At 47.9% G+C, this 140,848-nt stretch overlaps 3 protein-coding genes and 1 non-coding gene across 4 annotated transcripts; 1 reads left to right on the top strand and 3 right to left on the bottom strand.

Annotated features, from left to right (window-relative positions):
- Positions 1–26,491: 26,491 nt before the first annotated feature.
- On the bottom strand, positions 26,492–34,632 carry EIF5 (eukaryotic translation initiation factor 5). The gene is made up of 12 exons (XM_054828698.1): positions 34,121–34,632; positions 33,757–33,949; positions 31,434–31,713; positions 31,083–31,164; positions 30,694–30,866; positions 30,247–30,358; positions 29,516–29,655; positions 28,839–28,997; positions 28,496–28,657; positions 28,032–28,196; positions 27,627–27,761; positions 26,492–26,891 (listed from the first exon to the last, which is right to left on the bottom strand). Exons 3-12 carry the CDS (start codon positions 31,503–31,505, stop codon positions 26,799–26,801), a joined length of 1,293 nt encoding a protein of 430 aa, XP_054684673.1. The 5' UTR covers positions 31,506–31,713; positions 33,757–33,949; positions 34,121–34,632; the 3' UTR covers positions 26,492–26,798.
- Positions 29,753–29,876, bottom strand: LOC129207716 (small nucleolar RNA SNORA28). The gene has a single exon (XR_008577521.1). It is a non-coding gene; the product is annotated as a small nucleolar RNA SNORA28 (small nucleolar RNA).
- Positions 34,633–43,412: 8,780 nt separating the features above from the next.
- LOC129207567 (exocyst complex component 3-like protein) lies at positions 43,413–98,168 on the top strand. The gene is made up of 14 exons (XM_054828697.1): positions 43,413–43,573; positions 53,344–53,424; positions 61,723–62,049; positions 63,726–64,320; positions 66,001–66,118; positions 70,224–70,298; positions 72,461–72,561; positions 73,618–73,710; positions 75,083–75,215; positions 76,446–76,556; positions 78,046–78,201; positions 81,281–81,402; positions 82,985–83,170; positions 85,086–98,168. The coding sequence occupies exons 2-13, from the start codon at positions 53,388–53,390 to the stop codon at positions 83,163–83,165; spliced, it is 2,049 nt and encodes a 682-aa protein (XP_054684672.1). The 5' UTR covers positions 43,413–43,573; positions 53,344–53,387; the 3' UTR covers positions 83,166–83,170; positions 85,086–98,168.
- A 14,291-nt stretch (positions 98,169–112,459) lies between these two features.
- Positions 112,460–131,994, bottom strand: TNFAIP2 (TNF alpha induced protein 2). Its single transcript, XM_054828375.1, has 12 exons — positions 131,886–131,994; positions 125,052–125,403; positions 122,471–123,098; positions 120,856–120,970; positions 119,512–119,637; positions 118,582–118,682; positions 118,394–118,492; positions 118,075–118,198; positions 116,968–117,090; positions 115,927–116,082; positions 114,659–114,780; positions 112,460–114,241 (listed from the first exon to the last, which is right to left on the bottom strand). The coding sequence occupies exons 2-12, from the start codon at positions 125,389–125,391 to the stop codon at positions 114,100–114,102; spliced, it is 2,076 nt and encodes a 691-aa protein (XP_054684350.1). The 5' UTR covers positions 125,392–125,403; positions 131,886–131,994; the 3' UTR covers positions 112,460–114,099.
- Positions 131,995–140,848: the final 8,854 nt, after the last annotated feature.

Below are 140,848 nucleotides of genomic sequence, written 5' to 3'. Positions count from 1 at the left end.
AGCAGAGCCTCTCAGCTGCCGTCCCTGTTGGCTATACCCTTCCCTGCTCTTCTCTGAGAAGAGTCCTTTATTCTCCAGAGACCTCCAAGTGTGTCTGCACAGACAGCTGAGTGTACACCCAAACCCACGTGTAAGTCCACCTTGTTTATACGAGAGTGTGTGTGCAGGTCCAAGCTTGGGCTGAGTGTCAGCAGTCTCTGAAGGCACCAAAGGTGAAGGCCCCGGTTCTTGCTCCTATGATCTCCAAAACTTTGGCAGATCCAAGCCCTGAAGTCCCTCAGTGTGGATTTCCCTGAAGTAACATGTTTGATGTAGATTGTATCTTTAATTTAAATAGTGCCAGAGGCAAGGAATCCATGAGCAATCCAGGAAAACTGTCCACGTGATTGTTCCCCCTCACCGATAGAAACCTTTGCTTCTGCTCTGGATATGCCCACTAAAGACCGCTTCCAGCCATGGGATCTCTCCTGCTTTTGTCTCATGGTTGATCAAACTTTTACTCCCATCCAGAACTCAGCTCAGCCCACAGCCATCGCTTTAAGAGACTGAAGAGATTGAAATCTTGGCATCTGTCACCAAAGCCATCCCATTCCACTTTGTAAGCACTAACGTGCCTGTTTTCTCTGATTCACCTCCACCTTATCTATTGGTTTGTGCTGCGGATACCAGACGTGAACATGATATTCCAGCTGTAACAACGCGAAACCCAAATACAGATGTAATATAGCTTATTTTGCTGATGCCAGAGCCAAAGAACCCGTTTAGTCCTCTCAGATACTGTAACTCTGGAAACTCATGTTCAGCTCTGACTCATATGCCCTTTTTGGTATCTCTGACCCTTCCCCTCCACACGCATATCTCCTATTTTGAAACTATGCTTTATTATTCCTACAAGTATAATTTTTAACATTGGTCATACTCAAATGTGTATCGTTCACCTGAATGCAATTTTGCAAACTGGTTTGCTCCGCACCATTGACACATCCTTTAATTTCCACCTCTTCTCTGGTGTCATCTGCAGAGTTTATCAGTAATCCTCTCTGTTTCTTTACGGTCCTTGATAAAATAGTTGGTGCAGATGAAGAACTGATTGTGCAGGGCTACAGGGCCATATTGCGGTTTTCTGCCCTTAAAAAATTGTTGATAAGTAGCTGCCACCTTGAAAACTCACAGAATGCACTGGCTGTCCTACGGTGGCACAGGGCTAGAGGGAAGATTGTCAACTTGGAGAAAAACCAGCTGAGTACTGGGGCAAAGAGAAGGGGTGCAAAGACTGAGGGCTCTGTAAATGGTTGGAGGGGGACACTGAGCCAAACGTCCCCAGGTGGCACCCAGGGAGCAGTGCCTGCTGCCCATGGTGCCCCGAGCACCCTTCCAGGAACCCCACTGTGGTGGTTAAGGGATGATTAGTTAGACAACCCTTTTATATGTGTCACGTTGGGTTTGTATTGTTCCGGTTTCTTAACATGTCCTGCTGCAACAAGTTGAAGGCCTTAAAGAAATCCAGGTGTTTTACACCAGCTTCGTTACATTTATCACTCAATCTTGCAATCTCCTTGGTGAAAGATAACAAGTCAGTTTGAAAGGGTCTCTTCCCATAAACTCCTGTTGATTGGCATTAATTATATTTCCCTCCCTTAATTCTTTGTTAATCTAGATCCATATGAGTCATTCCATTATACTGCTGGGACTCGTGTTAGGAGACAGGCCTATAAATACATCTTTCTTTCTACCTTTCCCAAAAACTTTCCCAGCATCTGCTTTCCTTTGGAGCTTCCCCACTGCCCAGAAAGTTACTGAAGATCACACACAGCTGTAGTGCTGTGCTTATGCCTTGAAGACATCCCTGATAATCACCCTGACAAAGCCAGCTGCATTATATATTCTGCTGAAACAGGGGGGTTTTGAACGATGAATTCACTATAATCATAAACAACCTTTGCAAAAGCATGGGAAGAAGATTTTCATTTGCAAGCTTATTTTGAGTTTCTATATCACAACTAGTCCTATGGCTACAAAGAGTCTTTTTTAAATGCACAGATGATTTAAAAAAAAAAAGATTTCTAGAAGACCAGCCCGAGGGATGCACGACGCAGACGGGTTTTGTGTATGGTCCCCAGCATGGTGCTTCACAGCACCTTTGCTTTTCTAGTGTGAAATCACCTTTTGCCCTCTATTCTTCTCAATGACAGCCACCCAGGAGATGAAGAATCAGCCCCACCATATTTCTACTGTTACTGTAGATAGGTAGTAGCATCATCACTTTTTTTTTTGTTTGTTTCAGAACATCAAGTAGATGGCAAATACATAATGTATTTGGGCTTGTTTTGTGGGAAAAGATGAGCTGCTGATTTGAAAGTATCTGCTAGAAGGTCAACAGCTGCAGATTTAATTGGAAAAATATCACATTAATGCTATTGCCCCAATCCTGATTAGAATTCACATCACATGAGAACATAAAAACACCTTTGGAGAGAGGATGTTTTATCATGTAAGCACAGGACAATTTTCAAGATGCATAGAAGAAAAAATTACTTAGAGGGAATGTTTTGAAATCATCAAAAAATAAAAATCAGGAATTACGACTATCATCATTTCAAACACCCACAAATAATAAAGTCAAGTCCTGTATTCATCTGCATCTGTATTTATCTGAACAGGTATCTGAAGTTGCTGGTGAGGGCCAGGTTCCCCCCCGGCTGCTGCTCCCCAGCGAGGTACATGTGCTCCCAGCTCAGGCTTTGGAGGAACAGGACATCTTTGTCCCAAAATAGTTAGGGCACCAGTTCTGCTTCTTCCTGGCCTTGCCAGTCACAGCTCAGCCTTTTTTGCACTGATGACAATAAACGTTTTGGGATTAGGTCTGCGGTCTGTATGAATCACATAGCTCTATGACTTGCTTGAAGTGCCCTGCGCTATGTAAACCTCTTAAATGAATAGTCCCTTTTGGCAGCGAAGTCCATGCATACTGCAGGTATTCTCCATGGAGAAAATTCAGCCGGCGGCATACAGCTGAAGTGTTTTCTCCATGTATAATGGAGTTTCCCTTTGAATAGCTTGCATCAATTTTCTTTTCACATGTTATACAACATCACATGATTTACAGGCAAACATCTAACTACATTACCATATTACCATTGTTTTTCTTCCCTTTTGCCCTTCCCTTTTTTAGCCTGGTACTCCTCCTGGGACTTGTTGGACCAAAGTCTCCTTTCACCATTCAAAAAATACTGATGGAGCAGCCATGAGCTGCTGGGAGCTGGGCAGGTGGGGAGCCCCAGGGACCCTCTTGCCTGGGGAGTGCTGCTTTTGGGGGGCTCTGCACCCCCTCTGCCCTCATTAAATGCCTACTTTGCCACCTACCTTCTCCCTGGCCTCTTTTGCTAGTCTGGCAATGGAACGATAAGTCTTGCTGGCAGGATTTACCCTTGCAAATACAGAATCCCATTGAGCTAATAAATACTTCCCGTCATTGCCTAAGGTTGCCAACAGTAACATTCCCTTCCCTGTTTATAGGAGATGCTGAATATGGCATTGGTACTATTAACACCTTTAACGTTTTGGTTTTCATATTTTCTCTTGGTTCTGGTTTTACTTTCTTTTGTGGCTACTGCAGCTTGAGCCACCTGAACTTTGGGAGTAAGCCTTTTAAATGTGTTTTAAAACTTTCACAATAATAATAGATTTTTCAAGCTGATTTTGAAAAGCAAGATAATATTGGAGAGAAATGCAGGGGTATGACTTCGAATGCTTTAGAAACCTTTTATACTTGCCCTTTTTTTCAGTAGCAAGATAGGAAGAAGGGAGAGAGAACAAACACACCCATGAAAAAGAGCCACCAATAATTTTTAATATAAACCTTTTCTGAGACTTGTTGAGTAAAGGAAGATTCCTCCCTCTGGAAGCCAGCGGAATGGAGAGGACTTTTTTTGCAGATTTTTAAAGATTCAGTAAATCCTTGCTCCTATTTTTCAAACAATTCTTGCTGAAAGTACTTTTGTGTGTCTTCATCAGCAGATGAAATGGTTTCAACCTCAGTTAGCAGGGAGATGGGAGCAGTGCTGTTTGCTGCTGCCTTGCCCCGGGAAGGGAAGGGAAGGGAAGGGAAGGGAAGGGAAGGGAAGGGAAGGGAAGGGAAGGGAAGGGAAGGGAAGGGAAGGGAAGGGAAGGGAAGGGAAGGATGGTGTCAGAGAGGCTGGGGCTGGGTGGCTGCGGGAGGCTTCTGGGAGAAAGAGGAAGGGAACACACATGCGAGACATGAGGGAAGATCTGACAGACTGGAAAAGCACACGGATCTGACAGATGGGGAAAGAACTAGCGACTGGAGAAACATGCAGGCACTAACCCCGGGAGAATTTTCCTCTTGAGTAAATGCGCTCCTCTTACAAGGAGGAGCAAACTGAGAGGCCCCATTAGGTCCCACGCTGAATATGATCCTGGATGGTGAGTTCTCATTTTCTAATACTGCCTGGCTTCAGTGAATATTGCAGTTGGTTATTGCGGGGATGAGCCTCTAGGACACCCTTTAAGAGGAGCAAAATCATTCTGCCTCCTGATGTGGCCTGCTAGGGCACTTGTCCCCAGGGGACATTGCTGAAGGTCAGAGGCATCATCTGCAGCCACCTGAGACCAAGCCTGGGCTCACCTGGGACCAAAGTCTGACTGCAATAAGTTGAGCAGGAATGTTTGGAGGACATTAAAGGGCTCCTTTAATGGGGCTGCCTGTTAGAGGAAAATGTGTTGTTTCCGCAGGGCTACGTTTGCTCCATGTTTGCCATCCACTGCCATGTCCCATAGCCCTCTCCATGGCATTGTGGCCTTGGACTTCAGGATTTCTCTCGGGGCTTCTCCAGGAAGACCCAGCACAGACTGGGAGAGGACTCGGGAAATGCACTCTGCCCTCAGCAGATAGGGGTGTGGGGCAGACGCAGCCAATGCACCTCAGCAGCGCTGACAAATGCTACGTAAGCATCCATCCACACACACGTATATTTATATCCCTGTGTGTGTGCATACATATAACAGGAAACCACCTTCTGCTCCCTTCATAACAGACCATCCCCATATCTGTAAGTGTGACACACACTCCCCTTGGGAATCCATGGAGGCTGTAATGTATAACAGAGTGGGATTTATCACGTTTTGTAACACCTAGGGAGAAGGCTAATACTATTTTCTAAAGTACTGCATTGTTTTTGGGTTCAGCTATATTGCTTTTAATATTTTATGTATGTGAATAGGATGTACTGCAATGAGAACACCCTTACATCTTTTTCTAGTAAGTGCGTCTTTCAAAACAAGGAAAGATGTCAAATGATGGAGAGGAACTCTGGGTCTGGAAGGCACAAGAAAATTCATAAAAGATGAAGTCCTATTTATGTTTCCCACACACATGAAAAAAAACCCCAACCAAAACCCCCAACCCACCTACATTAAAGAAATGCTATTCAAGCTACAAAGTCAATCAGCCGGCATGTGGCCTCTCTGTACTTGCACGTTAGGATCCAAGCTTTAATTACAGGACCGCACGCTGCCTTTCCAGAGGCCCCCGCGTACAGGACCTGCTCTGAGGGCACAGAGTTGCACATGGGAGAGGAATCCCCTTTGCTTTGCTGCTGGAGGTGGCAAGGCTGCCAAGTTGAGGGGGAAGGTGTCTCCCCAGGGGACTGCAGCCTGCAAAGCTGCGTTCAACAGGGACTGCAAAACTCCTGGATGCTGAAGTCCAAGGGAAGTTTGTGCAATCAGCTGTAAAGGCAGCATGGAGCCAACACACTGGCCAGCATGGAGAAAGTAAAATCTCAGAGCTGTTTGCCAGGATACGCTGACAGTGCGGGGCCGTGCTGTGTGGTTAGCTCGGTTAGAGCGAGTACCTCTATCAGGGGCAAAGTAAATGCCTTAGTACAATGGAGTGGGCTAATTTCCCCTACTCTCAGCAGTTAAACTGCTTTAGGGCTTGCACAGGGCTGCTTCAGGTCTCTCTCCAAGCAGGATTTTTGCTTAGCTGTTGTTCTGCAGGTGGGAACCGTCCAATCTTGTGCGTGGAGATGAGCCTCGGTTGGGAGCCTTGAGGAAACAGTGAAATGAGAAGCGTGCGGAGGCAATCTTCATTCGGCATCTCCTCTCTGGAGTGCCTTGCTGTGTAACCTCAGCTTTCTAAAGGTCGCTTGCACGCATGCTCGCCTCTGCGTGGGCATTCCTGGGTCACAGTGAAACAAGCTGGAGGTCCCCAGCAGGCCCACCATGTCTTGGTGATGGGGCCAGCAGCAGAGCCGGAGTGTCGAGGCCACCAGGCAGAAGTGTGATGGGAGCTAACAAAGCATTTGCCACAGTGGAATGCTGTCATCCACAATGTGTCAACTGATGTGAGACGTAGCACCAAAGTGTTTCAGTTGTTTATCCCAGGCATTGCAGGTGATACATCCTAATGGGGAGAAGGAACTCGTGTTTCCTCATTCCATCCTATGTCCTCTGAGATCCATCTCCTCCTCTCCCCCAGCTCATTATCCCAAATCCATCTCAGACTTTTCCCCTCTGTCCCCAGGATGTCCATGTCTCTTCTTTTACATTTTCAACCCATAGCTTTCCTAAAAGGTCAAGGACAAAACATGTCATGCCCCACCTCACCCTTGCCAACCTACCTTGACCGAGATCTCCTGGTGCGGCAGCCAGCCAGCACATCCGAGGCCAGCCCGGGTGGTTAGAGCCTGGCAAAATGTAAGTGACTGCAACAGGTTTTACAGTAAGAAATGCTGGGCTGTGCTGACAGCAGGCAGTGCTGCCAGTCGGTGGAGACATCCTGTGCCCAAGCAGCCCACGAGGCTGGCTGGCAAAGGCAGGGTATGTTCCTGCAGATTTAGTTCTGTTGTGGTTTAACCCCAGTCGGCAGCTAAGCCCCACACAGCAGCTCACTCATTCCCCCCACGGTGGGATGGGGGAGAGAATCGGAAGAGTAAAAGTGAGAAAACTCGTGGGTTGAGGTAAAGACAGGTTAATAAGTAAAGAAAAAGCTGCGCACACAAGCAAGACAACACCAGGAATTCACTCCCCGCTTCCCATCAGCTGGGAGGTGTGTTCAGCCATCTCCAGGAAAGCAGGGCTCCATCACATGTAACGGTGACTTGGGAAGACAAACACCATCACTCCAAACATCCCCCCACTTCCTTCTTCTTCCCCCAGCTCTATATGCTGGGCATGACACCATATGGTATGGAATATCCCTTTGGTCATTGGGGTCAGCTGTCCTGGCTGTGTCCCCTCCCAACTCCTTGTGCACCCCCAGCCTACTCGCTGGTGGGGTGGGGTGAGGAGCAGCAAAGGCCTTGGCTCTGTGTAAGCACTGCTCAGCAGTAACTAAAACATCCCTGTGTTATCAACAATGTTTTCAGCACAAATCCAAACCACAACTACAGTGAAGAAAATGAACTCTGTCCCAGCCAAAACCAGCACAAGTTCATCGTGGCCATGGTGTTGTAGCCATAAGAATACAACTTGTGTATTCTTCTGCCTTATTAATCTGGGAAAATAATTGGCTTGCTTCTCATGAGCATCTCTCGGTGTCACCAGTGCTGGGCTTCATGGTGAGCCATTTCTGGGAACTGGATCTGCAGTTGGGAACAGACACTTCTGCTGAAGCCAGTGTCTTCTGCTTTCCACCAGGCAAGGTTCTGGCTCTGAAACTCAGTTCAGTTGCCCTCTTTCCTGAGGAAGCTGAGTGCTTGCATGGTTTTGTGGGCTTGTAAGCATTTAATAACTTAATAATAGGTCACATTAATTCATCTTTTTGCTTTGCCTTTACTCTTTAGAAAGCTGGAAGTTATTTTTTAAAAATAAAGCATTGCATATGCCGTATGTGGGAAGTGGTGATTTCTGGCTATGGACTGAGGGGGCAAAATTGTATAATTTATAACTGTATCATAAATAATGAGTCTGATGCCTGCGTTACTGTGATTTTACACTAGTCTAAAAGTGGAGTCATGAAGCCGAGAGTCAGCCCCAATATGTTATCACTCCATTGCAGAGCTACTAAACATTGGGAACCAGGAACCAGATCCTTGGCTGAACAAGAAGAGTTTCATTAACTTTTTCAGTTCAGCTAATGAGCCAGGCTGTGAATCCTTTGCATGATTCAAATCCAGCACTTTTGCACCAGAAGGTAGGCTGGGTTAGGTGTGGAGTCCTGGACAGAAATCAAGGACTGGCAAGATATCTGGAAAATATCTGCTCATCTGGACTGCCTTCAGTGCAGCTACCTTGACTTGTGCCAACTGATGAGCTGGCCCTGAAGTCACAAGGCAGCACCCAAACCTGCAGCGTGCTGCTCACTGCCTCTAATTTCTTTGAGACACTAGTGTGAGGCAGGATGAGGCCCAAACCTCCTCGGCAGTGTGAGTTCAGAGGAACAGATGTTTGTTGCTGACTTGCCAATGTTCAGGCCTCCTTCAGCATACTCATATCTACAGCACCTCTGCTGCCTTGGGGAGCTGGGACGTTTGCGCTTGATTTATGGCACACACATGCATTGAAACACAGAATACGGGCAGGGTGAAAAAACAAACCAAACCACAGCAACACAAAATGCCGAGGTACAGCTGCCCAGATGTGACCTGTGTCCTTCCAGCGGGTGCAGACTGTGAATAAGGAGGGAAGGTGAGGCCAGCGCGAGGTCTCCTCTGCTCTACCAGCCCCTGCCATGCTCTGTGCTGTTGGGGATGCTGCCCCAGGAGATGGCGAAACGTGGCAGGCTGGACCCTGCTGCGAGGAGCCTGGGGCAGTCTCCCTCCACAGCACACAGACACACAGGGTCCCCTTCACAGCCTCTTGCACCAAGATGGAGCCGCATGCCATTTGCCCCTGAGGGCTTCTCCATCCTGACATCCTCGGGCTGCTCTGTCCCCACCCCGCTGCTGGGAATATTGTCCCCACTTCCAGTGCTGCTGCCTGTGGATGCCTGCACCCCTCGCTGCTGCAAAGCGGGCTGCCTCTCACCCTGCCTGCCCCTCCACTGCAAGCTCCAGGAGCTCCTCGAAGGCCTGATCCTCCTTTTGTGCTAGAGAGACAGCCGGTATGTTCGTTGCCAGCAGCAAAGTCCATCCTGATGTTTCCCTGCTTAAACAAGAGAAAACTCAGGCTCCTTCAGTGTGGGAAGGTTTCCTGACTGAGGGAAGAAGATACCCCTTTCCTGCCCTCCTACCAACAAGCCCTTTCATTACAAGCACTAGTAGGCCTTTCACTACTAGCACACAACAGGGAAAAACACAGGTTTGGATGCCAACCATAAATTTTCTAGTCTGATGAGTCTCGCATTTTTCATTTCCCTGGCAGTCCCTCCAGTTGCAGGACCAACCCCATGGCAGGACTCCTTCCTCCTCCTGTGCCAGAGGGATGAGGTGCTCCTTTGGTGGGTTTGCCTTTCCCCAGGAGGGGAGAGCCTGCAGGCCCTCCGATCCCCGCTGCAGCTCCCTGTTCCTGTGGCAGCTCCCCATCCCCGGGGCCGGCCACCACGTGCTTTCCCGGTGAGGTTACACAACGGCTGTGGGGAACGGTGTGTTAGGACAAGGTGTGTGAGTCACCAAAGGTACTGGAGTCTTATATAACCCTGGCAGACATTTCTGGAGTGCACTTCAGCTGAAAGGGCTGTCAGGAGCCCTGACAAAATCGACAGCCTGGGAGGAGCAGGGCAGAAGAAAGCAAATACTGCTGTTCCTTTTCTCCCCCTCCTTACATTTGATCCCTCTGCCAAGACCTTCTCCAGATCCAGGAGGCCCTGGGCAGTCAGAGGACCAGGGCAGCCCTCATGTGTCCCGTGGTGTGTGACAGCTCCTCCAGGATGGGCTTCACTGCTGTGTTTTGGGTCTGAATTTGAAATCTCCATAAACAGACCGAATTTATCTCCAAGCCCACTGTCCTCTGCTTCTGACCCAGGGCTTTGTCTCCTCCTCCATCAGCTGAGCCTGCATAATCCCACTTTTCCCTCTGTGCTCTTCTCTGTGCTGGTATCACAAGACTTTCTAGGATTTGTGCCATCCCATCTACACAAGCTGCTGGGGCTACTGGGGTATGGCAACAGGAGGGCTGCACACCCGACCCACAGCTGACAACACGTCTCTGAAACTCCTCGTACAGGACCCACGTCAGGATCTCAGCAGGTTCTGCCTGGGGAGAAGAGCTTTGCTTGACTCGCGGTCAATCCTGCACCCTGGCAAAGAGGGATGTGACATTGTCCCAGGGATGTCCCAGCTGCCAGCCTGGGAATGTGACACGCTCAGAGGTGTGGTTTAAGACAGCGTGGGTGAGGATCAGAAGAGTTTCCAAGTGATGGCGTAGATTTCTGATTGCTTCAACTTTGAACTGAATGCATCTTCCAGTTCCTGCATCAGGCCCCAAGTCTCATGACGCTGCCGATGGGTGAGCTTTCACCAGCAAAGGTCACACTTCTCCACCAGCAGCAATTTAACCATTTACATCATGATTCCACCTCTCCCAGGGAGTGGGAAGCCCAAGTCCAAGTCTTGCCCCTGCTGAGGTTGAGTTGTGTTGGTGGAGGGAAACGGGTCACCCAGGGGGGTGGGAGAGGGACAAGAGAGCAGGACAGGGCATTTCTTGTGTAGGGGAGAAAGTGGCAAATGGAGGAATCTCTCTTTATGAATTGGATAATTTCTGCATAAACAAAACTTGAAGAAAATCTTTGCTCCATCCCAGCACATAAGGGGAACACCGTCTGCAACCGCTATGTAATGGGCTCCCCCACATGGCTGAGGCTTTCTGCAGAGCAGCAGAGCACGGCCAGGGATTGCCCCACCAGCAGCCAGGAATGACAACACCTGGGGCTGGGGAAACAAGGGGCACAGCTCAGAGCCGGCCTTTGCCGAGCAGTGTCCACCATGGATGCCAGCACAGGGCTGGCATCTTTGCAGGGAAGCAGGAACTGCCCCCTGGCACAGCTCCCTCTCACCTTGCTGGGGTTTTCTCAGCATGGAAGAGGGTTTTGAGCTCGGGGGCTGCATGAATCGCGTAAGGGATGGGATGGGTTCCCAGCGGGGCTTCGTCTAGGTGTGCGCTAGCTCAGGCTGCGGCACCCTGCGCAGCACCTTCTCCCTGTGATGCTCAGAGCCAGTGAGCAGCCCAAGAGCTGTCTCTCATGGGCAAGAAGTCCCTCTTCTTCTAGCCAAAAGAACCCAATTGTCTCCCCCATGGTTGGATGCCATGAACCTGAGCTGCATAGACCTCATATCTCCGTATTTTACACAGACCAGCCCTGCAGGCATTACTCATTTGGGAGAGCCCAGAGGGGTCCTGTAAAAGAGCCAGCTGCTTCCACAGCTGGAGGGAAATGATGCACTTGGCAGTGCACCCATAGCTGCAAAACAAAACCCGCATGCACACACTAGCCCTGAGCACCCCTGCTTCCCAGGCTAGCCTGAGCTTAGGAAGGAAGCAGGGCTGAGGACTGACAACCTCGGCACACTGGTGGTACTACATGGCCAGGAGGTACCTGGGGCTCCGATGGCAAGGTGCCACCACATCACGTGTGGCCAGTTCCTGGGTCTCTTCCCCCAGGGAACTGCTTTCTTGGCTGACCAAACCCTGTGGCAGAGCCAGCCCTTCGGGGCTGTGCAAATTTTGACAGCCCAAGTGGCCTCCTGAAATGGGCCAGCCAGGTGCTGCTGCGACAGGGCAGGGCGGGATGGGTCTGCAGTCAGGGCTTCCCTTCCCCGCACAGCAGCTAATCTTAACTGGGTACATGAGTGTCAACAGGTGCCATGGAGGGAAGAGGGACGAGGGGATATTGGTGCAGCTGGAGGAAGTATTTATAGCTGCTTTTTAAAAAAACCCATATAGATCGCATCTCTGTTAATGTATGTAACACAATCGGGAACCTGAGCTTTTCGTGATTTCATGGCTGCAGGATTTCCTGTGGAATCCTCTACCGGCCACAAAAACAAGCTAAAAATAAATGCATTAAAAATGAGAGACATACTGAAACATGTGCATGCCTATGTTTCTGGCCAGTGAATTGGATAGGGAAGGGGACAGTCCCCAGAAAACCCTCTGTAATAACTGGTCTGGTGGGTCTCGGTCCCCAGAGGGCTCCATGTGTGCACAGGTGAGAGCGTCTGCTGTTGACAGGGGTTTCAGGAGTCCCAAACATAAAAAGCAATAGAAGTTATGAAATGGGAGAAACTCACTTCCCATCAAAAGCTCAGGAGATCAAAGTGCCTCATTGATTCATCCTCCTCTTACTGGGAGTTAACTTCCCCAAACACAAGAGAGTAGGTCAGATCTCCCTGGCTTTACACCCACTAGTGATTCAGCTAACTCTTGAGTTTTATTCTCCATTTTATCCAGGAGGTAAATAGCAGAAGCAGATCTGGAGCCCCTCAGCTGGAAAGCAAACCTGGCAAGCCTGCCTCTCCCCTCTGCAGGCTGGTCCCCAGCTCCTTCCAGCAGCACCTTCCAGTCACCGTGCACCAGAACATCGTCATGAGGCTCAGAGCTCCAGAGCAGCAGACCTGCATATTGAGCACTCCTGAGTATTTCAGAAAAAGATGCAGAAGTAATGTTTTCCATGCGCTGAGAGATGGACAGGACAACCAGTTCATCTTTTGCAGCTACTTGGCTGCCTGTCAGGCTGGCCAGCAAAAGGCAGGGAGAGGGTTTAGGCCCTGGTCTGGATGCTTGTGGGCCAACCCTCATGGCAGCCCCATGACAGAGCATCCATCACTGTTCTGCAGGGTCTCCGAAGCCCTCATGGGCGCAATCTCCTGCCACTGCCACCTCCCTACAGCCAGGCCCTGGACACCAGCTCCATTTGAAATCACGACTGCGATAGGATGCACTCTAGCTCCTGCAGAGCCCGGAGAGGATGACAGCATCACCTGGCAGCTCAGCTTCTCACCCTCCCTTGGGCTCTTCCCTTCGTCTGGAAGAGGGCCAGGATGCCAAGACACCTTCTTGCTTCCAATGTGTAAATCCATCACCTTGGTGCTACTGTCTGCCACCTGCATTCAGTGTGTAGGATCACCCATTAACAGGATACATCGCTAATTAGGACAGCAGCATTGCTCCTCAGAGCTACAGTGTCCCTTGGAAGGAAGGGAGCAAGATTCCTTGCAGCTGAACTGAGCCTGAGCTTCATACCCTCTAATTACTCCAGGCTGTCGTGATTCAGTTGATACTTGCAGCAAACACCCTGCAGGCAGCAGAGCGAAGGAAGGTGGCTCTTTCTGCAGATTAATTCAGCCGCTGCCTTTGTTCCAGCACCGTTGCACCACATAGCAGCTGCTTACCCCACATAGCAGCTGCTTACCCCACATACTCCTGTAACTGGACTTTTGGCAGAAGTGCGTGCTCCTGGCTGCCACCAACCCGCACTTTTTGTGGTATCGCTCTAAACAGAGGTGGCTCTGTCCCCTGTCCCGTCACAGAGCTGCCTCCTGCCACTAGCACAAAGGCAAAAGCATCACCTACAGCACGGGGAGAGGGGAGATATTCTGGTCACCACTGTAACTGCATATCAAAACCTTTCTCTTGCTAGGAGGGCACATAATGTTATTAGTAAGAAGGTGCCTTAGACTAGCTGCTTTGGCATATGGTCCCTTCCCCCAACACTCTGCTATTAGCTGCCAGAGATGAAAAGCTGCGATGTGCAGAGAGAGAGCTGGAGGTGTCAAAGATGTCACCTGCAAGCTGCTCTTTGCAGGGATGGGGATGGGATGGGGATGGGATGGGTGAGAGCAGCCAGCTGGAGGGAGCAGAGCAGCCTCATAGCACAGGGGATGGCAGTCAGGGTTGGGGCTGCTTGGCCTTCTCCCACCCCGTGCCCACTCCACATCCCCACCTCCTGCCCCACTTCTGCCTGCATCCCCCACGCTGCAGGGGGTATGAACCTCCAGCATTTTGGGGATGCCTCTGTGCTTGAGAAGGAGTGAGCCTGCCGCAGCATGAGCACTGGGGAGCACAAAACGGGTTTCCTGCAGTTCACCAGAAACACTCCCTTCTCAACGGGGCACCTTGTGCAGAACAAGCTACAGATTTGAGGGCTGATCCCTGGTTTTAATTTTTGGAGTGATTTTTAAGCAGCACCAAGGGAAGGGAGGCAACCCATTGAGAGAAAAATAGTTTTACCCTTTCTGTACTGGTGGGGAAGATGATCTACAGGTTTATTGCTGTCTACCTCTATTCAATGTTTGGAGGTCAGATCCCGTCTGCTTGGATATTTCTGAATATCCAAGCTAGATAAGAGTAGGATAAAGTCCTTCGCATCTAGGACAGCATTGTTTCTCATCTTATATACTTTAACCTCTCTGGCTCTGATATATGCCCTGCCACAGCATGTGCACCCATTCAAAGCAGTTCTGCAAAGCTGCTTTTCCTGGCTTGTTGCTTTGACAGGTTTTCTTTGCACAGCTTCCCTAGCTCTTCTTTCCTCACTGCATCCAGGAAAAAAATCATCTGTCTTTTCCTGGAAGGCTCTTTACAGCCTTTTCACATCAAACCTGCGGTGCCAACCAGAGACTGGTCACTCCTTTGCTGGATACTTGCCGTGTTTCCCAGTGAATTCTCTTCCTCCTTCCTCCTAGAGAGGTATTTCTACCTTGCAGAAAGGTTCTGCGAATGTCTCCTCATCTTCCTTTCAAACCTTCTTTAAAAACCTTCCGTTAAACTTTGAACTGGAGACAAAGCAAATCGTGATACCCCACAAAGTTCCACCCGCTGCTGCAGCTGTAACCCTCCAGTGAGTGTGAACCATCACCCAACCCCATGGCTGCTGGATACCCCATGGATACATGGCTGCTCCGCACAGGCACAGCCCATTTTGGTTTTTCCCCTCCCGCAGGTGAAGCAAGAGGCACCTGAGCCACTTCTTAGCTGTCTTCAGGCCAACACTGAGACATTGAGACTACAAGGAAATGGCAGTTTCCAGAAATGGGAGCCTACCTCCGTATTTTTTCTCCCTGCTGTAGACTGGAGCATGGTCCCAGTGAGGGCTGGCAGGTCCCAGCCGCTGCGGTGGTAGCCAGCCAGGCAGAGTGGATCCAGCACCCCGCTTGTCCTAGACTGGGAGTGCAAACCTGCCCAAGCTTATCCCCTGCCGAGGGCAATCACTGCTTTCCCAGTACCAAAAATAAGAAGAATCTGCCCCCAAACCCCCTCCAACCCTGGGTCAATATACTCAGAATAGTGTCAGGAGCACTCAAAAAACCATGATGCTATTAATACAGATGGGAGGGGAAAAATATTATTTTTCAGAGCTGTATTTTGCGGTGTTTTAATAAGAAAGACCTACTCAGAATCACTGTATGGCTGTGGAGGCAGCCACATCAGCTGGTCCTCTCCTGGTCCCAGCTGGGTGGACTAGACGCAATCCAGTCCTCACAGGACTGCAAGGCTGGGGTTTTTTTTTCTGTAAATCATGATGGTCCCCAGCCCTCTCTCCAGCCTCCATTAAATCCATTTTCCTATGAAACTGGAAACCTTGATTAACAACCCGCTAGGGGAGACAAATCCCTGGGGTCTTTTTGCGCTCCCAGGATACCGTCCCTGCTCTGGGGTAAATGTATGCTTCAGTTTTGCTCTGCAAAAGAGAGAAAAGACTGAGCTGTCTTCAAGCAAGACAGATTCACAGGAAAATCTAAAAAAAAAAAAAAAAGCAGTTTCTTTGGAAGTCATTTTCTCTTAAGAAGTTCTGCCTGCATTTTTTATTAATAATACAACACCCTGGATGTGTCAAAAAAAATATGAGAATACATTTCCTGGTGGGGAGCTCCAGCCTCGTGGAGCCAAGTGGTGCAGCCGGGTTGTCATTTGCTTCTTGGAATTTCATTGCCTAATCAACACGTCTGTGAAATGAGTGTATTTTCAAAGCTTAGTTTCCAGAGCTGCTGGGATCAAAGCCTGGGGAGGTGAGGGGAGAGTGGGGAGGGGGAAACCTGCCGCCACCATCAGCAGCGCAGCATGGAGAAAATACTTGCCTGGGAAAGCCTAAACAAGGGGTGTTTTAATGCCCCAACCTGGGTTTAATGTTTCAGAGCTGAACAAGAAAATAGGGACGCAGAGACCCAGCTCTCATCACACTCCACCTTCGGGGGAAAAAAAAAAATCCATTTCTTAGAAATGCAGGGACCCCCTCGAGATTTGCAGGGTCTGGCTGGTCCCTCCTGGGGTGGGAGCACTACAGAGTGCCACAGGGCACAGGGGAGGGAAGGGGGGCTGCAGGGACCCTCCTCGTCCTGCTGTGGGTGACGTGAGTGGCACTGCCTTCACACTGTCCCTGCAAATGGCACCTGTCACCCAGGCCCAGGATGACGACTTGCCTGGCTTTTTGACTTCAGTGCCCAACTGGTCCCACCTCCTGGAGAGACTCAGGGCTAAGCAGCCTTTCCCCAGGCACCTGATCTCACAGCTATCAAGCAAGAGGAGCTCAAATACATTAAAATTGCCCAAATTTGAGTTAGACAATCTGGTTTTTACTTCCCTGACATTTGCAAGGCCATAAATTCACTTGCCTGGCAGTCACCTAAAAGCCCTCCCAGAAGATGCAGGCTACGCTTGTGTCTGAAGAAGTTAGGAAGACATGGGAAAAAAATCCTTCAAAAAAACCCCTGCTGTCTTCATTTATCATGAAAAATTATTTTTTCCCCATTTTTAAGAAAAGACATCACCCCCAAATTTTCCCTTTTCTCCATGATGATCTTTACCCTGCTCACTGTGTGTAGAGATGCCAGTTGGAGCTCACCTGATGCTCAGCAGCTACTCGTACTGTGAAACCGCCACATTGAGGAGCATCCATTTGGTTCCTAGGCAAGAAGGAGATGCCCACCCGTGTCTCCCAGAGATACCCATTGCCCTTGGGCAAGCAGAGTCCAGCAGGGATGCTGGTGGGAAAGGTTGGGTGAATCAGCCAGAGGTGCTAAGGTTGTGCACGGAGCTGTCAGCTACATGGATTTGCACCCACTGGTGAATTGCAGCTGCTTATTGGGTAGCAGCTTGGTCAAGCCCTCCACTAGGCACGGGCAGGTGCAGCATCCCATGGGGAGAGGCGATTTCCCTGGCATGGATTCGCCTCTCCCTATAAGATGGTGTGCTTGCCCGTGCCCGGCAGAGCTACATGGAGGCAGCCAGACACTGGTGGTGAGTTTTTGGACCGGTCTCTGCCAGAGCCAGGGGGATGGCAGAGCAGCCGGTGCTCCCAGCGCTCTGCCCAGGCAGACAACTCACCCTCCATCAACCCATCCCACCACCCCTGTGCCACCTCACTCGCTGCCCGAGCAAAGCCAAGATGCTCAACCCTGCTGTCCAGGAGCAGCTTCAGGAAGGATCATGTAGGGACCTCTCTCCTCCCACATGGCTGATGCTCTTGCTATCATGCTTTTCATTTATGTTTTGCTGTGTGCGATGCGATTGCAGAAAAATAACATCACAGGAGAGCAGGGGAAAAACCAGATGCTCAGATTCATCCCCTTGGACCACTGGGCAGGAGCTGAATGGTGTCGCCAGGCCATTAGCTGTGTTTTCTCTGCAGCTCTTTGGAGGCGTTTAATTACAGCATCCCGGGTACCAGGACTGCAGCTGGAGGGGGGGAACGTGGGACAGCAGGGTGCTGCATGGTGAGTCACTGCTGCATGAGAAGGGACCATCTCCCTCCCAGTGCCACTGCCCCACTGACACATCCCACACTGGAGGAGGAAGGTTGAACCCCCAAGAGCAGCAGCAGAACAGGGCAGGCGCCTGTGTGGGCAAAGCAGCACCCCGTCTCCACGTGCAGGATCCCCTTGCACATGGCATTTGGGCAAGCGCAGCTGGTGAAATGGTTCGTTCACAAGATGCGTTACCTGGAAACAGATTCAGGAGCTGCATCCTCTGCACTGCAGCATTCGCTCCGCCACGTGTGGAGATGTTGTAGTTGTTCCTGCAGGAGAAAGCGCTGCCAATGGTAAGCAGGCTATGTACAGCCTGAATATACCCTCCAATGTAAAGGGCATAATTTTGCCCTCAGAGGATGTGACCTGAGATTATATGGACCAGGGCTTTAGGAGCGTACTGCGTAACACAGGCTGGAGCGTGTCAGCAAGCAAGTCCTCCATGGCTGTAACATTGACATACTATATACCTTCTGGAAGAAAATACCTCCTGATTTATAGACCATGTGTGATGGAGAGGCAGCTGTAGCTCTCCGTCTCTCTCTCAAATGCTTTCCTGGCAGTAGTTTTGGGAGAGGATTATTTCCACCACCCTCACCTCCATCCACTGCCTGCCCCATCACACAGCTCCCCACTGTTTCCTTCCAGAGAGGCATCTCCTCCCCTGCCAGCCCCCGGCCATCCTAGGGCGGAGGGTGACAAGGCGGCCGCTGTGCCACCTCCTGGTCCCAGGGCTCCCCACATCTCGTGTGGCCCTGTGGCAGGTGTCACCCCACTTTCCACAGGGGCTGCTGGCAGGGACGTGTGTGAGGCTGGGGCTGGGAACCCCCTTTCATCCAACACAGAAAATTTTGCGCTTATTCCCCAAAAATGTGCAGAAGGAGATGCAGGCTCAGGGGGTACTGGGAGAGAGGAGAGCAATCCTGACAGATCTGTAGCTATAAAATATTCAGGAGTGTGAAAATGGGGGGGGGTTGGGGGGATTTTTTTTCTTGTTTTTTGCTTTCTTCTTTGTTTTTCTCTTCTCTTTTCTTTTTCATTTTTTTATTTTTTCATTTTTTTTCTTATTTTCTTTTCAATTTTTTCTGTTTTCCTCTTTCCTTCCCGCGCTGGTAGTCGCCGCCGCAGAGGCGCGTTAGGCCGAGGCCGGGCGGTGCCGCCGGCGCACGGGCGCCCCCTGGCGGCCGCGCGGGGTCAGCGCAGCGGGCGGGGCCGTGGCCTGTCCCGGTCCCCACGGCGGTGCCTGAGGGGCGGCTGCCGCGCTGCGCGGGGTCCTTGCCGGAATCCCGCGTTCCTGCCCCGTTTCTTCCAGGCGCTGGGTGAAGGGGTCCCTGCTGTAGCCCTTGCCTGGTCCCAGCTCCCCCAGCCTGCTCTTGTGCTCCCCGCAGGGCGAAACGCCTCGCCATGGCTCTGTGGGCCGTTCCTGCACCCTGCACCAAGCGTCACAGCGTGTGACGTGGTGCTCAGGGCCACAGGTGACACCCAGGCTGGGTGCGGGTCAAAAATCTGTCCCTGTTCCCTTTCCATCACCCACCTGTCTGACTGGGCAGTGTCCTAGAACACATGGGAGAGGCTGTGCTGGCATGGGCTCGCTTGTGTTCATGCGTGTGGGGTATAGCGTCAGTCCCAGCCGAGATCCCCAGCCAGTTTCTCCTGTGCCTGCAGGACATTTATGGAAATGGGTCTCTGCTTCTGTCAAGAAACAAAATCTGGGGAGGGAAAAGCGGGTCATGGAGAATTCTCAGCACTGGTGGCTTCTCTGATACCCAGGTACCTCTGCAGGGCACGGACACCTCTGTGATGTCAACCCTCTGACAGCTACAGGCGTCTCCATTACAGACACCAAAATCCCCCACCACTGAACAGCTCTGGACCAAGGCAGAGACTTTTTGGCCCCAGCAAGTCTCATGGAGCAGGAAAGGCAGAGTAGTCCATGAAGAGACATGCCCTCCAGTAGCTCTTCACAGGTTACCAAGTCAGGCCACAAACAGCAGCCAGCTGCTTTGATCCAGGGCTGAAAATGGGTTCATGGGAACGGGGAGGACAGAGGAAGGTGCCTGTCATTCCCCATCACCCTTCCGGCCTGCTAGGTGCAGGGCAGGTTGGGTCATGAGCGCAGCTGCTCCTCCATCCAGCACGCATCTGCAGGTTTTCCTGCTGAACAGGTTTTCTGGTATTAGCGATACCGCTGCTTCTTTCTGCCATCCAGTCCCACCCCTCACTGAGAAAAAAAAAACAGAACAAAGGCAGCGACAATATAAAAGACTATGTAAAAAAAAAAGAAGCTGCAGCAGTTAGTGCCTTGCGCTCATGAAGTACTGCAGCTCCCCAGTGCACATCACCCAACGCCCCCAGAAGAGGCTCTCATGACAGACAGGTACCTCCTCTCCCACTTCTCCTCCCACCAGGAACACTCAGTTCCCCCTTGATGATTCAGATAAAACTACCTCCTTGCCCAGGACAAGGCTGTTGGCATCACCAAACAGTAAGGCCTCACCAGTTGCTTCCCACTCCTCCACCACCCATGTACCACGGCCACTTTCATCTCCCAGCTTCCTGCTTGCTGACCTGGACCAGGATGCAGCCAGCCGTGCCCGTGGTGCTGAGCCCAGCTTCCCTCGTGCCTGCCTCCCAGCCCGCATGCTCCTGCCCTCCCCAAGGGACCAGTCCCATGCAGGAGTTTCACCCAGGCACCCAAACCTGGCCATGCACAACTGGAAGCATCTCCAGATCCATGCAAATGAGGAGGTCCACCAAGACTGGCTAGTGGGGAGAGGCTGGCTGTGCAGCTCTGGGGGCTTCATGAGCACCTCTTTCTTCCTATGGCATTTGTTTTGCCAAAGAAGTCAAACGCATTGCTCCTCTCTTCTGGCATCAGGGTTGACCAAGAGCTGGCTAGGTGGACTCACCACACTCCAGCATGAGGAGCACACAGAAAATTAGTTCTGCCTACATTTAAGTACTTTTTATGGTGTGTTTTCCATCTCTGGACTCTTGACTTCAGCAAGTCATGCTACTTGCTAAAAACTTTGGGTCCTCCATTTGACTGCAAGGTGAAGGTGATGTTCTTTGGTGACCTCCACTGGGAAGCATCTGACCTGCGTTCCTTGCAGAAAGGTTTCCCTTCCCTTTTTCTGTGCCACTCCACCTAAGCACGGACTTTGTTCTTCTGGAGGTGGTGTGCTCCTGACAGCAGCTTGAGTGGATGTGGTTACCGTCTTGATCTTACCTCATGGGACCTGGCTGACATCATTCGTCTGATTTAAACCAGTTGTTCTGATTTTGTGAAAAGTCAACCAATAGTAGATGACTTTCCTTAAACTTGCCCCTTCTGCATTCTGGATCTTACACAGAAGTCTTTCAGCAGAATAAATGGAAACTAAAATCTAGCCATCCTGTTCGTGGAGAAGGCACGGAGAATGCAAACCTCTGGATTAAATGTCAGGTGACAAATAAGAATCTAAAGGAGATTATTTAAAACCTGTGACTTCCCCAACTGTGCTCCTGCTTCTCATTTCCCCCCGAGTGTGCTTGCCCACTGACTAGCCACACCGAGCCCCACAGCTCCTCTGGCTCATGATACAGAATATGAGCACAGGCTGAAGGAACAACAGAGGCAGGAGGTGGAAGCCTTTAAATCCAGCTTTCCCGGCATCAGAGACCATGTGAAAAACCCTAGTCTCTTTATTTAGTCTTTTCCTTCTTTATTTAGTCTTTTCCTATGTGAACTACTCTGTTCACAATTTGTATACCTGTAACTTTGTCCATAAGAGTGATTATTAATTAATAATTTATTAACAATTCCCCAACAACACAGGGATGGGACTCTCCTGGGGAAATGTACTTTCCTCATGTTTCTTTTAAAGATGCCAGATGTCTGCCTTTAATTGCACAGCTACAAAGCCAAACTCCATTGACATCAGTGCTGTTAGTGGGTTTTATTAATATCAGGGAGATATAAAAATCAGTATCAAGCAAAAATTCAGACAGAATAATACAACACCCCCACAAACCTCCCATTGAGGAGTTCCTGGTGCCGATACTTCCCTTATCTGCAACGTACAGCTGAAGTGCCTGTGACCCTAGGCTCAGACCAGAGCTCTCCTTTTTGCATTATCTCTTCCCCTCTTGAGAAAAAAACATACTGTGCAGAAAATGCATCTAACACCATGGTAATGAGATAAGATTAGCAGTGGAAAAAACGGCACTATCGAGCTCCAGCCTCAGAAGACGTCAGGGTCCTGGGAGCATGAACAGGCTCTGCAACCTCTTCCCCCACCTCGCAGGTGCGGGGCTGCCTGTGTTCAAGGTCGGCTCCGATACAGTGCAGCCGAAACCTTGGAGCTGAGCGATGCAGAAAGAGCAGCGTGAGAAAGAGCTGGGAGAAGTCCAGTCTGGGGCTTCCCCACCTTGACATTTCGGCTGGGGCCCTCGTAAAGCTTGCGTACCTGCATGGGCACACCTGTGCCCAGCCACGGGCCTTGCTAATCCCGGCTTTGCCTTACTAATCTGGCTTCCTGGCTTCGCCCTGGACCTGCCCCATCACAACAGCTTTGTATGGCCATCACTGGAAGCTAACGGCATCCCATTCACAGAAAGCCAGGACGCAGCTTTTTGCTGAAGCTAAATTACTTAGCTATTTAGTAAGCTAAAGAGCCCTAGCTATTTAGTAAGCACCAACTTTGAAACACATGCAAGTAGAAAACCTGATGTCCAGAAAACGTGGTTTAACATTTATTGGATTTCCCTGACAATCATCACAACAGGAGGAACTCTGTTCCCTCTGATTTACTGACAATGATTGGGTGAACCCCTGTTTCTTGGGTTCCTAACCCAAGATATCAAAGATTTTTTTCTTTTGCCTCTGAAAAAGGAGTTGCAGAATTATACTGAATTCAAAGCAGCATCACCTGAGTGGTGGGGCAGCGTCCTTGATGGATGTCAACTGGAACAGCTCTAAGGAAGCTGTGGAGGTACTCCTGTGCTATGCTAGTCCGCACTAGGTGAAGAATCGGAGGTACTCCTGTGCTATGCTAGTCCGCACTAGGTGAAGAAGTGACATCCCGGGAAAGAAAGCTCGTCAATGGCACCAGAATAACTCCTCAGCAATTCCAGGTCTGGAGACAAACTCTGACATCTCCATGGTAGCAAGATTTTTGTCTTCAAAATGAGAAACATGGACAACGCCAGCAGCGTGTCAAGCATGTCAGTAATCCCAATGGCTCCAAAAACTTTATAAGACTTAAGCTGGAAGTTAAATGTGGAAACAGTATTTCACAGATAAGGCTTTGAAAAGCATTGTTTTCTAGCTGCTTTTTATTGTCTTCTGGGGTTTCTGTTCCACATCTTCACAGTTCAGTGGTGTTATTGAATGCCAAGGAGTCAATCCTCAGCAACAGTCCTCTGAAGCTCTTTCAGAGTAATTAGTGTGAGAAGAAAATAGCTGCCACAGTTTGGAAGACTAAGTGGTGGGTCAGCTGCTTCTGTTCCATCTCTCCTTTCCATTTCCGTTCACTGGTTTCACTGGGAGCCCAGAATTGCTCTGATCTTTATTACTACCCTGTAGTAGCTCTCAGATGAAGGGACAGCTTGGTTATAGACCGCTGCATTAACTACTTTTCAGTGATACTGCTTCTTTTCAAACATCAAGGTTCATCTCAGGAGCAAAGAGCATCCTTTTATATAATATAAATAATATTTTATGATAATATCATATCCAGTGTTAAACCATGACAATGTCGTGTCATATCCAGCTGAGCGAGGCCCTGGCCTCTAATGACAATTTTTAGGCTCTCGCAAAAGTAAAATCAGGCAATTTTAGTTCTTATACGCACCACAACACTCAGGATTTCAGACCCCAGTTGAAGCTGCTGAGCTCCTTTCATCTGCTTGCGATGCTGCCCGAAGCAAAGCTGTCAGCTGAGAAGCTCCCTGTTGGGCTGGATGGAGAGAAGCTACTGATGAAGGCTGCTGAGCTGCTGTAAAGCTCCCAATCACAGGCTCCTGGAGGGAGACGGAGGTTTGTAAAGCCAAGACTAACGGAGCTGCTGCTAGACCTTCTGCCTGCCAAATCACAGCATTCACGCTGAGGTTTTTAAACAGAGAGACCGTACGGTATGAAATGAGGGAAATCACCCAACACTTACTGTTTCCGTTCCAGGTGCCAGGAGTCTCTCTCAAGTTTGGAGCAGATTGTATCTAAACACCAAGTTGCCTTTTGAAGATATACTTGTTACTTTTAATCAGATACCAGCAGCAATAAATTCAAAGACTCAGAAAACTTCTAAGTCAGACTCCTTCCTTCCCTAAAGCAATGGTAACAAAACAAACGCTCATTTTTATTAGCTGGTGGAATCCTCAATTAACGGTCTGAGATGGAAAAAGCAATATGTATGTGCAAATAAGGAGAGAAGTGTAACTCAGTGCCAGGAATTTCATAGTTAGTGGTGGCCTCGATGCATCTAGAAGTCTATGTCTGAATATTGGGGTACCACTTTACAATACACTTAATCTGACCCACCTGTAGGCTACTATAGACAAGAACACTTTCATTCCCTGCATGCTCCCACCATGCTTACCCCAAATCTACCATCATATAGCTTTGCTATGACATCATCAGTTCACCGATCCTACAGAAAACTGTGGGGTAGGGTTTTTTTGTGGATTTATTTCCTAGTTTCCTTACTGGAGGGAACAAGCCTGTCTTGCTAGTCACTAGGTCTTGGAGTGGAAAAAAAAAAAGAGATTATCCCCTCTGGTCGCAGCCTGCAATCGCGATAAAGTCTGCTCTAGAATCAAACTACACCCTACGTGAAACTTCACCGTGTCACAACTGGTAGCAGCCAGCACCATACAACATGTACTTCAGACAGAAACCTTCTGGTCACATCCTAGAGATTGTATCAACCCGGATCTGCTAAGCTGCATCAACAGACCACCCGCATGGCCCAACCCATCAGTTTGGTGAACCTTGCTGACCTGAACTAGCTCAGAACTGGGCTCAGAGAATCAGGAGAGGGCACTGCCCAGACCACGGAAAACTCTCTGGTGCAGTTAAGGGGCCACAGCATTTCTCACCATTGCAGCTGTGACACACTCCTAGGAAAGTGCAAGGCTTCTCATTATTCCCTCTGCAAGCAGGAATTCTGCTCAGGAAGGCAAAGCTGACTCAAACTCTGCCCAAGGAACCTGCCCTATGTACAAGCACCCACCTCCCACTGCAACACGTGAGTACCAAGGAGGCACAACTCAGGAAGAGAAGTCTTACACCCTCAACACCAACGTGACTGCAAGATACTGGTGAATGGTTTCATTTTCTGGATGTTGCCTGTTGATACAAGCAAACAGGAAGCCCAGGGCTGAATGAAACCTTACCTCCAACCAGATAGTGATTTAACCCTTCCCTATCACACCTCTTAAGTCCCAGGTTTTTGCTGTAAAAAAAAAGTTCCATGGACTCTAGTATCTTGCTACCCACATGGACTAAAACATGCCAGGGTTTTCTCCAGCAGTACCAGCTCTGTAACAGCAACACTGTATTCAGCTGGGATTTTTTCAGAGGATCTCGGCCTTCCAGGCTCCGCTTCCAGCCTGGCAGGCCAACCCCAGTGCTCACAGCTGCTGTGCGAGGGAGGTGTGTGCCTGCACGTGGGGGAAGTTTCTTCTAGAGACGTTACATGGAGGTTAATAATTCATCTTCCAGGTTCCCAACAGGGATAACAACTGACAGTTATTTGAAATACAAACCCAGTTTAAACAGAAAGAACAAATTTTCTTCTAAAGAAGCCAGGATTAAACCTGTATTTAAATTAAAAATCCTATTTTTGTACTACTGCAATAAACACCCATCTAAAACAAAAGAACTTTTAAACGCTTCATGGCTTCACCCTGTATTTCTAATGCTGTTTGCCACATCTGGCAGTGCTCAGTGACAGTTTGATGCCAGGGCCACCTGCAATATAACAGTAAGCTCAAACCTACACCCTGCCGCTTTGAAGAGGAAAACCTGCAGCTCACATCACCGCTACCGTAATCAGCAAATAAAATCTTCATCTAAGTTCTGCTAAAACAATTTGATTACGAAAAGCAGCTCACTCTGCACCAGAACCTTGATCTCTCAAAACTTGCAATGCTAAACCTCCCAACACTGAAAAATATAATTCTCTTGCCACTCTTGGTTTTCCAGAGCAAGAGGCCATGAAGGGCAACACCCCCACACACACACTCCTGCCACTCACCACATTTCTGAATTTATACACCAGGCTTCTCTTTGTACTCTAACAGAATGCGGTGCCTCTGTGTTGGCAGGTGGGATCTACAGAACTCACTTCCAGAGCTAGGCAGGTCAGCTCCAGGCAACAGATCCTGCCCTCCTCCCTCCCCATCCCAATGGCAGTGGAGCAGGGTGTCGGTTGTCTCCACTATGGTGACATGGCCACAGCCAGGTGTTGGGCAGCAGTGCCTAACAACTACAGACCTACTGCTTCCCTGAACTCCAGGCACAGCACCAAAGCCTGTTTAATGGAGCTGTTGAAAGCCTCAGAAACAAAACCAAACCAAAGAACCCCAAACTTACATAGTTAGCACCTGTGGCAGTTTTTGTTAAAAAACCTGCAAGAATCAGAATCCAGACAGTTGCCTTTTGGTTTAAGCAGCTGGTACCTGCAGACTGTAGATTACCCAACACCTTCTTCTTGCACAGGTTTCAAGTCTTCAGTGTTGCAACAGCCTCTAAGCTAAGGTGCTTTTTTTGTCTCATTCAAGAAAGTGTTGTCATTTTGTCTCAAGCTTTGCATGTTTCACCAAGGTGTGTAAATACTTAGAAAATTAGTAAGGGAGTTCAGGGTCACAAATGAAGATTGACCAAAACCAAATCCTTTATTTCCACAACTGTATAAATGTGCTCCAAGTATGTGTCCAACACAAGTTAGAAAAACAAAGTAGAACATGCCAGTTGCAAACTAGATCAGTTCACTGACATGCTGACTCCTTGGTACTAGGCTTAGTTACACAAGACCAGTCACAGTAAAAAGATACATTTTAGAGTACAAAGAGTAGCAGAATGTTAAGCCATTTCAGCTTGTGCACATACGAGTCACACTTCTGGCAGAAAATGCAGAGAAGTTTGCATTATTATGCTGGAAGCTATGTTGCATCACGTTAAATGGCATCGATATCAATATCGTCATCTTTATTGTTTGCAGGCTTCACAGTTTCAACTTTAGGTACACTGGCAGTTGTAGAGTACACCACCTGTGGAAACAAGACACTTACTACAGCACCTACTGCCATTGTTAAGCACTAGATTAACATCAGGAGTTACAACACCCACCCATTCCAACAGCCCTCCTGCCTGTCACCATGAGCTGTTGAACACACTGCTCAGCACCTTCCAAGCGTGCTGAAACTACAACTACACCTTAACACCTGTATTGAGAAGGCAGAGGAGTGCATGCGTGGCTGTAGGAAGCAGGATCTCATATCCAGGAACAAGGTACTACTGATAGGAGAACAAAACACCCCCATGCAAAAGAAAAAAAAAAAATCCCAGCCACAGTCAGCCATAGTATAGCTAACAAATTTTACCCAGGCCTGAACTGTGAGAAAAACTGCCATTTCCTCTTTAATCAGATTTTCTACCAAATGCACACCCACTAACTCTTCTAAAACACAAGGCTTTACGCACAACACCTCTTGTCAATATTCCACTACATGAACTACTACAGTACAACAGACTGTTTGTACCATTCCACAATGACAGTCTCTGGTTATATGCTGCACCTGTACCATTAACAGAAGTAGTCTTAAGTAGACAAGTGACAATATGTAGCAAAATCCTCAAGGCATTACAAACAAGGTCCGGTTCCCAACATGCACAGTAATACAGCAAGTACACCATTTCCTAGCACATCAGGATGAAATACAAGACTTAAGCATGCAGGAACAGTGCAACCTTGGAGTTGTTTACAGTAAGTGAGCTTTTCCTACCTCTATGTTTTCATCTTCATCCTCTTCTTCATTACCGGAAGATTCTTCTTCAGCTTCCTTTAGCCATTTAATAAATGGTTCTGCTTTGACACGGATTTCTTTGGCAAGCTCCTTTGAAACATATTTCTTTGAGGCCTGAAAGACACAAGTACACAGACTTTGCTTGAACACTGAAGGAGTTTACATCAGATCACACCCAAATACAGCAAGAGCCTAACCTGGAACTCTAACCATTGCCTTGCCAGCCCAGTTTTGAAAGGGAGGTTTCTCCCAGACAAGAACTTATCTCAGATGAATTGTTTAAAGACACCCACACAAGAAGCTACACCAAAATAGAGAAACTGGATGCAATATGCTACATTCAGGTACTTAGCTGGTCTAAGGGTCTGAAATACTAGCCCTTACCTTTTCTGCCCAGCCAAGGATGACTTCTTCTTCCAGAAGATCTGCATCATACATTTCCTTCAAAATATGTGGTATTTTAGAAATAAGCTGAGACTGATGCATGGCTACCACACACTCAAAGCCATGGAGAAGGTACCTCTGAGCCTTCTTGTTGTTGTGGCAGAACTAGAATTGTAATAAAAAGGAAAGCTATTAAGTTAACTTTTCTTCCTCTCCAGAAAGACTTGCTGCTTCTGCTCTCAACTGAATGACAGCAAAATTTACAAACAGCTCATACTATCCCTCCCAGCATTTTCCCTAGCTAACTAGTAGTGGTTTAAAAACAAAACAAAAAACCCCCACTGAACAACCTACAAAAAGCCACCTTCTCCACAGTACCCAGCAATCCAGAACCAAGCCACCAAATAGTTGCAACAAAAACCCAACACAACAGTTGTTACACTGGGGACAAAAAGACTGCTTACACGAAGGAAGTGACGCCTGTATTTCCTTATCTGTTCACGAATCTTTTCGTCGAAAAGGACTTCAGTGAGAACTAGTGGGCCCATAGCCTTTACATCCAGTCTCTCTGCTTCTGCTACAATGTCTTTGTCAGAAGTATCAATGACACCTTCTTCCTTCTTTTTCTACAAGACAGGAACAGGTAGAGATGTTTTAGAGCTACTGAGGTCTGCATCAATGCTCTATTGTACTGCTTCCTTCCCCACCACTGGTGAAGCTTAAGCAGCTTGCTCTTAATCTCCTTAACCAACATTTTGTACAACTACAGCAGAGTGCCAATCAAGCAAACAACCAGAGAATATTCACCTTCACAAAATCAAACAGTATGTTGACTCTCTCCTCCACTGTTCTTTCCAGGTCTTCACTAAGTGTGAGGTTCTTTGCATGGTCACTGATTTCATCCATTCTACGCCTCTGGGCTTCTTCTGTTGTGTCTTCACCCCAGTCATCATCATCCTCCTCCTCCTAACAAAACCAAACCAAACCAAGAGATTCATACATCAAGCTTGCTAACAGGTGAGTCTTGTTTCCAGATACAAACTCAAGAGCATTTTTATAAACACGTATTTTTAATTTTTCCCTAAAGAAAGGGTTACACTATGATTGGCAAGTCAAAGAGGATGGAGAAAGGGCAGATGTAGTAAAGAAGTAATGAAGCTAAACATGTTTGTAACCACAGGGTTACTTAAGTGTGGTGTTTCACCACTCTACCTAGCAGAGTCACAAAATATTCTCTTCCAGGGACCTGAATTATAAAGGGCACACAGCCTTCACTTAGCCAGGAGCACGTACATTGTTACTGAAGAGTTGATGAAGCTCCTATAGAGGGGAGACAGGGATACTTCTATTACAGCAGTGAAGTTCTGGGTACAGTAAAAACTTTTTGGTGCAATGTTGACTTGCAAGGAATACCAGTGATTTAAAGTTTTAAATCAGAGTAAGACACCACACACACTCATCTCCCCACTTTCCCTTCTACTTACCACAACCTGTGGAGGAGTAATCTCCTCTGGTGGTGGGGGTGGAAGTGTCTCATTGCTGGACACAGAACCATTCTCTTTGTCCTTGCCTTTTCTATTCTTCTTCTCCTTTTCTTTCTTTCCTGTACCAGTGTCACCACTTTCTGCAAGTGAATTTTAATGTTTTAGTTTTCTCTAGTTCATAGAATAAAATCCCTGCACTACTGCACCTCCACCAAATCCCCATTTTGAAGACATAAGTTTGTCCAAGTCTATATAACAGGTGACCTCACAAAGCAGAGACCCCTGGAATAGGTTAGACTTTTCTATTCTAGCAAGCTTAAATTGCAGCAGGCAACTAGATGCTTACTACAGAGTGTTGCTTGCACAGAACAAGTACGTTACAGTTAGCATTTACTACGCTGCTTTTACTTCCTATCCTTTTATTTCATGCTGACTTAAAGGCAAAACCACAATGAGCTCCTGCTGACTAGCTCTCCTCCTCCTAAGTTTTGTCCTGCATAGCCAAATGCAACTCTTCAAATACTTCTACTTGGGAAGGATACAGGATCACAAGGGAAGAGACTGCTCATATTGAAACTATGAGTGCAGCTAGCTCATCCTGACCAACATACACACTCTGAAGTGTACAAAGGCTCCTAGTCAGATATGAGGTATTTGGTTTTTCTACTTAATCAACAGCATGCATGCTGAAGAAGTTCCCTTTACCCCATCAAATAAGGAAATACACTTACCAGGTGGGTTTTTGAGAATGAACGTGCAGAGTTTATGGTTTGTGTCAAGCATGCCTCGATAGCCACAGGCTTTGCAAGAGTTACCTATAGTTTGTTTCTTAGGATTGACATGCTGTAAAAAAATCCAAGAGCTTCCAGTTAATGTACCACTTACAGAACAGTTATGCATTAAAGCCTAAACCTGATGTTTTACATTATCATCTCCACAGGATTAAGCCAGAGGTTTAAATGCTTCCTATTACCTCCAACGGAGCAAGTTTAGAAGTAGCAATTTAGCTCAAAAAAGTTTTGAGCTGTTCTAAATATAAAACCTTCCGAAAGGGGAGTGGTGTATACTGCATTCTCTTCATAGATGTTCGAGCCAGCTATTAACTTTTCATCACTTCCATAAACATCTAACAAGGTGTTTCCATAGTGCTACCATTAATATGGACAGAGAGCACTCACCAGATCAGTTTCAGGATTCTCACACTCAGGACAGAGAACAAATTTTTTAATGAATCCATCCAACATGTCTTGCAGCTTATTCGCCTCATGAGATCCATTGACAATGTAACGGTCATTCTTAACATCAAACTGGGTCTGTGCTCCCAGCTCACAACCAAAAAATTTGGTAGGATCTGTAAAGAAAGTACAATCACCACTGCCCTCGTATCTTCACTGTGATTTTTAACAGCAAGTAAACATGCTATTGCTTCCTTCTGTTCATTATTTCATCCCAAGATAATCACATTTCTCTCTTACAAATCTTGAAAGAATGGTATTAATGCTTTATTAGCTACTTAACACTACCACTTCAAACCAAAAATATTGCTGTGTCACTCCAGACTACTTACACGTTGGAGGCCGATTAAGCGCCTTTGCAACGTCAACCATGTTGACTATAACCGTCTTTATTCCATTTCCTTTGCCCTCCACCTAAAGAAAAGAAGTGTTTTAAAATTAAGCAACTACAACAGCCAAACCCAGCATGTATTGCCCACTTCACTACATCAAATCAAAGTTCTGCTTTGAAGCATGTCTTCTTAGAGGAGTAACTAATGTGCACTTAGTCTGGACAGAAAGGACCAGACATCCTCTGTCCTCTGACTAAAGATTATCATTACCTCACACCTCTCTTCCTCCTCTATCAAGAGAGGAAGTTGTGTAAAACACTACCTAGTTACCACTAATGGTTCATAAGTTACCTTGGCAATCAGACGGGGCATTTTGTAGCGATAGAACTGATCTGAAACACTGCGGTTGACGTTGACAGACATTTTGCCTTATTAGTAGCTTTATCAATAAGATGAAGAGATCTTTGATTGCAGTTTTTTGGTATCTTCTGTCTGGAGAAGACGGGATGACATAAACGACTGCAAGAGTTCTCGGTCTCTGACATGAAAAAATTTTCGCCACTGAGGCTGTAAGGTTCTTGCTTGTATGCTATGTTTCCCCAATACAGGTACCAGTGGCTGCGCAACAGCTCTGCAAGTGTTAATAAACAGAAAAGAAGTGAAGTTCATCTTAATGCCCTCCAATTAGATCTCACTACAGATGTAAGGGACTATATTTAGCAAGGGAAAAAAAAAAAGTACATTCTTTATACTATGGCTTTCTTCAACTTGTGGAACTGAAAACAATAGCCTTGAATTGTACTGCTAAGTAACTTTTCCTCAACTACACCACAAAGCTTTCCACCCTCTTCTTTCTTACTACCCAAAAATCATTGAGCAGCTTAATACTATTTTCTGTACAATCATCTCCTGAAGGAGTGCTGTGATCAATAAGGAAGGGAAAGGAACACTGCTTGATTTATTACGGAGACCAATGGCTCTTGCACCAAGAGGGTCATGTGATAGGTTTCAAGCTGCAGGACAGAGAAAATTGGGCGAAAGATCTGGAAAACAGTTTCAAATTCCACATCATAGCATGAACCCATCACATAAACCGAAGTCTGTCAGAATGTTGAGAAGTATCAGCAAAATGAAGCAGCAGCAATCTGTAGCCCAACATAATTTTTACATGGCTTACCAGTTTTTTGGATCGGAGTGGAAAAGAGTTGAAAATTAGGTAATTCTCCCTCTCACTTATGGATTCTCATAGCAGCTTCTGTTGAGTTTTGACTTAACAATAAGCCTGATAAAGTCTGACATAAGATGCTTCACTGTAGAAAGCCTAGCAATGCGAGGTACAGAGCAGTGCAGCAGCTTTTCCAGTTGATTTTTTTTCTTAGGGGAAGGAGGGAGGGGAAGGAAGGGGAAGGAGGATGAATCCTATTATTAAAGTTGCCTTAAGCAGTACTTACATATTTAAATTAACATGTGCCTCTATAATCAGATCTAAGAGTACTTAAGCCACAACTGGTTGACTACACAGGCAACCCTGACTACAGCATAGCTATTCTGACACGTCATCATGTTGTTATCATTAATGACAGAAGCGTTGACACATTAAAATAGCCTTCTTGGTATTTACGCATAAGCGCATATCTATTGGTTCCACATGGTCTGAGTCCCTATGGTCAGGCTTACAATTTCTTTACACTAGGAGTGAGCAGATTTGCAGGTGCCTTGTGTCCTACGTGAGCCCAGATGCAGTTTTGCCCTTCCTCAGCAAAATGTGCACCATGGACTTTTGTTTCAAGCACGACACTTCCTTCCCCAAGATGTCTAAAAAGAGCCACCATGTGACCCGACCGCGTGCTTGCAGAAGCACTGAGGAAGCAGGTATTTCAGTGACTGAGCATGAGCTCTCAAAGAACGTGCCGTTTCCCCTCCTTCCAGATTACAGCTTTTGTCTGCTGTAGACTAAAGCTCCCTCTCCTGGTTCCTAGGACACCTCATCCCAAGCACCACACCCCCCCCCCATATGCTATGCACAGAAAAAAAGCGGGAAGGCAGATAGACTCCCTGCTTCAAAGCACCGTTTCCCCGCCCCACTCAGCCCTGTGATGAGTCATAAATGCAGCAATTAAGCACTGAGTCAGCCCTGGAAGAGATGGGGGGAAGTCACCTCCAGCCACGCGTGCGCTCTCCAGCCGGGAGAGGGGGACTCTTCGCGGCTGCCCCCCCCCCCTTACCCACCTCCCCCGGGGCTAACCCTTGCAGAGCAGGCGCACCCCTTTACCACCCCCACCGAGTTTGTAACTGCGCCACAGCTCCCCCACCGCGCGCCCCCTCCCCGCCCACCCACAGCACGGGGAGGCGCGGCCCCCGCCGCCGCCATCTTGTCTTGTCGCATGGCGGCAGTGGGAAATTAAAAAAAAAAGGAAAAAAGAAAAAAAAACAAAAAACCCAGCAAACGGGTGCAACTGAAGTGTTGGGGCTTTTAGTCTGATGGAGTTTCTCCTCCTATCAAGGTCCCGTACACTTCGTTACACAAAACCTCTCCCACTGTCCACCGTTTACCGACAACCAGACACTCCAGCCCAGCCTAAAGCACCCGCCCGCTTCCCCCGCCTTCCCAGGACCCAAACCCCCTCTCAATCCCGGCTGCCCTCATCCGCCCTAGCCCAGTGCTATTACTCACCGTTTTCGTCCAATAAAGACATAAACCCAACGCTGCTCGCCCCGGGCTGCGACGAAGCCGAGTATGCGAGGAGAACAGGGCCGTGGGGGCGCTTATATCCAGACGGAGAGGGAGGCGGAGGCGGACGCCGCAGCCTCCGGGTCCCGGCGTCCTGGGGCGGGCGGTATCAGCAGCGACAGCAATGCCGGACAATCTGCGGGCAAGACACAATGAGAGGCATCGTTAGTGGCGGCACCTGTGAGGAGAGGGAGGAGGAGGAGGGGGGGAGAAAAGGGAAGGGGGGAGGGAGAGGGGGCGGCCGACGCGCAGCTCAGGCAGAAGGGGGCGGTTGATGGGACCCCAGCAATGGCTGCCCCGTACTCACCTCTAGAATGTTCTCGCTCTGACTGAACAACGCCAAAGCTGGGATCAATCAGCCAGCGGCATGCTCCGCCCCCCAGCCCTTCCATTGGCTCACCGCTCACCTTGGGACGAAGCTATTGGCTGAAGCCCCTCCACCCTCCCCACCCACTGGCGGCGACCGCTATCAATCAAAGCACCCCCGGCTTGGCCTCCCTCCCTCTCTGCCCTCCCCCCGCCAGTGCCCCAAAGGACATCGCGTCTATATAGATCGAGTCTCGCGATAGAGTGCGGGAGCTGGCGAGGGCTGAGTCAGTGTTGCAGAGCCTGGGGCGGGGGATGGCCAGCTTTTCTCGGCCTCTCCTTCCTTCCTCCTGTGCGTGCTGGGGGACTTCGCTCGCCTCCCTCGCTGCGGTTAGCGCCATTTCGCGCCCTGTGGCGGGGAGGGGCCCCTGGGCTTCCCCTCAGGGCCGCTATCCCTCCCGGGGAAGCGGGATACCCTAGCCCCCGCGGCCTAGAAGGGCCCCTCGCGTTTGGGCTGCGCCGCGCAGGCCGGTAGTGCCGGGCGCTCCGGAAGGGCCCGAGTCCCGCTCCCCGCCCTCCTTTTCCACAGGCGGGTGGCGCGGAGCAGGCCCGGGGGAGGCCGGCGGTGCCCTTCACCACGCCGCGCTGCGGCTCTCCGTGGCGGCCAGCGCACGCCCGGCCGGGGCTGGGGAGAGGCATGCCGGGCCGCACTTGGGATGGAAGCAAAGCCGGCAATACTGTAGGAATGAAAATTTGGGTGGGTTTTGACTCGTAATAGGCTGGTAATGACCTAATGCTTGACATCATAGCAACTGTATTACAAATAGTTCAATTAAGTTGCTGAATAAGTTGTGTTTTTCCTGTACAGCCTGCTTTCAGGGTGCAGGAAAGACCCTGTTATTTTACGTCAGTGTCATAGAGACTCAGCTTTGAGTAGCTCTGGGTGCTTGGGCTACTTTACAAAGGATGATGTAATCACCACGTGCATGTACTCTCTATTCCTAATGGAAAATTTTGCCAAATGTTTGGATGTACATTCACTTTAAATGGAGAAAACTTTGGTCCTTTCTTCCCTGTGCTCTATTCTTTCTCATCTTCACTCTTCCTGTATCACAGGAATTACGTATTTTGGACGTTTTAGCATGTGAATAATGTTCAAGTGGCAAAGAACTTTTTTTGGCTTTATCAATCGAGCGATGAACCAACTCTCTCACCCCTATAAATACTTCTCAGCAGAACAATACTCAGTGTCTCACTGGGTAATGTAAAGCTGCTTGATGGCTATGTGGGTGTAGAGGAAAAGAGAGGGAACGAAGAGAGAACTAGTAGTGACGTTAAATAATGTCATATACTCTAAATTTCTTCCTGCCTGAAGTTAGTTTTGAAATGGAGGTTTCCCGGCTGACTTTGACAACACATTGATGTGGCCAAAGGAAACCCCCCTCTTGCTGAACCTCCAAGTACATCATGAACGTTTTTGGTGTGATATGCAAAAGAACTGCATTCAAATAATGAAGGTGACAGATAAATGAGGGGATGAGGGGGTTTTTTTTGAAATAAGACCTGGGCTATCGTTATGAACACTTCCAGTGACACAATAATAAAAAACTTATTCCCTCAGCTGGAGCAACCCAAGATAAACATGCACGTCTCAGTGCTTTCTAACAAGACGCTTGCATGTGATGGCTGCTGCCCTAGTTATACATCTGTTTTCAGCCTATGGAATAGCAAGTCTTTGTAGCCAGGAAACCATCCTGTAAAACATCATGCGAGTCTGTCTTGGACTTCACTATCTGCATTTGAAAAAGGTAAAAATTCTTCAGGAGATGCTAAATGTCTCCTTGATAAATACACAGCAACACTTTTTAAAACGTGAGAAGGAGGGTTAGGGCAAAATAAGGAAGCATCTCCAAAATAATGTGAGGCTTGGCAGTTACCGTGAGGGGAAAAAAATAATCAAAATGTGGGAGGCAAGAAAAGCACAGCAGGAACTCCTTTGCTGTGAAAATATGCAGCATGTATAACTTGCTAAATGCCTCCAGCCTGTGGCTTTAGTTCCATGCTACAACACCTATGAGGTTAATAAATTACGAGTGTTAAAGCAGACTGCTGCCCACACCACTTTATTGAGCAGCAAAATGGAAAAGAGCCCCTGGATTTGGTGCTATTTGACATAAGGAATAACTCTGAACAGTTATGATTAGTAGCATAAAGAAGGATTTTTATAAATATATATATAGTATATAAATTGACATCATTAAGTTAAAGAGTTACCTTTTAAGATAGTATTCCTTCTGCAAAAAGCAGGTCCCATCCAGATGAAGTCATATGATATTCTCCTGGATTATACAAAGCAGACTAAAATTGTGGATTCTTGTAGTTACGACATTTTAAATGGCACTAGTAAGTGAGGTTTTGGAAATGGATTTGTGTCTGAGAATAGGAAGTTTTCCACAGTGGATCTTAGGGTGCGTTTCCTTATCACAAGAATACTTTATTATCGTTCAGTTCAGCCTTGAGCAATTCAAGTTTGTTCTATGTTGCCTTAGTTTTTATTAAAAATAACAGAGTCAATGCCTCTGGTAATGCAGCAAAATCAAAATTCTATTGAAAACTTTAATATAGATCTATATTTAAAATTTAAATCTTCAAAAACGGGCGTTGTAATCATGTCTGTTTATATTCTCTGATAGACGACTTTATGTCCTGTCTGCAGTTTATTCTTCAGCAAGTTTGTCATCTATCAGCGATGTGCTTGGCCATAAACATAACCCTACTTCAATACCCACTTGGTAACCTTGGCCTTGAGGATTGGTTTTTTCTGTGCTGTAAGCTGTACGTGTTATCTCCCAGTGTCTGGCTCAGAGCTGTTATTTTGTCCAGTGCAGGCAGGAACCCTCAGCAGCTGAGTAAGTGATTCCTTGTCATGCCGTCTTCATGGCTTTGGCTGTAATTTCAGTTATTTCAGGGGACGGAAGGGGAGCCAAGATTATGTGTAGTTACACTGAACCCTGAATAGCAATAAACTTTCTTCTTCCTATCTTGGAAATGTGTAGAGAAAGTTTAATTATTTACATGCCAGGTTTGAATATGCAAGCTTTGGGGAAGCATGAGTCCAAAATCCATTGGGATTGACACTAGACATTGATCAGTAGCAAGGGCAGAGGTTAATTCTGATGTTGCTGTTCAGGAGCTTGACATTCATTGCTGTCTGGCAGCTCACTGTTCATCTTGGGGAGACTCACTTTGTGAAATACCTTCTTTTCCATGCTCTGTAACTTTATCATTCTTGTTAGCTATTATTAGTAGTTCAGGAATTAGTCAAGAGACAAAAAAAATGAGAGCAAGTGTATGATAGATACACATATAGTCATTATTTATGGTAATTATTTTTGTTGCTTCTATTACTACACAGAAATGCTAAAATCTGCCAGCTAGTGTTTGGGTCTGAGTGCCCTGAAAGGGCTCAGTGTTCAGCTGAGAGCGTGAGGCAGGCTCTGCCCCAAATCTGTTGTTACCGTCTCAATAGTCACGGTGAGGCTCCCTCCTGCCCTCCCTGTCCCAGCAAGTGTCTGCCTGTAAAAGGGAGGCACCTCAGCAAGGAGAAGCAACCAGCTTTCTCTGCAGCATATAAACTAGTGTTTGATAGCTGTAAATGTTAGGGGAAAAGCATGCTTTTTCTATACCCCAGGGTTTCCTATCAGGACGCAATGTGGGGATGAATATAGGCTGGCTGGGCAGGGGAGCAGTGCTAAGGGGATGCTGGGCCTGGCTCTCCCGTTAGTGCTGCCCAATATGAGTCCCGCACACTGCGTCATCTGCAGAGGCAGCACTGCCCGGCTCTACCAACACTATATCCAACATGAAGTACATTCACCATGTTGCATTTTAAAAGAGTAGGGGGTGGCTTCCCAGAGCATCATCAAATCTAATGGGCCTGTTGTCTCTTTGGCTTCCATAAGGCTAAGGTGGGCAGAGAGTATCCTGGCTCTGTCTGGATGTATGTTTGCTGGAATACCCTTTCCAAAATAGTAATAGTAACGTGTATTAGGCCAACTGGTACATCTGGAAGAATTAGCAAGCTTCCTGAACAGCTGAGTAATACCCATCCATATGGGCTGAGAGAAGGACTGAAGGCTGTCATGTGCATCGCTGAAGCTTAAGCAGTGCACATCTTCAGCAATGCATTAGAAAAGCGGGTGTTTGGGCTATCAGGCTGCATGTACTCAGTGGCCATTTGAGTGGTCTCACTGTGTTTGCTAGGATACCATGGATTTTCATCATGGTATTTATTTTTTAACAGGAACATGTTGATTTGCTTTGCATGGTGTTTTCTTCTGTGCTGGTGATTTTTCAATAGTGTACCTTTACCTTTGGCATTGCACTTGGCTGGTTCTTTGTCTGTGGGAGGACTCTGCTGGGAATTTTACAGGCAGTAGTTGTTTGGATGAAAAGACAAAATAAAACATCCTTTTGAGCAAATAAAACCGGGCTGGCTGTGTTTAAAGAGGCGAATAAACAAAAGCAAACTCACAGAAATGAATGAAGAGTGCAGATGGGCTGGAAGTTCAATCAGGAGGGGAATTCAGCACAGCACAGTTTGGAGGACTGTGAAAGAGGGATGCCCCCGGTTTGCAGAGCTGTCTTTTCTCTGTGTGTCTCAGCAGTAGGTGGAAGTGTTGGTGATAGGAATCGGAGAAGCCAGGTTTCCCCAGTTTGTCCAGGTAGCAGCTTTGGCTGTGGGCCTAACTGGCAACCACTAGCTTTATCCAGCAGTTGCATGCTTGTGGTTGGCAAATCTGCCTGCTACATTTATATGATTGCTGAAAGAAGTGGATGTGGAAGATAAGGAGTCCCTGGGGAATATCGCTTCCAGCTGAGAACATGCTGTCAAAGCTGCCTGCCTGCCTGTTCATTATGCCCATTAGCAACCGCTACATTTACATTTCCCTGCTACTTGTCATAGCCAGGCTTCAGACATCAAAATCAGTCTGCTTGTGTGTTAAGTTAAATTTCTTTTCCAGTATCGTTTTAGCGATTTACGCTTTCATTTCCATTTCATTAAAGAAATTGCTCAGGTCCTCTGCAGCTGTCGTGCTTTGCCAACATCTCCACACATACATCCTCTCTCATCCTTTTTCTTTGGCCTCTGATGGTCTGGCAACCAGTGCTGTGATTATCAGTATTAATTTCCCAGCACATGTTAACTCTAAGTAGTAAAAAAAGAGTAACGAGTGCTTAGAGTTACCTATTGGCTTTCTACTTTTCCTAAGAGGAAGGTGTGGTAGCCCCTGGTTTTGAGACCCTCTCTCCAGAACCTCCTCCCAGTCTGGGGAGACCATGGAGATCTTGTGTGCTCTCAAAGCCCTGCTCCCATGGGCAGAAACGTGGCTGCTGAGCTAGTTTCTAGGGGTCTGCACTTCTGGTTACAGCATGTTTTGCTCTTCTCTTCTGCTCATTTGGGCATGGAGGAGTTTCTTTGCATTAAGATAATATGAGGGCATTGCGGGGAGAGTTGGGGTTTACAGGCAGTACTAAGGCCCAGCTAGGGATTACGCTTGTGCTTCTGCTGGCAGATCTAGTAGAGGAGAAGGTATCCCTGAGGCTTGTGCTGAAAGCAAAGGAAAAGTCTGTTTTGAAGGCAGAGGTGAATCTTCATATTCTCCAGATCTAAACCTTTGAAGGTGCTGCTTGGCTGGGAGGGCAGAGCCATATGTTTGGAAACAGAGAGACAGGCATATGGCAGAAAAAGTTTTGTCTCCAAAGTCTGATTTTATATCCCTTACAGAGTTGCCTCTCTTGCAATGTTGAAGGTATTTTGCAGGGCACTACAGGTTTTGTAATGGATAATGTTGAATTTGTAGATTGTAATTCAGAATTTGCTACTTGTTTGGTATGTTTTGCCTTGAGCTTGAGTACAGCTGTTGTGGGCTTCTTAATAAAAATACAGGGATTGCCTTTTGTAATGAAGCAAATAATACATGACTGTGACGCAGTGCCAAAGACTTTGAATGCTCTGGTGGTTTGCAGCTCAAATATTTATATTACTAAAGTAAATTATTTGCCAAACTGGAAAAAAAAAAAGGAGTTGCACTTAAAATAAAAAAATAGAGGCTGAAACTTTGTCCTGTGCATTGCACATGCCAAGTGTTATGTATGCTTAGGATATTACATAGACTAGTAGCAATCTTAAAATAGCTGATAACACGCATGGGTTCCAAGAGTGGTGTAATGAATTAAGCCTGGTTTTAGTCTATGGGGATTCTGTAATGGCTAATAAAAGCTGGAAGCACTAATAACATCTCACTCTACCCATCTACCCATGCCTTATGTACCTGAATGTCAGTGTGGTTGGAATTACCCACTGGGTTCAGGAACAGGTGGATGGGGCTGAAGAGGCAGGCAGCTGCACACACACACAGATACACCACGATTGCATAAATCTTGCTTGTTTAAGAAATGAGGCTAAAAATACCCTTGAATGTGAATCCAGGTCAAACATGGTGCTGACTGTAAAGTCTAGCATGATTTTATTCATCTAATGTAGGTTTTCCTTTTTGAGAAGAACCCAGAATACACACTGAAGGCGGAACTTTTTTACAAGGTTATCACTGCCTTGAACTGTTTTCAAAATCAGTCTTTGAAAGGTCTTAAGACACACAGTTGGGTCAATGCATGCTCAAATGCATAATGGAGGCTGAATTTTGCCTTGAAGCTCAAGGATGTTATTTTAAGACTCTTTAAGAAGCAAATCTTGTCCGCATTGATTTTTTTTTTTGAGCTTTTTACTTGAGATAGTTTTAGGAAACAATCTTTCCTGAAACAGATATTTTCATAGAGCTGAAGGGATCTACAATAAATACTAATAACAAGATTTGTGGCTACCACACTCATCTGGGAAACTATGGTACCAACAGCTGGATTACACTAGGTGGTAGCTGTCAACTTTTTGGCACTGTAACTCTTCCAGAAATTGATTTTAGGATTCCAAAATGATCATGTGCCTATAAGTGAGATCACTGGTGTAAAGCATTATTCAGCCTTTGGGAGTCTAATTTATACTTCTTTCACTAGTGTCCTTAACATACCTTTTTGTTACGTTAAGCCTTATTTGCACAAGTAATTTTAAGCACAGTAGCATTTTTGCTTCAGTGCCTGATGTAGACACAGGGCATCTGAATAAGCTGTAACTTGTGGTTTTGCAGTTCTCCATGGATTTTCTGTCTGGTACGTCTTCTCTGCACTCAAGAACACAGAGCAGGACTTCTTAAAGTTGCTCACAACCACTCCACTCTCTAAAAGATGAGATACTCAAGAAGAACACACTGGCTGTTTTCAGTGTTGTTTTGCTGCACCTCAACTGCAGTTTGTTTTTAATCATTCTCATGAATGATTTACTGTTCCCTTTCTGTCATGTTACTTTTTCATTGTTGTCTCCAGCAGGCAAAAAGCTTTCAAAGGGTTCTTTAGGGTTTAATGTATTGTTTGTCTTAGATATTGGGCATGACTTATTCAGAAATGTGTAACAAATACACAGCTCCTCTTGTTTCTGATTGTTTGCACAGTCAACAGATTAATGGATGACTAGGTGATGGATGAATTCTCTGTTCTAGATGAAGTTAGGGAGGGTGTGTGGGTGCAGGTGGGATCTCGAAGGTCATATGTAAATGCTTGTAAGTTCATTCAAGCCCATGGGGATCCACCATTTTATACCAGTAGATAATGGGCTGGTTTAACTCAAAGACTACTTCTGGGATGTCTTTCCTGGTAATGGCTTTGTGTACTTACCCCTGATTATGCCATTTAGATATAATACTTCTGTTTTCAAACATGGATGCTTATAAATGGTTATTTATAGTTTGTAGATATCCAGTTCTTTTGATTAGTAGCACCTACTGTGGCTAAAGACTCTTATTTCCCTGAATTTTTTTTTTGCTAGTGCACTGAGACAAGGAGTGCTGCAACAAGGGGTTTTGATAGTTTAGTCTATCTTCTGCAAGGCTAAGTCTCTGTGCGAGTCCATGTGCTCTGGAGGATGTTTACTAGTACACGTTTGATAAAACTACTTTTCATTTTATAGATAACAAATTGTGTATCTCCGTGCCACTGCTGCTCGCACAGAGATTTGCAGTGAACACCTGAGTCATCCAGATGAAGCCTGAAATGTTTCCCCTCGCAGATGTGAGGGAGTCCCACCGTTTCCTCTGCAGAGAGTCCTGAGCTACTGCATTCTGCGCCCTCCAAAACGTTCGGGTGGGCAGGAGGGTGAATGACCTGGCCCCTGCACCTTGTCTGGCAGCGTGCTAATTCTAGTGCATGGGGTGGCATATGCTGTGACGTGCGCGGGCAGATCGCTCACAGCTTGCTCAATTCCTGGAGCAGCAGGGAAGCGGGCAAAGTTGTGGCGGACTGCCAAGTCACAGCCTGCTAGCTAGGTTGCTTGAGAGTCAGCACAAACCTCCTTATCCCCTGCTATGGAGTAAACCACTCTGTAATGTCTTCTCTTACCCTAGCAAAGGTCTTAAAGAGGCAGCTCTGTAACTTACTTTGGATCGTGGCAGATTTGCCTTATTTTTGTCTGTTTACTTATTGTGCTCCAGATCTGCAAACAGTGTTGTGTTTGCCATAGTGATTCCAACCTATGTATTTCTGCTGAGAGATCTTTGAAAGGCATGATCAGTGTTCAGGAGGTCCATCTCCCTACATCCATGGACTCTGCACAGGGCTATTGCACAAGAGGCTGTGCAATATATTCTTCAAAAAAACCTGCTAGTGAGAACAAGTGAAGCAAAGGAGAGTTCTTAGCCCTGGGTTTCCCATACCTCTTTCAAGGAGCGCTGACTAATGGCTGCTTCCCAACAAGTTAATAAAAATCTCAGATAAAATGAAGTCAAATTCTTAAACGTTTACTCAGGACCAGCTAAGCTTCAGTCATTTGCTCTTGAAAGCTTGGCATGCATCACTTGCATGGGAAAGCTGTGCCAGAGCTGGGAAAAGCCCTATATGTCTTAACTTTTGTCCTGTGTCTTATGCCTTGCCCATTTCCCACTTACACGAACTGTGTTTAAAGCTTTTTAGAGGGACTGTCATTGTGCACAGTCCATGCTAAGGCATTAAGGACAGATAGGATTCTGTTCTTAAATCCTGCTTTGAAAGTCTCTTCATAATACGTCCCTAAAAGAAACTCCTGGTTTGTTTATTTGGATTTGTCCTTTGGCTGTGGCTGGACGCCCAGTCATGGGCCAGAATCAAACTGGCTGAGTACCAACACAGAGCAATTTGCAGCTCCATATAAGTGATTTCAGTTCGTTTTGGCCATATCTCCGCAGCCTTTCCCAGAGCCAGTCATCTGTGCTTCAGCTGATCGGGGTGCAAACTGAACTCTGGCTTGCCTGGCCGAGCCTGCCAAGAAAAACATTAGCTAAGCAGAAACAGCTTGTAGCTGGGGGCAAAGGTGAGCGTGCATTAACTATCCACATCTTGATACAGAAAGTATGCAGCTACAATCAAAATGGGGAAGGGGACTGTGCAGCCAGCCAGCCAGCTGCCTGAGGTGACCCAGGAGTGCGTGCCACACTGCTTGCTGAGAAAGGCTTCTTGTCTCCCTGCATTACGCCTGCCTGTTTTGACTGAGATGCAGAACAAATGCAAAACAACCCACCTACATGGCCTTGATGACATTTTTCTGTTTCTTGGCATTGCTTTGTTTTGCTCGGAAAGACCTTGAATATGTTGGACAACTGTGTGTATCTCAGCCCCAGCCACGGAAAGATATTTGTACAGCTGGCTTTGCAGTTCCCCTCTCCCTAATGTGCAGGCTAAGGGATAGAGAGTCTGAATGCTGGGGCACCTTTCTAAAAAGAGAATTCACTGCTGAATCACAGCTGGGAGACAGGAGAAAGAGACTGAAGTTCTTCCTCTGTCTCTAGGAGGGAGCGGGAAGCAGAGGTGGGGAGGAGACCTTTAACCATCACCCCTTCAGCACTGGCTGCTGTGGGTTTCTGATCCCATGTCATACAACATGACAGTATTTGTATTGCTCCCCTCTTCCCATTTAGATTAGAGCTTGACCAGTGTGACCTGCATTTCCAGACCTTGTTTTCAACATAGTTGATGTAAGTCTTGTTCTGGCAGAAACCCTGCTGTGTCCATGAGTAGACAGAACAGTGTTTCTTATTGGTTTTACGAGGGATGGTCTTATCAGAGTTCTTGGACTTCACCTGGATATGCACAATCCCTTCTTGTTCTGACAAGACTTTATCACTTCAGTAAATTCTGTCTGTAGCACCACCTCCCCCCCCACCCGTAGGCTTTAGATAACACAATAAAATGGACTTGACTTCCAGTTGCGACTGGTTTTCTTTTCAGACTGTCTTTCATATCTTTTTCTGCACTGGCAAAATGGTTGGACGGTGGGCCTTGAACCCCTGAGACTGAACATGAGAGATACCAGTTCCATGTTTCTCTGAATTTTGGCAGCATTCAAAAGATTGGATTTATGATTTGACCTCCATATCTACCAAATGCCTGTTTGGCAAAATAGTTTTCTTGAGTGACGCGCCCCGACTCTGGATTCAGCTCAGTTCTGCTTGGTGGGACTGGTTTGTGGAAGAGGTAGCTTCCTCCTTCTGTGGTGGGTTCAGGCCCTTGGGTGTTGGCATGAGGTAGTACAGTCCTTTAGCAGTCCTGGCTGCTGTTAGCGAGAAGCAATTCTAGCAACAAGGAATGCCTGGAGCGTAATGCTTGTTTCTTTTAGCTACCTCTTACTTTGGCATCCAGCAGGAACAATCTCTGAGCCCACTGGCATGACAGTAGCTTTGGTTGCTTTTGGAAATTTGGGACTATGTGGGCTCAAAACCTCTCCCTTTGCATGGGAAGGCTGAGATAAGCCCCATGTTTTGAGCTCCAGTCCTGTGTCTTAATTGAATCTTTCCCATTTCCCATTAACTGGGGAGCTTTAAAAGTTAAACAGCCAAGCCTCTTCACTTCAGACCTTGTTCTTTCTTTGTTGTTCTCATGATCGTTCTCCTTCCAACTCCCTAAGGGGAAAACCAAATGCCATTTGCAGTTCACTGCTGTGTATTACATTTATTGCCTCGGTCTTGCTCCCTCTCAGAGCATGAACCCAGCCGACCAACTTCTTATCAGTTTGACAGGCTGTGACTGTTGTCCTGGTGACTGGCGTAGTTGCACTATCATCATGTACAGAAGGCAGCGAAGGGATGCCTTGACCTGTGGGTGTAGCCATGCGTGCGCATGATATGCCACTAAGTCACTGAGATATATGAAGATAAGATTCAAGTCTTGGTCTGTGTATATGAAAGGTGAAGCAAAACCAAAATGGAGAAGCATGCAAAGTTAATAGCTGTAAAAGAAGAAATGGGAATGTGTGTAGGAGTTGCAAATGCTCAGCTCTTCTCAGCATCTGATCCGTGTACCAGTCTTCTAGTGCATTTGTATTTGAGAGGTGCTTGCTTGCCAGCCTGCTGTCTCTGCCTTTCTGTCTTTTTCTACCCACTCCTCCATTTCTTAGGTTTATGGACATGAGAAAGAATAATGTTAGTAACACTTGAGTCACGTTTTCCATCCAGACACACCACGCTTAATCCATTCACATGCACATTCCTGAACAATGTCAACTCCAATTCACTAATTATTCACGTGAATTGATCAGACTGATTTTGTGGTGCCCTGGCACAGATTATCTCCTAGGTGCTAACAGAAAGCTTTGCTTTGAACAGCGTACAATCCAAGTGGAAGACAAGGAACAACAGATGGAAAGAGCTGGGTAAGGGAGCACAAAGAAACAGTGAGACATCATTACTCAGCACATAGGCAACGGTGTCAGCACACCAGCTGCCTAACGCTTTGGACAGCTTTTGCAGGCTATGCAGCATGTTCTTGTTTTAGCATTGGCTGGTTTGCTTAGATATTGTCAGCTTTCAGCCCTCGAAGACAATGTGGGATGGGGTAACCTAGATAAAACCAGACCCTGGCTAGTACAGGCTATATGTTAGTTAGGGGATAAGAACGTATTCAGGTCTTTTACCTTTGAGAGGCTTGTAAAAAGCCTGCTGGTTTCTGTGATGAGTGGGGATGGCTTTGACCTGCTGGGGTCCAAGAGGCTCGTGCACCCTGTGTTACATGTGCAGCGGCATGGTGGTGTAGCCATGGTTGCTATGGGGAGGAAGTGTCTGGTTAATCCCCAACCCAGTTAATCTTCCATGGCTAATTGAGAGTTGAATATGGTTGGTTTGCTGTGAAAGCTGGCCTTTCTGAACACTTATTACCAGGCATAGCTCCACAGACATCAACAGAGTCCTGCACTAGACCCGAAATCGTGGGAAGGTATGTCTGATCTGCTGCCTGTCTTGTTTTGCTTGCGTATCTATGCCCTTAGCATTGCCCTTGCCTGTGTTTGCTTATCTGAGACCTCCAGAGGCCTTGCAGCAGATAGGATGTTCCACTAGACCTGCCCACCCTCTGCTTACATCTGTGTATCTCCAAACAGCCTGTGTGTGTGTGGAATTCTGTGGGAAGCATTGGGATGGGGAGCTGATGCAGCAGATCTGTCTCCTGGGAAGGTCTCTAAGGTGATGCTTCAGGGCAGGCTGTGTTTCAGTGGTGGTCGGTAGGGAAAAGGGATGTGCTTGTGACCAACACGAGTCAGCTCCTGGTGGGAAGTGCCACATCTCCAGGCTGAAGGATCAGAGCCCTGCTGGCTAAGAAGGAGAGGTTTAAGGATGTTGTGGGATGGAGCTTCTGTCATGTACAATTCATGGTGCTAGCAGGCCATCTTAAAACATTACCCTCCCTGAAAAAGACACAAAGTCTTCATTTCATGCTCGTTAAAAAAAAAAAAAGATGTTTAAAGAATGAGGGAATTCAGGACTGTCTTGCGTGTGCCAGCCTGATGTGACCCTGAATCTGTTCTCAGAGCAGCTTTGCACTGGAGTGATGCACGCATGTTGGCCGTGAGGAAACGTAGCAGTGAGAAGAACATCGCTTTGGTTAAAGGAGGAGAGGACTTGTGCTTTCTGATTAGCAGAAACAGAGGAGATGCATTTCTCACCTCTGCGACGGCTTCAGCTTCTGGGGTGGCTCCATGGCTTTGGTGACACAGTGCACGGTGCTGGTGGGCAATAGAGCAGGCCTGCAGCAGCTCTCTTGTTACAGGACAGCTGATAACCTGGCTCCCGTTACACCTCTCCTCCTGCTTTTTGTTTGCCTGCCCACCTGTGCCTATTGTCCTGCACTCATTAGTACTTCTGTTACCGAGATCAGTCTGTTTTCCTTGAGCCGCTCGTAACTCTCTTAGGTGTTGTGTATACTGAAATTTCTAAGGGACTTGTGAAAGTCCCCGTGTACCTTGAGGTATTAAGGCACGATTATGTTGCCCTTCCTTTGTAACACGAGTTCTTCCTCTTATGGGAAGCCTGATAAATGAAGAAGAAGCTATTGTTTGTTGTTGTTACAAAAGGCTCTGAGATAACTGGGAATCTGGCACCACCAACTAACTGCGTAATTTCAGGAGGGTAACTGAAAAGTCTGTAAAGCAGTTTTTGCTACTAATGAGTGCAGTGAATAATTGCTGCCTTTGGTTCTTTTTCAAGGCAGTATTAGTTTGCTGCTTTTAACAATAAGATAGAGAATGCATGTGTCACTGACTGATAAAGTCCATTTTATTTTTGTATGAATTGATCCCAAAACAGAAAATTCAGTGCAACATCACATGCCATGTGTTGCAGGTGATAGGTAGCAGAAGTAACCCATGTACGAGTGTATACGAGGGACAGAAAATAAAAGTGGAAAGTTTGGGGTATAAGAAGCCATCTTCATGATGTTTATCCCAAACCACTGGTTTTCCTGGGAGCAATGTTAGCATCACGTGGGGTAGCAGTGTTAGATGATGACACAGCAAAGCATGGCTAATCCTCCAGCCAGCTTGTATCACCTAGGCCATTTTAGCAAGTTTGCACGATGTGTCCCATGTTCTTAAAACACCGACGAGCATCCCTGTATGCGATTTTCACTCGCCACCCCTGAAACACAGAGCTGAGTTCCCAAGCTATAAGACAACCTAGCCAGATGTCTGCCTGTCTCTGTTCATTTGTACTGTTTCCATCTGCAGGAAAATCTACAGTTGCCTGCCCTGCGTGGAGGATGTAGCTTGTGTAGCTTTATCTGCAGTGCATACCTAATGCTCTGTGACAGCGTGGTCTTTGCTGGAGAAAGAAATGTTATTTGTGGATTGGAAGATGAGTTGGATCTTGTCCAGTTGTCTTTCTCTCTGTGTTGTTTCTTTTGAAGTTTTTGTTTCTTTTTTGGGGGAGTCACCTAGATAGTTCCAGCAATTAGCTCAGGGAGGCAGGCTGCCTAGGGTGGGGGCTCCAGGGCTTGAAATCAATTAGAAAGGACAGGTGAAAACAGCTTTTCCGAATTTGAGTGTCTGCCAAAGAGGCAATTGGGACCCCCAAAGGGCCCCGGTTCCTGGGCAGATGCAGAAAACGTGTCAGCAAGCAACAGGACCTCCCAGCCAGGTCAGCCCCTTCATTTTCCACCATGGCTGGAGCAGCCTGTCCTCATGCTTTCACCCTCTCAGCAGCAAAATCTCATGTTGCTTGCACAGTTTTAAAGCCAAGAGTCAGCAGTGTCTCCCAGCTGTGCAGAAACTCTGGGCTAGTGATGGTGTCCTGGGGAGGTGGGCAAGCAGGATTCCCATGTGGAGTCCCCCTCTTGTCAAGATGAGCCATGTGCGGCAAGCAGCTTTTGCTGGGGCTGTTGCCAGATATGCAACCCAAAAAGGCACAGGACTCATCAGCCATACAACTGACCGTGTGCCCTCACAGATGGTATACATCTGAATTTTTTCATGTTAATGGAAAGTCAGAAGACCTGTGGGCCTAGGGACTAGTTTCTGACACATTTATTGGTGGTTAGTTTCTGGAAATTTAGGCTACGGTTCATCTGCTCTGAAATACATACATCAACATCCAGGCTACTCATTCTGAATTCCTTCTGTTGATGGAGAGAATTAGGGAGTACTGGTATGCTGCTTGACTGGCCTCTTTTAGACATCTGCATTCGCTTGAGAGGCAGGGCACTGCCTATGCCTGGGCCTTTTTTCTGGTTATAAAAGCAGTCTGGATTATCAGCAGAGATGTAGACTTCTTCACACTGGCCATGCAAGGTTAGTAAAAGGATTCACATCCCCAGAACTTGAATTGCCTGTTAACTCACGCACTGGGCAAAGACTCTGGATTCCCCAGGCAGGCCAGATGAAAACCAGGCAGGTAGAGACCTGGACACAGAGGGTCCCTGTTAGGTCCCAGTCATAGGGGCCCTCTCCCCCTTGAGGGGATCCACCCTGGCTTGGTTGTCCGATGGATCTCAATTGGGGTTGTGACCACTAATCTGCTGAATGAAAAGCTGGTACAGGATTTTGTTGCCTCGAGTTGATTTGTTTGTGCCAAGGAGATAAGAGGAGGTCTCAGAAAATAAACTTGAATCTCTGGACAAGTTTTCTGTTGCTGAACTTGGCTCTCCTGCTAACATGTCTAGCTGCTGAGATCTTGGGTCTACACTTGCAGGAGTTATGAAGATCTAATTGCAGTGTTTTCTATCATCCTTCAAACTCTGCCTGATTCCCCACCTCCCGTAAGCCCCTGGCAATTTTCTGCTCCATATCCTTGTCCCTTGTTCCCTGCATCACTCTGTTGCCTTTTCACAGCCTCCTCGTGCTCTTGTCTGCTTTGGTTTGCTCATGGCTGCATATGCTTTGTTTCGTTGACCTGCAAGGTCTCTTGATTGAGTCTGACTTTGCTTTTTAAAAAAGAGGCCTGAGATCTCTGTAACCCACCCAAAGAACTAAAAAAACAAACCACTCCAAACAAGACAGACAGGAAAATATACAGTGGATCTGTCTGTGCTCTCATAAATAAAAGTCAGACAATCACATGGTTTTCTAAAAATAACACCCATAGCGAGTGTTTCGGTAGGAATAATACTGACCTAGTTTGCATGTTGCCCACATGCAAAGAATAACTTGGTGAGGAAAACCCAATTGCCTGATGTGGTATTTGCGTTTGCTGAACCAGATCTGAATTGAGAGTTTTACATTCTCCTCTTGACGTCCCCTCTGGAGGTTTCAGGGAAGAGGGGAAGGGGGGATGCTTGCTGGCAGCATGGCCCGCAGCAGTCGTTTACCCTCTCCGTGGGCTGGACGTGTGGGTTGCGCCTGTGTGATGCAGTCAGTGAGGGTCTGTGTGAGCAGAAGTCCTCTTCTGTAGACTCAGTCCGGCATGTGTCTGGAGAAAGGGCAGAATCTCTCTGTGATCAGAGGACCTGAATATAAGTATGTGAATTTAGCTTTCTGTCTCCATCTGTGAGGCAGATCAAAACATTTTGGTATTGAAGGAAACCTGCCTTGACTACCCAGCTCCTGCCCACCCCAAGGACTCGATCTCTGCTCTTGTCCTTGTCCCTGTGGCCAGCACTGCAGCATAGTCCTGGGGTGGGAGCTTTACTTGATGGGCCTGAGAGTGTCTTGCTCCTGTCTGCCAGCTCCATCTCATCCCACCTGGGGAGATGCTGCTTGGGTGCTGGCCTGGACCTGGACCTGCTCCCTGTGGGGAGCTCAGTGTCAGTGACAGCAGTGACAGCAGCCATCAAGGGCTGGCATCAAGCTGGCATCCCTCACAGTGATGGACACCTTCAGGGTCCCCTGAACACCATTCTGGTGAGAATCATTGGTTAATATGAAAGGTTACTGGGCCCAGCTCATGGAGGGGCCTGCTAGGATCTTGGGGAGATGACGAATGTGATTGTTGACAAAATGGATCAGTAGCAGAGGCAGGAAGCAAAGGTCTCAGAGATCCTTACTCCAGGGCTGACCAGCATTTCTATCCCTCTGAGCCACATACCACCATCGTTACGTTGCCGAGAGCCACAGGATGTGCTTTCCATCTCTTGCAGAACTGGCAGATGGAGAAACGTCCATCAATAGGACATGGCATTGCCTCGTCAAGGCCTCCCTATAGCTTCGCAGGGGCGATGGATGTGCGCTATGCCCGCATCTGGATCCCATTGCGACCTGGTGGCGTAGAGCTCAGCAGACCTCACTGGCTTATTTCCTCTTGGCGTGACGTGAACCAGCAGTCCTTGATCCAGCACAGCCTCGCTGCTGGCAGCCCAGGGCCAGGAGCTGCCTCCAAGCTGCCGGAAAGCCGCGGGTGGCTCAGGAGCGGCAAGCTGGCCACCCCACTGTGTGGTCGTGTCCTCCACGGCTTTGGCACATCTCAGCCTCTCCATGGAGCTGTGGCTGCCTGGCCTGCCACCGGTGCTGAGATGAGGGTTGCAGTCCTTTCCAGACCCTGAAATGAGAGCAGAAGTGTGTCAGGAAGTGCTTTGTGCGGATATGGATAAAGCTTTTTCACAACTAACAGATGCCATCGCTTTCCCTTAAGATTATATATTTTTTTCCCCTCTCTCATGATAAGTGATACGTGAGTTTCTGACTCTCTGAGCAGCCTCGATGCTGGGAAATGCTCTCATTCAGGCAGAGAATCTAGGTCAGCTGTTCGTAAGAATAGATCAAGCCTTCATTGAACGCAGTGGACAGGCCTTCAGCAGGACGGGGTTTTTTCCTGGCTTGTTTTGTTCATAATGAGCTCTGAAAGTTCACAGGCATTTTGTGGACAGCAGCTATAGCTTCCTGCCAGCGGGCTAGATGCAGGCATTCGGTGCGTCACAGGGGAAAATCAATAATATGAAATATTAAGTGTGATTTTTAAATTTATTTTTTTAACCTAAGGTGGGACACTCAGTAATGGAGATCTGTACCTATGTTCAAGAGGATCTAATTCATGAGATGATACATTATGAAGATGGGGCTTAAATTTTTTCTCTGATTCCACACCTATAAATAACTGCTCTTACATATGGCATCTAATTATTTAATCGCATATGCAGATTAGATAGTCATTTACATGCTGTCATCAATGACAGCAACTAATAGCACTGGCAGTTATTTCCAGGCGCATATGGTAATGCCAAAGGTTTTAAATATCAGTCAGTACCTGCCATACATATCAATATCTCTCCCCATCTCTTCCCTTCAAAAAATGTTAGAATAAATTAATATCACAAGGTACATCTGCTTCTTCTTGGAACTAGTTGTACCACGGCAGATCTGTTGTGTTATGTATTTTGTCTAAGACTACAGTCCAGCTTGGAGTTCTTGATTTCTCTGCGTGTGATGACCACCCAAGACTGGGCAGCAAGAGGAAAGAAAATGTTAACATGCTTTTCCTTAGTTGTATTTACACATGCAAAGAGTGAGGGGAGGTGATTGCAGACATGAAAGACTCAGGTCCCACTTGTACAAAGTGGGATCCGTAGCCATTTTGATCCAGAACATATTTTACAGCTCTTTGGCTTTCTCTTTGTGTAGACCTAAATGGGTAAGGTTAGTAGGAATCAGGGCTAGGGAGTGCCCAGTACCTCTTCTTATTCTCATCAACAAAATCAGTGCAGTTGTCTGTCTTCTTGATGTAAAACAGGAGCATGAAAACTTATATTTTGCTGCCATTTTACCCATTTTGCCCTTCTAAGGTAACTGAGAAGAGTGTGGTAACAGCCAAGGAGACCTCAGTGAACATGTAACCATTATTGGGCTCGGAAGCTCCCCATTAAAACCTGGTGCAGAAAATACCATTAAACCCCCATTCATTCAAACAAACAAGCTCCAAGGCAGCTGTCTTAAAATCCAACAATTCTGTGCTGTGTCAAGATCAGCTATACTAAATTGGTTTGCAGTTTGTGTGATTTTCAGACGTTGTTGACTCCAATAACACTTCATTTGTTGTCATGTAGCCATGGAGCATACAAACACCACTCCACACCACTCTTTCCTGCTCACTAAACAGATGTGTACAGCTAAGAGGCTGAATATTCTCTTGGAAATGAAAAGAAATAGTAATTTACTTAAATCTTTTGTTGGAATGTGGCCTTAATGCTCTTCTATTAATCGAGAGTCTCGGCTCTTGATGGCCAGTAAATAACATGTGCTGGCGATCTAAGGTCCTAACAGTACAGATAACCTGCTTGTTCACAGTGGGGAAAAAAAAAGCCTGCTTCCTTTTTTAATTTGCTTGATGATTTAGAAGCATCCTTATAAATTACCTAATTTTGGTTGCTTAAGGACCACATCTTTCTCCTTTGCAGGGAAAAACTTGCTGCGAGCGTTGAATGCCGGCAGGGTGGTTGTGATGAAGGCGGCAGAGGAACACAGCCAATGTGCTGACAGTGGGTGCTGTGCAGCTCTTGGTCTCTGAATCTTTATATAGTGCTCCCTCCACTTTGCTGAGAAGTGGGAAGCAACAGAAAGATGAGATGCATTACAAATACTCTTCCCTTTCCTTTTCCTTGCCTGTATCTGATGCCTCCCCGCCACGTTTTGCCTGCCTCGTGCTGTGTCGGTGTTTCTTTCATTCCTGTAAGAGAAGAATGGGTCAGAAAATGTTGAAGACTCTCAAGGAGCTTCCACATCATGTAGCAGTGCTGAATTTTCTAGTGCCATTCCTTCTCTAAATGCTTTTCTGGTTTTGGAAGAAAACACAGTGGTGCAATGTAAATGTTTTATCACCATGTATTTGGGAGGCCTGCTTTATTCGTCCTGAACTCATGCTGATAAAAATTCAATGCTTCTCTTTGTGCTCATGCAGAGTTCCTCCCCAGGGTATTTTTCTGAAACACTTTCAGAGGATGATTAGCTCTCTCCTAGGACCCTTTTGGGTTCCTCTTGCTGTAGCAACCCCCTCACTGTAGCTAGCTGGCTCCAGTGTTTAGAGATTGCAAAAATCTTTTAAAACTGACCTTTTTACAGTGTGACATGGCATCTTCTTTGATATCCTGAGCTTTACCAGGGCTAGTTGCTAAACCAGCTCCCTGTTCACTGTGGGGTGGGAATGGACTTCTTACTAGACTGTCCAGAAGTGACAACAGGAGATGCTAGGTGCTGCGTGTTTCTGAAAACGTGATTTTTTTGTGTGTCTATACCAAAGCCGATCTCTTTTCTCTGACCTCCTCTCCTGAATAACCTGCCTGCTGGGTCAGAGTGTTCAGCAATGAGGATAAAGGCCCTGAGTTATGTTGTAAGTATGTCCCATCCCGTATAACAACTCCTTTGGCAGTGCAGGTGCATGGGGCGTTCCTGCCTTAGTGCGTAGCCAGAGATATCTACTGTGAATGGTGAGTGGAGAAATCGTTGAGTTTTGATCTTGAGTTAATATTTAAATGTGCCCAGCTCCTATCTCTTGCGGCAGCAGGAAAAGCATGCAAATGATGTAATGTGGATTTGCGGTCCCAAATCTCTGCATATGCTGCTCCGTGCAGGGCTGTGGGTACAGATGTGTGTAGGAAGTTTCCTGCAAAGTTGAACCTAAAGTTTTTACTGCTGGAAAGAATCTGTGTAAAAATGCATGGAGGAATCCTGTCAATCTAAGCCAAATGAAGAGACTCAAATAAAAGAATTTTAGGCTTGTCTGTCCAAATGGAGATGGAATATTCATAATACAAGCTTTCAAGAAAAAAATCCTCTGGATAAAATCTTGAATCATCTTGACAGGAGATGGTGGTGGTTGAGGTAATGCATTCTTTACCACCCCAGCAAACAATATCCATAATTTATTTTTTAAAAAAGCTCTTTCCAACCCAAGGATATCAACCAGCATTTAAGTTGTGGTTTTCCTGCGGCAGACCTGCCCCGGACCCTTCCTTGGATAACTCTTCAGGTAGCTCTTAGGATTAGAAACCAAGCTGCTGGGTGGCTGCTCTTCTAGGGATGTGACCAGACTGACAGCCCGTAGCACTGCGGTGGTTTCTGTGGCAGAAACACTTCCCTGAGCTGCTGCAAAGAGACCACGCGGGACTTGGGCTTTCCAAGCGCTGAAATAACAAGGGTGGACCCTGACTAATAGGAGATAAGGTGTGAAAAACTACTTCTGGGATATTTTTCCTTTGTGTTTTCCTGATCCCTTTTGAGGCAGGGAGGCCATGTCGCCTGTCCTTCAAACCCCTTCTTGGTGCAGTATACTTTCCAGTTTGGTATGGGCTATATATTGTTTATACAGAGGTATATGTGGTAGGAGAACGTGGTCAGACAGTATCTCTTCTTCACCTGCTGCCCATGCAGGACTCCTGAAGCCTTGGGCAAACACAGATTTGGTCAGCCACTCTCACTTTGTGGCCCTGATGTTTTCCTTGCCAGCTGCTTTCCCTGATAACTTCTTGTCCATGGAGAAACTGGAAAATAAAAAGCCTTCAAACCTTTACAGAAACTTTACATACTGCCCAGGCCACCCTGTAGCAAGCAGCGGAGGGCTTCTACCAAACCAGGGTCGAGGAGATGGAGCCCGTCAGCTCCGTCCCCTTTCTGACCCGGGTCCGTGGGCCCCCTCCTCCCCCCGTGTCGCTGCAGGTGCCAGTGCCACGCTGAGGGCTGCAGTTTGCTTTGAAATATTTTATTATCCCAGTGTTTGGTTGAACCTAACCACCTATTTTTATGGTCTGGAGAAACTCTTTTTTTTTTAACCAGTCTGTATTATGTGCTATGTACTCTGTCTGGTGGATGATTTTTTTCTTGCTCTTCCACTGATGCTGAAGGAAAATAGAAGGAAGTTGCAATGACTACAGTATCCTCGGTCCTTGCTGCAGGCCTGCAGGGCAAAATCAGGGAGTGGAAATTCTCAGCTTGGTCCCAGTTTCTTTACTGAAGACTAAGCTGCTGTTTCAGGATGTATTGCTTTATTCTTCTCTTACTACATTGATAGAATATTTTTAATGCAGGGATTTTTAGGGTTACTTCGAACATCCCTATTGCTTGGATTTCTACAGTTCATCTTTAAAATGTTGGGGGTTTTGTGGTTTATTTACTTATTACTACTACTGTTGTTGTCAAAAGGGGAAACATCTTCCTTAAAGCAATGCCTGTTTCATTCTGAAAAAAAAACCCCAGAATTAGGCAAAATCCCCAGGAACTAGCTAAAAATGTTCCAAAGGAACGGCAAAGTAGGTTACTAATTAAGTGAAAATTGAGGTCAGTTTTGGAATGGGGTCCTCACAATCAGGAGGAAAACAGAGGCAGCACAAATTGTACATCAAGTCCAAACGTGTTCTGTTTCAGTATTCAGGGCAGGGGAAGGGGCAGGATTCAGTTCTTCGGGGAACTTATTCTTAGGCCTTTAGTATGGTTTCTGAAACTGCTGGGACCATGCAGCCTGTCTGTCTGTCAATCCATCTGTCTGTCTGCTCCTAATAAACTGAATTCCTCCAGTTTCAGACAAATCGAGAGCAGGAGAGAAGTCTCAGATTAACTTAATGGGGCTTTGGGCAACCTGGTCTAGTGGAGGGTGTCACTGCCCATGGCAGGGGAGTTGGAACTAGATGGTCTTTAAGGTCCCTTCCAACCCAAACCATTCTATGATTCTATGATTCTATAATTCTATGATTCTGCAAGACATCATGAAAATCAGCAGCTGAGCAAAGAAGAGCTACTCAAGTGAACACAGTAAGAGAAAGGAATAAGGTTCCTTCTTTCCCTTTTGTTCCAACCGTGGCCATCTAGCAGCAGTGGCTTCAGATTAGCTCCAGACTTGCAGATCTTTTGCCTGTTTGGGGTAACACAGATGTTGGGAAGGTGAGGGCATGCAGCCTGGGGCGATGAGGCGCCATAGGGAAGCAGCTTCATTTCAACTGTTGCTGTGGGAAAGGTTGCCTGTATTAAATATTTGTGCTGCTTTATTTACTCTCGCACACACATGGGTTAGCTGCAGAGTAAATGGAATTTGGTGAGCAACAGAAGCAAGGAAACCATGTCTGTGTACCTTCAGATTGAGCTGCTGGGTGGAGTCTCTGATGTCTAATAAAGGCTGAGTTCATGCCATGTTTTGTTCCTCAGCAGGAGCAGTGAAGCTCTCTCCTCAGTCATGTATTTTCATGAAGTGTATAAGGATGTACTATTTTGTGCCAGCCACCCTCTGTCAGTTTGATTAAAACTAGCTTTAAAATTGGTTAAAACTGACTTAAAACCCACTCAAGTGCATTAGGGCAGGGGATCAGATGAGCACAGAGATGCATGCAACCTGTGGCTGCATTGTCTCATTTCTTTAGGAAATGGGGTTATCCTTAGAAAATAAGAATATAAGCTTTCCACAGAATGATAAACAGCTAATTTTGCACAAATAACAAAGTCACCTCTTGCATATGACCATCATGGCAATGCCAGCTGCAATGTCAAACTGAAGGAGAAGGTTTTTTCGGTTTATTTGTTTGTTTTCTCTCTCTCCAAAAAGCCTACCTTGCTTATAATATGAACTGGCTGTTCTTTGGTTGCTGATGAAATCAAAGATGCTGCGTGTGGGTGGAGGAACACATTGTCAGACTACAGCATAGTTTCACAGAGTGCTTTTGCATGGATTTATAACCTAGGGGACCACCATGTTTCTGTGCCATGAACTGCATGTTTTATCATCACAATCAATGTTCTTTTCTGCCATCTTTCATGCCTTTGGTTCAGAGTGGTGGAGAGTGCCAGCATGTTCTGGAAACAGAGAAGGAGGTTAAAAAAAAAATCCAAGCTCTCTCTCTCCAGATACTGCAGATCCAGCTTGCCTGTTAGGACTCAAGTGTATTTCATATAACAGATGCTACTGAGCACAAAGTTTCCATTGTATATGCCTGACTGTGTTCATGTGGAGTCCCTGCAAAGCAAGCAGGGGCATCACTGCATTGCTGGAACTGGAATATTAATGTAATTGGACTCTTGCAAAGTCATTTCATTTGAAGTGCTAATAGTCTGACTTCATCCGATTAGCATCCAGACCAAACAGCTATTGTTGAAGTCAGGCACACAATCCACTTATTATGAAGAGATTTTATCTATATAGGCAAAAGAAATGGGAAGCAGCAAGATAAAGCTTTAAGTCAACAGAGAAACAATATAAAAATTTATCCAAGATATTCACTTGTTTAGTGAAAGATCCCAAAGACAAAGGAGTTACAGTTTTTCTGAGATAGAAAGACAGAGTCCCAGTGATGTGGGGAGGCTGTGGGCTTTTCCAGGAGCTCCAGGCAATGGGGGAAAGTCCCAAACGCTGGGGATGTTTCCAGAAAACAAATTGTTCCTCTTTTTCAGTAAGCATAGCAAGGGTCAGGGCAGAAAGGAGAAGGACCCCAATAGAGAACATCACATGGTGGATAAATAGAGGCATTGAAACACCAGGAAGGAGAAGTTGGAGGGGCAGGCTTCCAAAAAGTGGATTTTGAAGAAGAAGGTGGTCATTTGGTACACCTGACAAAGGAGATTGTTCAGAAGCAGAACTGCGCTTGTTACGGTGGTATGTCCTTGTGGTTTCCTACTGCTCTTCTTTCTGCTTGGAAGGACTCCCCTTGGGTGGGCAGCTCAGGAGCCCATGGAAGGGGGAGGTGCGATGTAGCAGTGCCCTGACTCCCCTGCTCAAAACAATTATTTTGGACAGCAAACAATCCCTTTGCATTATGTTGACGCTTGGTGAAAGACTTTTGTTCTAGTTTGATCTTGACACTTTTCAGCTCTACTGTAAAGGTGTAGGTTCCCTGGGGGCTATGCTTGTCTAAGCATAAAACCATTCATGGAAGCACTGCAGCAGAGGATGTTCCTAGAGGTGGATTCAAATCATCCTCATGTTTCAGGTGGAGAAGGACTCTTTCTCAGGGAGTGTAGTGATAGGACAAGGGCTAATGGCTTTAAACTAAAAGAGGGTAGATTTAGATTAGATATAAGGAAAGAAATACTTCACTATGAGGGTGGTGAGGCACTGCAACAGGTTGCCCAGAGAAGTTGTGGATGCCCCATCCCTGGAAGTGTTCAAGACTAGGTTGGATGAGGCTTTGGGCAACCTGGTCTAGTGGAGGGTGTGCCTGCCCATGGCAGGGGGGTTGGAACTAGATGATCTTGAAGGTCCCTTCCAACCCAAACCATTCTATGATTCTATGATTCTATGCAGAACTTTGGCCTGAGCAGTAAAATAGCATTAGAGACAGAAGGGAGAGACCTGTGCACCCTACATGTGCTGTTAAGGCACGTAGATAAAGAAAAGCAGGCTGCTGGTGGCCTTTTGGCAGCTCCTTTGTGGCATGTCCTCTCTTTGTACAGTGCATTCCAGCTGAGTGATGCCATCCTTCAACCCTTGCCTTTGGAAAGTAATTGTGGGCTGAGGTATCCAGAGGGGGTAAAGGGTGGCTGCTCCCGCTGCAGCAGGAGGGATGGGGCTCCACCTTGTGCTGCTGACAGGGGCTCAGCACCCACAGTCAGAAAGGCCATCCCCAACTTGCTGTCCCTTCGTAGGATGCTCACAGCTGCCTGCTCCCCTAGGCAACTGTCTGCTTTGCCTATACACACATCGCTCTGGTTTGTGAACCAGGTAAAGGTAGAACAGATGAGCCGTCTGGTTTTGTCGGTGCTGCGGTGCTCTGATGGGGCATGCCCTGAGGGCACTCCTGTCTTGGGAGCATCTACCATGGCTTTGATTGAGTGGATCGAGTGGGCCATGGAGCAAGAGATGGTCCTAGCCTCAGGAAGGCTATCTATCTCTGCTCAGTCACTCCCTGCTTTCCACAGGCTCATGTTGTATTCCCTTGAAAGAAGCTTTCTGGGAAAATACAGCAATTCCCATATATCATGTTGCCCCAGTTTAGGGCACGATCTGCAATTGTAGTGTGTTCACAATCTGTATACTGCAGAGAATCTTGCCTGCAGGACTGGCACTTTGACATCCAATTTCCTTCCACAGAGAAGTCTGGGGAAATTATTTTTGTTAGAGCCGATCTTGTTGGAAAAATGCTGATGAAGTGAAACATAAACACATTGTGTTGGAATTTTCATGGGAAAATATTGCTGAGGGGTTTCAGCACGCCTGGAATGCATCTCTTCAGTACTAATGCTCTCACTCCGTCTTGTATTCATATATAGTGCAGCTATAATATTCCAAAGGAAACATTTTAATGATGAGTTAAAAATTAAAGTAAAAATAGAGTGTACATAAAGCCTTTCATTTTTTCAACTTTTTTCACAACCTGGGAAAACACTGTGTTTTGCAACCTCAGTATTTCCTACTGGCAACAGCTCAAATGTATGACCACCGCTGGAATTTCTGTTTGTCCTTCCAAATGAAATGTATTTATTTCCTCCTTCGTATCGTTACTAATGAATCAAATAGCTCTGTGATAACATGCTGGTGGAATTAAGCACAGAGTAAAAGAGCCAGAACAACATAACATTTACTTGGTTTCCAAGTAGGAAACTAGTGGAATTTTACTGTCACGAAAATGTAGAAAATCTTGGAAGAAACTGCAGGCATTAAACCCAGAAAAATGAATGCACATATTTGGATTAATCTAGATGCTGTGTGGAAAAAATTGCCCCTTAAATTCATACCCCTCAAAATCATTCTTGAATAGTGTATGGTTTTGAATTAATACAGCTTGTAATGGCTAATACAAGACTGTCCTCAGCTGATGAAAATTCTCAAGTTCTTGATTTCATTTTTATAATAACAGAATCGAGAAATAAAAACTAGTTTGTAACTATCTGGCGAAGAGAGCGAGGTAAGGACAGCATTTCAACTTATCCCCAAGTGTAGTGTCTTTCTCACAGCAGTACAGGGACTTTTTAAAATCTATTTTAAACGTGAGCTCCTGGAGTTAAATTACATTTTCTGTGTAGGAATTTGTTCTGAGGTTTATGGTCAGAACCTTTGACAGCCCTGGATTCACTGATGTGGTCCTTGCACTGAGGGGGCATACATCTCCTTTCTCTTTGCTGTGGACATTGGCTGGTGAATAGACCTATATATGTGCATACACACACACACACTTATGGTGGATTGCTGTAATGTTATGCCATTTTTATATATGTGTGTATAAATATAAAATAATATATACTAGTGTATATAGTTGCTGGAATATTGCACAATCCAGAAGGCTGAGATTGCTCTTATCTCCTCTGAATGGTGCTGCTAAAACATGAAAACCAACACCCATTCTCCGGGGCTTGACTTCCCTGTTGGCTAACCCTGGGCTTTCTGGGAGGGGGGGAAAAATTTGGCTCCAAATCCAGGCATGATCTCCTTGCCAAAGAAGAACTCAGGTGCAGCCGGGGTGCATGGTGTGGGTGGAAAGTGAGGTGTGCTTCATAGGAACTATTAATAATCAACTCCCTTAAACTGATAGGATTGTCATCAAAATAACTGGCAGCACACAGGGATGGTTTAGTCATTTAGAAAATGTCGAAAATCCCACTGGCTTTCCCCCAGTGCTTGTGGTTAGATTGCGTATATGGTTTTTGACATTATTTTCCTAGAAGAGAGAGAGATTACATAAGAGGGCTGGCAGCCTATAAAAATGTCCTCATTCAGCACGGGCAGAACCAGGTTAGACTTCTTAGAAGGCAGCTGAAGCCTGTAGCCACATGAAACAAAAAATAATCTGGGGAGAAATACCTTCTTTGGGAGACAGCTGCTAAGATCACCTTGCATAGTAGTGTTTCTAACATTTTTTTTCTGATAGTATTCCCATTTGGACAGAAAGCATCTGAATCTGCTGGGATCATGAGGAAGACGAAGTATTCCTGGGGAGCCTTCGCGGGAAGAGGCGGCAAGTGGGAGAAAATGGCCGGGGAAAATGCAAGGATGCTGCCCAAAGCTGCACATGAGGAGAGAAAGAAGCAGGAAGTGAAGAGGAGAGGGAAACTGAAAACCATGGCGGGCAAATTGCTAAAGGCCATGGCTAGTGGGAAAGAGGCAGTGGAGGAGAAGGCTGGTGGTGAGGATGTGGCAGGGAATTTGCTGAAGACGGCAACCAGTAGGAAGGAAGCGGAGGGCGAGATGCCTGCAGGTAACCTTGAAGTTATCTCTGTGTCCAGTCCTGGACCTTCTCTGCCTCTCCCAGCCCTGCAGGCTTTTGTTTTCGTTAGCTTCTGGAGTAGGTGCTTTACACTTTCCTCATCCCCATCCTTCACCTGAGTTCTCGTCCTTTCTGAACTCTACACTTGTTCCTCTGGAAAATTGTGTATTTCACTTTGCTGTTGCATAATGAGTATTTTTCTTTGCTATTCTTATTTTATCCCTGCAAAGACTCCTGGTGTGTCTTGTAAGAAAGATGATGTAGGTGTGAGTGTGCTGTTCTTCCACAGAGGGGGAAGGAGAAGTAGGTTGTACCTGGGCTAATTGTACTAAGTAAACATTTCCTATGTGTTGCATGTGTCGAGGCAGGATGAGTGCAGCTGCCAGACCCATCCTGAGCAGCTTGCCCAGTGCTTTGCTGAAGATCCTTGCATCAACCCTTCTCCATTTTGTGTCACGTTCCTCCCTCCAGTCCCGTTTGATTTAATTCTTACTACACAGACGAGGTGTTTTCACAGAGGAAAGTTAGGGTACAGGTGAGAGATAATGGCAGCTCATACTCTTTCATTCTTCACTCTACACCCAAAGCTGTATCCTGAAATGATTTCAGAGTCCCGCTGCTTCTGGCCTTGCTTAACTTTCCCTGGGTTCTCATCAAGTTTGATATTTCCTCTGGGCTCTGCTCCAGATACCTTTGGGCAAATCTTGTTAACCTGTTGTTGCCCAGTTTGGTCATCTGTAAAATGCACAGGAAAAAACCCCACAGCTCTGTGCAGCTGTTGTGAGATTACATTTAGCTCTTAGTGGTGGGCTGGGTGTGATGGGTAAGATACTTTGGAAGCAAGCAGCAGTGAAAAACTTCTCCTTCCAGCTTCTGAACTATAAAGATTTTGTAACTGCCTTGGTGGGGTGTCTGGTGATTAGGGCAGTGGCTCAGTCACCACAGCTTCTTGCAGACGTGGAAGTCATGGGGAGTTACGTGAATCCCCATTGCTGAGACACTGTGGATAGATAGCCCACCTCCTGGTTTTCACCTTTGTGTGACACAGCACGCGTAGGCATTTGGCCTAGGTAAAAGGCCCCGGCAAAGAGAGCGCCCTGGACCACACTGAGCAGCCTCATCTAAGATGAGGGCTCGCTGGCAGGAGTGACACCCTCTGTGTAGCCATGCCAGACTGCGAATGGGAGGGAGGGACCTTACACGAGAGTTCGCAGCACTTTGGTCCTGCCACGGTTTCTGTAGAGAAGGCAGAGGATTCCTTCTAGACTTGACTTTCAGGTGTTGGCTCTTTCCGAAGATGTCCTTTCTTTAATGCTTTTCTTCTGGATAAAAGGTACGTTCCTTAAGGAAAGACTGTAATCAATGAACCTGCATTGCCTACATGAGGAGGTCTACTGGGATGATGACAGAAAGCTGCAGAAGACTAGTCTGCAGGCTTAGTTAGCCTGGAGGAGAACGGACAAAAGAAAGAAAGAGAAAAGAAAGTGCTTGCCCTGAGGAAACTGAGAGGTGCTAGTGCTAGACCTTAAGTGAGGTGATCTTGAGGAGATCCTGAGGAATTTTGGGATACATATAAGCTACATACTTCAGTACCTGGATATTAAAGTGATGGGTCCTATAGAGGAGTGAACAAACATCAAGTTGTCTTGTTACTCTCTCTATTGCAGAGGAAACCATCTGTGGATTCATTGAGCAAGGGAAATTTTTTGAAGCTTGTGATCATATTTATGATCTGGAGCATTCTGGAAATGATGGTGTGGGAAGGTCTGAATCGCTTTATACGCTACTGGCTGAACGAATGTGGACTGTGGTGGGAGAAGCACTCAGTGAAACTGGTGGGATGTTCCTGGAGCCATTGCAGTCGGTGGGGGAATCGCTGAAGTGGGAGAAGCAGAAGGAAGTGGAGTGGCTTGGCAGCGGCCAAGAGATGGAGTCTGTTTCCACCTGGAGTCCAAACTTCTGGAGGAAAGATCTGGAGGAAAAACTAATACAGTACATGATGGCCCAGATTCCCCCCTTTGGTTCTTCTGGTAACACAGACCAAACTGCACTAAAACAGCATCTGAGTCAGCTGGAAACGACGTTTCTCCCCAGCCTGGAGCATAGAAGTGGTTTCTTCAAGGAAGCAGGACTGCTTGTCACCTACGCCCGCTGCTGTCATGCCTCTTTGTCTTCTCACCTGTCCACCCTTACTAATAGTGACCATTTCAGCTTCAGCCAATGTCTTTTAGTTTATGAATGGGGCCTTAAAATGTACAAAAGGTATGTTTGAAGGACTTCTTTTTCTCTACATTTTTTCTATGTCTCTGTTCTTCCGTTTGGAGCACAATCCGTGCTTCCTGTTAACGCAGTGATGCTCAGGGCTCTTGCTGAGTTTAGACTTGCCCACTACCTGTTTTATCTTCTGTACTCTCAGAATCAGAGCCTGTTTTCATTACAGTACTGCCTCTTTCTAAATCCTTAGTGTCGGGCTCAGGGGTAGGCACGTATTTCTCTACTGGACTCCTGTTGCACAGTGTGCTGCTTTCCTGAACAATTTCTTTTCTTGCATTAAGCCTTCTTTAGCAAGGTCCATAATACTCTGATTACTCCAGAATAATTTTCTCTTGCCTTTATGTCAGCATTATGCTCTGTGGACTTCTCTTGTCATCTTGGTTCTCTTGCCGCTTTATCTGGCTCGTAGTTTGGCCAGTTGTTTCCATATTTCCTGCATTAGTGTTCAGATCACAGGAAAAACACATAGCAGATCGTTCAATTCCTGCCTGAGTTTGGGAAAACGGATGTGGTTTTCCCCATGATCTGAAGAGCGGCACATCTGGGACCTTTTCGCCCAATGTGAATTCAAAGCCTGTGGCTGTCATCAAAGCCTGAAGCTTTTTTGTGATTTCTTTTTGTATCACAGCTGTAGATGAGGTGTTTGATTCTGTGTCCATGGTTACTTTGCTACTTGACAGCTCCAATCTACTTATGTCTTAATAGTTTTCAGCCCTTTTGGGTTATTTGATTGCTTCCATCCAAGCTTGGAGCTTCTCTGTTCCTTGTATTAATTATACTTATAAACCTCTGATTAGGTCATAAATAGTTCATCAGGTGGGCTCTTCCCCTCACTAGCTCCCAAAGGAGGGAGGCAGGGTAGTGGGTACACGCTCGTGCATGCTGTCCTCAGACACATGGGAGACACGTGGCTGGGATGCATCCCTTCTACTGCTCCTTTTATGGGTTTAAAATGGTAAAACTTTGGGTTTAGAGTGAGTAATGGATTGCTGAAATACTGAAAACTTACATGAAATTGGAGGTTAATAATTATGTGATGTAAATGTATAATGAAAAGCTCAAAGATAGGAAAAAATGTGTGTGTTGTGCAAATGCTGAATTCCTTCAAGAAAAAAAAAAGCAAGAGCAGCCTGTGACTCTATTACGGTCAGAAGGTAGTGAAGGAAGTGGGAAGGAGAAGAGCAGAGATGCCAGACTTAACTATTTGGATTTTCCTCTCCGAATACAGTTACAACCTTAATGAAAGCTCCTGCGTAGATGCAGTTGTCCTGGTATATAGCTGCTTTTTATTCCATTCAGAGAGAATATGCAATACTTGTAAAATTGTGCATCCATGGAAGTGTGTTTGGGTGACTCTGCCCAAGCCTGAGAAGGAATTCAGCAGCAGGACTGAGGGAAGGGGAGTGGGAAATGGCAAGCAAAAAGTGTAATTTGGGCAGCAAATATAGGAAGAAGGAAAAGTAACAGCACAGAAGAATAGCTGGCAAAAGGGCATGATAAAGATCATCTACCATGTTGTGACTGCCCTGACACTGCAAACACTGCCGGGTGCTTGCAGGGCACCCCGCTTGCTTAGTCTGAGGCCGTGGTGCCAAGCAGGGGGTGCCAAGCAGGCTGTGGACCAGCGGGAAGCTGCCCCTCTGGCTGAGCTCTTGTTTCTGTACGCAGCGGCAGCGAGACGAGTCTGAGACCCAGGCAGACCCCCCAGCACAGCCTTTCCCTTGGTGCGCAGCGTCTCGTGCAGATTATTTTGAAGACTGAGGAAAAGTTACTTGAAGTCGCCCGGGTAAGAACTCTGGAGTTTTACCCCAATCTGCCTATTTTATTCCCACGGTTTTAAAATACGGAATGCCCTTGTTAAATTAGCTGCTCCCTTGCTAGCTGAGCCAGCTCTGCTCAGGTGTGCATGAGCCCCAAGGTCTCCATCTTGGCCATGTTTCATTGTAGAGCCCAGGTGTGAAGATCCATGACTGTCTTCTGCCAGAGGGATGCTGCCCTGTCCTTGCTCCTTAGCAAAGAGATGCTGGGACATTTGCAAATCTCTCTTCATCCTGTTGTTGCACCTTCATAGTGCTGCAATCTACTCTGCTCAGAAGCCAATGTATCTGGAGGAAAGGGAGGCTATAGGTGAAATCCGCTTTCTTGTTGAGGGCCATTTCAAGATGCTGTTCATCTTCTCTCCGACCGTTAATGAGCCCATAGTGTGCAACAGTTGGGTTTTTTTATAGCCCCTTTGCCTCAGCTGTGCAGATATTGAGGCTGCCGGATTTGTCTGTATGTGGAGCCCTCACAGCCCTCTCCAGCCTGCTGGACTAACACTGCTGAGGTTATAGCAAAGATTATTTCCAGAGCCCAGCACAAGAAATCGTGCAGCTGGTGCACACCCAGCGCAGCCCTCCTGTAAGGTTGGAGCAGGGTATGCTGCGTTGCGAGATCCCACAGGTAACCTCAGCTCCAGGGCTGCTGGATCTCTTTCTTTTCTCATTTGAAGAGTGCTGTCTCGGCAAGTGGAATACAAACAAAGCAGGGAAGGTGCGTTGTAGCAACGGGGAGTTCCAGAAGAAACCACACTATTTGGAAAACTCAGTGGGGCCTTTTAGATTCGGCTAAAGCCGAAATGCAGCGGCAGGAGTTATCACACTCATCTCTCTTGCTTTCCCTTTTCCGCCAGCCACCAGGGAGCAGAGGAGGGGAAATTCCATGGCAAACTGCTGAATCACCCCAGGGAAAGTACTCTAAATTGCAGAGATTTTCCTCAAGATCTATTCCCTGAAGGAGAACACAAAGGTAGTCAAAAACATGGGAGTAGAGGTGCCAGCTGGTGACGACATGCTTAAAACCTACTGATTTCAGTGTTTAAGCATCTCTAGGGGCTGTTTCTAATCATTACCCTGGGGGAAGACCACATGTTCTTAAGGTCTGTTTTTAGCACATATTTCAATGAAGGAAATGACTTTACTAGGGTAGTGCTAGTGAGGTTATCTTAGAGCATGTCACTGAGTCATTGACAAGCCCTCAGAGATGCTGACTAAGAGTCATGGAGAATTTAACTCTTTTTTTTTTTTTTTTCTTTTTCTTTTTTTAGTTCCCTCTAATGTAATAGCTGGGGAAGGCTTTTGTTTAACCATGAGCTTTCTGCTTTCCTGATACACCACATGCTGAGCAGGCTCACCTAGATCTGGCAGTGGTCACAAGCTCTTGTGCCATGCTGCCCTGAGTTGGCTGCATTTTTTCATGCCACCTTGGATCTGGAAGCGTCGCAGCCCTACATGGTGCTGCATTGCACATAGAGAACAGAGCTGGAATTGTTGGAGAGTGTGGTACAGCAGCATCCCAGTTCGCTTCAAACCTGGCCAGTTTAGGACCAGCTCCAGGTTCAAGCTAATTAGCTTAAGTGGACTTGAGCTGACTCCGCATGGAAAAATTATGGATGTCTCTTCACTCAGCTCAGTGGCATAGCTTATAAAACCTGCTTTATCCCTCTATTTCTTTTTCCAGGATACTCCAGCCCTGTATATTCCAAATATACAGGGAGCTGCTATTGAGCAAATATCCTGTCAGTTATTTCTGAGCAACTGTAATATATGAGTGTGACTGTAAATCACGTGGTGTGGGTTTTGCCACTTCAATGGATGACTAAATTTTTCTAAATGAAAAAAGACTGACCAGAATAAGCCGTGGTCTGCTATGAATGGCTTGTTGCTGGGAGTGCCAGCCTGATATCTGTGCAAACTAAATGCACTTTAAACAGAAATGAGTGATGAGAACTGTGTCCACATCTGAAGGTTCTGACAACTCAGATGCCACGTGGGGTTAAAAACCACTTCCCACCAAACACCACTGCGGGGAACTCAGCCAGCTCTGCATGCAGGCAGCATTCCCTCTGCCCGGACATGTCTTGGGCAAGGGGGCTTTGTGCCTTTTGAGGTTGCAGGGTTGGTGAACTGGAAGTGATGGTGCCATTGATTGGGTTGTCGATGCGTCACCCCTGCCCTTGCTGTACTGGGGAATTTGACATGAGTGCAAGGTAAACCTTCCAGCATGACACTAGGGTTCATTCTGATACTGAGAGGTGGAAAATGAACTTTCCATCCCCTGCTCCTGCACCTTCAGCTCAAAACTGGCTCTTTGTCAAAAAACAGAGATTGCAGGACCAGACAGCATACCTAGACAAAAGCTCACGGTGGGTTTACACTGACCTGCAAAGGATCATTTGGGTCTGTGTCTTCTTCCCTCCCTCCCTCCCTCCCTCCCTCCCTCTATTTTTTCAAGTAGACAGAAGGAGAACTGAGAAGTGTATGTGCTTTGGAGAATTTGGGCCAAGGACCTGCTGCTGCCCAAACAAATAAGGCTGGGTGGTTGTTCTGCCCGCCGGTGTGTCAGTGGTGCTCTCCCACCCGTGTTAAGCATCTTAGCCAATTTTGACTGCACTTGATAATGAGGTAGAGGTCTCAAAGATGTTAAATTCTTGCATGTTTTAAAAGAGCAGCCAGACAAATTGTAGGGACCCAAGTTATAACTCAGGCCCTTGTGTTTTCTGAAAGGAAGTGTTTGGCTGAGCAGTCAGCGCCAGCGGGCTGGCCATCCATGGATCTGAAGCTTTGCAACATGGGGTGCCATGTCTTGGTCAGACAGGGAGGAGCAAGGAGGAAAGTGGGCCTTTTGTTACAGCAGAAATTCTGGTCCTCTCCACCTTGGAGCTTCAGTGCCTGAGGTGCTGATGTCACCACAAGAGCTACAAACGCGCAAGCTCGTGCAAATTCAGCCACATTGTCTGATCCAAAGCAACTAAGTACTGTGGCTCAATACGTTATTGCTTTGCAGTTGCTAACTAAATGCGTGCTTTGTCCCACTGGGAGCAAGACCTTCGTGTTGGCTTAAGCCGACACATTTTACTGTGCAGCTGGGCCAGGCTAGAAGTATTTGTGTGGCTCGGCTCGGATGTGTTATCTCAGCACATCATGTTCATGCAATTGTTCACAGTCAGGTGATGGCACTCAGGAGGAAAGGAATTTTTCTTGGGTTGTTTACAACTGCTTATTTGTCTTTAATTAACACTTTTCAATGAGTATGGCAGAGCAGTTGTTTTGAATATACTTTTGATGAAATTCTTCGGTGACAACCACAAATTTCCTAATTTATCAGCCAGAAAAGAACAAAGACAAAAATAGAAGATCAGACTTTACATTCTTTCTAATTCCTTGGAGGAAGATGCAGAAATGAAAGAATAAATAAGCGAGCCAGGCCTTTGAGTTTAAAGCTTCTGTAAAGGTCAGATCACGTTTTAAGCAATGAGCCCTTTCTTTGCAGTGTTAGTTTTGTTTTTATAGCCCATTCAAACTAACATAAGCCAGCCAAGTCTTGGGAAATTTCCCATCGTACAGCTTCATGGGGCTCATCTCATCGTGACAGTAGCTCTAAACACTAACCCAACTCCTCTTTGCCCTCACAAGTCCTTGGCTCAAGTGAGGGAATGCTTTTAATTAATGCTGGCTGGTTTATGCGGGTGCCGGTTGGAGCTAGGAAGGGTGGAAAATCTCAGCTACAGTAGTTGGCAGCACAGCGTTGTGTCTAAGCATTGTTTTGCTGTGTGGGTGCCTTCATTTGAGCTAAGCTAACTAAGGAAGACTGTAGATAACCCGAGCTGACACTGGGATGAAAGGAAGCTGCAAATCATTTAAACTCAAACAAACAATGTAGAATAAAACAGAACAATGTTATTAGGTCAGCTGGAAAATAGCCAGGCTTTCGGTTAAAGGAGACAGCCAAAAAAATGAAGGCAGAAATTCATCTAGTCCAAATGCATAATGAGAGGCTGGGAAGCCTAACTCATTATGAATGCCATTGTATCTCATCTCAACTGTTCTTTTTTCTTTTCTTTTAATATTTAGAAGGAAGTAGGGAAAGCCCTGAAAGAAGCCTTTGCTATTGGGAAACCCCCTTGTGCAGATGCTGCAGTCATTCAGGTAAACCGGGGGGGAACTGAAAAGTGCTCATCCTTCGGGGCAGTCATGGTTTTGCACACAAGTACACAGGTATTTGGCAAGACATAGTTTTGCATGTCTTGGGCCGAGCTTGCAAGTTAGCTGCCATACTTAAACTGCATCTGTTTGCTCCCACACCTGTTTTTCTCTTGTGCATATGTGAATAAAACTAAACTGACTAAAACAGGATGAGCCTGAGATTAGCTGATTCAAGCTGAAGTTGCATTTTCATATATGCACCTGGATTTTCACATAACCTTTTGGAAAGTCATGGTGTATGTTAACCAGTCTGCTGTATGTGAGTTCTGTAGAATGCTCCTATAAAAGCAGCGAGGGCTGCTGAGCCGTGGCAGATCCCCGCATCTGGCAGTGCAAACGCAGGCAGCTTGCGCCCTGCTTATGTGCTGGGTACAGCTGGAGCTGGTGCCCCGAGGACAGGTTAGGCAGCGCAAGGGACTACTGCGGAGCACAGGGAAGCCAAGCGCTCAAGGGGCGTTGCAGAAGAACACTCTGCTGACTTATGAGCAGTACGTACCATGGCCAGAGGGTGTTCGGATCAAGACCCACAGAAGGCTTAAAATAGACATGTTTACATGTGGACTCAAGTGATGCTAGAGATCAGAGGCAGGTCGTGGGCCATCGTGACTGTATCTTTCTTCTCCTGCTCCCCTCTGCACTCCACCACCCCCAGTGGCAGTCCTGCTTCAGGTCACCAGAGAGGGAAGTAGCCCCATGGTGCTTTGTGATGGCAGACAACCTCGGGCACCCGTCAGAGGCTGGTGGCAGGCATCACAGATCAACAGCAGCTGACCTTGTTTGTGAGGGTACAGCTTTAGCTGGCAAAAAATGGCTTTTCTGGCCTCAGACCCAGGCACTGAGTGTGGAGCTCACCGAGGGGACTGCTCCCTCACCTTGCCCTGTGCTCGCTGGAGCAGTGATGTACTCAGTGATGTACCTGTGCTAGGGTGGCTTTTAGCTACCCAGCTGGCTTTTTTTCCCCTGCTTCTGGTTGAAAGAGCAAAGATTTCTAAGAAAGACCAGGCCAAAGCCTGGCTTGAATGCTGTGGTCCTCATATCTGCAACATCTGGCCATGTTTCTGCATGAGTGGTTTTGCTCTGTTGTGTATGTAACTGACAGGTTTGAATGCTCTGGGGTAGGTGATGGAAAAGCCTGGATAAATAGGCAAGCCTTATGAAATTACTGCCTCCTCAGTTTTCTCAGGCTGACACTTAAAGATCAGATAGAAAATGAACAAGGTGTCATGGAAACTCATCAGCCATGGTTTCCTGACACTTTGGGGTGGCATGTTTTATCCTGTCCCTTTGGGTGAACTTTTACATCTGTTGTGAGCAGTGGAAAAACCCATTCACAGTGTGAGTCACCCTTTGTCTCTGGCTGACGCTTCCCAGAGCACTAGGAGAGCGCAGCCTATGAGTCCATCTGTCTCCTTTTATCCATCTGGCTCTCCTCCCCTTGCAAGCTTTTGTTTCCACAGAGCAACTAATGGACAGCATTAGGTTGCCACCTGCTCAAGCCTGCCCGATATGGGGTGAGTTTTTAGCTGTCTGGCACAGCCCACCTCCTGCAGACACCTGGGCCACCCAACTGGGGTCAGTGGGGTTTAACACACATTGCCGTGTCAGGTGTGAGTGGTGGTGGCTGGGAAGATGACACCCGTCTTCTTCAGACATCCCTGGCAGAGACCCTGGCAGAGGCACAGGGCACAGTTAGAGCTGCCTAATGTTTTTTTTAGCGGCTGCGCCCAAATTTATCTGCGAGGGTGAGTCACGTAGAAGGGCAGGTGCTCCAGCAGACGGCAGGTCTTTGCATGAGTTGAGCTGCTGGGCTGGACATTGCTAGCAGAGAACATCTGAAGGGACAGGCTTTCCCCCCGAGCACAGGGCTTGGCTCCAGCCTGTTGATCGCAGTGAAAGCAGCGGTAGCAAAGGTGTAGGATCAGGCATTAAAATCCAGCTCTTAAAAACATTTTTATTTCCACAACGGCTCTCAAAACTGAAACAGAAGTTGTTGCCTAGAAGGCAGAGGGATTTGCAGCAGGGTGAGAGTTGGGATGTATTCCTGTTCACTGCTTAGGGAACAAATGGCTTTGACCTGCTCTCGTCTCATGCCTTGAAATCCACAGATATTAACAGAGAAGACAGAGGCTGCCTGGCGTGTCAGTGAAAGCCTGAGCGAGAAGGTGGAAGCCGTGTGCCTGGAGGAGTGCCTGAGGTTCCTGGAGAGGTAGGAAGGATGCTGCTTTCCTCCTTGGCAACATCCTCAGTGCTCAAAAGAAAGAAATCCTGATGAAGCGACTGGCGATGCTGTGTTCATCAGGATCTGCCATTGCTTCTCTTCATGGCGGTTTCCCATCAAGCTGTTACTGGAGAGACAGTGCTTTGCTGTTGTTTATCGGCTCAGCATTTGCTGTTGGACTAAAGCTGAGGGAACAAAGTGCACCTGGACTTGCCTGAGCAGGTTAAAGCCTTGGGGGATGTTTACTCTGGAGAGGCTCAGACCTTAAAAACAACCAGAAAGAGGGGCAGCCACGTGGCCAGTGCCCAGGTTTGGCCCTTCCTACCCGGGCTGTGCTTCCCAGGCACAGTGCTTTCTGCTGGCTCCAGGGGAGGATGAGGAGCTCTGCTCTGTCCTGCTTCTCAGAGGAGGATGAATGTCTTCTTCTCGTTTTCTGCCCCCTCACCACTTCTTTTGGCTCCCTTTATCTGCTTTTTGTTCTTGGGCATCTCTTCCCCCTGTGTATCCCCTGCAGCAGAAAATGCCAGTGCTGCTGGTTGTAGGTGAATATTTCAGAAGGAGGTTTGATTTAAGCTCCTTGACCCTTCACATTATGAGAGGAAGGAAATTCCTATAAAATGGAGTTGTCCAGGAGCCATTTGTGAGACTGAAGCTGCAACAAAGCAGTCAAGACTTTGTGGGTTATTCATACATGCTGAGGCTTTATTCTGCACGTTTATCAGCAAAGCCCGAGTTGCTTCCCAGAAGCAAGTGTTGCAGCAACAGCAATGGTAAAATGAACCTCCTGCCTCTCCATCCCTAGCAGTGGCACCCAGGCAGCTCAAGGGCCCTCCCTGTGCCATTCCTGTGCTCTCCTTCCTCACCAGCTGGGCAGGACAGAGACCGTCTTTGTTCTGCTGCAGATCCCACCTTGGGGAGTGAAACTGTGCACAGTGGAAAGACAAATAATCACAGAATATTTCTCCCATTTACTGATGGGCTAATGCTGTCAGATGCATGATGGAGCATGCCAGCTTAAAGATACGTCTTCCTGTTTTAATTTAGCTATGAAAATGAAGTAAGAAGCTTTCTCCAGCTCGATGGCTGCCCGGGGATCTGCAGCAGCTTACGAGTCCTGGAGAACTGCTGCATTCTCAGGTTAGAAACCAGACCCGAGTGGCATGGGAAGCCAAATGAATTTTCTGCTGTCTGATCTTCTAACTCTGCTGTGGGGTCAGCCTTGCCTCCAGCTGGATCTGGTCATCCAACCCCATGCACACCAACCCTTAAGCATGGAGGGAGCCAGCTGCGGTCAGCAAGACCCCTTCAGAGCTGCCCTGGCTGCACAGCGAGAGGGAGACTGGGGTGGGGGCTGTGCCCGTGGCCAGGGCCAGGACTGCTGGGTTGGCAGCACGGTACTGCTGCTTCTTGCCTGCTCCCAGGCACTGCAAGCGCAGGGGCCATAGCCTGTGGTCCACCATCGCGCTCTTCCTGGTGCCCACGACACTGAGCAGGAGGCAGGCAGCTATGCCGTGTCGCATGTGGGGACATTATCCTGGCCAACCCTGCTGTGTGTTGCGATGTGGCTCCTTTCCCTGGCCTGATTCTCCTTAATTAGGAAAGCCTCATAAATGTTGCACTGAGATGCATGTGGTAGCACACTTCAAGGTAAGCCCAGGCTTAAGTGGTTTGTTGAATGAAACCCAGTTGAACATGCCAGGTTTTCCCTGGGGTTGCTAGGAAGGAGGGAAGCAATAAAGCACAGAAGGGCGGGGGAGGCTGTTTGCACCTACGAGCTAATTTCAGAAGTGCTTGCAGTGATGGAGAAGACAAGGTTGCTTCTCTTCTTCCTGTGTAAAATTATCTGGGGATCTCTGGAGTCAGCAAAATGCCCAAATCCAGCATATGCACAGTGCTTACTTGACATTGGAGCCTTGCGTTGAGCCTAGGTAGCTGTTTTGTATGTTGTATTTGCATGTTGCTGATGCTGGATCCTAGACTGAATACTTATGAGGCTCTTTTATGTAATTCTTTCTATGTAATACTGAGAATGAAGCTATATACTGAGCTTTTCCGGAAAGTAAAATGTCCAGTTTCAAGCTAGTGATCATTTTAACCAGGATTTGCTGGCTTCAGGATTGTTCTGATGGAAGATAATTTTTTGTCTTATATTTGTAGGCTGTCGGAACCACACAGGATGCTCACCCAGCCTCCATTTGTCAAGGCCACTTCATGCCTACTCATTTTTTAAAACACTAAAATTTTTACTTATCTAATCTCACTAGCGATGGGTACAAGTGGCATTGTGTGCATTGAGCTTTCCTGTCCTTGTAGCAGTATCTTGATGAGAGCCATCCAAAAGATGGGGGCACGTATGTGGGTCACTGAGCTATCCCTGGACCTGAGCGTGTGTCCGTTCAATTACCCAGGCAGTTGTGTTGATTGCTGTAGGAAGAGTTTTGATCTGAGAGAATAGCCTGATTTGATCTGATCAATAGTTTCCGTATCTTTTTTTTTTTTTTTTTAACAGGACTGTCTGGCATAAGCTAACGTACATTTGCAGTGCCAGCACTGGTCAGGATGTTAAGGTGAATGGATTTCTAGACAGGATGGAAGATGAGATTACGGAGCATTTTCTGCAGACAGTGACTTCTAAAGTCAAGGTACAGGAGACCCACATTAACACTGAGTATTTTCAGACTGTAGGGCAGGCACACACTTCACTCTCATGTCCTGATTTGGAAAGGGTGAAACCACAGATGATCTTCAGGCCCGGTACCCTCCTGTGCCTTGCCTGAAGCTGTATATTGACAGCTTCATCTTTTCCAACTTTTGGGATCCCAGTTCCACTGTTTGTAGTATTTGCTGTTGTGCTACAAATGGGTACCCCATGGTGCCCCTGGGCACCCAGACCCCAAGGGTTGAACTTCACCTTAGTACCTACTCATCCCCAGCAGCCGGACATCTTTCTGGGGCAGTGCTAACTCCCAGAGCCCAAGGCTGTGGTGGGTAGTCAGGATGTAGAGAAGGCTGACCAGAAATGTATCCCTCCCTTGGGATAAGTTCCTCTCCCTTCACACTTTGTAATATTAGACTATTAGCCCGGACACCCACCTTCATATGCTGGGCTCCATGTCTAGATAACACACAATTGCAGGCTCCTAATAGTGTGCAGTGTTGTGCATTTCCTTGGGAAGCTCCCCTGAGGATCTTCAGGCTCATTGCACAGGCTCCCTCGAGCGTGCTGGAGGCAGCAAAAGGAAAAGGACAAAAGAAGCCCTGGGCACACTGTGCCGTTTTGGTCTCCAGAGCTCATTGCCAGCCTGTCCCATGGGCCCACGCGTTGAGATGGGAGCTGGGGGTGGTTCTGACAGGGAGCATGAACAACCCTGGGGAGGAACAGGAGACCTAGGGCTCAGGTTTTCAGTCCTTCTCTGGCTGTGTCAACACAGGCTTCGGATTATGAAAGACAGAGTTTATCCCCTGTCTGCCTGCTAAATGATCCTTATACTTTCCCATTGAATAAGAGGCAACGGCCATGCTGGGAGCAGGATGCCACAGCAGAAGGGCACAGAACAGCTGGCTGTTCCTGCACTCCCCATCTGTAGGGGCATGTTTTACGTAGTTCCCGACTTAGAGCTATTGCCACCCATTTTTCATAGGTTTTGGTGTTCCAGGTTTGGGCTTAAGAACTTAATAAATCCTTCCTGAGTTTGAATTGTTTCTTTCTTTCATGTTTTGCTTTTCTTTGCAATTAAAGCACAGGATGCTGCAGCTCGTGGAGGAGTCTGTTTCTGAGAGCAGAAAGAGCAAAAGCACAATAATCTGTGTCTGTTGTCTGTGCAATGTCTCTACGTGTGCACCCTTTTATGCTGTCTGTCCCTTTTCCTCAGGGAATGCTGAAGGAGCACTTCAAAAAGTGTGACAGTGGTTTTGACCACATCCTTGAATCCTTAAAGCAAAGCTTCTTGGCATTTGGGAAGAAAAAAACAGACACGTATGAGGTAAGAAATAAGTAAGAAAGTAAGAGCAAGATATTACTCAGAAAATCACTAAAACTAGTCCTTGAACCTCCGGATGGCACAGTGTTTGAACATTAATCCAAACTACAGTTTTCTCTGTTGTTAAAAGGGCTTTTAAAGATCTAATGGTGTCAGTCCAGTTCCTCTGTCCAACAGGGTTGGATATCTTCTTCACTGTGACAGCTAGGACCTTTCTGTAATCTCAGCAGAGAAACCAACAAGTGAAGAAATGTGAAAACTCCCAAATACAGAGCGGGAGCATTGGGCCATCTCTGATCCTACCATTGCCCCAATACCATTATATTTGAAGTCTTTTCAGCTTCTAATGTGCTTCAACCTTAGTTGTAAGGAATAGTTATCCCTTTGATGGAGAGTGGACACACAGAGAAGTGAAAGGTCCAGATCCCCAAAGGACATAGTCTGTCAAGCAGAGTTAAACATGCCAGGGTTGGCAAAGAAAAACCTCACAGAGTACCTAAGTTTTTTCATCTTTACAGTAACCTAAATGACTTGTCTAGAGTCTCATGACACCCTGAGTCTGGCTCTTCAGTGAGATTGGTACCTGGGGTACCCTCTTTTACACGCAGGTTAAATTTGCTGCTGCTGCTGCACATGTCCCCCTAAGCACTGGCCTCCCCTTCTCTTACCCTCCCACGTCTGCAGGCTTTTTGTCAGTGCCGATTTTAATTAACGTTTTGAAATGTGGAAAAAGGTAATGGAACAGAAAAAATTAGGAGCTGTTCTGCTGTTGTTCAGGGCCTGTCACTGGACGTTATGTCACATTAGTGCTGGGGCAGGCAGCAGCTCGGTGGTAGAGCACTGTGCCAGAGCTGTCTGTCTCTTGCTTTGTCTGTTTTGGACAGGGCTGGGGATTTCCTGTACCTTTGGACTGCAGCCTAAAACTGCTCTGATTTCAATTGCTAATGAAAATGTGGTTTCTGTGCAGCAACCTATCTCCCCTTAGAAACACCCACTCTCCTTTCCCCTTTCAGGCACAGCCTGGGCTTGGCACTGGGGTTTCTCAGCAGGTAGTGGGTGGCTCGGAGATGCCCCGGGTGACTTCTCTGTGCCCAGCCACAACTGTGTGCCTGAGGGTATGGCCCTGGGACGTGTCTGGTGGGGATGCTCCAGGGAGCCTGGATCTGGGTTCGTCTGAAGTCCAAGCTGTCCCCAAGTGACGTGTTTGTTAGCTTGGAGCTAAGCCAACTGTCACTGCTGCTCTGGAGTGTGAGTGACCTCTAGCTCAGCTAACCGGTCCCATTGCTTTTGGTTGGATGTCTCCACACTTATCATCAATGTTTATGTCGTCCACATACAGCTTGGAGGTACTGCATGTATTAGACCAGGCATTTTAAAGGGATACTTAAGCAAAGAAATGGGACAGCCATCTGCATGGACCCTATATCCGCTGTCTACACTGGTCCTTGCTCAGTTCAGGGAAGTTAATCTGGGCGTCTTTGCTCTGAAACAGGCCCTCGTCAAGGCTGTGAATGCCATCGTTATTACAGAATATGTGCAGGCTCTCCTGACCACTTCCAGGAAACCATCTTCTGTGCAGAGGAGGAGGATTGTCAGCAAGATAGAAGAAGATCATAGGATGCTGCAAACCATCTTTAAAGAGTGCTTAGTAAGTCTTTGATATGGTTACAGTTTTGCTCTCCGTCATCAAGAACAGTACCAGCAGTGGAAAAGGCTCTGAAAGCAACAGAAAAGCTTAAGAGGTCTTACCACAGCGGTATCCAATTTCACAGAAATGACAATCAGATGTGCTAACGGCCCTTCTGATCTGCCAGAAGCTGTTAGTTTATCATTTTGAAATGTGTGACTAGAGGAGGCAAGTTTCGCACTCCTGCCACTGAAATAAGAATGAGGCGCACTCCTCTGAGCTGGTGAGACAGCTCTAAAGCTGTCAGCTCCCCCAGGCAAGCCTTTGGTACATGGCATGGGGGTGCAGATGAGGAAGAGCTGTGTTCCCCTCCTCGTGAGCCTCTGGAGTGATGAACCAAATCAGCTGCTCCACATCTTCACCTTCTCCATGGATCACCCTGTATGGCTGCTCCTTCCTGGAGGTGGGATATGTGTTGTTACCCCTCCGTCCGGCCTCCTCCCTCCCTGCAGGCCCTTCCCAGCCGGTCAGAGCTGGGCTGGTGGCTGTGTAAGCCATTTCCTTGTGCTGCAGTGTTTCCTCACGGATGGAAACATGCTGGTGCTGTTGTGGTTGGTGACGGTTGCAGGGAGGAGTGAGTCTTCCTGCCGGGGTAAACACCTCACACCATTAGGAAGTAAAGATACATTGCAGAAGGGATAGATCAAGTGTAAAAGCAGAGCCACGCCTTTGAAGAAAACTTGTGGAAAAATGCTAGATCTGATCTGCAGAAGCAACTTCAGAAGCTTAAAAAAGCCTCTTTGCTTAATTCATAATCTGGTGTAATTGGCAGTGCTGCACACAGCATCTGCAGATGCCACCAGGCTGTCACATGGGTCCCCTGATTACCTAAGGGCAAGGACTGCAATGCCAGCAGCATCCCCTCCTGTGACCACTCCAGCCGGAGAGTCACTGCTGTGCAATGTCCCCTGGCACAGCTCTTTTGCAAATGCAGGCTGAGAGTGCCCAGGCATAGCACTTCGTAAGAGGCTGGACTGAGCATCACATTAACGGTTGCAAAGTCAGTGTGGTAACAGGACTCAGATGTGACAGAGCAGGTAGAAAACCTTGGCTTTATTGGTTTTAATAATTTCACAAATTCTGAGTCATTCTTGTGACTTGTGAATTGAAGTGCTAGGGACTGGAAATATATTTTCTCCCAGATGAGTCCCCCTGCAAGTCATTTGTCAGCAATTCTTACTTTGTCCAAAGAATAAAATCAAATCAAAATGATCATCTCTAGGCTCCTCCTAAAACCTCTTAGACCCAATTAGACAATTAGTGCATTAGTTTCATGGCGGAAAGGTGGAAGCTGCCAGTGCTTTTAGCTGAAGACCCACCTCTCCTGGAGTGATCAATCACAGATGAGTCAATGCTTTGAGCAATTGAGCCATTGGGAATAGCAGGAGGATTCTCTCATCTTAACTCTGAAGTTTACCAGTAATGCTGTGCTCAGCATCAGCTTTGGATGTAATGTGCAAGGAAAGCTGGTTTTATAGTGTAAAGGAGATACAGGAAATCTAATTATCTACTAAACCCATACATTCAGCTTGGGTGAAAAAAGTTAGCACTGTTTCCCTTGTGTCCCCAGTCTATTTGCTTTCTTGCTCGATGTGGGGAGCACCAAAAACCTCAGGAGGGGAAATGCATAAGCAACTTGCAGGGGACAGCCTGACCCTCAGTCAAATGAGGTACACGGTTATGCATGCAAAATATGTACTCTGCTGCAGACTGAATTTATCGTGCAGCTGCTGCACAGGCTGCACCTGCTCCCTGCCCTGCTCTGCCCTCTCTTCAGCCTCTTCCTTCCCCTCCCTCCTCAAAACACATTAGGAAATACCTCCCTTCTCTCCTAAGAGCAGTACGTGTCAAAGGCACTTAAGCACTGTTGACAAGACACCTCTTTTCTGTCCTTTTAGATTGCAGGCTGCTTACCTCTGACCTTGCCTGCTTAACTAAATCTGACACCTTCTAATTAATTAGCGTTTTGTAATAGTAAGCTTGCCAAGTATGAAGCTGTACAGTATCGGTGCCTTAGGAGCTGAGTACAGCTTGTGCCCTGTGCAGAGCTAGACATGCGGTGTGTCTGCAGTGCAGAGGAAGAGAGAGAAGGCTGTCTTCAAATATTGCTATTTTTAATTTATGTTCACTGCGGAGGTGAGGCGCACAGAGAATGCGGCCTGCTGTTTCTAATGCCCTGTGGAGATCAGGGGAACCTGGGCTTCTCCTGCCCCAGTTTGGCAGCCCGTTCTCCAGGTTTGCTTTGTCACAGAGTCTCTGTTGACGTGATGGCATCAATAATTCAGGGAAGCAATTTAATCGCATTACTGCACCAATGAAAAATGTGAGCAAGACCTGAAGCTCTCTCTAGGTAGTTCAGCCGCATTCTGCTTCCTCCAGCTTTGCTAAAAATGCTGTGTGTTTCTTGATGAGGCTTGCTTCTTCTGTGTGCTCCAGAGGGAGCTGACGATATGCAGCATCTACCAGCCATGTCATATCCTTTACAGTGTCCAGCCCTGCTTCCTATTTTTTTCTGTTTTTCTGTTAGAGGATCTGCGTCCCTTCACCCTCTCCCCAAGGTTGCTTTTCTGTCCCTGGGCTTGCTCCAGGGCAGCAGAAATGCCATCATGTCTGGCCAATAGAGCTTGTTTTCACATAGCTACAGGGCTGTGCTTACCTCTGGAAGCAAAACACTTCCTAAAGGGCAAAATGGTCTTGAGAGAGCAGGCAACGTAAGGAAAAATGAGGTGCATTTGCCCGCTTTGCCAAAGGAAATGCAGGAGGGGATTCTGCGCTGCTGAAGGTAGTCGCCCAGCCACCCTGGAAGCAGTTTGTGCCTGCACCCCAGTTTCTTTTCTCCTACCCTGGAGGGAACAGTTGGACTTGATGATCTTAAAGGTCTTTTCCAAGCTAAACGATTCTGATTCTATGAAAAAAGGCTTCTGTACATGCAGAGACAGCCCTGCAAAGCTCCCAACCCATGCAGTGAGATCCCCAGTCCAGCTCTTACCATTGTATGCTGCTTCCCTTGCCCTGAACACCCCTTGGCTTCTCTCCCCAGGGTCCTGCAGCTGGTTGCCTCAAGGATCCTCTAAAAGCAATTTTAGAACTTATTCAAACTTCCGATGCTGAGGGGATGAAAATAGCCCTTCTGCCCATTCTCAAAGAATTTCCTGATCTAAGGTAAGGTCTTTTATGGGTTTGACTCCTGCAATTTCTTACACGATTACTTGCCACCAGAAGACCTACAGCAATATTAGTCCTGCGATACTTTTTGCAGCGTGCTGGGCCAGGCACAATGCTCACCTTTGAATGCACTTGGTGCTGTCTATTTGCAGATGCTGATTAACATAGTTTGTAACTTTGCCAGACATTAACCAGTGGACTTGAGATGTCCTTCTGTAAAGGTGAAGGATGGATGAAATGGCTGTCAACAAAGCAGGAATGCTGTGGAAAAATACTACCTGAATGGACAATTTACAGGCACATGTGTGCCAAATGTAGGTTTCAAGAACATCATTAACACAGGCATTTCATAACTTCCAAGCACTTGGCCTTTGGCTTTAACACTTCACCAATCCTTTTCTAGGTATAACTATTTCCGCAAAATCCTAGGTGTATTCAGCAAGAATATACACTTCCATTTCTCACAGGAAGCTGTTAACAGAAATGAAAACCAACTTTTATTAGGAAGGTGAGATCTTAGCTAACTGCATTTGTTCCAAAGTCTGTGGTTTATTACATCTATCTTGTGTTCTGATGCCTTGTGCTAGTGACTGTATTTTTCCAAGTTAACATGATTACAGCGTAGAGCTCTGTCACTGGATGCTGTGAAGGCCGAAAGTGTGAATAGCTTCAGTTGGGGAGCAGACAATTTGTGGTAGATAATTATTTCAGTGCCTGTTCAACATGACAGTCATGATATAACCCCCAGCGAAGGAAGTGCCTAAACTGCAGACTGCCAGAAGCAAGAAAAAAAAAAAAAGACAAAGAGAGATCATGTTCGTCTGGTTTCTATATTCTTTTCCTAAGCATTTTACTTTTGAAGATGGTATTGAGCTAAAAAGCTGCTTGTCTGATACAGCATAGCAATTCTTATTCTCTTACTATATATATACACACACATATAAATAGTAATATATATAACACAATATATTTATATAGAGATATATATAGTATAGGAAGTGTGAATAAGAAGTACTTAGAAGAATATTATTTTGATCCAGATTACAGAGGAGGTCATCCTGGTGTGAGTAGATGCACTGTTTTTGATTTCAGCAGATTCCTGTATGTTTAAAACTGTTTGGCTTGGGTACATTTGCCTTGTTTGTTAATCAGACTAATATGGCGTGGCCCTGCTCAGCAAAGCAATGTTATGTAGAACAAAAATGCTATAGCCTTCCAGATGAACAAGAAGTAGCTCCACTTGAGGGGAGAAAAGATATTAAAAAATGCTTCCAAATGGTCAAATGCAGAGTTACCAGAAACATATTACGGCGGATACAGATCTTTTTCTAGGAGAAACCCGAGGTGACCATTTCCACAGTTTCACGAGGATGCTGTGTGTGCTGAGCTCACAACCCATGAGCTCAGCCATATGCCGCATAGCTCTTGCGATATGGCCTCCTTGCTAGGTGGTCAGAGGGTGTCAAAAAGCAGCTCAGCAGCTTCCAGTCCTTGGTCTGGCCCAGCAAAACTGGGTGATAGGAAGCAAGCTTTTTTCCTTGACTCGTTCACTGACCTGCCCTCTTCTCCTTTTGGAAAGGAAGGAACATCTGAGTGCAGTGCTGGACGTCAAAGACTCGCTCAGCCGAGAAGACAGAGCTGCTCTCTTGAAGGTATTTCACGATAACTGCAGGGAATCAGAAACAGAAGCAAACTTGCTTTTTGCAGATATAGAAGTAAAACCTAGAAAATATGGACTCTGTGGCTGCCTCTGCTGTTAGCAAAGGTAGGTATGTGTGTGTGTGTGTCAGCTTGCTTGTGTGTAACGTGTGCCTGCACAGGCGTAGGCATGCCTGCTTTCAGGGAGGTGGAACGGCTCTGGCTGTAGCATCACCTCCCTGAGGTCCTCGTTGCTGTATATGCCAGTTGTATTTTCCTCTCTTCGCCTGCAAATTTTCACATCACGAAGCATCGTGTTGTAGGCAGTGCAGGGCACTGAATGTTTAGATGCTTGTTTCAGGTTACTGCAGGGACAAAGAAGACACGGCTCTTCCTCCCTGTCCTTCGCTCCTGTCTGTGTGTCCCTGCAGCATCCCCTCCCTCCCAGCTCTTGCCATGTGTGCATGGGCAGGGTCTCCCAGGCAAGTCCTGCTGCCTCCTGGCAGGGCACGCTGAGGGGTTTTCTCCTCCATGGTCCCCCTGCTTTCCTGGTGCCAAGGGGAGGGGAATGTCAGCCCCACTGCTGCCCCTGTCCATGAGAGCTGCTCTAATTATTAAACCAGGCTTGGTCCTGTCCCAGTGAGCGTGCCATGCTGCGAGCACCAGCAGTGAGTGTGCCCCTTCTCTGCTGGCAGCAGCAGCCGGTGGCAGAAGGGAGGAGGCTTAAAAGTCAGAGGGATGTCTGTCACTGTAATGTCTTAAATCCCCTTGGCATGAATTGCCAGGGCTCGTCCGGAGCACCTGCAATCTCCTTTCAGTTTCCCAAGTGATTCCTTCAGTCACAAATTGGGGATTTTTGGGGATAAGCTGCAGAAGATCTTGAAACTAAGCAAGTTCTCGTGGTTTAAAAATACTTCTTAGTGGAGAACACGCAGCTGTTTACTTCACTGTAGATAATCTGTGACTTCTTTTTAGTCCAAATTTGTCCAGCTCCAGCTCAGAGCCAGAGAAATCTGTTTTATCTTTGCCAGGCCAGAGCCCTAGGCTCTGAAATCATCTTTCTCAGTTAATGTTTACAGATTGTCATCAATCACCTTCTGTTGGGTAAGCTGACTAGACTGAGTGTCTCAGGTTGAGAAGCACAGTCCCTTTCCACCTCCTCCTCTGCTCTTCGGTGTCACCATTTATTTATAGTTCCCCATGTTAGCAGATCAAGGATGAGTTACGCAGGGCTCTGACCTGGGGCCTCCAGGCACAAGCAGACAGCGGGCTACCCGGTTAGCAGGGAGAGAAAGCAATTAGAGAAACAATTAATAAGCACACAAATTTTCCCTTCCTAATGAAAACTGATTCTGTTATAATGAACTGGCTATCAGCCACCCACTTTTATATCCTCCTTTAAAGAAATTACCCATGGCACCGCCTTCGCTTTAGAAGAGATTCAGGAACATGTTTTTAAAACACTGTAAGTCACTTAATCTCCCATTTGCTGAAATCCCCTGGGTAAACAGGCTCCCAGATCCCCGAAGACCTGGCTGTGTCTGCAGGGCACATGTGCAGCACAGGTCGGTAGCCTCACCTGCGCTCAGGGGTAGCAGTAACGGTTAAATCAGTGGTGGGATGCGCTCAAAGGGAGGTCACCTTCCTCCTTCATCCCAGCCCCACGATTTTGCAGCCACGCACTGGGGTGTGACCTGCAGGTACATCGGGAATCACCTGCTTTCTCCCAGCCAGGAATGCGGTAGTTGCGCATATTTGTCCCTTCTGTATGCAGAGATGGGGGGACTTCGGAAAAGTGTTATCTTTGGTTGTTTCGCATTCACCTGAAATGACCTCCCAGAAGAGCATTGAGCAGGTTTCGCTGGAGTGGGCAGGGAGCAGCAGGGATACTGCCCAGAGTAGCCCAGGAACTGGAAATTTCCAGCAGGTAAATGGAATATATGCAAGAGTGTGCAGAGGAGAGATGTTTTTGCTGTTTGACTCTTGCATGTGGTCTGACGAGTGCTATTTAATTACTCAGTTTTTTTCTTGCTTTCCCTCAGGCCTGCTGTGAGAAACATGAGGTCTCGCTCCCATGTGGCAGCATCTGCAATCACAGCTCCTTGAAAGCTTCAGGGATCCGTGCAGCTGGATGCACAGAGAAGCCTGACAGCTATGAAAGACACAATTCCTGCACTTTTGCAGGAAAACCATGTGGCCCAAATCCTAATCTTCTATGCAAAGTCCAAGTGCAAGATGAAAGGGATATGGCAAAAAGACATTCTTTCAAAATTTCCTAGAGATTGCTGCTTACCTGAGTCCTGGTGGTTATTCCCAGGATGTGGCATGATGGTGTGTGGAGGAGGAGGAAGGTTCCCCCTTGCCAAATTTCTCTCTGTTTCCATCCCTTGTTTCATGCAATCTCACGTGAAACCAGGGACTGCTGCATCACACGGTATCCTAGCAGGTGACATGGTATTGCAACCACGCCAGGGACTCAGGACCCTCCGTTAGGGAATCCTGCCTAGCCCATGGTGCCAGTGTGGGTTTGGGCACTTGGATCCACTCCTCGAAGCCTGACCTGCACCAGGAGGGGTGCAGACAGAGCTGCTTCTTCCCTCGCTCCCCGCACATGAAGGCTGGGGAGCTGTTCCCGTATGAGTTTTACAGCTGGTTCTGGAGCAGAGTCTTGTATTCATTTTTATACCTCAGTTACTGGAAATTTCCTCTTGGAGGGGGAGGGGAAAGCCTCGTGGGAAGCAGGCAGTGAAAAGAGCTGTTTGTCTCAGACTTCGGGCAAGGTCTGTGCTGTTTTCAGATGTAAATAGGCAGTTCCGCAGGAAAACACTGAGTTTTCTTCCTAGTTATCTATGGACTGGTGACAACCTCCAAGCTGGATTTGGTTCAAGGCCCTCCTTTGCTATTGTGTTAATATAGGCCATTACCGCTCCTCTCTGGCTGTGTAAACAAGCAAAAAAGCTCTGCCACCTCAGACATGCCAGTGCTTTTCTGAGCAGCCATTCCCCCTCGGATCTGCTTCCCTAACAAGAAAAGGGGCAAATTTGTGCATAACCCGTCAATGTGTGAGGCAGGGGACATGTCACGCCCTGGGACGCTGGGAAAGCACAGGCTCAGGTGGATGCTGCCACGCTCTGCAGTGCTGTCACCCCAGGGACGCGGGTGTCCCAGCTCAGGGCTAGCTTATCTGCCCAGATCCTGTCGTGCAGACAGGGTCCTGTGAGCTTGACAGGAGCCGGAGCAGGTTTATAATTGTCATGAGCTTTGCTCCTGGCACAGTGCTGAGCGTAGGGTCAGTGGCAGAGAAGTGGGAAGGAACAGGCCGCTCCATCTCCAGGGAGTCCTCTGTGGGCTTTTGGGGCACCATGAGACCTTGGCATCGTTACACTCCATCCCTCGCATCGTTAAAGGGTAGCGAAAGTGTCCCGTGGCCTGCCTGCCCTTCCTGACCGCACATCTGCTTCAAAGGCCCAGCTCCTGTGTCCCTTGCATTTTACAGCTGTCCATTGCAGCTTTGGTGAGACCCTTCCCGGGATGCGGGGAGGCTGGGGGAGCCGGCAGAGCTGCAGCCTGGCCGGGTGGTTGTGGGTTGGGCTGTGGGCCTGGGTGGACACCTGCCGTCCGAAGGGTGCTAGCCCTGCCGGGCACGCTGGGCCAGTCACCCTCCTCTCCCGCCTGTTTGCATGTTTTTTTTCAAGGGCGGGAAGGGATGACAGACCCGACTGCCACAGCAGGGTCAGAGTCAGCCTCTGCCAATGGGGATTTCGAGCAATGAGCCTTCCAGAGAAAGTAAATAAAAACCCCTCTGATATTTCGGTTACGGTTGGGCTAAAAGTAATCCCACAGCATGTGGATGCCTCCTGCCATGTACATACTGATGTCTACGTACATCTTTGCCATTTGCCATTTGCAGCCAGGCAAGGGTCTATTCTGCTTGCAAGCAGGGGCTGGGAGCCATGAGGGACACCGGGGTTGCCACTATCGACCCTGCAGATGAGACAGCTGAGAACAAGCCCTGCGCCATCACGGCTGCTGCCTGTCCTCACTGGGCAGGCAGGGGATGGGCAGCATCTCCTGTTTGGTGTGTGGGTGGAGAAGCACCACTTTCAATGAAGTTTCTTAGCAGCAAGTTTCTGCAGCTTGTGTCTAGCATCCAGTCGTGGAGAGGGCAAATAAAGACTTGAATTTGCCTGTGAGGTCTAGCACTGGTGGCACATGTGAGGTTTTCCAGAGCTGGAGGGCCCAGGGACGTTGGCTGGGGTGGTCATGGGGGGTGATGGGGAGAGGCCACCTGGTGTGGAGGCAGATGGTGTGGGAGGGATGTCCTCGGCCACCTGCAAGTCGCCTGGGGAGAGCAGATGGTGTGTGGGGAGGCTCCCGTGCCTGGTGGGTCCCCAGGAGGGGAGGCTGGGTCACTCCCTGGGACTATCTGGGGTGATGAGGGAGGGGAGGGGAGGCTGTGGGGAAGGGTGATGAGGGATTTCCCTTCTTTGGGGGGATTTTAACCCACTCTGATCTGTGCCCTGACCTTCCCAAGTGACCCAGACTCCTCTTTTCTAGCCTTCACCCTAGGCTGGGGTTAAAGCACTTGGTTGGGATCTGTGCTGCTGGGAAGCAGGGTCACACTCAGGACCCTTCTGCAGGATTATCTTGTGGCCTTGGGATGTGCGCAGGGATAGCACTGCCATTGCTGTCAGCCTGCCAGGGCCACCGTGGAGCTGTGCTGAGCATCTCCCGCTTGCCCTCATGTCCAGCGGCTCCACCACTACGAGTAGGACAGGATCACTCAGAGCTCAGCGCTGAGAGGCTCCCTGCACAAAGACCCTCTCCCACTCCCTCTGCACCCAAGGTTTTACGGGGATCCCCTTGGCACCAGGGTCATGCCGCTGCCACGCTCACACATCACCCGGACGTGCCAGCCCTGGGGACGTGGGCAGCAAGGAGTGACATGGTGCTCCTGGAGGTTTGACGCTCTGGCTTTTTTGAGACCTGCTCACTGTCCATTACCTCTCCAGCTCTGCACTGGGCCAACAGGTTGTGTGGTGAGCAACGATTCGTCACCCATGTCCCCCACACTGCTTGGGGTCAGGGTTTGCCTGAGTGCTTTGAAGTGCTGCATGCGGCAGAGCCTCACCAGCCACCCCTGTCATTTGAGCTCCTGTCTCCAGGGGTCATCTTCAGTGCTGGATGCTGAAGACAGTGAAAAACAGATGCTTCTTAATTATGCTGCAAGGTCTGAGGCAAGACCTGACCTTTGCTGAGGTGCCACCTGTGCTTCCCCAGTTTACTTAGTGGCTTTGCCAAGGATGTGTGACATGGATGGAGGGCTTGATGGTGAAAAACCAGGTAATACTGAGGATTTGGGACATGCTGAGCTCTGTTGGATAGCAAAGGTGCACAAGGAGAATCAATCCCTAAAACCATGAGACCTCAGAGAGGGCAAGCCCCTTGCTGATTGCAAAATGCTACAGTAAATTGTGGTTTGTTCCCTTTCCTCCCCCCTCGCAAGAGGAGCCTGTCAATGTTGGGAAACTCGTACATTGATCCTAATATTAGCCAGAACAACTTGCACCCACCTTTGAGGCTTTCCTCCCCCACCTCGGGCTCTGCCAGCACCCAGCTGGGGAGCGATGCCCGACCCACGGGTGGGGATGGGCGCGTGCGTGGGATCGGCAGCACGACAAAAACCACTGCAGGTAATTCTCCCACGGGGAAACACCCCAGCGCATCGCTGAAGGTTGGATTTTAAGGGTTAAATGTCTGCCTTTACCCCAGCATCCCATGATCCGTGCGGGAATGAGAAGGAGGCACCGGCATCTCCTGAGGTCTCTTGCTCTGCACCAAGGGCTGGGCTGGGTGTCCCCAATTTCCCCCAGTTTCCCCCGGGGACACCCGGGCTGGGAAGGGCACACACCTGGTGCCATCTAGTGGCAATGGGACACGGAAAGCGCCGCGGCTCTTTTATATTTATTATTTTTATTGTTATTACAGGGGTATTACAGGGGTATATGCTTGCGTGGCATATCAATTGTGTGGGCTGTGAGTGACCCCTTACTGGGGCGTGAGACTTGCAAGAAAACAAAAAGTTGGCAATTCTGGTGTAAAGTAGGATGCACAGAGCATGTAGGTATTTCTGCCAGCCAAATAACCAGCAGTTTTGTGGGATGACTCTGAAAGAGAGCCACAAGCAGCACTGTCACAATGGGCCCTGTGCTTTATAAAGCCGGCGGAAGCTTGTGAGTGTACAGAGGTCGAGACACAGCGCTGCAGAGCTAGGGCCCAAGGAACTGATTTCTTCCCTCTCTGCAGCAGTCGGGGTTCCTGCTGTGGTGAAGGGCCTTCGGATAAGGTTTTAGTTGGCTTAATCTGACCTAAGGCCATACTGGTACCAGAAGATGGGTTCCTGCCCTCACCTCCGGGTGCCTCTCCACCACCTCCATCGCATTGGCTTTAGGGGTCAGGTCCACTTCTGTGACAGCAAATTAGCAGCTGAAATAAACAGTTCTTCATGGGCTTGCCTGTCCTCTTTCCTTCTCGGGGGCTCTGGGGCAGTCACCTGTCTCCGAGCTCCAGCTGCCAGCTCCACCCCTGCTAACTCTCCTGTCTCCTATTGCCATCCCAATGCTTGCGGTTCTCAGCCTGGTCCCACATGCTCTCCTGGAGCTGCCCCCTTGCCCACGCCTGACGGAGCCGTTCCCTCGCTGGCAGTTTGCTTGCTGCTGCCTGCATCGCGGTGAGCGTGGGGCTGCAGTGCTGCCTGTGCCTGCCTGTCCTGCCTGCCCTGGCAGGGGCGCGGGGGCTGCTGCATATTGCCCAGATGGGTTTTTGTAAAAGGGGTGCCAGTCTGTCAGCAGTTAAAACAAATGGGCTGAGTTTAAAACAGCTGTTGGGAAAACCCCTGTGTTTCAGGACTGGGACAAAGTATATGCAAGGACTTTTGCAACAGCAGACTGTCTGGAGCAGTTTGTATCCTTGCAGGGTTTTGGAACAAATGTAAATCAAATCTTGATTCACAGATGAGTATCAGATATTTTTCCTTCACTGGATTATACCCTCCCACCTTCTCCACACTGATCTTTTGTGTCTAGCAAAACGGGCTTGTGCTATGCCAAATAATGCCATTTTATTCCCCTTCAGACTGCCCAGTGCTGAGAAAGACCCGAATCTCCATTCCCAGACGCTAGCTGCGGCTCCTACTGATGCTGCCATGTGGTCCGTGGCCCATTTCACTTGTGTCTGCTGGGGTCTCATCCAGCACGAACCAAACTTGGGAGGAAGAGCTGGGTGTGGCAAGGGGAAGGATGAGCCCATGCTGAGGTGTTGCAGCCCAGAAAGGAGCAGGGGTAGCCGCTAAACATGAGCTCTTCGTTAAAAGCTCTGTGGCAGGGGAGAGCACTTCTGTGCACAGGCTAAGGGTTGTGAAGCACCCGTGTAAAGATCAGCGCGGAGGAAGCTTTGGCATTGCACAAGACTGCGTTTTGCAATCCTGCCACATGTCAGTGGCCTCGCCCTTGTTGCACGGGTGACAACATACCAGCAGTGGCCTGGTGTGGGTGGCAGCACCTGTCTGTGAGTGCAGCTATGGGCTGCGGCCATCCCAGGGCACCCTTGTCCCGCCAGGTCTGAGCTGCTCGTTGCACCCATGGGTCTCCCTGCTGGAGCTCCTGGCAGAGCTGTTTGAATGGAGCTGCCAGGGGCTGGTTTGGGGCCGGTTTGTCAGTGGACTGGGGGGGCTGGGGGCTGCTGCCTGCCTCGGGGAGGCAGCAGTGATGGTGCCTGGGCATGAGGCTAAAGCACACACTGCAATGGGGAGGATGCAGCCACAGCCGCAGCACAGCCTGCAGCTTGGTCCTGTGCAGGGTGGAGGGACGGGAAAGGGCCGATCCCGCACTGTGACAATCACGACCCCTCTCCTCTGTACTGTGACCTGCCTGTCTTGAGAGACAACTCTGGCAATTGCTGCTGGGGTAGCTGGATGTCTCCTGACCTCCCTGCCGGTTTGTACCCCCTGAGTGTGCATGGGTGATGCAGAGCCCCTGCTGGGACCCACTCGGCGAACAACCCATGTGGTGATGGCCCCAGGGGCCTTACTGTAAGCATGTTTCATCACCCTTTAATGATGAAATGTCTTTTGCAGGTTGTCAGGGTGCCCGGGATGTGGCCCGGGGCTGGCTGCCAGGACACGTGGGTGATGGGCTCTGCCAGTTCTCCTTACGAGCAGCAGGACAAAGGGAATTGCAGACACAGACCACCCCTCTGCCAAGGTGCCACCCTGGGCTGGGAGTGCTGCAACCTCCCCTCCCCTTTAATGCATTTCAGCTGTTAATAAGAGCTCATTTTTCACCTTAACCCTGCTGCAGTGGCTTCCCTGGTAGAGGGGCTGTTCTGTGCTGCCCGCTCTTGGGCAGACCCCAGCCACAGCCCCGCGTGTAATTACCTTGTCTCCCCAAAAGCGAGGAGCTCTGGTTGCCTCAGCCTGAAGCCAAGCTGCGGTCCCCCCTTGGATGCCTTTTCTTTTCTGGTGGGGTGTCCCTGTGAAGTTGGGACCCGCCACTAGATGGGGGTAAAACCTGCGGGAACACCCGGAGCCGCGCGCTGCGGCGGGGCAAGGACCACGCGTGGGGCCGGCGGTGCTGCGGGCAGCGGCCGTGCGTGGGCTGGGTCCCGGGAGCCCGGCTGCGGGGATGCAGCAGGGCCATGCCCCGTGGAGGGCGGCGTGGGAGGGATGCCCGTCACGCCGGGGGGATGCTGGGGGCCACAGTGGCCTGCCCATGGCTGCTGGGGACAAGCGGGGGCCGAACCGTCCTGCCCCGCTGCTCTACCCCAGGCAGTCACCTGCGTGCAGGGGACACCAGGCACGGTTGGCAGAGGACGATGGGGACAGTTTCTCCTTCCAAACATGTGCCCAGTGCCAGGCCGACTCTTGCCCCATTGCTAACTGGTATCCATTATTCCTGAGTCCAACCCCACAGTCCCCCTGCTTAAAAATGCAGGACTCACTTCCAGGGGCAAATTCCCTTTTTGCCTCCTGTTTGGGGCACTGCAAGACCAACACATACTTGTGTCTTGCCCAAAGACTCAGTGCGGGCCCTGGGGTGGGCTCCCTGGTCCCCCAGCTCTCAGGGGGCTGTGGAGCCCCTCACTGGCAGGCTCACCCCGCTCTCCTGCCAGGGTAATGCAGAGTGGGGCTGAGCACCCGGAGCAGCTCTGCACCATGGCAGAGGGGCCACCACGAATGTGCTTCCTTCTCCCATCATGCTTACACTTATGTCTCCTGTAAAATTCTCATCAGCTCACTTCTCCCTGGTGCCTAAGCCACAACAGAACTGCTGGGTCCATCCCATCCTGGCCCTGCCCCGTGGACAAATCCCATCTGATCCCAGAGGTGCCTGGCTGGAGCTTGTTCCTTCCCTGCCCTGCAGAAAGCCCTGCAGCCAAGCTCCCCTGCCACAGCGGAGTTTGCTCATTACAGGGCTGTGGCTGTCCTGGCTGTTCCTTGGCCCTGGCTCAGCCCTGTGCCTGGGACATGGCACTTGCCATGTATTTAAAAGACATGTAGATGTGGTGCTTAGGGATGTGGTTTAGTGGTGGACTTGGCAGTGCTAGGTTAATGGTTCGACTTGACGATCTTAAAGGTCTTTTCCAACCTAAACTATTCTATGATTCTATGAAACAGGGTACACTAAGTTGAAGCCCAAACCTATGGTGGTGTCTTTATAACGGCTGTCCCTGGCTGGTGGGGATGTAATGGGGAGCTTCCTGCTCTATGTCCTGCATGGTCATTGATAACCAGCCCTGTCAGCAGCTCCTTCTCGGCTCCGTCTTAAATAAAACAAGCCCAGGCAGGTGGAGCTCAGGCTACAAGACCATAATTAAAAATAGCCATGACCGAGATGTTTCCCCAAGACTGCCTGATAGCCACACAGGCCGGGATTACTGTGTGGGCACAGTGGGAAATGTCTCTGCGTATCAGAGACTTGTTGTGGGGAGGGAGGAGACGTGGCAGTGACTGCAGGAGACAAGTGCCCATGTCCTGTGGGGGAGACCGGGGCTTGAGGGGCAGAGCTCTGGCACCATTTTCCCAATATCCTGCTCAAAAACCAGGGCCCCAGATGAGTGTGGAGCTACCAGCAAACCTTGTGCATTCATATTATATGAGGAAGACTTGAGCGAGCTGTTTCCTGAGGGTGACTGGGGAAGAGCTGCCATCACGCGACCAGGGCTTGGGATCTGAAGACAGCCTGCCCTTGCCTTGCCTTCCCCCTACTGCATTTCTTGCTAGAAGCATTTTTTTACCTGTTTGAGGGCCAACATCTTGCCTGGCCCCACCATCTTTCCTAAATTAAGCTATGCTTTCTCAGATGTCATATTTCTGGACTGTCAGTCATTCTCTCTCTAGTCTTTTGGGCTCTGGAGTGCCAAGAGCGGACACTGTACAGTAGCCAAGCTTTGATGATGACAGCTGGAGTAGAAGAGTTTCTTTCCATGTTGTCCAGGTGTCAGTCCTTTTTTGCAAGTCCCAGCCAGAGGTTTCCTTTTTCACAGCCTTGTGTTGACACAACCCATTCATGACCCGTCATTACTCCAGAGTGTTTGGGTTTTTGCAGTTATTACTGAATGGGCAATTTCCTCCCTGAATTTGTGCAGTTGTTTTCTTCTGTCATTTCCGTATGCTATTGTTGTTCTGGTTGAATTGATTTTTATTTTTTTTTCTAGATAACTGCGAGATCAGATCCTGTCCCTATCCCTGGCCACCATGCTGGCAGTCCCTGAAGCTCTTGTGAGCATTCTCGGTGTTTCAGCATCCAAATCATTAATGAGCCTGGCTCAGACCAAACTTCTGTGAACTCCCACTCAACACCCCATGCAGTTTTGCCCTGATCATGAATCGCCGTCCAGTTTTGTGTCTGCCTCCCAGGAGCTTTGCAAGAGCAGACCCTCAGCCCAAGGTCTGTACACCCAGACAGATGTGCAATGCTCCCCAGACCTTCACCAAGCCATGGCCAACAGTGACACCCCTCCTGCTCCACTGCCTCGTCCCTGCTGCCACTGTCAGGGGCAGCGCTTGGCACCAGCAGGGACAATGGTCCCTACCTCACTTATTTACATGAATGATACTTGAGATGGTGTTAAAACCCTTACTAAAGTCAAGATTCCCAACATCTCTAGCTGCTGTGCTCTCAGGGAGGAGAAACTCCTGCCATGGAGGGAAAGCAAATAGATTTATGCAGAACAATTAAAACAATCTTGGGGTATTGCCTTGGTATTGTTCTCATGCTTAAAACTCTTTAATTCAACTGATATTTTTCCCAGGAAATAACCCCAGGGCTTATTCCTCCCCCTCTTTTAAGATCAGCACTGCCTGCCCTTGCCCAAGGAGCCGCCTCCCTCTTGGCCATCGCGGTGGATGGCTGCGAGATGGCTTTGACCACTTTTCCAAACACGCTCTGCTGGGCTTTAGCCTCTGGTTTATTTAGGCTGCAGTTGGACACAGAGTTTGTTAGCATTATCTTACTTCATTTAGTTTTTGGCAGCATCGTTGGTGTAAGCAGCCCCCACTGCATGTTCTCCCCGCGCTCAGCGCTAGTGCAGCTGTTGGGGGGGCAGCGGTGAGGGGGGAGACAGAGGCTGCTTAAGCCAAGGCTGCTGCTGGAGCGGATGCACCTCCCTGCACTTACAGTTGCGTTCCCCTGGTGCTGCTCATCCCTCGGTACTGGCATCTGTGCTTAGGCTTCCCAGTTGCTCCCCAGATGCTTGTGCCACAGTTTTACATGAATCTCCTGGAATTTGAATAACTTGTTTTCTTTCTGTAATTCCTTCTTAAACTTCAGAGGATTAAGGAATTTATGATGCAGCTGAATTCCCATCATGCTCCACATCCTCCTCCTTCACTGGGAGATTTCTTCATGCCTTAAATATTATTTCCTGAGGAGCTGCCTGCTCCTCTAAATTCCACTTTCCCCTCAGACCAGCCTGCCCTGGTGTGTCTCCTATCGCATCTGTTTCTGCTGCAGTCTGCCCCCATCAACTTAATTTTTCCGACTCCTTCTGTCCTGAGAATCAACGTCTCTCCGGTGTCCCCATCCCTGGTGCCTACCTTCCCCTGCCCAGGGCCAGATCCCTTCTCTCACCCCATGAAGAAGGGGGTCAGGAAAGTGGTGCTGAGCCCTACATACTCAGTGCAGGGGTGAGGAGCACTTCCCAAGGCATCTGTGGAAGCTCAGGCTCACGAGAGGCATCCCTAGGGTTGAAATAGGGCAGCCCATGGGTACAGCTAGGTCAAACCTCTCTGGAAGGAAGGGGCAGAGGTGCAGGGGGCCGTGGAAGGAAAAGAGAGTCTCTCCAAAATGGCAGACTGGGGGGTATAAGAGGTCTGAGAAGGAGGATAGCCCAGAGGCTGAGGCAGCCCCACGCACATGGGTGCCTCAGATGCTGCCAGCCTCTGGGCAGCACAGGGCTGTTTTGGGAGCGGGAACTACCCTGAGTGGGTGAATTCCAGATAAATCACTTCTGCAGCTGAGCTTCAGGCTGAAAAGACTGCAGAATGCCCAGGGACACTTTGGCACATGGCCCTGGGAAGAGCTGTCAGACAGCAGCACTGTGCCTCAGTTTCCATTTTAAAGCTGCAGTGCTGCTGCTACATGCCCTGCCATGTTTTGTCACGCGCGTCCCAGCTCTAGGAAGGTGCAAGGGGTTTGTCTGTCCTGTCTTACTGCAATGCTGTGCAGGCAAAGCCAAGCTGGTGTCTGGCTCACGTGTCCTGGTCTTCAGCAGAGGCTGAGCTGCCAAACCCCCTGCGTTAAGGTGTGTGTTTAGGAGTTTCCCTCTCCTATCCCAGCAGAATGCTGGGGTTGTATTTAAGGGCTGACATGGCTGGAAGGATGCAGTAAAAGCAGCAATTCTGGGAAATCATGTGTCTTTCCTTCCCTTTGGAAACTGTGAAAGCTGCCAGGTATGATGCAATCTTATATTGTTGCATGCTTTAAGAACTGTGTCACACCAAGGCTGTAGCTACCGACAAAGGCAGAGCGTGGCTTGAGCCATTTGGTTGAAAAGCGGTACTCTTCCCAGAGGAGCAGCTCCTCCATCTGTGGAGAAATGACAGTGCTACCCCAAAGGAACAGCACTCCAGGTTCATTTAGACACCATTCGATTTCCTTTTTCATAAATGCAGAGATGTTTATGTTAGCCTCAAATGTTTTGCACAATGCTGGACTCCTATGGTTTTAGCATTGATGACATTCCCCTTTTGCCTCAGATAGGATGCATCTGGGTCCCTCTCTCTTGGCTATAAGTGAGGGCTGGGGACAAGTTCCTCTGCTGGCCAGGTTCTCCTGGGACTGCCGGGCTCTGCCAGCAGGGCAGGGCAGCACTGCTGCACCACCGAGGTGCTGACTGTAAAGACACCAAGAGAAAAGGTTGTCCTCCAGCCTGGGCTGGTGCCTCCAGCATCTCCCCCACGGCTGTGCTGGGAGCCAACATCAGGAGGCTTGGAGGCAGGGGCAGCAGCCTGTCCCCTAACAGACACTAGTTTTGGAAAGCTACAGTTGTTGGCCAGAAGGATCTCCACCAAAGTCCTCCACATCTGAAAACACATGTAAGAGAGAGTTGCCCCAGTAATGGACATGTTGTCAGTGAGAGGGTCCAGCAGACGGGTCTAGGCCATGCTTAATCTGGCAAAGAGGAAGATGAAGGACAATTTGATAGCAACCTATGTGAAGGATGGTTACAATGGTGACAGAGTTAAACTCTTCTCAGTAGCAGCAGATGATACGCCAAGGGAAAATGAACACAGGTTGTGAAAGTTCAGGTTGAACATCAGGGAGAAACTTCTTCCCTAGGAGGTGATGCAGCCCAGAAAGGTGGTGGACTCTCCACTTTGAGGTTTTCAAGACTTTGCTAGGCAAAACAATGGGCTGACCTGATCTAGAATTGGCAATGGTCTTGCTTTGAATGGAAAGGTGGACTGGAGGCCCCCAGAGCCCCCTTCCAGTGGTGCCATCATCCTGTAAACCCTGTGGCCTGGCCAAGTGCACTTATAGCTTATGTGTAATGGATCATCACTTCCCACCCACCTGAAAAGAAATAGGAGGTGAAGGCTCTGTGGACTATGTCTGAAGAGTTGTTTTCCCAAGCATGGTCTAACAGGGAGGTTGATGGAGGGGAGAGCTGGGGTGAAGAACACTCTTAGCCTTCTGTATTTTTTAAACATTGACCTATTGTACTAAAAGAAAGGGCAAACAAATAGAGGGAAAACATAATTAAATGTATACTAGAGAGGTTTGCATGTCCTCAAAGTCAGGAGTCTGTTTTCTTCACCACACATCATGCTGGGATGGGACCAGATGGGACAGCCAAAGTCCCTGCCAGGGACCAGATAAGAGCAGATTGGAAAGATGGGAATTTCCTTGTGCCACTGGACAATCCTTCCCAGTTTGAAGCTTGTTGGCATCAAAGACCTACATTTTTGTATCACTTCCTGGAAAGCGAGGCCTCCCAAAAGCCTGTGGCAAGGGTGGAATTTCCCACAAGCCCCTGCTTTCTCAAGGCATCGAACCAAGAAGTGATGCTTGCTCAGGGTGTTTGTTCTTGTTGACATGACTGGAGCATAAACACATGTCCTAGCTGCACACAGGCATGGGAAGCAGGGCTCCAGGCTCCCATGAAACCAGAACTCCACTGTGAAAAGATTTGGGAGTTTTTGGTGAGCTGACTTGTATTTATAAGTGCAGTTCCTCTCTTATAAAGGCATTTTCTACATTTAACATACTCTCAGCCTTGTTTTGTTTTTCTGCTGGGTGACAAGAAGAAAGAGCACAGAAGATATTTTTTGGGAAGAACTATGAGAAGACTGATTTACCAATCTGACTTTCCAGACTGCTTTTGAGCTTGAAAATGAGTGCAACTGAGGTTTGGCAGAGTCTGATGGTAACCTTTCATAGAGCCACTGTGTTGGGTTTGTGTGGCAAGGTTTTGGTAGCGGGGGGGCTACAGGGGTGGCTTCTGTGAGAAGCTGCTAGAAGCTCCCCCTGTGTCTGATAGAGCCAATGCCAGCCAGCTCTAAGACGGGCCCGCCGCTGGCCAAGGCCAAGCCAATCAGCACCTCTGTGATAACATATTTAAGAAGAAAAACACTTGGAGAGCTTTTGCAGCCGGAGAGAGGAGTGAGAAGATGTAAGAAACTCTGCAGACACCAAGGTCAGTGCAGAAGGAGGGGCAGGAGGTGCTCCAGGCGCCGGAGCAGAGATCCCCCTGCAGCCCGTGGTGAAGACCATGGTGAAGCAGGCTGTCCCCCTGCAGCCCATGGAGGAAGGATGAGGGGGTGTAGAGATTCCACCTGCAGCCCGTGGAGGACCCCACGCCGGAGCAGGTGGAGGCACCTGAAGGAGGCTGCGGCCCGTGGGAAGCCCACGCTGGAGCAAGTTCCTGGCCGGACCGGTGGACCCGTGAAGAGGGGAGCCCACGCCAGAGCAGGTTTGCTGGCAGGACTTGTGACCTCGTGGGGGACCCCACGCTGGAGCAGTTTGCTCCTGAAGGTCTGCACCCCGTGAGAGGGACTCCATGCTGGAGCAGGGGAACGATGAGAGGAGTCCTCCCCCTGAGGATGAAGAAGCGGCAGAAACACCGTGAGATGAACTGACCGTAACCCCAATCCCCGTCCCCCTGTGCCGCTGAGGGGGGAGGAGGTTGAAGCCGGGCGTGAAGTTGAGCCTGGGAAGATGGGAGGGGTGGGGGGAGGTGTTTTAAGAGTTGATTTTATTTTCTCATTCCTGTACTCTGTTTTGCCTAGTAATAAATTAGATGAATTCCCTCTCTAAGTTTGGTCTGTTTTGCTTGTGATGATAATTAGTGAGCGATTGATCTCTCCCTGTCCTTATCTCGACCCACAAGCATTTCGTTGTGCCTTTTCTCCCCTGTTTAGTGAATGAGGGGAGTGAGAGAGCGGCTCTGGTGGGCACCTGGCCTCCAGCCAGGGTCAACCCACCACAGCCACTCACTGCTCCTCCTGAACTCTGGACACTACATCAAAATTATTAAAATAAACACAATCCACAAGCCTCAATAAACACAATCTGGGGGAGTGTGGGAGTGGGTGCAGGACAGCTTCATGGGTCAAGTCAAACATCTCTCCAGCCCAGCATACTCTCCACAGCAATGGCTAGAACAGAGGCCCAGGGAAAGAAGAAGGTATGGGAGAAATATGATTCATCCCCAAATACTCTCCCAGACACCAGCAATTTGTGGCTTACACATTTTCGGAGCCAGAGCACTGTCTGTATTTAAGAATCTTCAATGTTGTTTTGTTCCTCTTGCCTCCTCTCCATCCCTGTCTGGCTGCTTCCGCATACAGCTTAGCTTTTAGCAACCACAGCATCCTGCAGCAGGAGCTGCTGCAGCCTAATTATACACTGCCTGAAAAAAGTTTCAGTTTTCTGGTTTTAGGTCTTGCACCTACTACCTTCATCTGATACATCTTGTGTAGGAAGAGTCAGTTTTCCTCTTTCCATCCTCTTTAGCCCTCCATTATTCTGCAGACCCCCATCCCCAGTTGTCCCATTTCCAGCCTGGAGAATCCTGTTCTGCTCACCCAGAAGCTCTGCCATGTCTGTGCTAACCCCATGCCTCTGCTCTGGACCTTGTGCGCCTCTGCTAGCACCTCTTTGAGATGGAGGCACCGAGACTGTGCACAGTCCTTGAGCTGGGGCTGCCATGAGTTTTTGTTACGGCACAATTTCTTCTTGATCTTTTCACTTTCTTCTCTCTTATCTCCTCACATTTAATTTGAGATTTCTTCTTTCTTGCTTGTAGTAGGTAACATTTCCACAGAGCTATCTGCATAGGGTCTCATTTGGCTCCCCTGTTTTGTATGTAAAATGAGGATTTTGCATCCCTTTGCATAGACCTCCTCTGCCACTTGAACACCTGCTTGCTGAGCATCATAAGGTCACGTTTACTGCCATGAGCCATTTGGTATCATCTGCAAAAGCTGTCATCTGCCTGTCCACCCCTGCCCAAGTTCCTGCAGAGACCCCAGCATGACCCTGCATGGAAGGACACTGTTCCCAATATGATAATTGCTCCTTATTTCCCATCTTTGCTGTGTTACTTATCCCTGTGAGACCTTCTCGTTCATCCTGTTGCTTCCCAGTTTCTCTCAGAGCCTTTGGCAACAGCTTGTCAAATGCCTTTGGAAACCTCAGTAGGCTACAGCAACTGCATCTGCTCTGCGCTCCCTTGCTCAACCCCCTCAGAGAACACCAGTGGGTTTGCAAGGTGCCATTTCTCCTTGCTGAGCAGGGCTGGCTCTTCCCTGGAGCATCACTGTGAGAAAGGTGAGAAAGGCGCCTGCCAGGTGCCAGTGACACCCAACAGAAGGGGGCCAGGTGCTGTGGGTGTCTTCCAGGTTATTTGGAAACACCCAAGGGCTGCCCTTGCCACAGGGTCCGTACCTGCCACAATGCAGACCCAGGGCTGGAGGGAACCTGCCCATCCCTGCCCCAGTGAGGAGACCTTCCTGGGCATGGGGCTGCAGTGCAAAGGGGTACAGCTGCTTCGTGCTTCTCCAAGGCCCACCCAACAGTTTTGCATTGGTTGATGCACAGCATCCTTCCCACTTGAATCTGCTGCAGAGACGTTTCTGCCAGGTTTCCTAAGGCTTTGACATGTGTCTGTCCAAGCCTGTCACACACTCCTTCTTCCTCCATCCCCACATTACATTTGAGCTTTGTATCTCAGGGCACAGAGATCCCTCCTTGTATTCACCAAGGTTTTGAGTTTTGTTTCATAAGAACCGCAGAGAGGCAGATGGGGACATGCTGGTGAGGCTGCTGCCTTACACCAGGGATGTCCCAGCCGTGGTCTGGAGGACAGCCCACAGGGAGAGGTCTCTGCATCCATGATGATGGCCTTCCTTCTCCCTGCTGATAACCCTGGAGGTTGTTCACTCAGTTTCAAGCAAACAGGATTTGAAACTAAAGCTGAAAGCACAGAGAGGGGGCCTCAGCTGTAGATCCTGTTGGGACATGTTTTTTTTTTAAATTGGAAAATCAATATGTGAGGGACATGTTGTGGCAGGCAGGAAGAGTGTCTGTGGAAGAGACACCTAGATGGCAACTAAGGCAAACACTCAGATGCTTTTCCGGAGTGACTTAATGGTAAAAACTGTTGGTTTACTTGCGATGGGGAAGTGACCCAGTTGTGAATGGGAAGGGAGTGTGCATGTTTGGGGACGCCATTCAGGTGACAGTCATCCTCTACCAGTGTGGCCCACATGGGGCTGGCCTCTGATTGCCGCTGGCTTACAGCAGTGCAAAGCCCATGGGTTCAGGGGAGGCCGTCTGAAGCAAGATGCAGACAACTTTGGATCCAGGAAAGTGATTTAAATAGTCAGATTTCCAGGAGCCCCCAGAAATAAAATTGTCCCAAAGCTGTAGAGTTTCTTAGGTGGGTCTTGGGGATTTGGGCAGGTATGGAGATGGGCAGCTGCCCTGGGGCACAGGGTGCAGTTTGGGCTATTCCCTCCACGTGTTGCCCAGCCTGGCTTGGCTGATGTGTTCTCCTTGGCCAAGGACACAGTGACTTTTCTCTGTCCCTTCCTTTCCGTGAGATAGTTAAAAACTTGCATGTTCCAGTCTACAAAAGATAATTTACAAATTAAGTAAAACCTGTAAGGCTGTGATACCCAGCCCTCAGCCAAACCGACCCCTTGCTGGAATATACCAAAATACTCCAGGAAGAAAATTCTGCCCCAAAACACACTAGCTGGCTGGAGCTAACATTTGAGGAAAAAACCCAGTGTTTCAAGACCTAAGGGCCTTCCACACCCTGGTCCTTTCTTGGCATAGACAGCTCGAGCGTGTTTCCTGGCCCATGTGGCCAATTAACCCATGTTGATTGCATTGCAGGTTCAGCCTGTGTCTGGCAGCACAGCGGCTGTCACAGCCATCCTGGCCTAACATGAACAGATGCGGTCAGCGAAAATAGAAAACTTGCTGTTAGATCCTGTGGTATTAGTTCAGTGGCTTTGCTTGAGGTCAGAGACTTTCAGATAAAGAAGTGAAAAAACTGAAATGAGTCATGGCAACAAACAGGGAAACCCAGAGTTATCCACTGAGCAGTCAGTGACAGTGACACAGGGAAAGTACAGGGGATGTAAACTGTGCAGAGCTGCGGGCTCGTTGCAATAATGAGAGATTGCAAGACCTTTACACACTCTCTGATTCCTGTGTCCATCGTTTCTGTTATTCCCAGGATATGACTGTTTTTAAGGGTGAAGACTGGCTCTTTGGGAGGCCTCAGGCATGCAGCAAGGGGGTATAGGGCAAGTGTAGAAGGAAAATATATCTAGGTCCTTCTGCAAATGTGGTGGGGTGTAGTTAACCACACTGGAGTAGGAACTGCTCTTTACGGTTGACTCTCTTTCGCACACAGACCCCACCATGTATCTGGTCACAAATAACAGTAGAGGTGCCAGGAGGGCAGGAGATGAACAGGGACAGTGGCAATATATGGTGACAGCATCATCTGATGGAAGTCCTGGAATGACTATGGTCCAATACAGCTGAAACCATCCATGTAGTGTGTGATTAAACTGGTTTATATTATTCATAGGGTGTCCATTCCTCATGCACACTGCTATCCTTACAACATAAGTTTTGCAACAGTTAAATAAATAAACAAACCACCACTGCAAACAAAAAACAGCCATTAGTCGTGGCCAGGGAAGGAATGCGAGACCCAGGCATGCCCGCAGCGATGGTCTGTGCCACGTCCAGCCCCCAGCAGCATGCAATGCAAGGACTTCCCGAGCCACAGCTGGCATCTTCTTGCTGGCGCCTTTTGCATCGTTGTGCCATTGTATTGCATAATAGATGTCAGAAGGGAGGATGGTGAGACACTCTTCTCCACTTCCAAACTCCCTGCCTCAGCCTGATTGAAAATCTAAGCTGGTCTGGTGGCTGAAGGGTGCACAGGGACCTTGGGCCTGGGCTCAAGTCAGTGTCCTGCTGCAAGCTCATGATGTATGTCCAAGGGCAGGTCACATCTGTGTTTCATCTCCTGGTCTGTAAAATGCAGCACAGCTCTTTTCCCTGGCGCACAGAGAGAATAAATACTCAGCACTGGGCTGTGATCCTGGGCACAAGGGGCCATCTAAATAGATGGCTGTTCCAAGGAGGAACAAGGCCAAATACCTCTTCCCCCAGTGAAATACCAGTGTGGTTTGAATCAGTCAGAGCATAATGTGATTTCTGTGGGTTATTGCTACACATCTGCCCTGAGAAAAGTGCAGTCCACTTCTTTAAGAATTCTTTGGCTTGGCTCAATTCCATTTCTGTTGCAAACTGAAGCATGTTTCAATGGGAGCAGGCAAGTGTGTTGTATTGGAGATATAAAACAGAGAGCATGCTGTAGTAAAGGCTTTTAAGCCCAGTCCTGTCCAGTTTATCTACATGTTTAAATCTATCCAGAAACACCTGACTCAAAATCACTTGTGTTAAAACTCAGTATAGGTGTAGCAATATGGACACTATGATAGTAACTCAATGTACAGGTTTTTGACTGAACTGGGTTTGATTTCCACCAGCCATTGTTAACTTAATGACACTTGAGATTGCTCAAAGTTCTCTTGCCAATGCTTTTCCATAATGAGGGATAAATTAAAGCAAACAAACCCAAAGCAAAGCAAAACCAATTTAACTGTGTGGAGGAAAGCCAATAAAAATAACGCCTGATGTCCTCATTGTTTGCTTGATGTGGGATGACCTGGTGGATGTGCATTGTGGCCATGTCAGCTGGACTGGGACACAGTGAAATCTGTATGCGCTGCTCTGCTGGAGATGCTTGACAGGTCCACTTATATTTGAAAAGCAGGTTTGGCTAGGCACCAAGCCAGCCTCACATACGATTGCCTCTTCCCCGAAGAGCTACATGTTAAAATGCATGTTGAACAGCAGAGAGAGGTGAGAGAGCAGAGGGCAGAGGAAACAGGAGACCGAGGAGTCACAGGGCACGTGCATTCCTGGGGTGATGAAATAGCCATCTGTATTACCCAGCTTCTGTGCAGGGTAAACACAGCGCCCATGGTCCCGTGGTGGAGGCTGGAGGGAGGCTGAGGACAGCATTTGTCCAGCTGCTGGTCTGATGGATGCTCAGCCACCGTAGGCTCTCTGCATGACTCTGCTCTGTTTGCCCATGATGATCTCTCTAGGTAGCTCTTGGGAGGAGCAGTTCTTAGCCAAAGGTGTAACTGCTACCTGGGGTGAGACCACAGAGGTTTCCTCCTTTTCACAGCTGAGCAGTAGGTCACACACTGTGATGAATTACCTGTCCCCTCCATGCGGTAACTGAGAAAGACCAACCTGCTTTCCAGAGCTACTGGGTCCCCTCTGAGACAGACATCGTGTGTCCCTGACACCTGGCTTCAGGAGGCAGTGTGGTGTGCATATCATCATCATCTTCTTGCAGTGAGGCCACGAGCATCACCTCAGACCTTGGCAAGATGCACCTGAGCTCCCCATGGCCAGGTCCCCATGCTCCACACAGTTCATCCCTAGGTTTCCTTTCCCTCCTGGCTTAGCTGCATTGCTGTCAGAGGTAAGTGAGATAACGGTGTCCATCAGGGCTAAGTGGGGATGGAGATGGCTGATCGCTCCATCAGCAGGTTCTGCATGTGCCCAGCGGCCAGCAGGGCCGATGGAGCAGGATCAACGCCGGCCGGGAGCAGTGCCGTCCTGGCCCCAGCAGACATAGTTCAGCGTATTTCTGGCTTGGTGTAAGTCAGAGGCACGTCTGTCCCATGGCTCCAGCATTGTGCAATGCATATGAACGCTCTCTTACTGTGTGGTCATCTCCTCCTCCTCCCTGCTCCCCCCTTGACTGATCTGCATAATGTGCAGCATTTAGACATTTTGGTCTGGCTATAAGAGATGATGAGTGATGCTTGATGACCTTCATTAATGGCATTACTTGAATTCAGCTGGATGAAGGGCAGACAATGACAGGAGAGCAGACACATTCTGAGCAACACACTCCTCTGCTGTAAAGAAAATGCCTTGGACTGGGCAGATGGCAACTAAAACTGGGGCTAGGAAAGAGCCCTGGCCAAGCAGCTCAAGAAGGGCCTCTGTTTTCTGGATGCTGTGGCTGAAGGCAGGGTTGAGTTTAGGAGAAGATGCTGGTCGTGGGACCAGTTGCTTACTGGTGAAGGTGTATCTGCAGGGCTGTGGTTCCTGCGGCTGAGGGGCAGCAGAGGCAGGGTGGGGGCGTAGGGTACTCCCTCCTCTGGGTTCCCCCTGCTGTTTAGCTAAATTTTGGCTCAGCACACGCTGCTGCCTGAAACTTCACCCTTGAAAGCATTTTGGCTTCAGACTGGCTTCTATGTGCAGCACAGCTGTGGCTGACAGCACCGAAGCTTTGCAGGTTGACAAAAAATCCTGGCTGGGAAGGGAAACCTCTGCCTCAGGTTGTGGAAATACCACACCATTTCTTGGCATGCTTGGTATGGTATAGCAGGAAGGAAATAATCTGTTCTCTGCTTCTTTTTTTTCCAAGAGAAGTGAAACTGCATTAAGAACTGTTGACCACAGGGAAAGACAGGAGAGTCGGATGGTCTGAACCTCAACAATGTATCATCTGTCACTGACGGTGCTCATGTTACCTTTGGCGACGGTTGCCCTGCCTACGGATCAATGGAAAACGAGCATTTGCTTCTAGCTAATTGCGTCACCGCCAAATATAGAGCCACATATCCTAAGCTGGTCATGGTCTGACCTTGAAGGCTATGTCTCTCTAGCTTTCAGTTGCAGCTTTGACGTCCCTCTTGTGGCTCTGCCCATGTCCAGGCACTTGCCCGCGGCTCGTGCTGCGTGCCAGAGAGCCCTCGAGACCCCCAGGAGATGCCTTTGCTGCCCTCACGTGTCATGCCCTGCTGGGGCACCGTGTTATGGTGCTTCAGTCCCTGGTTGTGGGTTTGCTGCGTCTTTGGAGGAGGAATGCCACGGTCTGTCAGGATAACCTATTGCTACCCAGACCCCTCACGCTGCAGTCACCCAAGCCAGGTTAAAGTAAGAGCACAAGCACAGCCAGGTGTTCATAATTTGTTCTTCCACCTGAGAACACCACTGCACATGCTTATGAGAGATGCAAATGAAGACATGAACGATGGGTAAGCGTTGCCGCTTGCACTAATGCTACACCAGCAAGGCTCCCTGCCTCTTCCCGCTCCTGTCTTGTGCCCGTCAGGAGCCTCTGGCAGAGGCAGTATTTGAAGACCTTTGCTCAGAGACCAGCTCTGGGTCCCCGTTCCTGGTGCTGGTGTCAGATCACCCTCCCCTCCCATGGCACAATCATCCTCCTCTGACATCATCCCAGGACACCCAGGCAGGTGCCATCTTCATCCCGGGAACCCTTCCTGTTCCCTCCTTACCCAGGAGATAGACAACCACTTGATTACAGCAACAGTTGGTTCCCATCCTTACATATGTAGGCAGGGATTCCCCTCCTGCAGTGACTGTCCGACAAAGAGCTCTTTGGTGCCAGGAGAGGTGACACTGCCCCCGGCCCCTGGGTGACTTCTCAGGCCATCCCAGGGAGAAACACCTTCACCAGACCTCGCAGGCTGCCCTGAGATGGGTGCTGGTGACACGCAGATGGCTCACAAACATGGAAAAGACAGAGAAGACCTCTGCACATTATTTGTATTATTTTCATAATATGTCAAAGCTCCTACAACATTGAGAACTTACATGGCCTGAAGTTTCTGATGTTTTTCTTGAAGAGAAAGTTACCAAAAGGAATAATGACCAAAACCCACACTGGGACTCGTCTAAGTACACGCCATGGCAGCGCATCAGAAGAGGAAGGGGGTTTCATACATCAGCATAACCAGCTTTTGGATCCCAGACTTCACAGTTTGAGTTTGCCAAACAAAATACCCTGTTTTGGCCACTTTCCTTGGAGAAAAATGTTAAATTTCCAGAAAAGAGTGGTTTTTTTGAAGGGCTGAAAATGGGCAAAAGGCTGGATACAGAGCATCTGTAAGAAAAACATTTGTTGTGGTAGTAGCATCTGTGTGGGGGCACTGTGTGCACGTGTGATACAGGAGTCTTAGACTAAGAAATGAACTAAGTATCCATTACTACTCCAGGTATTAGCTCTCAAAAACCTATGAGTTTTATTGCCTCCATTTCTGTCTTGAAAGCACCCCTATGAAGATTTTTTTCTGTGTATAGAGGTAAACAGATTGCAGAAATCTGCTGTGTTGATTCTCTTAATGATAATTTGCACATTAACACGGAAGTATTGCTCATGTACTACTGAAAGAATAAATTTGTTTTTCAAGTCAAGCTATATTGAAATGTATGAAAACGGGCAGTTAGTATAATTTTGAATAATAAACTGAAGCTTGTGATATTGAGTTGTTCATATGAGACAGTAGAAACTTATACTGGAAAAAAGAACATCATACCTGGATAGAAATAGTGCTGTTTTGTACAGAAAGACTTTTGTGTACAGAAATAGTGTTACACGGAGAGATGGGCTTTTGTCCCTCGCCCACAGAGGACATGGAGAATGAGGTTTTGAAGTAGGTGGAAGGAAGGTAGAACTTTTTCTTTTCTTAACTGTGTTTTCTACCCAAGAAAAGTTGGCTTAAGAGGTTTGTCTGGATGACAGATGAATCTGGTCTTTCTTCAAAAGCTGCTATTGATTTCATGCCGTACGTGCTGATCTGACAAAATGTTCCCCAAGTAAGTGCAATCTGAGCTCCTTGAGAGAGGCTTCATAGAGAAATCAAATCAAACAAAAATGGGAGCTTGGGCAGTTCATGCATTCCACAGTAATACTTTAGTCTTCATGATGTTTTAGTGGATCAGAAGGAGATGCTGAGCTGGACAGTTAAACAAAGACCAACAAAAGACTTTTGAGTACAGCCAGAGGCATGGCAAGTACTTGAAGGCTGCTCTCCCACCCTCTCAGCCTCTACTTCTTCAGCCTTGTTTCTCTAGGGCTCCTCCTATGTTTCTCTTACTGATACAGCAAAGGTTATCTGGATTACTGCTCGTGCTGTGTTCTGCCAGCTCCAGGATTAACAGTGTTACCTGTGAGATCTTCGAAAGCTGCCAAGGTTCCTCCAGGAGAAGGTCTAGCCCTCCCCAGTGTGTGCAAGAGTTACCCTGGTTTGGTCTGCCCCTCTTTTTCAGTAACTCTTACGGGTGTCTCTGCCCTGCGAGATCACAGGACCGATCTGTGGGTCCTATCTGCCTCTCTTGAGTTACCCCAAGCCCTGTGATCCCTTGGAGGTGGAATGGGATGCCCCTTCTCGAGCATCCTGGGGGAGGGACACAGGGCTGCTCACAGATACTTTCTGCAAACCGCCTGCGCCCAGGTGGGACAGCAATGACACCTCTAAATGAAGCATAGCCTCTGCAGATGATGTTCTCTTCACACCTGTGTCCTGACCAAGGGACCTCAAGGCTGGTGTGGTCCAGGAGTATCTGCACAAGCTTGTCACAAATGGGTGGCTGCCAGGAACCTGCTGCATTGAATGCCTCTCTTGGGGTATTAGAAATACCTCTGTCAGTCCCCACATGTTAAACAGAGGGAGTGGGTAGCTTCAACCAACCTTTTTGGCTCTGCATAGCCCCATGCAGATTGCAAAGGGGCTGCGTCACAGCGCATGAAGTTGGCATTGGGACCTTGCCAAAGATAAGGGTCTGCTGAAAGCTGGAGAAGGACTTTTTACAAGGGCATATAGTGACAGGACAAGGGGTAATGGCTTTAAACTGAAGGAAGGCAGATTTAGGTTAGATATCAGGAAAAAATTCTTCACTCTTAAGAGTGGTGAGGCACTGGAATGGGTTGCCCAGAGAAGCTGTGGATGCCCCCTCCCTGGAAGTGTTCAAGGCCAGGTTGGATGGGGCTTTGGGCAACCTGGTTTGGTGGAGGGTGTCCCTGCCCATGGCAGGGGGGTTGGAACTAGATGATCTTTAAGGTCCCTTCCAACCCAAACCATTCTGTGATTCTATGCTGTGCAGAAGTGTGAAGATGACAGTCCCTGCCTCACAGCTCAGAGGGCTGTCACCACTTCTTGTGGCTATGGTGTAGGGTAGAGGAGACTGCAATGCTACCAAAGAGCAAAAACAACCCTCCATTAACTAGGACCTAGCACTGTTAAATTTATCCTGACATTTTATCTAATCTGTACACTCTCAGGCTGCACTGCTCCTGCCAGTGGGACCTGGGGGTTGGCCTCCAGCCTTTGGGATAGGGCTCAAAAGCTCTTGAAGACTCCAGGACCAATATTGTTCTACCCCAGAGTTTGTTATAATCTCCTCCCTTTCAGAGTTAATCTCTCTCCATCACAGTCGTTCCAACATTAATGAGTACTTTTGAGAGCTCAGCTTTTTGCTAAATGATGTTTTGCTCTTTTATTCGTCCATTAGGAGAGTTATTACAGCTCAAGTGCTCTGTCCTATTTGGATGAAAACAACTTAGATAAATAGCAATGAATTCCTCTTCCTCAAATGATGGCCTTCCTGGGTGCTGGTACATGATATGCCCTGGTGTGTCCCATCTGCTGAATAAAGGTTTGGAGGGGAGCTGGGGTGAACATCTAAGACTTGTGGAGAGGTGAAACAAGCAACTGAAAACCTCTGAGGGGACAAGACCCAGAGAAGAGATGAAAAATGGTTTTGTAGGGAAGCCTCCAAATTGGTCAGTTCAAAAAGATTTTTTTTAACCTGAGTTCTAGAGGAGAAAGCCCTCGGTAGCAAGGAGAAATGGTGTCCACCAGTAGGAACCTTCACTTCACAGTAGCCTTAAAAACTTTATATTACTTTAAAAAAATGCAATTAACTTTTCTTCAGTAACATACACCTGAACAGCCTGATGTGTGCGTCTGCTCCATTGCATTTCCTCTAGTTTCCCCCAGGAGGTGAGATTCGCTTCCTTCCCCAGCAGTGTGGAGTTGCACCTTTGCTAAGGGGAAATTTGTGGTTGCTGCGCTGATGAGTAACTCTTGAAATCCCCTGACATTAGCTGCCATCTCTATTACTGTGGCTACAGAAGAGCTATTTTGTATTTCAGGGATATCAGTGTGGGTGGTGGGGCCACATCCTCTTTTAAGTCAAGCAGGAAGGCAGCAATTACTCCCATGGCTTTCAATCTACAGCGTGGCAAAGCTTTACGCAAGCAGGATTTGGTAGCATCACACCCAGGCTTACCAGCCTCTAGCCTGCTCCCAAACACTAGTCCTTCCTTCCTCCCCAACGCTCAGTGATGCTGAGTCCTGCTCATTTGGTCCCCAGCACTGGCTTTTGACCCAAACTACGCAAAGCAGAGGCAGGTGATGGGGCAGCACGTGAAGCTATGCTGGAAGATGCAGGACCCGCAGCCTGCATGCCCTAATTCCCCTAGGGAAGGAGGCCTTGCTTTCCCTGCTCATTGCAGGACTGCCTTTCCTTTGGGATGCTCCATGCATTGCAACGCTTCATGGTCTCTTCCCACTAGATTGGGCTTTCCAGGTTTTTGCCTATTAAAGTTCATACCAGCTAAACTAAATACAAGATTTGTAAACGGAGGTCAGCCAAATTGCTGCCACACTCTTTGCAAATATGTAATTGCATGTTCTCTTCGTGCTTTACATCGATTAGTAGGTGAAGAACTGCGTTACCTGTGCATGTCACTGTGCGTGTCAGTGAAACCAGGACTGTCCACCCAGACACATGGGCTGAATTTGGAAAGGGCCAATTACCAAAGCACTTTGGTCTAGTGTGTCTCTCTTAAAATCAGCACAGCAGTAAATCCTATGGCCTTTAGTCCAGTGCTGTCAGTTCTCAGGGAAACCTGGTGAGAAGGGGAGGAATTGCAGGCATTCTGGTTTCTTAACTCTTCATTTCCACATCTGGAGACCACAAAGTTGCTCCACAGGCTCTAGCAGAAGATTTCTGCTTTTTTTCATCATGCCCAGCCTTGGGAGGAGTCCAGGAGCTCTCTGGCTGGTTTTGGCTTCCCCTGCAGCAAGGGCAGAGGTTCCCCAGGTGTCATCTGGGACTCGGTGTGCAGCAGATGGCTCCTGCAGGAGCAGAGCAGGCAAGTAATGCCTCGGTCCACCCTCTGGTATGCTGTGGTTTGTGTCTTTTGCACTGCACATTGCAAATCCTCTGCCAGATGATGGAAGTGCCTGGTGGGATGGAAGGAAGCAAGGAGTGTGTGCGTATGTGTGAGCTCAGTCTGTGCGCAATGCGGTGGCTGTTGCAGGCTGATGTCCTGGTGGCACTGATGACAACCGACTTGGAGAGCTGGCAATGCCACACCAATTGTGTCCAAGAACCAGCTTTCTTAACTGTGTTATAAATCTGATTTTATTTTTTTCATCTTGGCTATTTGCTCTGCCTTCAAGGAAGGGAAGCCATCGACATCAGCAGAGGTTGCATGGTAAAGAATATCCAGCCACACTGACCTCAGGAAATTTTTTTTAGTTACTTTATAGGAGTGCTGTTTATCAGTATTAATCTAACACTGTTATCGGAAGACATTTGGGCAACCTCTTGAAAGTACCTGGCTGTGTGTAATACACCACATATAAATAAATGTCATTGTAAAGGTTGAGTCATACAGGAAGATAAATAAATCAGTTTCCAGGGCTCATTAGAGTTGAAAGCTGGGGTTTTATAGCAGGATGAAGAGAATTGCATGATGCAGTTCCATATGGCTTATGAAATGTGTACGAAACCCATTTTCTCCTACCCATCCTAATTATGATATATAAATAGATTCACTATTTTCCTTTGAGCACTTACTTAGCTGGAATCTTTTCTTTTTTAAAAGACCAGCACAATCACTTGTATGATGCATTTCTGTAGGCACTTGACAGATCTCTAAATCAAAATGCAATTATTTTTAGCAATAACATGACCTTTCACTAATTGGGAGAGAAAATGTTGCACAATAGGTGACAGTTGCCTTGAGTGCTCAGCACTGTTAGAAGTCATTTCAACATTTGGCTTTAAATTGTGGTGGGGATAAGTGCTTAAATTATGCGTAATAATTGTTTACATTATGTGTATATGAGTTTTGTGTGAGCGTGCTTATGGAAGGAGAGGGCAGTTTTCACTACCCATGGCCAGACAGCAGACGGAAACCAAAGCACTCCTTCACCCAGGGTACAATTTTGTCACATAACCTGTCAGCAGAGGACTCCTCCTGGCATGTGCCACCAGCCGCTGCTAGCGAGCAGCCCTAAGCGCTCAGCATCCATCTCACGGGGGCCGCAGCAAAGCCACAGGGCTAACAGCAATTGCAGGGAGGGTAAAAGGGGGACAGCTGCCGCAAATTCTGGTGGGCTGCATTTCCTAAAGGCTCGTATGAACAGGAGGAGACAACAGAGATGGAGGAAGAGGGGATGCCAGAGCAGTAAGGATGAGATGTATATCAAATACATATCTTTTTATTATTAAACATTGAGACTGTGGTAGTGTTTAAAGGCTGATGTTTTGGACCTTGTTATACCACATACCATAAACACAGCACATATGGCAGTCCTTGCTCCAGAGAGAGACCCATACACAGCACAAACAGAACGTGCCTCTGCTTTTCCAGCTTGTCTGTGGTCCAGCAAGACCCTCCCTACCTGGAACCAGCGGGTGACATTTACCAGAGTAGGCTGGGAGTAGTGGAAGAATTGGCTCTTTGAAGGAGTACGTAGGACTACATGTGGCAATGCAGTAAACAACAGCCAGAGACAGAATATATGAGTCACTTTTCTAGCATATTTGAATACTGTTTAAATATAAACATTGCAAATTAATATCTCTAACTGAGAAAAAATAAAATTGGATGCAAAAATACACCAATGGTATACTGCATATGCATATAAATACATTACATGGTTTGCACAGTCATTATGCGTCTTCCTTCTGGACCAACTTTCTACAGACTTATACAAAAGTTGAAATAAAGAAAAACAGAAGGGAAAGGTCTTCAACTAAACACATTGTTGTTTTGGCAAGTGATTCGCTTCCCAAAAAACTGGGCTGTAAAAAACAAAACATAGTTTCACAACAGGCCCATTTGTGTTTTCACATCGTATCTACCTCACAGCAAGAGGAGAAGCAGCAAGCAAGGCAACGGTGATGCATGCAGGATGCTCAATACATTATAATGGCATTGGAGATCAGTTTCACCACCCGTTCAAAGCCTATGATGTTAATGGGGGGTCTGGAAAAGTCCTCTCCTTGATACAGAGGGCTTAAGCAATATCCCGAGTGCTTTACTAGATGCCGGTGCTTAGCCCACACCATCCATTGCAACAGGCAGTTTGCTCCTAACCCTGTTAGTGGGGTGCCACTCCAGTGCAGATGCACCAGATGGGGTCACTGCAGAGGGGCTGGTGGCTGTGGGGAGAGTCGGCTGCTCCCACCTCACGGAGGTGAAGGAAGCACACGCTGCCCCGGCTGGAGTGCTGCTGCGGGAACTGCCATGGCTCTCTAAGGCTGGTTCAGAAACCCCAATGCCCCTGGGCAATGCTGCTGCCTGGGGCAAGCGTGCAGCCAGGGCCACTCCAAGCTCCAGGTCTGGGGCTGCTGCAGTGCTGAGGGAAACAGCAGGAGTCCTGCCATGGCTGAGCCACAGCTTCTCCTGACCCGTCAGCCTAACGCAGCTGCCCCTGCCTGGCTCAGAAGGCAGCAGATAGGGTGCAAGCATGCTCACATGGGACTTTTCCAACATCTCTAAATTTTAGCTTTGTTTTTTGTTTCCCTACATTTCCTTAGAAGACAGAAAACTACATAAGAGGTTCCTGCTCAATCGGGGCTAGCTGGGGAGTCAGCAACGTGGCCTTCGTGGCACCCTGTGAGGTAGACGGAGGTCATGGGTGCTCCCTTTCCCCAGCTGTGCACAGAGGACAGTGATTCCCATAGAGATGCTGAGCACTGGACTAGGACAAAGTACTTTCCGTAGGAAAAGGCAGCAGTGTGCGCTGTGTGTCGCTCCAAGGGACAGTCTCCATCCCCAGTTTAGCCCACAGTCTGGCACAAGGTGGGTGCCAAGGGGAGCCTTGGCCTAGGACACATTTATGTTGGAGAAGAGCGGGGCTCCAGGCAGCATGGACGCTGTGCTGTCTGCCAAGTAGCCCAGGATGCTTTTGAGTTCACCACGTGACAAATTGGCTTTGATGTACAGGAACGCTTCCAGGTGTCTTTTGCTGTGGAAGAGAAACGGGCAGGTGTTATCTCCTCCCGCAGATCTCTGTGTGCTGGGTCCCTTGTGCCAGGATGCGGTCCCCACCCCACAGTGGGTGCCGAGGTCCCTGGTGGATACCAGCTCGGCATCTGGCAATCCTGCATGGGAGCCAGCACTGCCGCAGCAGGTTTGGGGTAGGGTTGGGAATCTCCAAGCAAAGGAGAAAATCAGGCCAGCATTTGGAATATATCAATAGGCCTTTTTTACTAGTTTATTTTGTTGTCCGATGGCACTGGGATTGCCACAGCCTGGCAGGCAGCCCTCGCCCGTTTTTGTAGACTCAGGCTGTACGAACCTCACCTATGCTCAGATTTGACTGTTTCCTGGCGCAATTAAAATTCCATACGAGTATTTGCAAATCTACTTCAGTGTCTCTTACCGGATATCTGGGTACGTCGTGGCGAGTGTTGCAACTTCAATTTTAATAGCACCTAAATCCTGAAGTCGGATTATTTCAGCCAGTTTGGGGAGTGCCGAATTCAGCCACGTGGCTTGAGACCCCTGCCAGAAGAGAAAGCTGTCAGCAGGGCATCGTGGAGGTGCAAACCTCCACCCAGCCCAGGAGCTGGGTTTCACCAGGGGTGCCACCAAGATGGCTCCCGAGGCTGTTTCCTGGCAAGGGGGAAGGACACGACAGTGATTTTAGGTGCTTCATTGTTTTCAGTGATGTTTCTAGCCCAGACTTTGCCTGGGCCAGCCTTGGAGAAATTGAATTAGTTCTGTGGTTGTTTCAAATCCTTTTACACAAGTAGTGTAGGGTTTGCCATATGACTGTTTTTACATCCACCTCAACAGACTCTCTCTGCTCTTCTCTCCCATCTCATCTTCCTTTCCTTGGGTTTCTACACTGCCTAGCACGTACATGAGGTGTGATGGGCTGGGCAACGCACTGCCACATGCTGCTCTCTCCGAGCTATGCGCACAATCCTGCCTTTAGCATTTCCAGGCATTGCCAAAATCCCCTCTCTGCCCACTCAGGTAAAAGCCCCGACTGGACCTGTGTTCTGGCCGTTGGACATCCCAAGGTGCCAGCTACCTGACCTCCTGCCCACAGCGAGTGATGCTCAGGCTTGGTCCTTCTCCAGTCAAACGTGCATGGGGTGGTAGAGGACAGGGTTTGGCTTAGCTTTCAGCTCTTCTGCAGGCAAATTGAGAGGCATGGAAGGAGGGCGGTGATCTCAGAGGACAGAGAGGGAAGTTTCAGCCATGCCTCTCGTGGAGGAAACCCTTGTGTAGCAGAGACCCTGCGCTGCCTGTTCCAGCCCCTGCCTGACCTAAAAGCAGCAGAGTGAGGGAAATCAAAGGTGAGAGGGAAGAGTCAAAACCCAGACTCCATGCAAGTTGTACTGGAACTGGAGAAGATTAGCTAACTCTTCACACCCTATTAATATAAACCTTCAAAAGGCAACAGTGCTTATGGGACAATGGAGGATGAAATCATTGCTCTCCATCCAGGGGAGGGCAGGCTGGGGCAGGGGAGTCTTCCTGCCCACAGACACCTGGAGACCTCTTTCTGTCTAAGGTCCTGCCTTCCAGGAACTTAAGCTGAGCCAGAAAGGTTAATGAGAGGCCTCAGAAAATTTATTTTCCTGTTTTTCAGTGTGCCTGTGCCCTGTGCTGTTGTGGATGTGGCGAGCACTCACGTACGTTGCTGGTGCAGAAGGCTTCAAGGTCAGCAGCATTCTTGGAGATGTTTTGGGCCAAGTTTTGCTGTTGCCCTGGAGTTTTCAGGCTAACTTTCCTCTTCAGCAGCCTTACAATGTACTCTTTAACCAAATGAGTGTGGATCTTCTCGATGATAGCCTGTTGGGAAGGAGATGGGAGATCATCCATCTCTGTTTTTGCTTGGGGACAAAACAAACCGCATGTGTGGGTGGAGGACAAAAACGTCTTGGGTGCTGTAAGACATGCCTCACCAAATGCCTGCTGCTGATCACATGTGAGGAATGGCACTGGTTGCCAACCTCTTCACAACTGGTTACGCGACATCCTAGATGCCGAGAATTTCTTTGTACTCAAACTAATGAAGTGTGGGAATTTCCAAATATTGTTTCCTTCTGGGAAGAGTTGAAGGCATAGAAAAGATCTAACGTGTTAGAGAAGAAGTAGCAGTACTCTAGATAAACAGGAATTCACGCTGCTCCTCCTGTTCCTCTCCCTAATATACAAAACATAATTTCGTTTCAGCTACTAAAAAGACAAAGGCAGGAAATCAAAGACTTTTTTATATGGTGATGTTTCATATATATTGCAGCACCACTAAAAATGTGGTTGTGGCTCAGTTATCTGGGATTTGTCCTAGTTGCACCCATCTCCTCCAATGCTCAGGGAAATCAAAGGAGCCATGAGATACAACCGTGCAATTGCATCGGTGTTTCAGGGTTGCTAAACCAAACCCATAGATAAATATAATCATATTTTGGGTGATCCCTAGAGCACTTTCTGTACAGTAAGGGTAGTTTTCTCAGCAAATGCTGCAGCAGAGCTACAGGATTCTGCTTCTGCTGGAGGAGAATAAGATTTATATGGCTAATCTAGGTAAACTGCACGCTGATGGAAATCCTGGCTGTGATGCCAGGCCAGCTCACCATCTTAACATGGGTCCAGGCATCTCCAGTCTCAGAGGATCAGAGCTGAAAACACAGCCTCAGCATCCCAGAATCCCTCCAATATTTCTCTTGGACTTACGTGGTAGAAAGGGTCCTTTAGGGTCCGGAAGTCTGCAATATGTTTGCTGGTGGTTTTAATGATCTCATTCATAATTTCATTGCTAGAGTCCCACTTATTTTCTGTAAACTTCTTATAAATTGGCTGAAAAAAAAGAAAATTTGCTTAGTTCCTTCACAACAAATTCTATGCACATGTATATTTAGCATTTCTATATGTACAGTATCCTACATAGCGACAGTGTGGTGTGCAGTCCTGTGCAGGGACATATGACAACGACTTACAGGAGCAGGGGAAGAGGGGATTGTACTGGGTTTGTGTCCCCTTCTTGGTTCCTCATGATGGAGAAGACTGAGGGCTTGAAAGGCTCATATTCAAGATGCTTTTTTTTTATTTTCATGTTTTTAATCTTTTGTCCACACAGAATCTTGTCTGATTAGAGAATTATGGAACCATTAGGGAAAAAATTGAATCATTATGAGACATTTTCAATCACAATTTTTCTTGGCTACAGTAAATAAATATGAAAATAAGAAAAGCACCCCTGCTCTGTCAGACGCCTTCCAAAAGGCCCTACAAAGAAAGCAGGAGAGATTGTGGCTGAGCACTCCTGACTCCTGCGCCTTCCCCTCCACCACACTTGCTTAACTTAAAAAGCTTGTGTTATATATTAAAAAAAAAGAAAAAAGAAAAAAAAGAAAAAAGAAAAAAAAACCCAGAAGAAAGAAACCAAAAGTGCCTTTCAGGCCATCTTCATGAAGAAGCTGTGTAGTTGCAGTTCATGTCATTTGTGATTGCTTCCTACAATTTGGAGTGTAAACACTTGCAGGTTGAGACTCTCCCTCCTGCAGCACTTATCTTAGATGTGATCAGCACATTTTATGTTTGCTTGCACAGTCATGCCTCTGTAGTTGTGCTTGTTTCGCCTGCAGTCTTGAGGACCAGCTCAAGAAGAGACAATTCAGAGTTTTCCGACTGATGCTGAGAGGTGACCTGCCCCACAGCCCTTCTGAACTTTGCAGCATTTGAATCAGAGATTTGGGCAACCGACAGCACAGCAGGAGAACCTGCCCGGCCCGGCACAGGCTGAGCAATGGGGCAGGAGGGTGTGGGGTGCGGATACGGTACCTTCAGCTGCACGAACAGCTGTTGAAGCAGCACATCAAAACCGCTGTTTTCAATGTCACTGAGAGTGCTGAGGATACTGGCTGTATTGTCACCCTTTTCTGCCATGTTTTTCTCTGTGTAGTCTCTGCAAGGAAATATCAGCAAGGTCAGAATAATCTGTCCTCAAAAGAGAGAGAGAGAGAGAAATTCAGAAGTCTCCGAACCTTCCTCTGCAGGCAGATAGACCTTCCTCTGCCCACCCTGGAACACCTCCCCTCCTTCACACTATCAGCCGTTGCCTGCAGAGGAAGGAGCAAAGCTTTTTCGTTTGAACCCTTACCTAAAATTCCAGCAGTTGTTAATATTTGCAATAAGTATAGGCTTGTAGTATCTGTGCTTCTTGCTTTTCTCCTTAAAGTCTTCAAAAGCATCCTTGTAGCTGTAGGGGAGATGGGAAGAGGAGAGGCACATGAGTGCGTGCCCCAGGCAGCTCTGGCAGCCCTGCTGCCCGACGCTGCCTTACCGCACCTTTTCAGGAAGGCAGGCAGCTCCTTCGACAGGCGATGCGACAACTCCTCACCCACTGCTGCGCTGATGTCCTTGGCTCGCTTCTGGCCACTGTAGATACTCTAACAAACAAACAAACAAACAAGATCAGTTTTAAATGCCACCTGCTCCAAAAAGGCCAGGTTTGCAGGTTAAAAAGGCTACAGATCCTTAACTGCGGTGACTGCGCCCAGGTCTCCTCCATCCCCCGCTCCGAGACTGAGCCAGGGACCATGCAGAGCGGCCATACTTATTTGGTGCGCTCAAGCCAATTCTGAACTAATTTTTCAAATGGGGACAGAGGTGAAGAAGAAAGAAGCATTAAAGAAAGCCTATAAAATAGCTGAGAAAGTGGGGAAAGCGACACTTGGGTTCTTTTGCTTTTTTCACTGATTGCATTAAAAAAAAAACCAAATTAAGCACAACCTCAATATATGAAGGGTTTATTTTTAAAAAATAAACTCTACTAATCCTCTGCTGCCAGAGGAGGGCGAGTGTTGAGCTTGCGGAAAGGGCACAAGCACTCGGAGCAGCTCTGCCTGTGACAGTCTCCACGGGAGCAAGCTGGGCAACAGCACCACGCTGCCTCCTCGCTCGGCTAAACCTGTCTCCTCTCTCTCTGCCATTACATTGCCCAAAGCTTGGCTTCAGCTGAGGGTGCAGAAAAAAACCACACAGGGAGAAACCAAGGTAGTTTTCCTGCTCGTTTTGCTTATAGAGGAGTTTGTCTCCAGCACGTGGTAGATCAGGACCATGCCAGACCATGGGTTAGGGCTCCCCTGTACCACCATCTCTCTTACCACCACACACAAGCGACTTGGACTTTTGCTTCCCTGAATTGACTACAGTTAGTCTCAAATCCTAAATATGTGCAGGATGCAATTGTTTATTTTTAATATATATCTGTATTACCTGGATAACAAATATTGCCAGTAGTTCACTCTGAAAATGTCCATTTAGTTTCTCTGGTTCTTTGTCTTCTTTCCATCGTTGAATTTCTTTATCTAAACATTTGCTCAGTGAATTTTTGATAGTAGCCTTCAGGGAAGGAAGAACAACAGCATTTACTACAAAGTAGATGTAGCAGTTCCTGCCTTATGCAGGTTTTACTCACCCACCCACCATTTATCTGGCTGAGCAGACTTTTTCCTCATCCCTGTTTGAGAAATAAAAGCTCTTTGTTATGAGACGCCTTACCCACCACTTCACGTCAGCAAGGACAACCCCCTATGCAACAGCGAGTTGAATATTTCAGGTTAAGAATGAAGATCAAGACCCACGTCCCTGCCCACCACCCTGCCACGTCAGTGGTGATCTCAAGGGCAGGGGAGGGGAGCAGTGGGTACGAAGGTCGCAGAGCCCAAATTCCCCCAGCCACGCACTGCCTGTGCGTCACACTCAGCGCTACCCTCTGGGCCTGGTTTTGCAATCCTTTTTCATGAGCATTTCTGATGTCTTATGAGTGCTGGAGAGTGAAACGAAATGTTCGCAGGTTTTCTCTGCTCTGCCCCCTCTTGTGCGCACACTTTTGAAATGATCTGTACAGTGGCGGGATATATCTCTGATCACCAAGTGCCTTGTTTGTGCGCTTTGCTGCCCCCACACCCACCTCGCCCATCTGCAAACCATCACGGGTTACAGCTAAACCTGGAATTTGCCTTTGCATTTTCCGGGAATTCCAGCCCAAAATGTCAAAAGCACTAAGCTACGGGAGTACTGTAAAAGTTGCTTCTTGTTTCCATTAAGGCAAGAATGATCCAAGAAACAGAGCAACTGTTATTTTCTGTACACCAGGCGATTCTCCATCAAAGAGACGGATTTTTCAAGACCAGACTTGCATGCTTTGCACTCACCCAAGGTCTGGCACTGCTGCAGAGACCAGAACTAATTCCAAAACCATCATCTGCGAGAGGGAGCATAAATCCCTCTGGGGATTTAACAGCCAACTGGAAAGTTACCCATAAAGATTTGTAGTTGGATTTTTCCCTACCACAAGGTTTGCAAGAACAGAGAAGTTCTTTTCTGATGCCTCCCAGGGCGGAAGGCTGAGCTAACCAGAAGTTTGCTCTGCAAGTCCCATCTAGCACAAAATTGACCTGTCCCCCCAAAAGAAACAGAAGCATTCTTGCTTTTGCTTTTCTCTGGACGGGTGTGTGACTCACAGCGGAGAAGTGTGCATGCAGTACAAGTCAGAGCTCCTCCGAGGAGTCCTATGGGAGCAGTAAAGGGAAGAGGAGGGACTGAACAGATTCTCACCTCTTCGCTGTCAAGGTATTTCTTTTCAAGCTCTTGGCTCAGACTCGATGGCAAAAGGCTTCCAAGCTTAAGTTTTTCCAACTCCTCTGCTAAAACATGATCTTTTCTCATATCTCTGGAATGAAAAAGCCAAACAATCACATTTTCCAAGGGCAGTGTAATTCAAGGCAGCTGTTGATGCAAATCACTAACACTTTTTGAGGATATCAGTGAAAAAATAGATGGAAATGTACATTGTCCTTAGTACAGGCAGGACCTGGAGGAGCTGAATCTGTGCCAGAGGTGGGACCTCTGAGGGTGGGACCCTGAGCAACCCTGGCGAATGGAGTCATGTTCTGCCAACCCCCTGAGCATCAGCCGCTGCGTTGGGTATGGGGGACCCAGAGCTGCAGGAGGGACTATTCCCAGGACACAGCCTCTCTCCATCAATAGAAGTGATCAGGTGAAAAGTTGGCATTTCATGGCTAGCTGGAATGGAGCAGGCAGTTTCATACCCTGCTGTTATGTCCCCACAGCATGCCGGATGAGCTGGGTGCTCCTGAGCTCCACGGGGGTACACCACCCTGCTTCCCACACATGGGCTGTTTCTGATACGATGCTGGAAGCTGGGGCCAGACTGTCGTGCAAGTCTCCTCCTCTTCACTGCTCCCTTCACTGCTGGCCGTGGAGAGTAGCAGTCCCTGAGTGGACACCCGAACCTGGCCTCTGGAAACACCCCGCAAAGCAGCCGCTGCCCTGGCCAACACTGTCCCCAGTGCCAGGCTGCGCTGCTCTGGCTGAGCCTTGCTCCTAGCAGCTACTGATTTCCAAATACATGCTGGTTCAGGCCTGAATATTCTGACCTAGAGCACAGCACTGGCTTTGGAAAACTTCCAGGATCAACACTGACTAATGGGTTATTATACTCTGTCAGTGAAGCAAGAGAAGGAAAAAGTGGAGGTGAAGGTTGAATGGCTTTAGAACAGCGGAAGAAACACTGTTGGTGTATTTACTAGTTTTCACCTAAGAAATAAGAGCTCTTGATTCTCCATCCAGTACTATAAGCCACAACAAAGAATATTTTCCATTCCATAACATACACAGCTTGCGATAATGAAGGGTGACCCTTGGTGATGATGTCTTCTTACAGGGGCTCACATTTTGGTCTCCTAACCTGGAGGAGAGCACAGACTGTGGGTGATGCCTAAGCAACATCCTCCGTGCCCAGGATAATTGCATCTCAGGTTGTTCTATTTACTGGCTGCCCTCTGGTCCAGAGGGCTAAAATTTCTAAATTTTCCAAGAATGAGTTGCAGGTCTGCAACTGGAATAGATCGAGGCAGTGAACCTGCCCAATTTACCCCACAAGTGAACCATCTGTGTGCATGTCTGTTGCCCAGAAGCCTGAATGGTGGGGTGAGACCTTGATTTACAGACTAGCAGCCTTGAGCATGTCCCTTCTGACTGTCCTGGCCAGTCGGTGTACATCAGCATGATGCCAGTGACACCAAAGCCTAGCCAGGTACCAGACTGCATCGCAGTGATACCAATTCATAAATCAAGCAAATGCCTAGTTTTGCAGCCAGTATACCTGTGTTGATCACCAGGGATAAACATGTGTAAAATCCTCACTTACTTTGGATAAATGTTGTGCACCCATGAGAGAAGAAGGTAAACATCCTTGTCTTCCAGATGAGACTCAGCATTTTTCTTCGCCTGGGAGGCAAAATAATTGTGGTAGAGTTCTGCATATGTGCTGAACACATTAAACTCAGCAGGATAAAGCTGTCTAATGTACTTCACAACTACTGTCAAATCTTCTTTCATTGTCTTTCCCATGTGCAAGAGGTTCTGGCCAACTGTAGAGAGGTTCTCAGTTCTAGGAGTACGGCTTGTGTCTTTCATTCGAGTTTCTACTGACTCCTTTACTGTAGCCGTCCAAAGCTCTTTCCATTTTCTAGGTCTAAATTGCATGTTTTGGTCAGGTGGGTTCTCCAACATGTAGTTCTGATCTTCTTTCTCTTGCTCTTTCAGTGCCTCTACTGCCTGCTGCAGCAGTTCTGGGTTTGTTTTCGCTAGCACTATGGAGTCTTTCAAGATGCTGAAAACTTTGTGCTTCAGAACTTCATAGACGGACTCAACGTCTTGCTGGCTGATGTTCAGTCCTTCCTCACTTCTGCTAGACAGGCTCTTTTCTAAGACAATCAGATATTGAGCAGCATCACAAAGCTTGTGCTCTTCAAGGAGATCCATGACTTGTTTGACTGGTGAAAAAAGAACAGCCTTTCTTTACCCAATAGCAAAAATTTAAATTCTGTTTTATATAAAATGAAGGCTCTGGAATACTTTTTAAAAAAATGTTCATATTTCTATAATACTAGATATTAGGCTCCTTCACCATATAGAAAATCTTTCTATTTATTTAAAGATCAGATTATTCCTAGCCTGCCTCTAACTGGGACAATGATAATGTCATTACCATTACATAATCACCAGTGTGTTACATATGGAGAGGTATTCATGTGCTACCCTAATTTTTTCCAAAATTTAGATTTGTGGGATTTATTTATTCATTTATTTATTATCCCCCCCCATTAATATGACTTCTCAAGTAAGAAGCACGACTTCAGAAAAGAAATGTGGACGAAAAGATGTAGCTAAATGAGATGTGCTAGAGGAAATACCACATGGGTTTTCCAGAAATAGGTTGGCACAACCTGACCTGTGAAATTTTTTTGGAGGACACATTTAGCAGGCAAGATAAATACAATTGAACTATCCTATCTGAACTACGGCCAGTTACTCAACACAGTGCAATCTGGAAAATTATTAGTTAAACTGGAGAAGTTATACTAACTTCTGTTAGGTGCATAAGGTTTGTATGGAAAACCCTGGGTGGAGAAAGTTTACATTATTCATGAAACTCATCTTACTTCATATTCTCCTTAGAGACCATGGCACAAAAGCTGGGAGTGCCCTATTGGCATCTGCTGATTACACAAAGGTCAGAGACATTATCGAAACTGAGGACTTGGTGTATTGTACAGGAACAACAGGATAACTTGAATAGCAAATGGGTTGAAATTCAATAGCACAAAGACACAGATTCAATAGAACAAAAGTTACTTAGCAACAAATAGGATTTTCTGCTGCAAGCTGGACATGAGTCAGGTTGAAATGGAGGAGGAAGAAAGATGCTTGGAGAATTAGTAAACCATTACTGTGAGATGATGGCGAAAATGTCAGATATGACCCAAGGATGTATCCAGTGAGGAATGTCCAGCTGAGATAGGAAAATGGTAACATATTGTACCAGGCATTGGTGGTATCCCATCTGGAATATTTTCTGCAATTCTGGTTGCTTTATTTCAAAAAAAGACATTGGGAATGGGGCAATGCAGCAGTAAAAACAGAGGCATGAAGGGCTTGTTTGCAGTAGACTCGGTTCATTTAGCTGAGCAAATTCAAGGCCAAGAAGGAAAACCACCAGTTAGGGAAAACATCTGACTCATGGAGAAAGAGAAGCCAACTAGTCAGGTAAAGGCTTGCCTGGAAATGAGATAATTTGTACTAAAACAATGAGACTTTGGAAGACCCACCCAGTAAAGAGGGCAGGACTAAAAAATGAACTTATTTTAAGGTATAGCTTGCTAAGTTTATGAACCAAGTAACAAGATAGGTCACCTGAGGTGGCAGGTAAGCCTTGGAAGTGCCAAGGGGCACCTTCCTCTCCAGTTCTGGGTTTCTCTGAGCAGTTATTTTTCTACCTCTCTAAGTATCCTCCAGGGATGGTGCCTGTGACTGGAGGAGTTGTGTTCAGATATCAGCCCCAGGAAAGACCTATGCGTGCTGCCTGCTGCTGTCCCTGGGGCAAGAGGAGATTTCACAGGGTGGTGGTTTCATGGAGAAACACAGCAGAGAGGTATGCCTTGGTTTCTCGCCCACCCACAGATCTCTGTGCCCCCATGAGAGGTAGAAACAAGTTTAGTTTTAGACAGAAAACCTGCAAACTGGCAGTTCCTCAAGGAGTGTGCCCTTGATACCAAAGGACCAGGACTTGAAGTCATGCCCCCCTCAGCCCCTGTTTCCCCAGGGTCCTTGGCCAAGTGACTTTAATCTGTCAGTGTCCTTGTTTCTCAAGGGGATAAGTCTCCACCTCGTGCAGCCCCTCTAGAGATAACTATGAGGTGGTGCGAGGAGGATGGAGGGGCACTTACCACTGGGTGGCTTGATCTTTTTCATCTTCTTAAGTGCATTTGTAAGGATTCCCTTTATTCCTTTCTTCCCCTTTTCAGGGCTGTCCCCAGCAGAGGCGCAGCTCCCATTGCTTGTGATGGACGATGCACGTGAGGGTCTGCAGGCTGCCTCTGGCCTTTCACTCATCTTCTCCTGGTCCCTGGACCAGATTTCGTCTCCAGAAGGTTCAGGACAGGCAGGGACTAGCTCAGCTACTGATGCTGAAGGGTTTTCAAGCTGCCTGTTTGCATCAATGCAGCCCTCTGATCCATTGCGCATTCCAAGAAGACCGCTTTGGAAAAAAGGTAACATTTTCATCATTTTCCTTCTAGCCTGTAAATTTCAGAAAGAACTGGTCAGATTATAACAGTTTGCATAAAAAACTACCATGGCACAATGTGACAAGGTGCATTCCCATTAAAAAAAAATAATTCTGTAATGAGTTGTCCCTGTGTGGGCAGCGTGGGGAATGCTACACACATCTGGTATGAGCACAGCTCTGTGGGAGAGCTCCTGAGCAACACCACCTGAGGGAACTGAAAGGATGGATGCAGCTCTCTGGTTTAATAAATCACTTAGAGAAATTTGATGAGTGATTTTAAGGGTGATTCAGATGGCCTGATTTGAGACCTTGAGCCTGTCTGGACACAGGAGAGCAGGGCTTTCCCACATGATGCTGTAGGAATACGGACGTGGGTGTGGATGCTGCACACAAATGATGTGGGTGGGGTGGGACAAGAGTCCTGTGCCTGTTCAAAGCAACCACGAAACCCCCATACTTTTATATGGCATTGGGATCAGTTCCAACCTTCCTTAGGGCCTTTTTTTGCTGATCTCTGCTCATCTGGCTGCAGATCTGTTTGTGGAAGCACCTATGTAGCTACCTGCACACTGAGTTTGCAAGTACAGCATGAAAATGAGACAAACCTACCAGGCCAGGTACACAGCAACCTTTGCTGAGCAAAAGTCCTGCTGGTTTAACTATGTCCCCATTGAAGTCAGTGATAAAATACTTAGCTTTATGGAGGAGAGCTCCCAGAGAAGGTAGCTGAAAGTTCAGAAACATCAGGAATGTGAAAACCATAGTCGAAAGGATGGGACTGTGGGAAGCACAGCAGTATCTCCCGATATCAGCATCAGGAGGCTTATTTTAGGCCCAAAAATCCCAGTAAGAAGCATGGATTCAATGCTCTACATGCTTCCCACATCCCTACAGTGGCAGACACAAGCTCAAGGATGCATTCAGACCCTTCAAAACCACTCACAGTCTACATAATCTCATTTTCAAAACAGTCCCGGGGTGACTACAGCATCCCCAAACAAGGCAACTTCAGTGTAACTAGTTGGGTGTTTCCCAATACCCGGGAGAAATTATTGTCCCATCTGTGGGGCTGTAGTGCAGGAGGTGGCTTGTGCACAAAGAAATGCCAGTGAAATGGGATGGTGGAGGGGGCAAGGTTCTGATAGCTGGGACTAACCAGATTAGACTTTTCCCAGAGCTGCTAAATGAAACCGGTGCCGGTGCCCAGGGCTGCTGCATGTCCAGAGCAATCCTCGCCTGGCTGAGGGGGAACTATGAGCAAAGCGGCAGGATCGGGGTGGTTTAGCTTTGTTTAAACAGACACTACCCTGCCACAGTCCTGCTCCACCACTAACACTCCTGTACTACAAATAATTAACAATAGAAATTTGTTATTGTGAAAACATCTTTTTAAAATTTATATTTAGAATTATTTATTTACATGTATCATGCAATATATTGCTATAGATTTATTTGCATAATTATATTCATTTCTATAATGATTATAATGATCTAATTATAGTAAATAAATAGACTCAGTTTCCAATCCTTCTTCTAACAATATTTTTTTTAAGTGACTTTCTGGGAAATCAGTGCACTTCTGTATGAAGATCTGTGAGGCAATTCCTCTTACTGCGTAAGGGGAGAGGAATTAGACTGTAAATAAAGGAAGAATTTGGCTTCAGTTATAAGACCACAATGTGGTGATCTTCAAATACCCTTGTTAAGTTTATGCTGTTGATATGTATCATGCTGATACAAACTGTGATACTTATTTCTGGGCAAACTGTTTGGAAGACTGTGGCTTTTCATTTTAATTGTGATTCCTCCTGCTGGCTCCTGGCAGCTTGGAGAGCTTTGAAGCATCAAGTTAGTGGTAGCAGCTGGGTGGTACAGAGAGCAGTTAGAGTCTGGCATCGCTGAAACCCTTTCCTTCTCTGTGCTTTGGCTGCCAGGTCGCACCGGGATTAGTAACGCTATTGCCTTTAAAACACGATGAAGATGAAAACTCATTTGGGAAGGACAGAAAGGGGTGTGGGTGTGCACGATCTGGCTGGCTCTCGGCTAGACTGGTGGTCTGTGACCCGAGGCAAAGTGTGAAGCTAAACTAAAGGTGCTGCTACGGCTGAGCGGGTCGGCAGTGGCTGCCAAGAGGCGTCGGGTCCTGCGTCGGGTCGCTGCTCTACAGAGCCCTCGTGCCCCACCGCTGCGGGGCTGGTCACGTGGGCGAGCAAGGGGGGCCCGAGCACCAGAGCTGGCCCAGCGGGCAGTGAGCGATGGCTGAAGGAAGCTATGCACCTACTGCTTCCCCTAGCACGGTTACTGGGGAGGGAGGGAGGGAGGGAGGGAGGAAAACCCCTTGCAGTTCACTCTGGCTACTCTAGTTAGGATGCCTCATTAAAATCCTAAAAATGGGGAAAAAGAGCTCCTTTTACTTACATTTCCACTACAAAAAAATAACATGGTAACAGGGATTCTCTATAAGTGCTTGGGACTTTCCTAAATTATGTAGGGCTATTTTCCTAGTCTCATTTCCCAATATGACACTGTGTTTAGATTAATTCTGTCAAATCCCTTCCTTCCTCTTCGTTCAAGCATAGACCTAGCCAAGTACTTTCTCTCTCTGATATTATTCCAAACAAAGCATTTATTGGGTTTTTTTGTTTGTTTCTAAAAAAAAAGAAAGTACCTCTCCCTTTCCCATAGCCAAAGGTGACTTTCGGAGTCTTTTGTTTTGATGAATGATGATCAGAAAAGTGGATTTCGAAATTGTTTTCTTCTTCTTCAATACTAAGATGAATGTCATGCATCTTTGAAAGCCATTGAAATGACACTACAGATAAAAGAGCCCATAACGGAATTAAGCTGGTTAAAATCTTAGTTTTTAACAGCTGGCAAAACTTTGTCCTCATAATGCCCTGAAAGGGCCGGGCATGGGGGCTGGCGATGCCCGGGGGGGAAGCAGGTAGCTGGGCACGTGCTGCTGGGGGCTGCAGCCTCAGCGAGCCCCTGTGGTCCCTCTGCAGAGCACCCCGAGCCATCATCTGCAGTGTGTCCCTATGCCCTGACCTGCCTATAAAAGTCCCACAGCCAAATTACAATAAAGATAAAATCAGCTCTAGCGTTTTCACCCAGGCACCACACATCAGCAGCAGGAGAACTGTTGGCAATATCGGCGTGTCAGGGTGTGCTTTTTCATCTTGAACTAATAAACACCGAAGCAGTTAAGCATCTGAGTAAGGCTGTCAGTGCAATAGCTGCCATGCTTACTCACATTTGGCCAGCTTGAATGCTCGCCCAGCGCTTATCAGTTTGTTGCTGGTGGTTTGCATATGTTTATACGCGCAGCAGGAAATACCAGTAAACCTCACGTCCAAGTTCTGCCTTGAAATGCAGCCTCAGACGCTTACGGCAAGTGGTACCAAAAACTCCCTCACCATGTCTTGTCTTTATCACTAAATGGCCAAGGACTTTCTGTAAGAAATGCCTATAAGAAACTTTCTTACAGAAAAAAACCCCCACTTTCTACAAGAAACACTGAGCTAAAAGCAGGTGGCGCTGGTTACGGCTGGAGGCCGCGGGCAGGAGATGCTGTGCAGGAGCTGCTCCTTGTGCCCCCTGTGGTACAGAGGCCCTGTACCATTAGGACAGTGGTGCTGTTGACTGCTCGTGTGGCCGGAGAGGAACCCAGCAAACTCTCCGCACGGTGCTGATCACGGTGCGCACCCCTGGGCTGGAGCCTTTCCAGGGTGGGCAGCAAGGGCCAGGGAAACACCTGGAGCAGAGCCATGACACAGAAGAACACAACGCAGACTCTGGGCATGGTGACTTCCCATTTTCTCATTTTCCTCCTCAAAGGAAACAGGCTTCATGCCACACGCTTAGGAATGAGCTCATTCACGAGGGCTGGCTCATGATATGCCAGAGAGCACTCAAGGGAAGAGATTTACTGATTACTCCTATTTTGAAATTTTTGCTGATCTTTTTCTTGAGATGCTGCCAGTATTAACAAACATTTGTTTGTATTTTTAGTCCTCTCCAGCCTGCTGACATCCTAGGTCCCAAGGATTTATGTCTTGTTTTAGTGGAAATCCCCCACTCTTCCACAGCCTCTCAGAAATCCAAAGTTATTTAGCAAAGACTGTTCTCCACTTTTGCATCAGCCTTTTCTTCCCCCCCTGCTCCCCATGGAAGTGGGGTCACCCCTGCACACATGAGAAAAATTGCACCAAGTCATCTTTTGAAGCAGTAAAGCAATGTAGCCAGTCTGAGTTTAGTGTACCTCGGACTATGCAGTGACACCTAATTAAGCTGCTAATAAATCAAAGCAAAGTCTACTGAGATGCCAGCCCCAATCTTTTGCAAGTTGGGAAGCCCTCCTAGGAGGTGGGCTTTTTTCTACTAGTTTTTGTTAACTGGATTGGGTACTGAATGGAGACACCGTGAAGCTGGGGGCTCCCACATGGTTCTGCCTGGGAAATCACAGTCCATTGACGAGCTGGTCCACCAACAGCCCCACCTTGAAATTTTACTGTGCAGCTCAAATCCATGCTCCTCTCCACCAACCCCTATGGGAGACCCACCACCCCATGTGGTCCAGCACCATCCTGAAGGTGGCCAAGCTCTACTCCGAATGGGGTCAAAAGCTGAGGGGAAACAAAACCTGTGTCTCCAGTAAAGAAGTTAAGGCAGGAGCAGAGCATTCCCAGGGGACCTGATCCATGTGCTTTAGCAGTACTGGGCACCACCATGGGGCTGAGGGTGACAGGGGACCCAAGGGACCTAGGGGAATGGCAGTGGAAGATCAGGCAGAGGGTCCCAGGGCATCTCATCTGGCGTGAGATGCTTTAAACCAGCGTTAAACCATGTTATCACCTGTCAGGGAACAGCATAGATAGAGCTACACATTGCCTCGGTCATTTTTAAATGAGAATTTGGTTTCCTTAAATTACTGAAGCAGAACTGAAAACGGTCCTGAAAACCAGCACCTCCAGTTTTCAGTGAGAATTTTTCAAACAGCGAAAAGAGAAAATTACACATGTATATTGTTACTGGGAAAAAGCAGAGAAAATGCAGGGTAATATGCTCCTTTTTCTTCTCGCCTCAAATCTGGGCAGTATCATTTTAAACTGCTGCTGCTGAAAGAACTCAGCTGCTGCTATCTAGGATTTTGTTTTCCTATTACTATTCCCAGAGTCAAATCCTACATTCAGGCTTGGAGTTTGCAAAGTTCACTGCCAGAGCTAACAGTGACTGAGAAAATACATAAATTCCCTAGGAGCCAGACCTAGAGCTCCTGGAGCACTCACCTCTGCCAGCACTTTCAGACTCTTTGGGTTCCCAGGCCTCTTTTTACAGCGAGGGTGACTGAAGCAAACCCAAACCTGAGTTTTCCAAAGGTCTCTGCTCCCGTCTGATTGGCTCGATTGGAACTGGCAGCCTCAAAGTCCCTCGGCAGGGGCAGGCAATTGGATACTTTGGAGAACGAGCGTTTCTTCAGGTTTTCTGCTCTGAACTTAGGTGTGACGGCGAGGGACCACGGCTTCTAGATCAGCCATATGCTCCAGTCACAGAAAGTCTCTCCCTTACTTTGCAGCAGCCTCAAGAAGAAATCCTACTTTAAACATGTTGAGGATCCTAACCCTGAGGTTGAAGCCTTCAACTTGTGCCCGAGGAGCTGATGTGGTGGATGTGGGGTGGCTGCCCAAGGAAAGGAGGGAATTTTGACAGGCTCTTCAGTGCTCAGGGAAAAGGCAGGTCCTAGGGCCAGTGGGATTTCACTGACTAGGAAAAAAAAGAGTCACAAAATGGCAAGCACGGCAATGCAGAAATGTGTCAGCTCGGCATGGGGAGGATGCCTGGGACTGTACAGGATTCAGGCACTGAAATGGTGTTTTTCCAGTGCAGCCAGGCTGAGTGAATCATAATCTAATTATTTTCCAGCGATCTGGGAGAAAAACCACTTCCTTCTGAACAAAGACAAAGAGGAGGGGTGGGAAGTGCCACACTGAATCTGGATCCCGGTACCTGATCTGGGTTTAGGATGCTTTGGTGCCCAAGACCTAAGTCTGGATTTTGGGAAAGAGACTGGGGGGGTAATAGGAGTCACCGCTCACAGCCTGCATTCATGCCCTGAAATTTGGAGGATAAGCAACAGAAATGGGACCCAGCTGCCTCAATGCAATTGCCAGACACATTCTTGCAATCCCCAGCCCTGGGATGTGTCTGGAGCTGCTGTCCTTCTTGCAGCTGCTGGAACAGCAGCTCAATTTATTCTCTATTCTGGTAATTACAAAGCAGGGCTGAAATCAGTCGCTCTGTCCGGGAATCCACCCTTTAGCCTTCCACTTATTTTTGCCCCTCTCTCAGACACAACAGAGAGCCTTCGCGCTCACTAACCCTGCAACAAGTGACCCGGGAAGGAAGCGGAGGCGCGGGAGAAGAGGCACCGGTTCTACGGGGAAGGGGGAAGCGCCGAGCTCCGCAGCACGGACAGGCGGCACGAAGGACTTACTCTGCTGCGGCTCCCGGGCGGGCTGGCGGGACGGCGGGCGGGCTGCGCGGCGGCGGACGGCTGGCGGCGCTGGGTGCGGAGGCCCGGGGCAGCCCGGCTATAAGGGGAGGGCGCGGAGGCGGAGACCCGGGCGCGCAGGGAGTCCGGTGGCTGGGAAACTCCGGCTGCGCCGCCCCTCCGAAAAATGGGTTCGAGCTAAAGGCAAACGAGAAATCCCCTCCGACGGGGGAGAAGTCCCCGCGGAGGGAGGGATGGCTGGTCCTGGTGGTGGAGGCATCTGCCCCAGGTTGGTTCCTGCAGAGGAACTGAGCCCCAGTGACGCGTCCTGATGGACTGGCGCATGGGGCACCCTGGCCTTACGGCCCCAGGGGTTTGTGTATATGATGTGACCCATTGCGGGCTTGGAAACCCACCGTTAGGGATGGAGCAGGTGCCTCCAAAAGCTCTGCTCCCTCGGCAGGGCACTGCCATGGGCAGGCTGGCAGGGATGAGGTGTGTGCTTGAAAGCACAGCCTGCCGTATCCGGGTCCTGCATCATGCCCAAGGTGAAATGCCTTCCCCAGAGCAGTGCTCCCAGGAGACACTAATATCATCACGCACCTTCAGTGTAGTGGGTGGAGTCCCTGCCTAGGGACTGGAAGGCACAGGCTTCCTTCCTCACCCCAAAGCCTCTTACACTCGCAGAAGGGACATTTGCCTTCCTGATTTCTGTCCCTGATTTCCTAGGCACCCTCATTCCTGGCCGTGGAGGTGTGGTGAGCCCGTTACACTGGGGAAGCATGTGTGCTGCCATGGCAAGGGATGGCTGGAAGATGGCCAAGGGACAGCTGGGTGACAGCAATGGCTGGGGGGGTGGGGTGGGGGGATCATTGCAGAGGGTCCTGGAAAGCTGATAGGGCTGTGCTGCCCACTGCCTAGATAGCCTCAATGTGGAGCATCTTCTGTACCCAGAAGAGTGGGTGAGATCTGGGCTGAAGCAGCTGCCCTGCAGGCAGAAAATCAAAATATTGTGGTCCTGCAAAGCCTACCTCCTCTTTCCTTTCCTGGAAAGCTGCTGTGGGGCAGGGAGTGGGGCAGACAGCTGGTTACTGTACCTGGGACAATTTCTGTTTTGTATCTGTGTTGTGGTTTTGCTCCAGCTGACAGCTAAGCACCACACAGCCACTTGCTCACTCACCCCCAGTGGGAGAGTAGAAGTGAGAAAACTCGTGGGCTGACATAAAGACAGTTTAATAGGTAAAGAAAAAGCTGCGTGCACAAGCAAAACAAAACCAGGAATTCATTCCCCACTTCCCATCAGCGGGGAGGTGTTCAGCCATCTCCAGGAAAGCAGGGCTCCATCACATGTAACAGTGACTTGGGAAGACAAACACCATCACTCTGAACATCCCCTTGTTCCTCCTCCCAGCTTTATATGCTGAGCATGACACCATATGGTATGGAATATCCCTTTGGTCATTGGGGTCAGCTGTCCCGGCTGTGTCCCCTCCCAACTCCTTGTGCACCCCCAGCCTACTCGCTGGTGGGGTGGGGTGAGGAGCAGAAAAGGCCTTGGCTCTGTGTAAGCACTGCTCAGCAGTAACTAAAACATCCCTGTGTTACCAACACTGTTTTCAGCACAAATCCAAACCACAGCCCCATACCAGCTACGGTGAAGAACATGAACTCTATCCTAGCCAAAACCAGCACAATCTGATAGCTGTGGTCTAATGCAAAGTGCAAAAAAATAGTCCAGAGACTTAAAGCTGAGTGTGAACTGTGAGCTTTCATGGTGCTGCTGAAGCCTGCACTCAGTGCCCGTGTGGCTGCACAACTTTCATGGGGGCTATGCAGATCCAGCATGGGGGCATTCCCCAGCAGCTGATGTGGTCTGGGGCCAATGTTTGTGCTGGAAGAAGGTGCCTGGCTGAGCGGGCACAGTGCCGCAGAGCAGATGCTTCTACCGGTCCGTGCCTTTTGGCAGGCATCCTGCTGCTTTACTCTCTGGGACTCTCTCTCTCAAAAGACCATGGTAGCAGGGAAAAAACCTCCCCCCCCCCCAACAATGTCTGCCAAAACAGGAAACAGAAGCAGAGTGGCTGCCCCGATGGGCAAACCCATGACCTCCTGTCTCTGGAAAACACTGATTCATCTCAGGCCAGCCTGTGGCTGAGCTGGGTGGAGGGTCCCTCTCTGGGACTGCCCTAGGGTTGGGTCCTCTCGCTGCTTGACAACCTGATGGCCAGAAACAACCATCATCATAGGACAGAAATGCTGGGTACCACATCAGTCTGAAAATCATTGGAAACATGAAACAGTGTGAGATTTGGCCCTGAAGTGCAGTAACTGTCTCTGTGCTTCATCACCTCCTCCAATGGCAATGTGAAGGGGAGACAGAAGGTTTGCCATCCGCAGTTACAGCCAGTTATGGGGCAGCACGGTGCAGCTGGAGGTGAGCTTGGTGCTGCATTCAATGACCCTTTTGTGCAGGAGGCAAAGGGACGTGGTTCCTGGGAGGCACTAGGGATTACACACACACGTAGGTATGGGCATGGCAGAGCAGGCAGCGTTTGTGGCTGCCTGACAGTGGAGGATGCAGTTCTGGGTGCAGGGAGGACTCTGGGACTGGTTTGCTTCTCATGTCCTCAGTTACGTCATCTCTGCAGGATGCAGGGGTGTCTGTCCCCAGGTGTGCCAAAAATCCGCAGGGGTGACTCAGTGACACCTGTCTCAGACCCACCGAAACCTCTCTTTAAATATTCAAGAGGTCTTTGCATTTGGCTCAGCAGCAGTGCTACTGTTTTGTGAGACCAATGTCTCATCCCCAGGTTAACACAGGAGGCCCTGACTGTAGGAGACTCCTGCAGCAAGCGATATGGGAAAGCTATACCAAGTTATACCAGGCTGCACATCTTCTAGTGCTGCACGGGAATTTTTCTGTGCTGTGTAACAACTCAGAAGGTATTGCATAGGGCTACACTGATAGTCTGTGTTTATAGTTTATGCTGGCTAAGAAGCTATCTTAAGTCTGTGATTTTGAGCAATCTGGGGTTTTACGCTTAACTTCCATGATATACACGATGTATTTCTCAGCTGCAACCTACACTTAAAAGCAAGGCGTACTTCAGAGATTTGTAACTTAATTTTGCAGATGCTTCCTTGAATTTGAATGGCGAACTTGCGTGGGATCGTTCACCTCTTCTATACTGAGCATCGAAGACTTTCTCGCTAGCAGTCCTAATATCCAACCTTAGCTGGGCAGGAGCCTACAAAGGGATGTGTCTCTACTAAAAAAGAATGGTGAATCCTTTGCACTAGACAATGAAAGATTTTTCTTACCTGTAAAAATGAAGAGACTATAAGCAAGAGGTGTTAATAAGGAGATTAATTTTGAAGCAAAGTTTTAATTTCCTCTTTCCTCTTTCAGCATGCTGAAGAGCAATAGCTCTTCTTCATTGCCAGCTAAAGGTGTGTCATGAAGCAGATTGTTATGAGGGTAAAGGTTTTCTTCCTGGAATTCATTAATTCAATATGCTTATTCATTGAACTGTATTTGAGATTTTTTCAAGCTTGTTTTAATTACCTTTATTACATGACAGGGGAACTATTCATTTTCCTGTGGGATTTTCCATGAGCTTAACTCATTTTTCCTAAGTAATTCCAGCTGTGCATGTTTCAGTGCTAGGAAAGCAGCAGGTCTGGATGCAGGTGGGTGGTAGCAGCCCTCTGGGTGAGCAGGCACCACCCTGTCACCCTCCGCTGGGGATTTGGGGACCAAGCCCAAGTAGAGCTGCCTGAGGTAGAGCTTGAGAGAGTCAGAAGATACTCTGTGTGGGGTTGAACTGGAAAACCAGGGTCAGGTAATGTCCAGCAGCTTTTCCATGGGGATGGGGTGTGCAGCAGCTTGGGGAGGGGGTCAGGGAAGGATGCCACCATGGTGGCTGACCTCCCTGCAGTGCTGGGGGAGGCACATGAAGGAGCACGTAATGGGGACCACATCTGTTGTGCCCTGAGCTGCTCGTAGCTGGTTGTTTCACTGCTCCTGTGCACAGAAATACCTCTTTTATTTCTGCTCACTGAAGGATATTTTGATAGAAGTGGGGGCATGTGCAAACAGGGGTAACAGAGAAGAATTTGGGGTATGTGGGATAACAGACCGAGAGGTCACACCTGCCACATTTATCTGCCTCTCTCCAGACGTTTATAAAGTTTGGGGTCAGAAAAAGGGCTGAAAGTTTGAATTCTGTAGACTGACTCAGATCTGCAGGCCAGAGCAATGGCAGATAGGTTGTGAGGGGCCCCGGCTCCTCTCTCTGAGTGGAGGGACATGGCAGGTCACTAAACTGAAGAGGAACTTACTGGCTCAAAAGGCACTGTCACTGCTCAGCAGCTGAGGCAAAGCAGCTGGTGACTGGTGGGAGGTCTAGAGGAGATGGATCCAGCTCTCAAGACTGTTGTGCATTTTAAGTCAGGCCACTCAGGTCATAAAAGGATTGCTTGGATTATGCGCTCACCAAAATATGTTCTGATTGATTGAGGTGTCTTCCTCTCTAGTATTCATGATGACTGCAAGTAATGGAAACAAGAGTTCTTTTTCTCCATCAGCGACCAGGCTTAGAAAAGCTGTGATGATATACCCAAATATTGGCCTTATAGCATAGGAATAGGGTAGATGTGAGCGGCAGGAACAGAGCATGGGAAATGGGAAGTGAGGGAACCTGAGTTAACCATGCAGATTGTGTCATGCAATACTAACCACTGTGGGGAAAGTTCCTGTGACGGGCAATGACTGCTTCGTGTAAAAGACATGAATAAGGAGTGGTGAGCAAAGATGGAGGACCTAGGACTTCTTCTCCTGGACAATACCCAAAATAACTGGGATGACGTTTTGCTTCCTCTTGCAGTTTCTCTATGTGTCAATGAACTGAGAACCTTCTAGGTTGCAGCTAACTGGACATCTTCTAGCTGTCCTAGGGACCAGGTTCAATGGGTGAGTGGAGAGTGCCTCCTGGGACACGTGTGAAACCTTTCAGGCTGATGGGACTGTTGTTTCTAGCAAGTCTGAGACACCCTCTGTGAGATGACAGGATGTAACCTCTAATTTTTCCTCTTATTTCATGAACTACGTCCCTGGCCCAACTTTGTTTTCATTTGTGGCCTTGATAATACTTTTGATAATAATGCATTTGCAATGACATCTTTGTAGACATGTGTTAAGTTATACGGTTTTAAGTACAACATCGCTTGGCTTTCAAGATGGTCACAGAAACACACCAAGGGACAGATTTCTGCTATCTTTAAAGCCTATTCATGACCTTTTCTAAAGGGTATGTTTAGCAGTAGGTGAGGGGCAGACTCTTCCCTTGTGTCTGTGATAGCTCAGTCTGAGGTTAAAGGGAACCATCAAGATGGTCAAATCTAATAATATCTTACTGGTCAAAAGCAACACCTAAACTCAACACCTTAATGCCAAACAATACAGAATATTTTTTAAGTATTGAAGAACTCACCCAAACTAGTGTTCTCACATGCAAAAAGTTCTTTTTCTCCTGCAAAATCCTTTGTCCTTTTCAACATGGACCCTGTTGCCGCAGGCAAAAGCCTGCCCTTATGCTGAGAAGATTGATCTGCTCAGGTTTTGCTGAATCTAGACTTGAAAGTCCAGGACAACTTTCACCAATGATGTTCAGCAGCAACAGCCACGCGGCAGTGTATCTTCATCCTTCACTCATAGTTCTGGGTCCCTTCTCTTCCTCCCCAAATGGTGAATATGTATGTTTTTACCCAGGTCTATTCGAGGGAGGTTGGTGTTGGAGGTTTGACCTGCAGCAAAGCTGTGATTTGATAGCTTCAAAAGTGTGAACCCCCTTTTGAGAACTTTGCTACCAGAGACAGGAACCTCACATGGTGATAGTTTTGCCCTCTCCAGTCACATCTGAACTGAACTAACCATACAGAGCTTTCCTGATTTTGGTTTCTACTGGAATCAAATATCCTACATGTCTGAGTAATGAACTAGGAATTAAAATCTGACAGGAATGTCCTAAATCTTCAGCAAAGGAAGGGCTTATATGCAAGTATGGTCTGTATCCCCACCCTGATATTTCTGCTTGAGGAGTGGTCCATAGCTGACCTCCACTGAGGTTGATGACACCTTCACCATGATATTTCTGGTGGAGGAGGCATCTGTCTCTGAGGCTACTCTGGCACCTTCCCCCTGATGGTTGTGCGAGGGAGGTATGCATTTTTGAGGTTGTTCTGCCACCCTTCCCCTGACATGGAGATTGGAGGAGGGGTCCATATTGGAGGTTTCTGGCTGGGCCCAGCTGTCCCTGACATGTTCACAGCAAGCAGGAGACATCATGTGTTGGAAGTGAGGTCCCCTTGTCCTAACAGCCCCTGCAGCCAGACATTCTCAGCTTGCTATCCCTGGACCTTTGGCCAAGTGGCTTCGTAGCCTGGGACAAATCGCCTCCCCCATGAAATGGAGGTAGTGGTATTGTCCCTGTGTTTGGAGCTGCTTGCAGACTGACAGACATCCTTAACTTCTGCTGCACAGTGACTTGGGGAGGAGTGGTGGGTGCTAAGGGAGGGCATAGCTTTTTCCTCTTTGCCTGAAATAAACTGCAAGTGCTTTTTCCCACTGTGGAAGTCCAGTCATCTCAGCACAACTGACTCCCACAACAGTGGGAACTCACGCTTCATGCCATCCCGCTGCCCTCAGGAAATGGGTGTAATGTTGTGGGGTCACAGCACGGGGTTCGGGTCTGGGAAGGGGCTGAATGAGGCACTTGGAGTGGATCTACAAGAGCTCTGGGCTGGGGCAATCGGAAGGGGGGGAGGGTATCACATCTGCCCGTACCACAGATGTTTTGAGAAACACTGCTGCTTTGGAGAAGCTCAGAGATCCTCTAGCAGAAAGCACCGTTGGTTTTATCATCCTATTTTGAAGGTACTCCAGCACTTGCTACCTCATAGTTCCTCCTTTTTTTCCGCAGCTTACTCTTGCTTCTTTATATAACACTGCGTCTCTGTTTACAGCTTCCTAATGCCCTTGGCAGGGGCAGCATGAACACCCAAGGACCAGCTCTCTGTAAAGCTAGACAAGCGTGTGTGTGTGTGCTTACAAGACGCACGCTGCTTTTCTCACAGTGCTCTTGCATTAAAAAGGGGCCACTAAGATGAGGCCACTTTTAACTCAGATGCCCTCGGAGATCAGGGCAGCCAGGGACCGAGGGAAGGCAAATAGGAGCTGCCTCACCAGTTAAGCTACAAGAAATGGTGCAAAAGCCGCATCCTGGGCAGCATGGGACATCCGTGCTCTCTGCGATGTGGCTCGGTGCTCCCAGATGTGATAGCACAGCTGTGCTGCTCAGCGCAGGGCTGGGTTGCCCATCTCCTGGTCCTGACATGCCTGCTCTGCAGTGTCAGGTCCTGAATACAAAACCAAGCTCGAGACTAACACTTGCACTAGGCTGCCTGTAAGTCAAGTGACCTTCAACAGCTGCCACAAAGCAAACCATGCTACTGCCAGCTGAACCCTGGCACTGCCAAAACCACTCTGCAGCAGCCAGAGCTGCTTCAGCCGTGTCGGAGGAGCTGCTCAAATACCTGCTGCCCACGGGTGCGGGAGAAATGTGCCCATCTGTGTTTAAAAGCCAGGTCTGGTGCATGCCTGTCCTCGCTGGCGCTCAGCTCCTGGGTCCTCCCCAGACACCAAGGCTGTGCTTGGGCTGGCACACAGCTTGTGTGCAGGGGGTGAGAGGTCTAATTTTAGATCAAGGAATGCAACAGTGATACCAAAGGTCACTGGATGCTACCAAATCCCAGCTGGCCCTTGTGATGGGAGCAGCATCATGTTTAGACCTGTTGGGACTAATCTGGATGTCTTTTCACTGCGGTTGTTTGCCCCCAGCCTAGGTACCATCCCTGCCCCAGGACTCGCTGCCCTGGGGCATCACTTTTTGCCTGGCAGGAAAGGCCACCCATAAACTCCCTGTTCACCGCACAGTGGAAAGTACTGGGGGGGAAACGTGGGAAACTGCAAAAGCAGTACTTCTTTTTGAGGTCTTGAAAACAAGATGCCAAGAAGTTCTTCTGTTTTGAACTTCCTTTTGGGTCCTCAAGGTTTGCCCATTGCTGTTCCCGGGCTCTCTCCTGCTGGCTTATCCTCATATGTCCAAACAAATACAGACTTGGTGAGTGGCACAGAAGGAAGTTTCCAGGGGAAATCCAAGTGGCTGTGGGAACTCAATAGCCTGTGTTCAAACCCTCTGACTCAGTAAGGAACTCATCACTTATCCTGCACTGTTGAAATCAACAGAGTTTTTGCTATCGAATTTACTGGCAGTACAGAGAGGCTCTTTATCACTTCGTAAATAGCAGCATATTCCTGAATGAGATTTACAGATCTCCTGAGGACTGAAATTCCCACTGACCGTGCAATAAAATATTCCTCTCTCCTCAGAAAAGATCTGAGGACTCCTGCTGGCTCTTCAGGACGATAACATTTTTCTTTGCCTCCCCCTGCCGCTGGGCTGGGTAAGGTGCTTTGTACATATTTTGTCTCCTGGGAGTTGTCCCAACAGCACAGCAGCCAGACACGGATCCTTCCTAAACCACTCCAGCACTGGATGAGATTGTCGCAGTATTTCTAACATCCCCTAAAAGGAGAACAGAGGAAAAGCAGTAAAGTAAAGATGAGTGATGGATACAAAAACCAGTATTGCAATGCCCATGTAAAGGCAGTGTTTTGGATGCAGTATTTAAAGGTAAGCCCTGCGCGTGCGTGTGCACTTTTCACTCCTCCAGGCTTGTATCTGCCTGCATTAGAAAGAAGCAGCTTCACTTGTAAGAGGGCTTATATAAGGGCTGTTACATATAGTACTAAAGTTCATTTTTTTATAACCGTGGAAGAGGATATTCCTTTGAGGATTCTGTTTGGTACACTCCATGCAAGTATTTTCCCAGAAACAGAGCTGTAA

This window comes from Grus americana, chromosome 5 (assembly GCF_028858705.1).
Source record: "Grus americana isolate bGruAme1 chromosome 5, bGruAme1.mat, whole genome shotgun sequence".
In the NCBI taxonomy this organism is placed as follows: domain Eukaryota; kingdom Metazoa; phylum Chordata; class Aves; order Gruiformes; family Gruidae; genus Grus; species Grus americana.
This window is presented reverse-complemented; position numbering and strand designations above follow the sequence as displayed.

Excerpts from the sequence above, each read along its gene's own strand:
- EIF5 (XM_054828698.1), bottom strand. The coding sequence starts at position 31,505 with ATGTCTGTCAACGTCAACCGCAGTGTTTCAGATCAGTTCTATCGCTAC. Across the intron at positions 29,656-30,246 it reads CATTCTCAAAAACCCACCTG|AAAGTGGTGACACTGGTACA; the intron begins GTAAGTGTATTT and ends ATTCACTTGCAG. Across the intron at positions 27,762-28,031 it reads TCCTTGGCTGGGCAGAAAAG|GCCTCAAAGAAATATGTTTC; the intron begins GTAAGGGCTAGT and ends TGTGTCTTTCAG.
- LOC129207567 (XM_054828697.1), top strand. The coding sequence starts at position 53,388 with ATGAAGGCGGCAGAGGAACACAGCCAATGTGCTGACA. Across the intron at positions 64,321-66,000 it reads GGCCTTAAAATGTACAAAAG|CGGCAGCGAGACGAGTCTGA; the intron begins GTATGTTTGAAG and ends TTCTGTACGCAG. Across the intron at positions 76,557-78,045 it reads AAAAAACAGACACGTATGAG|GCCCTCGTCAAGGCTGTGAA; the intron begins GTAAGAAATAAG and ends GCTCTGAAACAG.
- TNFAIP2 (XM_054828375.1), bottom strand. The coding sequence starts at position 125,391 with ATGATGAAAATGTTACCTTTTTTCCAAAGCGGTCTTCTTGGAATGCGC. Across the intron at positions 117,091-118,074 it reads AGCTGTTCGTGCAGCTGAAG|CCAATTTATAAGAAGTTTAC; the intron begins GTACCGTATCCG and ends CTTTTTTTTCAG. Across the intron at positions 114,781-115,926 it reads AAGCCTTCTGCACCAGCAAC|GGGTCTCAAGCCACGTGGCT; the intron begins GTACGTGAGTGC and ends CTCTTCTGGCAG.